Genomic DNA, 144,179 nt, shown 5'->3' with positions numbered 1-144,179 from the left:
CTTAATGTATAGATGCTCAGCTGCGGTGACGCGCGTGTTCCAGTAGCGTCGTCATACCTGGCTATAACATGACATATAGCCTATAACACGCTCTCACACGTTTATATTTTAGCATTTTTGGGAGGAGTACAATTTACATATGTGGTTTCAACAACCAGATGCATTTACACTTGTCCAGTTTCGTCTGGAATGCGGCCCAGACCACCTCCTGAAGTGGTTTGAGCGATCGGATTCAAATCCGTCTCGAATGCGTTTCGGAGGGCATTTACACCTGGTCTTTTCACGATCGGATAGCTATCCGATCTGAGAAAACGCATGAAGTGGCCAGGTGTAAACAGCCCCTAAGTCGCCTGGTAAATGATTAAATGCAAATGTAAGGTGAAAAAGGTTGTTCAAACTGTTACCTGGCAGCACGTGCACATGCTGATGGCCGTCCATATGGTAGGGCATGTGGCCAACCAGTTCACAAAAAAGATTTACCTGTGCTCTGAGCTCCACCTCCACCTTATAAACAGACAGAACAACACGGGATGAAAGAATCAGACACATGGGTTTTAAATGGTAATGCTGTGCTTGGCTCTGAAGTCTGAAACTTTAAAATGGTTTCATACCGTATTCGTACGAAAGGTTGGTTGCACTTCATTTTAGAGTACGTGCACTTTCAATGTACTAACAGAGTACGACATGGGTTCATTTAAGGTTTAGGGGTAGGTTCAGTGTTAGTACCTAGTTAATGTCATTACTACAAAAAGTACATAGTATGTTTATGCGACTGTAAAATAAAGTGCAAACAAAAGGTTAATTTGTAACAAAAAACATACTGGAAAAACTTCCTCCACAGCCCAACAACATCTATTAAAACTAAGCTTTATTAAAAAAAAGGTCAAAGAGAAGGTGGAAATGGTCAATGATGCAACAGTATAATACATCCGTTTTGGGCGCAACCCTCTTGACTAACATTAGTGAACTTAAAAAAGAAAAAAAATTATGATAAAAATTATGAAATAACCTTTTACATTTATTTTTTCTGTATTACTATTTATTGTTCTCTTTTTTTTAATGTTCCACCAATTAAGATTTACATAGTGGTAGATATTTTGCATACCTGCTGCTTTAAACTAGTATGTAATATAAAGACCTCTTATCAAGATCAAGATAATGAAGTTCTTTAATGCTCTACTTTGAGCAACCTTTGACACTTCCATTCAGTAGCAGCCTTTGCTATGTTTCACGAGCCTCTCCATAGAAGGTCTTCGCTTGACCTCAAAAAAGAGCCCCGACCCCTGCCATCATGCCGCGCACACACACCAGGGTCAGACATTATTGGGCTTGGGGCAAAAATGGCACTAAAATAAATTTAAAAAAGCCCCCAAAATGCAATATGCGCCAATAATTGTCCATTTAGGAATTCTTGTTTTTCTTGTTTTTAATAGGCCTTTATTGGATATAGTTCAACATTACCACACGGGCAAGAGTGCCGTTTTCCCGAATATCAGCACGACTGCAAATGTGATAATAATCCAACAGAATATTGTCTGTTTTTGGTCTATTTCGGCAATAACAATAGTTCCAAACAAATCCAATTGTGCGTCTCTGACGGTTTTAGTTTCATATTTAAAAGTATCATATCAGTTTTCCCATCATTTCTTTTCACTCTTCCTCTGGTGTTGTTCGGTCATTTTAGACAGAATTTATTTTTTTCTGGAAATTTTAAAAATCGCTACTTCATCGTAATTGTACGAAACTCTGTGACATTTGCGGCAGTCGCTATGTGACCACAAAAAACAATCGTGGACTTGATTCGAAAAAGCTAAACGGCTGTAAAAAAAAATAGTCACACTTTTGTTGTTCGCAGATTTTCGACCGCCATAATAAATAAATGGGAAATATTAAACAAAACTACGAAAATACCGAGAATTTTCACGATGTAGAGAAAAGTGCACGGGGTGAAACTCTCAAATATCAAGAGTGCAAAATAGACATATCCCAGTATTATTGAACAATAATACTGTATATTACACTGATCTTACTGAAAGTTACATTTCAGGTGGTCGGTCTTTTTGAATGCCAACAACACAAGTGTGACTCCCTAATGAACAATACCAGAGGGTTTAGTTATATCTCGCACCTGTGGCTGATAAAGTCACACCTGCGGTCCACCATCCTGCAAGAAAGACTGTACGCACTTGCTGTCATTCCAACACGACATTATGAGATTGTTGGATGAGGATAAAGAATAAGGATAAACTTGTCTGGAGCTTTTGGAGCACTCCGTCATCGGAAAGCCAAGGTCTATTTATATTCATATTGTACTAATTCCTATTACAACCAATATCTAATCCCTCTTCTCTAATTTTCATTGCTCTCAATGCCCAATTGTTTTTGTTTTCGGTCGAGATTCTGGTTATAGAGATTCGTTTATAAATAGAATATTAAGTGTGAAATATGAGATAATATTATAACAGAGATAATAAAGCAATTGCAGTCGCACTGTTTTTATCAATGGAGGGCGGGCCTTCAACAAAGGCCTCCTCTGCTGCTATATAACATGAATACAATCTCATTCACTGTGATGTAAACAGTGTCATATAGATAGACGCCAAGCTTTATGGTTTAAATTTACTCCCATTTGCTTTTCGGTTGGACTTTATGGGTGCGTGTTCATGTGTACCTCTGACATCTTGAGCTGACCACTCTGCAAAACTTCCCTGAATCCCATCTTCCCATGGAAGAACCCATCCTTGTTGAGGATCGTTGAGCCCTTCAGTTCCTGAGACACTGGAAGACCCTCTGAGAGATTTGCATGGAGTCCGATGGGGATGTGATACCTGTGCGTGAGAAGCAGTGTTATTTTAGATCCTATTATTGGTTTTAATCATATTTTGAATTATTTTTGTCTTTTCGTTATTTATTTATTTTTATTTTTATTTTTTTAAATAACTGGTTCACAGACATGAATTTTTAACTCTATACATCTACCATATCCATGTTTGTTTTTTTTAACAAGTAGGCCTAATCTTATTTTTGGCAACAGGTTTAAGAGGCTCACATGTCATAAGGGAGTGTCATAATACTCAGACTAGGATATCATATTTTCATAGTAGTTTAGAAATCAGCTGCTGTACCTTTTGGCCAGCTCTGCCGCGTGCTTCGCTGAGACCGCATTCACCAGAAGAGAGACATTGGAGATCGCACCAGCTCTGAAGCAATCCACAATTCCTTGATTTCTTCTCTCGCAGTAGCCAAAATCATCTCCCGTCACCACCAGCTTCACCTTGGGTTGAGGCATCTTCTCCTCGCCTTGCTGATGAAAAAGAAAAACACTAAAGAAGATCCACCAATATTGCTTTTATTGAAATTATTTTGCTTTTTTTATTGCATAATGATAATAACTAATGGATCTTTAGACTTTACAACAGAATTAATTTATTTGATAAATAATAATAATTGCTGCTACTTGTGGAGTTATGAAATTGTTTTGCCTGATCTAAAAGGCCACACATTTATTTTTTATGTTTGTTTTAGGCTGTCTAATTGTAAAGATATTCATGCTTGAAAATAAATTGCTGATTTATTTTTATGCTAAAAAGAATTCTAAATGGTTTTATTTTTACTTTTTGACTAATGTATAATCAGACTAAATTTTTATAAATATTATTAATTAACGTAATCAATTGTACTTATGCTACTTTTGTTGATATTTATTAAAGTCTGATCTAAAACATTTTATTTATTAAAATGTTGAGAAATTAGGCGATCAATGCATTAAATAAGTTACTCTACCTGTTGTTTTGTGTTACTCATTAGAGACTCGTCAAACGGTGAGGATGTAAATATGTCTATGTCTATATCTAAATGTAAATATGTCTATGTCTATATCTATAAAACCGATTATCGATCTCTAAAAAAAATTTTAAATAAAAATTCAAACCGAACACAAACAGAAAAGTCTTGGGTGAATGAATCATCGTGACACTGAAGTATAAGTCATTCACACAACAGGAAACAAAATGACACGCGTCATTCCATCATCATCATATGTTTAAAGGCGAGTCTCGGCTGCGGGAAAGCTGCTTATCACAACCGGGAGATCACCGGCGAATAAGACAGATCTAGAAGCCTGCCTCCTTATCACTTCATCTGTGTTAACACGAACAGCTGCCACTGCCTAACGTTACCCATGACCACATTCAGGTATATAATCGCATCTACAGATCCACACAGCCCAATGACAAAACGTTACTTGGTTTAAATCTATTAGTAGCCGGGATCCAAAGAAACAAACAGATGTCTTATAATTTCAATGGGACGAATTCTGTTTTGTAATACAACGCCTAGCTAGCAGTCATAATGTAGTAATCGCTTACCCATTTTATTGCGAGGTTTTTGCCATTGGTCCCTTTTTACACTGTATCAACCCAACACAGCGCGAGCGACTGACCGACTGAAGACATTAATGCAATTTCCTTTTCCGGAGTCGCAGCGCCCTCTACAGGATGCCGATAAAACAACGCCACATGTACAATAGGCCCATGTCGTTTCCAAATCCTGGTGGATGTAGAATATAGATATAGATATATAAAGCATATTTGATGAAGTTTTTGATGAAGTTTTTAAAAACTTTTAAAGTCAAGAATCTATTTAGAATCCCATTGAATCTTTTTTTTCTAAGAGTATTTTTTATACTGCGAGAAATGCCTATAATTTTGAAGCTGAATCTTAAAATTTCACATACACAAAGTATATCTTATTTTAATATATGTTACATTACACCTTAATATTCAAATGCATCCACCTTGTATTAGGAAGAATGGAGACTGAATAAAAAGATGTGGTATTTTGAGAAATAACAAAGAGATCAACTTATTGCAAACATTTACGGAAGTTTTTTTTATTTATTTAGATATTAATTTTTAAATGACCATCTCAAACATCATGGCATACTCACCAGAGCCAGGATTCTGCTGCTCTCAATGTTATGAATGTGAAACTGAAGGATTTCCTTGTACACAGACTTAAGGGAGCAGGTGTGTGACTTTGCCTACGTGTCTATGGAGGCTCATGAATGTTTTCCCAAGACACTTAACCTACTTTAGAATTATGGAAAACATTACAAAGATAGAGAGGATGGGAGAGAGAGTATCATGTTTATGATCTTTTGTTCTCCAGCCACCTGACATAACAGCATAACAATAACATGCAATCACTTAAATTATGTGTTAGAATGACCTGGGCCGTCGCTGGTTATATTGGTGGAATAGTAGTGAAATATAGTAGTGGGACTCACCACTTTGTGGAAATTGATTCTTTAATAAGCTGTAGAGACCGGGGCTAGTTGTCACATAGTTGTCACAAGCGCTATATCAGTATCTCTAATGTTTTTAGGCTACAATCTAATTGCATAAATGCTGGTTTTGTATAGTAGTGTTAATACAAAAGTTGGTTTCAAACCACTAGTTCAAAAGTAGTCTTAAATTAGGACTACGCTTTATAGTCTTGGCTAAGCAAAGGGAAATACAATAAAAACATTTGGATACATTAAGTTAAGGTTAAACTATGAGGTACATTTAACCAAATAGTTGAACTGTGCAGATTGTCACATGATATCAGTTGTCACACACTGAAGAAAAAAAAAATAGAAACAAAATTTATTTATAAATTTTAAAATTTCTTGTAAATTTCACAATTGATTACAAAGAAACTGCAAGTAACACATTGAATTAAAAGTGAATTTTGAAAGACTGAAAGAAAACACTTTCAAGAAAATCTGTTTTTGAAAAAAAAAATGCTGTGCATGACTTTAATACAATTCACATTGTATTCAATTCATATTGTATACAATTAGCCAGTAAGCTACATAAAAGCAAATATATATAATATATATATATGTAAAGTTAATCCATTGTCATTTATATATATATATATATACACATGACAATGGATTAACTTTTTTATGTTTGCTTGTTTTTTCTTTTGTACCTGTATCTAACATCAGAATTGTTAATTGAATAGTAGGCTAGCAAAGACTTCAAAATATGTGTAGGCTACATAAATTGACAAAAATGAATCCATTTTGAAAAATAAAACTAAAATAACAGTAATCAACAATAATAAACTAATATTTAACTACTTACATTTTAGCCGCTCTTAAAAGAATAATGTTTGTATCTAAGTGATTATTGATATGATTCCGTTAACATAACTTTCAATAATAATGTGTAAATACCCATGGATATATATTCAAATAGACTTCATGAATAAAAGTTTCGTGATATTTAAATGTGAACTAATTGTTTTTTTAATCAATACCATGAGAACAAGATGTATTACATATGAACTAATGGCCTACTTTATAACGTAAGGTCACGTCACATCATCCTCGACCAATCACTGATCTCCGAGTGTGCGCGCGGATCACTTCCTTGTTTTCGGACTTGTCATGATGCGATTGGTTAGAAATCGAGTCAGCGTTTGAATGGGGCTCTCTTTTTCCATTTTTCTGTGATGTACATAGACACTAGCTGTAACAATGGGACCATTAAGAGTTCTGTCTGTCTTTCTGGGTTTTATTTTAGTGTGTTTCATGTTTGCCCAGTGCGGGGCCAGTGATTTGGACTCCAGCTACGTTACGTGTGGATCCCTGATCAAACTGATGAACACACGGCACAGCGTCAGACTTCACTCTCATGATGTCAAATACGGATCAGGTATAACCACTCTGAGCATAAACTTGAACAATTTGGTCAACGTAGCCCTCAGAGGATGCTTGTGTTGTAGCCGACCATTTAATATTCACTTTGAGCCTGTTATTCACTTATATTATTGTGCTTATTAGTGTAATACCAGCTGGTGCATGCATGCATTAGCCAGGAAGCTAATGATGATTAGTAATATTTCCCATCATTGATCAGCAAAGAACTGTATATGCCTTTCTGAAAGCATTTATAGACTCTTATTCTGTCTCTTATTCAATGGTTTTGTTTTTGTTGGTTATGATATAATATGTTTACCTGAAGGATGCGTGTAATCATCATGACGACAGGTGCACTACAATATACTAAAGCAAGGGTAACATGGTAATACCATTTTTGACATGAGCAATGGTAATACTATGGTATTCCTTCGAGTCGCATGAGTTTCTTAGTTCGAAGTGGCATTAAATGCTTTAGAATTGTACTAATATATATATATATACAGTACCAGTCAAAAGTTTGGAAACATTACTATTTTTAATGTTTTTGAAAGAAGTCTCTCATGCTCATCAAGCCTCCAGTTTGAAAAAGAAAAGAAAAAAAAGAGTAATATTATGAAATATTATTACAATTTAAAATAATGGTTCTCTTTTTTAATATATTTTAAAATGTAATTTATTTTTGTGATGCAAAGCTGAATTTTCATCAGCAAGTACTCCAGTCTTTGGTGTCTTATGATCCTTCAGAAATCATTCTAATATGATGATTTGATACTCAGTTATTATCAATGATGGAAACAGTTGTGCTGTTTAATATATTTTTTGGAATACTTTTTTCAGGATTCATTGATGAGTAAAACGTTAACAGCATTTATTCATAAAAACAGCATTTATTCAAAATAAAAACATTTCTAACAATATAAATCATTACCATCACCTTTTATCAATTTAACGCATCCTTGTTGAATTAAAGTACTAATTTCTTAAAAAAAAAAAAGTTATTGTTCCCAAACTTTTGAACGGTAGTGTATATTGTTACAAAAGATTTCTATTCTAAATAAATACAGTTCTTTTTAACTTTTTATTCATCAAATAATCCTGAAAAAAGTATCTCAGGTTATAAAAAAAGTATTAAGCAGCACAACTGTTTCCAACATTGATCATAAATCAGCATATTAGAATGATTTCTGAAGGATCATAAGACACCAAAGACTGGAGTAATGATGCTGAAAATTCAGCTTTGCATCACAAAAATAAATTACATTTTAAAGTATATTAAAAAAGAGAACCATTATTTTAAATTGTAATTATATTTCATAATATTACTGTTTTTTTTTTTTTTTTCTTTTTACTGCAGGCTTGATGAGCATAAGAGACGTTTTTCAAAAACATTAAAAATAGTAACGTTTCCAAACTTTTGACTGGTACTGTATATATATAATAATGAGTGATATTTCACTCAGTTGATATTTTAGCCGTTCTTTTGGTAAAACTGTTTGTATAATTATCTATATGTGTCACATAAATTGACCAATAGTGAATGTTCACCCTAAATAATAAAGAAAAATAATGTACATTATTAATAATAATTATTATTATTTTGATGATTATCTAATAATATAAATAGTAATAATAATCCAGGACCCTTTTGCTAAAGAGATTTTTTTTGATTTTTTTATCCTGATTAAGTAAAGATTAAATAAAAATAAATTGATATTTTACTCAGTGGATCCAAATAGCAGGAAAATGTTGTAAAATTGATTTTTGATATGATAATGCTTATATAACTTCTAGCAGTATAATTATATCAATAATTATAACGTGCAATTAAAGAATCTGGATATGTAAATACATGAGAAAGCTGAAGAGATTACTTCTCAGTGATATTTGATAACTATTTGTCAATATCATGTATTTATTATAAAAAGCTACTGTTATATTCTCAGAGTACTATGTAAATACAGTGGTAAATGCATATGGGATGTACACATGTATGCTCAAACGTTTTTTTTCACAATACCCTGCAGGTAGTGGCCAGCAGTCAGTAACAGGCGTGGATTCGGCCGAGGATGCCAACAGCTACTGGCGTATCCGTGGGAAACCAGACCGCGTTTGTCAGCGCGGGGCGCCCATACGGTGCGGAGAGGCCATCCGAATTACACACATGAAGACTGGACGCAACCTCCACTCGCATCACTTCAGCTCCCCGCTGTCTAACCACCAGGTACACCCGCACAATACTCTCCTAACTTAACCTACATGTCCAGGTGGCTTGACTTGAATCATAACTGTAGTAGAGCATAACCCAGGTTATTACAAGCGGGTTTGTGTTTGCAGGAAGTGAGTGCGTTTGGCGAAAATGGAGAAGGAGATGATTTAGACGTATGGAGCGTTCAGTGCAGCGCTACATACTGGGAACGTGACAACGCGGTGCGATTTAAACACGTCGGCACTGAGGTTTTCCTCAGTGTTACAGGAGAGCAGTTTGGTCATCCAATCAGAGGCCAGCGTGAGGTCCATGGAATGCCTTCACCCAATCAGCATAACTACTGGAAGGTGATGGAGGGGGTTTTTATTCAGCCCAGCAGTGATCCTGTGAACCATGATGAGCTCTGATGATGCACTCCTCTCACACACGCTGTGAAACCTTCTCTATTTAAACTTTCAGTTTCTTCAAAGTTTTACTTTTATTGGTCAAACTCAATTGTGCGTCGCAATTTTTTTGACAAAACTCACCTACAAAATGCACATCACAGACAAAAAAAGACAAAAAGGTTTGTTTTACTAGATTTCTTATGATTGGAATTTGTCTTTTTGTATATAAGGGAATAAAATGACTTTACAAACCAGGATTTTGGGCCAAAAAAATTGTGTATTTTGTATTATTTATATTTAGGATGACATATTACTAGTAGAACAAATTACATCAATAACTTGTACTATGAAATACTGTAGTAGTTTTGTGCACATGAAAGATATGAATTGACCGTTTCTGTTTTGGTTTAAGTTTTCGATATAACTGTAACTCCCAGTAGTTGTTTCTCCCCTCATACTGTATATGACCCGATATGTACATAATTTGGTGAAAGCGTTAATAAATTTTTTGAAAACGTTATTACATTTTGTATTTCAGTTAAAGCAACTAATATCATGTTTTGGTAACACTTTACAATAAGGTTCATTAGTTAACTACCTAAGATAACATGAAATAATTATTCATCTTAGTTAATATTAATTTCAACATTTACTAACACGTTAAAATCAAAGGTTGTATTTTTTTCACTTTAATGCACTGTGAACTAACATGAACAGCTGGATTTGTATTAACTAACATTAACAAAGATTAATAAATACTGTAACAAATGTATTGCTCATTGTTAGTTCATGTTAGTTAATACATTAATGTTAACAAACAAAACCTTATTGTAAAGTGTTACCCATGTTTTAAATATCCATATAAATTGTAAACAAGCAGATGCATCATTGCATGCTAATGCTAATCAGCATGTTAATCATTTCTGAATCCTGTCAGTCGTTCAGTATTATAAATACTGCACACTAGATTGTATTAAGGATTACTCTGAAATTACAATTGCAATTACGTTTCAAGGTGATGGCAAGAGTGTCAGTTCTGTTCATTTCGTTATTCTTCTGCATGAAAGATGACACACAGCATCCAGATGGGGGCAGCATTGAGCTACAGTCCTGACACGCACTGCGTGTAGATTGAGAAGGGAATATCCCTATGAAACGAGGGAAAAGTGGGGACAACTGACTGACTGACTAACCGATACATATTGGAATACTATAAGCGCCAAAAACTATTACCAAATTAAAAACTATACAGTTTTGAAAGAAAAATGTGCTTACCGATAGTTAATTCATAAAAAAAATTAATGAAACATCCAAACAAATTACTAACTAATCAGTCTGATGCTGGATCTATTATTTATATATTCATTATTTATATAAATTAGTTTCAAGACTATTTCAGGTTGGTTTCAGTGCCCACAAAAATAATTCACCATAGTTTGCGCCAAAATGTTTACATTAAAAATTAAAGATTTTAAAAGCTTCTTACGCTGCTTTAAGAAGATTTCATATGTATTTATCATGGTTTTACTGTAGTAGGCTATATTTATCGGGCATGCTACTGTAAATAGGTGGTATTTTCTAATACGTTTAATAAGATTTAGCCTTATAGCACGGCAATATAGCTACAGACAAAAACACAAACACCTTATTATTAGTAGGCTACAACATTAAATATGTATCAGTAAATGTTTTCAGTAAAATAGCCTACACATTAGCCAAATAACTATCTAAATTATCTTACATTTAGGCAACAATCTTATAGGGTATTTCAACCATTATAACCTCTTCCCTGATTGATTCTTCCCTGAAGATTTTAGCGTTTGTAAATTGTAATATTTAAATTATGATTTGCCAAGTAGATTGTGTCATTTCACTTACCATTTCTCATCACTGCAGTCCACGTGAGGTGTGACCACTGATCTCATAGATCTGTGGACATGGCATCCATTAACTTTTATGTGCATATTGCTTATTTATCCTACATTTGAACTAATTATATCTTAAACATTATCTAATTTAATGTTTGTTCCTGATTTATTAATCAAAATAAATGTAAGAGGGGTCAAGCATCTTTAATGTAGATAGGTCTATTATTTTAATTTCAGTTGCCTATAATGCCAATTTTAAGTTTCATAGCTTACATTTTCCTTGAGTTCCATCGCAAGAGTCATCATTTCTTCTTTTTAATCTCATTATTATGATTTACTAAAGAATTTTTCCCCCCTCATATGGCTGAAATGGGCTTCCATAGCCGAAGTCGAACCCTATACTTTGTATTTTGTCTTCCCAGAAGATGGCGACATAATATAACACAGTGTTTGGGTCAGTCACCCTGTAACCGTCATGAACTCTATGATATTGAGCTGAATCTGTATCGAAGATCCTTGTTTTTATCGTCTTCCTTTTATGCATGACATGTCTATCTGTACTTTGCACTGAATGTGACTTCATTGTCCATTTTACATTAATTGCAGCTGTTTGTCGAATGTTACTACTCAACAAATCAAAAGAGAACCCAGTGCTGTCATTACGTCTGAGACGCAATCTTGATGCAATGCCATATTGCACCAAAGGAGCCATGTTCCTCAAATGCATCATTTCTCAAGCTCTCTATTGCACTCATAATTAAATGAATAGCTGGATTGAGTATTAACATGGATGGGGTAGCCATGAAAACTCACAGCTCACATGGGTCAAGAGAAGACAAGCATTTAGCTTACAGCACAGAGGTGATCGAGGGCTGACCGTGCGAGTGACCAGGAAATTGAAGTGTCTGAGGTCGCAATATTACACTAAACCACTTCTGTGGGCAGAGAGACTGCATCTGAAATTTGCCTTTAGAAAGTCACCTTGAATGCAGAATTATCTTCATGGCAATTTTAGGAATACAGAAAGGACAAATGATAATATAATTTGTCATATTAGCAGTAAATTAATGCAAATTCATTTTAGAAAGTGTTTATTACATTTCACACACACACACACACACATATTGGTCTATGAGGACGTTTCATAGGCGTAATGGTTTTTATACTGTACAAATCGTATATATCCTATCAAACCTACCCTAAAACATTGTTTAGTATGTTTTAAAGACTCAGGAAATGTCATAAACCACATTTACATAGTAATATCAGTGTAATACCCATGTCACTATACAAATTGATGTTCTCACAAATCATATAAACAAACACAAACACACACACGTTAGGTATTTGCTATCTTTGTGGGGAGTCTTCGTAGACATAATGATTTTTATACTGTACAAACTGTATATTCTATCCCCCTCCACTAAACCTACCCATCACAGAAAACGTTCTGTATTGTTACATTTTCAAAAACCATGACTTAGTATGATTTATAAGCTGTTTTCCCCTCGGGTTTTGGATATTGCCAACTTTGTGGAGACTTTTTGTCCCCATATTAGTTTACCAAGCCATACACACACACACACACACACACACACACACACACACACACACACACACACACACACACACACACACACACACACACACACACACACACACACACACACACACACACACACACACACACACACACACACACACACACACACTAATAGTGGATTTTCAATATTCAACATGCATTTGGAGATACAAGATCAGAATAAAACTGGGAATTAATAAACTGCAATCTTAAATATGATCAAGCAACTATAACACACACACACACACACACACACACACACATATATATATATATATGTATGATATATATCATATACTGTATGTATATGTGACCCTGGTGAATGCAGCAAAATCGCAAACATAAATGAACAACTTTAAAGGCGATTTTCTCAATGTTTCGATTTTTTGCACCCGTCAGATTCCAGATTTTAAAACAGTAGTATCGTTTTGTTAAAAACATTTACCCTTGTTACTGGTTTTGTGGTCCAGGAAGGGTCACATATATCTATAAATCTCATCTTACAATACTCTACCAGGTAAAATACTGTTCAGTGCAAGTAAAAATGGATAGTCTGTCATCTCTAAAAATACAATAAAATATTGTATGAATTGCTGCTATACACATAAAAAAAAAAGACATTTAATTTCAGACGCAAGCAATGTATAATATACAGTTAACAGAATAAAAAAAAACACAATTTACTTATTTAATGCATTCTTTTCATTTATTGAAGATAATGGTTATGAGCAAAGCAAATCATAAAGAAACAAACACTAGCCATGAGGTTTATGGACAGATTAGTGTCTCAGCTCATTAAAACATGCAGGAGAAGCATGTCATTTGTGGTAAATAAAGGATAGGGGTGTGTGTGTGTGTGTGTGTGTGTGTGTGTGTGTGTGTGTGTGTGTGTGTGTGTGTGTGTGTGTGTGTGTGTGTGTGTGTGTGTGTGTGTGTGTGTGTGTGTGTGTGTGTGTGTGTGTGTGTGTGTGTGTGTGTGTGTGTGTGTGTGTGGTGGTCTGGTCCAGTGGACTGATGCCCTTTCATTATTGCACTGCTAGCTGCAGCTTCCACAGTAGTGCAACAGGGAAAGAGTGTCAGGCAACAGACAGCAAGCTGAAGGACACAAGGGGATCAAAAAACATGCCTCATAAATCAGGTTCTTCTACATCATATTCCACACACATTTACTTCGAGGGTTTCGTTTGCTAAATAGCCAAATGCATGCAAGCTATTTCAGGTGGTCTAAACAATAAAAAACCCGTTCAACAGCCTTTGAAAATGCACCTGTCAGTCTCTGACCAACACAAGAAATTCTTTCCCATCCCTTTCATAACCACCATTTTTCAGACCTCACAGCTTCCACATAATACTGCATACACAGATTCACTCAAGGTTAACCTATTGATTATGGGATCATGATGACATGAACTAAATTATAACAATTTGAAACCACATAGAGAGCTAGACTTTCATACAAACCAGTCGCATAATGAAATGTTGCATTTAACTTGCTTTGCATTGATTTAATGTTGAACTGGTAGGTTGAAATGCACCATCTGAGTATTTAACGTATTATAATATAGGATATTCAGTTGATATGTTCAGCTGTCAATATAGTCATTTTTTCACTTCAGAAATCCCAATCTACAAGCAATTCGTGCAAGCAAATTGTGTTGACATTACCGTTATATTAATAATAAAAAAATATGGCCAATGGAGAAGCCAATGAAATTTATTGGAAATATATCTGTTATGTTGAGTAGTTTATTTTCATTGGGTTGGGGAGGTAACAGCATGATCAGTGCATGCACGTTGAGGTAAAATATGTCTTATCAAAAACATACAGAGGAATACAAACTAAATATTTAATTGTAAAGACATTGACCTGGCAACAACAACAAAAAAAGCTGCTAAAGAATAGTCTGAAAAAAATAAAGTAGCCCAAGTCTATTTCTGTTGTTTCGACTGCGCAAAATGTTCTCAGACATAATGATATAATTCATATTGGGTACGTTTAAATGCAATCATTGTTAACAGTGCATGATTCACTCAAGTGTTTGCACTGCTAAAAGCAAGCTGACTTTCACAGTCACAACAAAATGTTTGTGGGCCATTTTGTTTTCACATTAAACGGGTGTTATTTAATGTATTTCAAGTGAAATGGCTGAGAGCAGCAAAACCCCATTCTTCCTCCACAAAAAGATTGACAGAGATTGAGATCTTGTTGAGCACTAGCATAAAATCATTGCCCATTTTAATAAAAATGACAAAGGACAATGACATCCTTGAATGTTCCTGAAATTGCAGATTACCCTCAAAGTCGAGACCCTATAAGCAATATTGCACTACTCCATAAACAGTGAAAAAAGCAGAGGCAATATTGATAGGGTCTCGCCTGCAAGATGCATTTATCATGATAATCACACAGCACTTTAGGGAAAGGATAACATGGCTGTGCAAAACAAAATATCTAGGGGTTTGAATCCCTACATGAGGAGACTGAAAATGGTTCCTGCTCTACAACACATGATACGCAAACCTCTTTGTGACATCTGACCCTTCACATGCAGCGAGGAACAGCCTACAAACAAACCAGCCTTTATGATGCCAAAGCGAATGGCTCAATGCTGTGCATTTCAGTAATCATTTTATTTAAGCAGAATTAAACTTAAGTTTTTTTCCTGCTAAAGAAAACATTTAATATAAAATGTAATAGCAAAACTAATAAACTGAGGTTTTTACATGTTTGAGATAAAAAAAATGCTTTCATCCTTAATCATGAAATGTAATCTTTGAGTAAAGACTATTTATAATCATATAATCGACATACATTCATGTACCATGTGATATTTTTTTCCAAACACATCATTTTCAGCACATCTGGCATTTTAAATGGGCTATACTTAAATGCAAGCATCGTCTCGTGATAACTAATAACAATATATGTTTGCATGCCGTCAGTAAATTCATCAGTTCTTCCAAAGGCACGCTTGTGGACTGACTCAGGTTTTCAGATATGAGAAACGCTGACTGGAACGCATATTGTAGGCCCTTTGGTTATCTGCGTCCAAAAGCAGTCTTGGTGCTCTGCAATTCCACGCATACCAGCTTCTGCCTTGGAGTTAACGACATGCTCCAACAGGATGGGTTTTTTCTCCTTTGGGAATTTCACACTGAACTCACATGCATGATCTTACTTGCCCCCCTCGGTAATAAAACACGTTAAACAATTTACCAATCAGGTTTCATGCAGTCAAGTTACAGTGAAAATGTTGAATCAAGACAACAGGGCGAGAAATAGACGCACTAAAAGATACGAACGATTTTTGTACCAGCTGACCACACTGACCAGTTGTGGTCTTGTAGAAGAACGTAAAGCGCTGTAAAGTAACGTTAATATGTTATGCAAACACGCAATGGTTCGGAACTGAATTCGTATGGCGATTCTAAATTGGTTCTGCATAAGAATATGGAATGCGCTACCAAATCTGCAGGTAAAAAAAAAAAAAACTTACCACCAGAAGGTGCCCTCATATGAAGCTTCAAAGCCCACTAGCTCAGAGCTGAAACAGGATCATGAGAACAGAGCTGTAGGCCTCAGTATGCTATATAGTACCCTGTGAACGCGCTGCGCATGCGCGTTGCTGTATGTAGCGCAACATTCCTCATACACCCAGTTCAGACCGGTGAGTCTCAAGCTTCTGTTGTGGAGCCTCTATATATGCGGGTCAATTACAAATGTTCGAGATGCTAAAAAGGAGAAATCTTTTAAAGGTCTAGCTTAAAACACGTGGACCGATTTTGACGTTCTCATGCATTTCTTAAAAAAAAAAAAAAAAAAAAAAAAAAAAACGTTTATAAAAATTTCTTTACAAAAAGAAAATATATGGGAAACCAATAGGCTAGATTACACTTAGTTTGTTTTAAGAAAATTAATTTTAAAAAACAAAAACTAAAATGTCTAGTGGTGCAACCGTCAGTTTCAAAATTTCAAAATACTTTCCTTGTATAAGCTACTGTGAATCCACGTGAATGTAGCCTTTTACATTCAAAAATATTTAAATAATTAATAATATTCATGATTTTTATGTCATGAATATCAGAGGGTTTTATTAGCCTATCTAATGGGTTAGGCCTACTTCGTTCGAACAAAGCTGAATAATTAGCGCATTTTTATAAATAAATAAAAAGATTTAAAAAATTAACCTTGTCACAGTCAAGTAATGAGGGTTTTCTCTGTGATTCTTGTCACATGACAACAAAATTGTTCTTGCATGTTGGTTAAGACAGTTTATTAATAGCTTATTAATAACAATAATAATAATAAAAGATTATCCCAGACTAGGCTATTTATGTCAAAATTGCTTTAAAAAAATCCAGTCTTTAAATTGAAGGGGTTTTCCTCTCTTTTTTATTTTATTTTATTATTAGGCTATTCATTTTTTTTTTTTTTTTACATCGGAAGTTAAACCACCTATACAGATAATATCAAAAAAATAATCCCGGAATTAAAAACGCGTTCATCATAGAAGAGACTTAATGTATTTGTGTATGCATTTAATGTGTTTTATTTAATAAGTCAGTCACGCCTCGTAGCCTACGGATCACGTACAGATAGCAGTCTGTGTGTGTTTCGCCTGTGTATTCACATACACCGAACTGCTTACGAATCATTAAATGCAACAAATAGATTACACTTCGTTTGGCCAGATGTCCATTCTTTTGATGAGACAACCAAAAAGTTAAACTTGCATAACCTTGCAGATACTGACCAAGAGTAAAATGTCACTATGGGCGACCTCCCCTCCTCACATTCCCTCCCTTTCCTCCCCTCTCGGAAGGGACCTGCCCCCTACATTCCTTACAAATAGTCCCATCCCCCACCGATCTGGCTCAAACAAGAGAATCATCCCTTCCTTCTGCCTTCTGGAAGAGCTCCTTCATTATAAATAAAAATCTAAATATACAGTTGCACACCTACCAGCTCTTTAGTTGCATTATAGAGAAGTGGAAGCATTGGTGGTTGCAAATCGCCTACTTCGCATCTAACAGCTTAATACCCACAACATTGATTAATATATATATTTAGATGTAAGTGTAAAAAAAAAAACTGAACTGAATTTACAACAAATAGCTTAAATATCTAATATGAGGAAGATAGGAAAAATATTAAACAATAAACACGAACTTTAATTGCATGAAAATTAAAAGTTGCTATAATGCAATCTTAAAGAATAAAAATGCAGAATGCATTAGTAATTTAAACAGACCTCAGAAAAAATAAATAAATAATCATTGTTCTGCAAAGAAAAAGGAAATTCAACACGTTGCTGTAGACTACAAAACATACGGAGGATGCATATTTTATAAAAAAAAAAAAACTGAAAACACTTTATAAGAAGACTTTATTATTGATAATATTGGCTGCGTTGTGTATGCTTCGTGCGCTCGTGACATTTACGAATCGACAAAAACATCCAAAAGGGCGTTTGGATTATTATTTACGTCCGCTCGTTTTATCCACTGCTTTTCTACACCTCACTGCCAGCAGGCCTCGCACAGAAGTTCCCGAAATATGCTAAAGGTTGAGGAACTCACTTCAAAGCATTGCTGGAGTGTTACTTAATCGAACACGTGGTTTTCAATGCAAACGAAGACGACCTCAGTCGTACAAAATGTTCTTTCGGAGGAGGCGTGGTCTGTAGGCATTTTCAAATAAGTGGAAAAACCTGGTGTCACCGATATACCATATAGGTCAAATACTGCAGTTCACACGCCTTTTTCCATGCTCTAAAACATTGCTGCAGTGAATTAAATGAATCCAAAATCGTGCACACATCTGGGCCTATACATCTAGGTGGTCTAGACTCCCCTTTTCGCCGGCTGAAATAGCCTCGAACGCCTTTAACCATGTAGGCCTACCGCTCGCCTAGCAGGCTCTAGTGGGTGAGTAGGCGAAAGCCGAATGCAATGACAATACTATTGCACTGCTTGAGTAGATGGTTCAGTAGTGCAACATCGTCAAAGCAACAGACCTTAGCACAGCCGAAACGCATGGGCCTTGAACAGGCCTTGAATAGGCTACAACAGTGCCGAAATCATTCGTCACAGTTGCAGTTAGTCGAGTGAATTTATAAAAACGAGTTGTACATAAAGTAATGCATGCTTCAAGTTAGTAAAACGGTATACACTAACCACACGTTAATGGGACACTGAACGTATTTCGCTGCGTTTTATTTTAGGCTCCTGGAGCTCGTGCAGCATTTGGTAGCCTAGAGCCGCAACGCCATTTTTCACATCACAATACGTTTCTTTATAGAATCAATTCATTACACCTGTTATATCAATCATGAAATTTAAACGAACTGAGGGTGGGAGAACTTGAAAGCTTAGGGGAGGGGTGGAGGTTACTTTTCTTTCTTTCCTCTTTTTTTGTCAGCCAATGCCCTTTTAATATTGCACTGCTCATCTGACTGCACAGTAGTACAACAGAAAAAGGGCCCTGGTCAACAACAGTAAAGAAACTGAACACAGGGTGTGTTATAAATAATGGTTTGTGCTTTAAACTGCATTTATCAAAATGACACATGCCCCACACGAAATGACTGGGATATTTGAACAATTAAAGCATTTCATGTTTCATATACGCTTAAGTCTAAGAAAAATAAAGAGCACTGGAGGGCAAATATAATTGTAATAAATTAAAAATCTCCAAACCTCCCAAATGAGGCTGCTATTATAGGCTGAGGAAAACAACACACGTGTAATTAAAGAAACCATGCAGAACGTGGCACAATCTCCGAATTAGCATTTACATTTAACAGCAATAGTTTCCACATATTTGTCATACAATTTCAACAGCAAATAACGATGAACACACTGCTTTGGGGTGAGATACGAAGGAAGAGGAGGAAAATATAGGGCAAAGAGCACATTCCGCGATACAGTACGAGGAACCTTCGTATAATTCGTATTATTCTTGTCCCCTTTGCCAAAGTGGCAATTTGAAACCCCCCTGGTTAGGGGACAAGGTGAGGGGGCGGGAGCTCCTTAAGGTTGTTATTTTCAATGCATACATTAACAGTGCTTTTGGACACTTGGAGGAAAAAAAAAACTGGCAACATTTTAATGTTTCCTAAAATAAACATTTACATTTGGCTGAGAATGATTCGAACTATATAAATGACGAGCTAAAAACACACATTTATACACAACCTCGTGCAAGCCTCCAGTACAATTTTACGCATTAATTACATACATTACAGGATTTACAGAAATTGGTACACAGAACATTTTTTCGCAACTGTAAAAGCACGCAAAAAGCTTTGGTTTCAATGTATCCAGGAATGTATATGCTACTACTCATAAACACAGCAAAATATGAGTAGCCTGTTGCAAAAAAAATAAATAACATAATAATAATTGTAGCCTACATTTTCAGTTTATGTAGACTTCAAACCTTGAGCTGTAATTTTCTTTCTTTTTTGTCAAAAAGTGGCACATCGTGTTTCTACTTCTGAGCTCGCAGAATATTTCATTCCCAAAAGCTATTATTTTACAGTTGTTGATCTGTGTAGGAAAAACACGTGGAAAATACAGACTAGTTTTCCCAGAGCCTTTTCGAAGTTAATCATTGGCTTCTTGAGAATATGGTGAAGTTGCATGGATTCCTCGGACTAAATACCCAAGCAGTTGGCTTGCAACAGATCAACAGCGATGACAATAGAAGAGAAAGAAAGGAGATTGTTTCCTCTGACTGACTGACTGACAGGCTGACAGACAAGACTTCTCAAACGCGATGCCCTCTTGATATCCTCACCATGGAGCGCGCGCGCTCTTCACATTTCTAACTACAGCCATGTTCGGGGGCTTCTCTCTCTGGCACCCCATTCGTCGTTCTCCCCACCCAAGCCGACTCAACGTTGTCGTTTTTGCCCCTGAGCTCCCGCCATTTCTACCAAATCACCCGGATGCTACTCACAAACAGAAAGAGGACCCACTAAATTTCATGAATGGTACCTGGCCAAGGGAGGGACAATCCTTGAAAGCAGAAGACACCGACAAAAAGAGAAAAAGTTGGACCGAAGGGTTGCAAGGCAAGACGCGCGAATTTCTTCAAATATCTTCGCATTCCTCCTGCTTAACATAGTGCCATCTTGTCGCGCTCGCGCATTCTTTCCCCTCATGGTCTAAAAAATCAAAACCGTAATTTATCCATGGCAAGCCAATGGCCCTCTTTGCTCAAGACTCCATCTTTGACTAGTTGACATTCAGCTCTTGCTGAAGCAAATTCCTCATTTGCATGAGTCTTCGCGATTGGCCCGTTTCTGCGCTAGTCTTTGCCGCTTGTAGAACCATTGGTTGAAGTCAAAGGCATTTAACTGTCTTGTGAGACCAGCGATTGGCTCCTCTGAGTGAAGCGTCACCGTATAGTTTTAGTTTAACAATGAACACTCAAATTCTGTTCTCCATTCACAAATTTCTTCTTATGCTAGATTGAAAAACTACATGAGTTGTGGTTATAAAGTAGGATATCGCATGAAAACGGTTTGTACATTTCATGCCACATCAACAAAAACAATGTAACATTTTAGAAAATGTATTATGTAGGCTTCTTTAAAGAATAGCCTATACGTAACTAGTCAAAAATCCTAAACGAATTCAAAAGGAACTAGTCATCGTTTAGACCTAATCCTATAAGAATAAAAAAAGATGCATAGAAACTGAAATGCTGCAAAATAGACATTTAAGTTTATTTAACAGGGCATTTTTTAATTCATATAGGACTGGTTTCACAGACAGGGCTTAGATTAAACCAGGATTAGACCTTAGTTCAATTAGGACATTTAAGTAGCTTTTATAAACATGCCTTAGAAAAAACATTATAGTGAGACACAACAATGGCACTGACATATTTTTAGATATAAGTTGCATTCATTTAAAACAGCTCAAACATGCATTTTAAATTATCTTAAGCCTTGTCTTTGAAACCGGGGATAGAATTCTTAAATGAAATTCCGTTAGCATTCCTTAAGGATTTGTATGACTTGAATGCACGGAAAAGTCACGTCCGTAAAAACATTGAAAAAATGTTTCACATTTCAGTATTGTAGAGTTCTTCTTATGTGTCTGATTTGTTTTGCCAATCAAATTAAATATTGAAATATTTATATATATATAAAATCTAATTTCTGTACGATTATATATACAGCAAAAAGTCTAAAAAGAAAAATTCTGTTTTTCTTTGGTGAGCCTAAAGCTTTGTAAGAATTTGATGGACCTGCTGATTTTTGTAGCCTCGCATGAGACGACAGCTTAGAGAAGCAACTGTGGAATGCACTGAGAAAGCTATATGTCTCCGGGATAGATATGGTGACCCGAGGAGGAGAGAGAGAGAGAGAGAGAGAGAGAGAGAGAGAGAGAGAGAGAGAGGGGCCCCACAGTCGAGGCCCTTTGGTTGACGCCTAGAGGAGGGCAGCGGCCTGTAAAATCCGGCATTCCTGGCCAATGGAGCTTAAATAATGGCATTGTCCGGCGGAAAAGAACCGCCTCTCTCTGTCTTACTCTCCCCGTTTACTGCGGGGACCTGATTGTGTAGCTAATCGGCAGAGAGCGTTTGATCCAAAGCAGAGCGTGAATTCAGTATGCAGCGAACGTATCAAGAGGGACACCCTCCTCTCCCTCTCCCCTTCTATAACACACACACACACACACACACACACACACACACACACACACACATACGAAAGGGCCTATATCAGCTAAACCTTCTTAGCGCGCTGTGTGTGTTTGTTTAGAGTAGCCCGAGCAAATCGCAAGCAGAAGTTTGATGCACCTTTATTAAAAGATGAATGTTCCTATAGCCTGTTTAAAATAAATCTACAAATAATTCTAGTTCCTATATTGAATGTTAGGAATTGCTTCTAAATAACTTTAGTTTGACAAAAGGAACGTTGTATTTACTGGGTAAATATGTCGAAAATCAACCCAAACCATTTGGCTGTAGGCTATACCCGCAAAATAGCAAGCACAAATTTGCATACACGTCACAATCGTAAACGAACCATTAACCCTCATCTACTTGCTCGCATGCAGCGGTTAATATATAGCCTGTGTTCTTGTTTTGTTCGATTTGCACGTGCTGCCCTTTGTGTCCATGTGATCTCGAGGCAGAATACAGAATGCCACGCGCTCGTTAAAAACACAGAACGCGCGCGCACACACACATGCAAGAGTTTACACCAGTAGCCTGACTATTTCTATGGATTTTAATTTAAAAGTGTTTATGCACCTTTAAATTATTAACAAGGACAAAAATAGGCTATGTAAAGAAAATACAAGACCAATAGGCAATTTTTTTTAATAAACTGAAGTTAGTAGGCTATTTTATTAAATCTAAATCTAATCAAATCAAATGATTTTGCTTAAATATTTTAAACCATGTGCAAATGTTCAAAACTTTTTTTAAATTGCAATTCATTCTGTGTATATTACTAGATGAATAAAACATTCCTATTTATCCAAACCATGTCATATCGTTTAGAGAGGAAGAGAGAAAAATATAGATCGCCTAATCTCCGCCTCTTTAGTGATCATGTGACGCTTCCCAAACCCTGCTGGACACGCCTATGTCCCAGCAAAAAGAGTAAACTCTCTCTTGTGTTTGATAAAGGGTAATTTGCGCGTGTAATTTTCTGTTCATTCACACGGCTTCATTATTAATGTTTTATACGTCGGTACAAACATCATTCCAAAATACTTTATCACGGCATTTTATAAATGTAGGCTACACACAATTACTGCACTTCTCTCATGTAAACCTAGAACTAATCACATGTACAGTTCTTTTCATTCAAACATATGTGTTGGATTTCACCACACAAATAACTAAGAAATTCTCACACACATGTCTTTACTCTTAAGAACAAAGCAGTGTAAGGTTTTCTACACTTGAAATTTGTATTTTCAAACAAACATATTAAAAGCTAAAACTAAATATTCGACATCAAATAAAATGATTGTAATAAAATAATGAAAAGTTTTGATAGATCTTTCTGGATGTGTGTCAACAGTTTAGCTGTCAATACAGAAAACAACATAAACTGCATGAACTTATGTTTTATGACACATCTTGTAAATCATAACAAAACTGTTGTGTTGTATTTTTGAGGGATAGTGGAATTTATTTCTGATTACATTAAATATAAATATGCCACCAGAATAAATCTCATTGGAATCAATAAATAAAGATAAAACAGAGGCTTTACAGTTCAACAAATTTGAAGTGTGTGTCAACCACATTTATATATTCACCTTAAGTAATGATTAATAATAATTATAGGGGGAAAAAAGGAAATGTTCCACTTTATTTTAAGGTGTTGTTACATTGTAATTACTCTAGTAATATTAATTATCTACATGTACGTATAGAGTTATGATTAGGTTAGGGTTTGGTTTACTTAAAATGATGCATAATTTATTGTTATGTAGTACTATGTTACTACGTCACCTTAAAAGATGATGTTACCAGAAGAAAAATTGGGTTTTAATTTAAATCCTTTGTTGCTGAATCACATTTTAATGAACAAAAACATCTAATTACACCATAGTTATTAGCATGTGAAACAGCATCAAATATAAAACAATGTGAATGTATTGATAACTCCTTAAAAAACAGCTTATTTTATTGAAAGCCAGCAAATGTACCTAAATTACAGAAAAGTCTCAGAGCTGATTTGCTTAATTTTTTCAATGCATTCCTCTTATTCATTTTAAACATTAGATCTGTATAAAATCTCAAGAGACAGGTTTAGTAGTTTCTGTTTTTGGTGAAAGCTATAGCTATGACTCAAACACATTCACTTCATTTGGGTGGTTGTTGTCAGCATTGATCTTCTCTCTCTCTCTCTCTCTCTCTCTCTCTCTCTCTCTCTCTCTCTCTCTCTCTCTCTCTCTCTCTCTTTCCTCTTTGATTCATACATTTCCTTCCGTTTGTTAATGTAGCATGTGGCTGCTCTCTCTTCCACCCTCTCTCTCTCTCTCTCTCTCTCTCTCTCTCTCTCTCTCTCTCTCTCTCTCTCTCTCTCTCTCTCTCTCTCCTCCTGCAAGGGCTCTATCGACTGGGGGCCGATTCCTATTGATGGGTATTGATGACCATGAGGGGAAGGAACTGTGAGGTTGTGAGAAGCCGGTGTGTTCCTCTCTTCACCTCGCCTGTTTCTCTCCCCCTCTGCCTTTATTTCCACCCCCTCTCTCTGAGTCTTCAGGCAGGCTCCACGCAGCTCCTTGCCATACCCCCACCCCCACCCCCAGCCCCAGCCCCGTCCCGTCCCGTCCCAGCCCCCCAACTCCTGCTACAATCTCTCCTAATTGCATGCATGACATTCCAGCTGGGTGGGTGGCATAGAGCCTTCTGTACACTGTAAAGTGTTATAGCAGGAACTGGAGAGCTTTTTAGAGTTGAGTGACGTTCAAACACAAACACGTTAATGCAGGAGCACGTCATGCACTTTCACTGTATCTCTGTAAACTCTCATGCATTATATTGTTCTTTAAATATTCAGTATATTTTAATATAATCAATAAAATTAAAAAACATCATTGTTACAGTATTCATGTCTTGATAATCTATTATAAATATTTTATTAAATACTTAGCATCTTATTTTAATGTTGTTTTTTATTATTGTTGTTACTGTTAATTTGTATATTTTGTTCTTGTCATTGCTTGTTTTGTGTATAATGCTTTGGCAATATTTTATGTAAACACAATCAAAATACTTTACATTGATGGATGCTTACTTGTTTTTGTATATGCATGAAAAGGTCTTTATTCTTATTCTAAAATTTAAAAGGATTAATTGATTTTGTTCTTATGTTTTTTTTTTTACCATTTATGCAATGCATGATTCCTTAAGCAGAATTGAAAAGTAGGCTAGTCCATATTATTGTTAATAAAAAGAATTTTATCAAGCTAAGAAAAAAACGTTATCAGTTTTATTGGTAGCCATTGATTATTACATTTGTTACAGTATTTATAAGTTAATATAAATAGATCTGTTCATTGTTAGATCTTGTTATGTCAGGTTCATTAAATAATAATCTTAACAGATAACTTGATGTATGTATTCCAATGTATGTTGAAATTAACATTAAACAAAGTATTTTTCATTGTTCATGCAAATGGAACGTTGTAAAGAGTTAGTTTTATTGTTGTCATTTATATACACTGTAAAAAATTATATAATCAATAAGTTATGACAACATGTGTTCTTACATTGCTCTAACTCAACAAAATAAAGTCAGTTTAATGTAATTTAAGTTGAAATTACTTAATCATCCAAGTTGATTGTAATTAAAATTTGAAGGCAGCAACTCTTTAAATATATATATATATGTATATTTCAGAGCATAGTTTTAAAACTAATAATTTAATTTAATCCTAATTTATCATGACAACTTTCCCCATCTACCTCTGTTTTTTGCTGTCAAAAAAATAACCAAACCGTCATGACTGTTCAATCACCTCAATGTTTGCTCTCAATACACACAGATGTGTGCTCTCACAGGACACTCAATCTCTCTTTTCACCATGGTGCAGGAAATGCTTCCTTCAATGGAAATGTAAATAATAAGAAATCCAGCATTATTGCCAGATGTGCAGTCTCGGGCATCATCAACCTTCCCTCTCTTCAGACTAGTCAATAACCCCTCTTATGGTTTCCTCACCCTGTTCTCTGTCTTGCTCGCTCTCCCCTTCTCGAAAAGGAAACCGGTGGACCCCCGGGTGACCTCTGCCCCTCAGAGGTCAGCATCCACAGAATTCCCAGATGTCAGAGTTCAGAGCCACTGCTCAGGGTCTCAGGTTTCGTGCATATCCGTGTGGCGCCAGGCCACTGCTCTGCTCTCTACATACCACCCAGATCCCTCTACATACCTGCTATTCAGCCTACAGGCTCGGTATCAGAGCGAGAATCTGCAGGACCAACGAAAGACGGCCGTTTGGTGACGTCAGGAGAACTGATTGATCATTGTTGGATCAATACATGTATGGGGTTTTAGTGTTTGCCCTGCATGCTTTGTTCGTTTTTAGTCATGATTAGATTTCAGAGGAAGGCATTTTAAAAGCCTTGAATATTTTTTGGAGCAAAATTCAAATATCTTAAAAGCCAAGAGCATGTCCACTTTGATTATAAAGCATTCACATTTGCTTTTAAATAACTCTTGAAAATTGAGGGACAATAGCTTGTTTGTTTTTATTTAATATAATTGATTCAACAAGTAAAATGTTTGCACCTTGATACTCTATGTGTCTAAGATGTTTCTATAATTAATTTGACATGATCTATTCAATTCACATTTATTTGTATAGTGCTTTTCACAATTCCATATTAGTCCATATTACAATTTAGAGTGATCTATTATCAGAGGTGTTATGTATTTCGGAAATGTACAAATCACACATTAGTTAAAAATGTATTCATTTAAACAATGTAATAAGGCAGAAACATTGAGCTCATACATGTTTGTTAAAAAAATTGTTGAATGGTGATTGTTGATTGTCTATGACAGACAGTTTTGTCACTTCCTGTCAAATATCCTTCCTTACACTCTGCTTTTATCCACCCCAGTCATCATATATAGCATATACACCCCATGTTTATAAGCCTAATTGAAACTGTCTTAAAAGTGAAATAAATATATTCAGATTTTTAATTACATTATAACTATACAAAAACCGTATAGCCTAACCTCGAAAGGCAAAAAATTCGTTTGGATTGTTTGTTGTAATAAAAAAACGCATTTAATTTAATATTAATTTCTTTTTTTTACATAGAAGTTGAGGTTCACCGATTTTAATTATGAGTTTTATGAAGATCCTTAACTTCCGTTATGGGTTTTATGAACGTCCACGTTCCGAAGTTATTTCTATTCTTCTCGTTTAACAACTAAATTTATGAATGACCCCTATTGAGACATAAAACTGACGCTTCATTCATCTAAAACTATTGGAGCTCATCTTTAAAAGCGATTAAAGGTCACAGAGCCGTCTGACATTCCTCAGTGTGCGCGTGCGTGTGTGCGCGCGCGCGCGCTGTGTGTGTGTGTGTTGAGAAGAGGCGTGTCTATGTAAAGTGCACATTTGTTGTCACATCTTTGAAAACACAAGCGCGCTTTAGTTGTTCAACACCACATCGAAAAGCAACTAATTTTTTCGTTGATTTGTGATTATTTATGAGTTCATCCACGCGTTTTGGTCGCTGAAATACATTTAGCAGGCATGGAAATGTATGCTCTTCACGACGGAAGTTTAAAAAAGAAGTGTGCTGAAAACGGAAAATCGCGTTAAATATCAGGACAAATAATGTTAATATCGATCAGATGTTTTAAATCTATAACCAAATTAGACCGATATCTTCAGTCTGTTGTTTACGTGTCAATCTATCCGTCCGTTTTAACAGTGGCATTGTTAAACTCATTTTTAATTCGCTTGTTAGATCATTACAAAAACGAAAAATAATGTTTGTGCGAGCGACAACAGTTCCACTTGATCGAATTTCTTAATATAGCTGTTTTGAAAATGATAATTAAACGAAATTACTTCCACAGAAGAGTGTTTTTCTGTTTTATGTGTTGATGGCAAACCTTTGATGTTTAATAGGCTATTTCAGATTTATTTGCTTTAATTTAAACGTTATTTTTATGTCCAAACATTTCAAAGCTTTATGGACTTTAATTAGGCTACTATTTACAGCTTTCTTTTAAAAAGATCTACTATTTTTAGGACACCAAAATGAGCACAAAGTATGAGTTGCAAGGACACATTTGTTAAAGATTTAGCCATTTCTGTTATGATTAAGATCTCAATAATCACAGGAATTGCTATTCCTTTCTTAATTTGATTTCATTGGCAATTATAATTTTGTACAATATTACTTTCCTGGAACTTTAAACATTCTTAAAAGTCTGCTCCATGAAAAAATGTTTAACACATCAATAACTGTTATTCACCTTATACAAAAGTATGATTATATTTTTCTCTACATTTTAAATGAAACAATTAAAAACAAAAGATAAGATGCATAATCAACCTTCTATCACATAACTTTATTTCATATTTTCATTCTCTAGTTCTTTAGAAAACCATTTAATAAACCTAAAAACACTGATCTGAATGTGAAATCAAAACGTTTTTAAAGTTCATTTACAATATAACTTAAAAAAAACATCCTAATAAGAACAGTTTTTGATGCAAACATGGCCTTTAATCTTCTAAATCATCCTTGGAATATGTTTAATGTTCCTATAGAGAATATTACAGTGCATTAAACATTAAAGAAACAACTAAAAAAAATAAAAAATTCTGCATAGCATGTATAATATTAAAAGGAAAAGGCAATCTTCATAACTTTAGGGAATTAAACATATTATATTAGTCTGTTCTGTGACATCAAGCATTATGATTTACATGGATATAAATAAAATATATATATATATATATTCATGATTTGTTATCACAACATTTTTTTCTTTTGTCAAATCAACTTAATAATTTAAGTGGTTCAGATAACATAATATTTGGAGTTTCTGCTGATTAAACCAATCATTGTATTAACTAAATGTTTCAATTTCAATCAACTTAAAATTTTAAGGCAACCACTTTTTAAGTTAAACTTACAATAATTGCTTACAGTAAAACCCCTTGACAATGTGAGGATGAGGATGATGAAAACCTACAGTTAGAGAAACCAATGACCTGTGAGTAATTAATCATTGCCTTCAGTGAAGTCTCCCATGATGGATGGACACCGGTCACAGTTTGGCCCACTCGTGTTATACTGAGAAAATAGTGTTTTTAAAACCCGATCATGTATGTGGTAGATTGAAAAAAAGAACTGCACCTTCATGAAAACAGTACAAAAACTAGCGGCCATCACAGTGTTTTTGTGTGAGGTGATGAGTTCAGGACATGGAGGAGGTCTCTTGTTTTTCTCCATGCGTGTGATGGAGAGAGTTCCTGTTGAAAACGTGTTGTTTTCTACTTTTTCCCGGCCCCTCGGTGGTCCTCCATGGTGTGTGTGTGTGTGCTTCCCTTGTGTGTTCGCGCACAGGTTTGACTTCAGACGAATTCCAGCTCTTTGAGGTCTCGCTGCACATACCTAATGCAGGAGAGGTCAGAGGGCAACAGCCCCTAGCTAAAGGCATGGCCTTGATGTGAGGACCCTGTTCAAACAATAAAGGAATCCCAGGTTCCCAACTAAAACTGAGTGAAAGATGGAGGAGGGAGGCAGGGAGCGGGGGAGAGGAGAACAACACTCTTAAAAATAAAGCTTGTTTATTGGCATCCATGAAGAACCTTTACACTCTAGATTTTTAAAATGTTCTTCAAACTAAGAAGAAAAATGAATCTTTTTAAGAATGGTTCACTGAAAGGTTCTTCGGGGAACCAAAAATGGTTCTTCAAGCATTGTTATGAAAACCCCCTTTTGGAAGCTTTAGTTTTAAGAGCGAATTAATAATAATATAATTGTTTATAATCTTAATTCTTGCATGTACAACGCTGGAAAATATCGAAAGACTGTTTGAAAGTAACTTGAGTCTTCATTTTCTTAAAGCTCCATTTAAAGCTGATTCAAATGGAAAAATTTGTGAAAATTGTGATATTTCAAATCAGAAGTATATTTTGATTTATTTCGTTGATCTAAAGAGTGGCAGAACTTAACCCCAATTTGTCTGTTTATTTCTGGAAAACAATCCAAACGATTTGTTGTAACACAAATGCATTCTTTATTTTATAAACTATATTATGACATCTTTCACTGATCAAATGTTCAGCAAATATTCATCAGTTCATATTAAAAACAGAAATATTCTGCAATATAATTGCAATTTAAAACAAGCATTTTCTATTTTAATATATTTCACTATGTAATTTATTCCTGTGATGCAAAGCTGAATTTTCAGCATCATTACTCCAGTCTTCAGCGTCACATGATCCTTCAGAAATCATTCTGATTTGCTGCTCAAGAAACATTTCTTATTATTAATGTTGAAAAGAATGTTGATAATAATATATGTGGAAACAGCTGATACATTTTTCAGAATTATTTGATGAATAGAAAGCATTTTTTTTACTTTTGTAACATTATAAATGCCTTTTCTGAATGCATCCTCGCTGAATAAAACATTAAAAAAAAGAAAGAAAAAGAAATCAATACTTTTTATTGATTTCTTTTTCTTTCTTTTTTTAAACATGTAAAATGTAATCCATAAAATAATGAAGTTTGGTTTACATTATTTTTAAGAATGTAAACCCAACTTAAGTCTTTTAAATATATTTACATTTTCTAAAAGCAATACAATTCCAGAAGCAGCTTTCTTTTTTGTTTTCCCCTCCTCCCTTCATCATCACACCTTGAACCGCTCCTCACCTTCCTCACAGTGGAGTGCCAGAATGCTTCGTCCTCCTGCATATCTCATAGATACGTGTGAAGAGGAGAGGGAAGAAGGACACTGATAAAAGACAGGAGACGAGAGAAGGAAGAGCCTGACAATAATGGCCAGTGATGATCAAGTATTAGAGATGGGCAGCTATTAACCTGATATCTGAAACTATGTATTAACCATGTTAATTATAATAAGCGAACATGAGAACATATATTTTTTGATGATTACGTTGCTTCTTAGCTGTTCCTGTTCAATGACTAAACACATCAGCTGTGTGTGCTCTCTCTTGAATTTGAATTACATTCGCACAAATCAAACACTTTAATGTTTTATGTTATTAAATATATATATATATATATATATATATTTAGATCTGTATTGGGAATAAAGCTGCTCATGTTTACTCCTCCTAGTTATTTCAAACAGGATCCCTTAAAAGATTTTTAACTTTGAATTTAATTTAGTCCCACCTTCTTTAAAAGAAGAGTTTCAATGTGGTTCTAAATAGAACATTATGTGGTTCCAACACTGTAAAAAATGTCTAACCTCCTGGTCACATCTAAATTTTTCAATTGGCCCAAGTGATAAAATTAAATTTATAGAATTTCACTTGGGCCAATTGAAAATTTTAGATGTGACCAGTGACTAGAAAATTTTGAGTTGGGGAGGTTAGACATTTTTTACAGTGTTGACTGAATATTAAGGAACCCTTTATGCCAAAAAGTTTAGAAATGTATTAAATGATAGCACAATACTTTCAAGTTTAAACAGACTATTTAATTTTTTTCTTGTGATAAAGTATGTTTAAAAAATGAATTAAAACAAAATCCATAAATGATCCAATGATTTCTATATGTTTAATGCCTCACAAAATAGAACCTCAAATAGTGAGTGAGGCTTAACTATCAGAAGAAAAAAACACATCATCATCAAAAAAATCAAATCATAATATGATGTTTAACCAGCTAGACCTTTTGCTTGGAATGATTAAAAAAATTAGTTTCTTCTTTATGTTTAAATGGATTGTGGAGAGTAAACTTGTTTTACTTAGACTTAATGGAGATCTCAGACAAGTTTGTGCAGGTTTCAAGATATTTCTCCTAAAATGAAACATTAGAAGTAAATAAGAAATTAATTTAGATATAGCTCAGATTCTTTTTATCTTGTTGATCTGAAATTCTTAAAGAGACACATGCAAAGTCTCAGTTTGGTCTCCATTTATTCTCATTGCTGTAAGAGAAACAGTTACCTCTAAAGCGGAAATAGCATTCAGAAAAATCTTTTTTTTGAAATGGAAAACTTTCAGAAAAAATATTTGATATTCAAGGCATCATGCTTTTATGGCTTGTATGACATGAAAATAGAGTTCATACTCGAAGAGGTCAAAACCGAGCAAAAATATGCAATGTAATGCATTTGCTGATGCAATTCTGATAGCTGTAATGTAAATCAATGAGATTTTGTATAGCGATACTACAGATTACATAAAATGCACATAATATCATTTGTCACTCTATATCTCCCAAATATGTCTTATATCCAAATGCTTAATTTTACGATCAAAGCTCTGTTGCTTTTATTGTGGGGGGCAAAACATGCAATGCAATGCAATGCAATACAAAGATGACTGTGAGATGAACAAATAAACGTTTCTCAAAAGCTTGATGTATATGATCCTCACATTTGAATTTTGATAATCCAAACAGACTTAAGCTGCTTCAGTCCAGTAAGTGTTCATTTTGAAATATCACCAGTTATTCTTAAATTAGTATTTACAGCAAAAAGACACACGTAAGCCTACCACAACCTCAAGGTCATTTTTTTAGCAATTATTCATAATTTAGAAGCCTTAGAAATTCATCTATCAAATATGATTCACAAGGCTTGAGATTTTTTCTATGAGTTTAGCATGAAAGAAAACACTCTGCAACACTCAGTTTGTGTTGGTTTGATGCTACACTCTAAAAAATGCTGTTTTTTTTTTTAAACATAATTTTGAGTCAAATATGGACAAACCCAAACGCTGGGTTAAAAATGTAATTTTAAAAATGTAACCCAGCCATTGGGTCTGTCCATATTCGACCCAAAGTTGGGTTGAAACAAGGAAAAGATCATCAGAAAATAATGGCAAAGAAAGAACGAGACAGAGACAACAACAAGTGAGATCTTCACAGCTCTGTTCTTCTGTTTGCTTTCTACAGTTACAACACTGGTTAGATCAAGCGGGTGAGTCACACATCTTTACTGGCAAGAGTTTTAATGGTTAAGATCATTTCCCCCGTCCTGCCAGTCAATTCCGCCCTCTCTCAAGCATTCATCCAACACATACAGTATTGTGATGCTTATATGAAAGTGAATCCATCAAAACCTCTTTAACTGTATCTGTGAATGAGCACACGAGAGAGAAAAGGAGAGAGAGAAACAGCAGCAAATAAGTGCTGTTTGTTCACCCATGTCTGTAATTTCATCCATCCTAGGCCCTGTGATCATTCACTTGTCTCTCTCTTTGTCTTTGTCCTCCTCCTTCAACGTGCTGAATGTTCTCGTGCTCTTAAACACTGCTTTTCCCCTTGCTTTAAATGTGTTTATGTGTCTGTCTATGAGTAAGAGAAGATGAAGGAGTGATGAAAATGAGAAACTATATGACTCATCTCACCCAATCAGATGCATGAACACGTGAAGCTCTTTGCGGATTGATGTTCGAGTTGCTCCTTGACCGAAGCCTATATGTTCTGTTCTTGCACAGTAATGGCGAATCTGGATCATGATTTCATCGGTTTATCTGTGTCATCCAATGATCTGTGTGAGTGTGTGTGCTGTGACAGTCCAGATGAGTCAATACTGGAGGAGGGAGGCAGACATTGTGCGTTGGATATGTGTTCAATTGATCAGTCCGCTGAAGGAGACCACCTCAACTCCACCCTCCCTCTGCCATCTGTGGGGTCGCACACACAAGCTCATTCTTCCCTTTACATTACATTCTGTTTTGCTCACTCGACTCGTTTTTTTATAAAGCATTGGACATTTGACTAAACAAAGTGGCTGAACAAATTGAACTGTCCTGCGCTGTATTTTCTAATTGGCAGGATTTCACATGAGCGATCTGGAGTCAGATGCTGCTACAATCTGTGTGAGGGATCAAGAGATTATTATTATTATTATTATTATGTCACACCGCCATCTAGTGGCCGTTAAATGCGATCGCATGCGTCAATACTGCTGACGTCCGGTTATAAAATAAAATAATAAAATAATAAAATAAAATAAAATAAAATAAAATAAAATTAAATAAAGATCAATTTATTTAAATGTCATTTATTTTCCCCTTATATTCTGCGTGTATTGTTTATAAATATATAGAAATAAATTCATACAGATCTGGAACAACTTGAGGGTGAGTAAATGATGGCAGAATTTGATGGGTGAACTATACAGGTGAAAATGTACTTTTTATCTTACTTTTTTTCTTCTTTTTTTTTTCTGTGGCCAAGACTGCAAGGTACCTATATAGAAATTGACTTTAAAAAATATACAGAGGAATATCCAGTGGAGTTGAAAATCTGCTGACAAAAAGTCAAAAATCTGCTGAAAAAGCTGACAGCAAAAAAAAGATTGTTTAGGTAAAAAAAAAAAAAAAAAAAAAAAAAAAAAGCATATGTCAGTCACTATATGTTGTGAATGGAGTCTCTTTGTATCAAAGAGGGGGAATCGCACAAGCTATAGATCACCATGATTAGAGTCTGCTTTTGGGGTGCAGTTTGTGCACCATATCATGTGGAGATTACTGAGATACTGTCATGTCATGACACTGACAAATAAAGAAGATATTGAACAACTGAATTCTACTAGGATACAGATATTGACAGTTACCTTTTTATATAATACTACTACTACTAATAATAATAATTTGCAATTGAAATTCAAACGTCGCTGCGGACGTTGTGATGACATCATAACATCATGTTACAGTCTGGATTAGCATGGAAACAAAATATGGCTATGGGCAAGTGTTCTGGTAATGTCCCTCTGCTGGAGACTATGAAGAATATTCAATAATTCATACAGAAATGCGAATATATAAAATATGTGTTTTTACCTTTTAAATACATTAGTTCAATTATTGCTTCCATTTCCAGAGCTCAAATAGATTTATTTTAAGAATGTTGAGTATTGTTGAGTATTACTAAATAAATAAGAACATTTTTATATATTTATTTATTTATTAAATATTGTTTTAATATATTAATAATATATAAATAAACAAACATTATTCATACATAAAGTGTTTTTATTTGTTTGTTGATAGTTGTAAAAAAATATTTGCATTATTATTATTATTATTAGTATTATTTAATAAGTTATTTCAACCCCCGGTTACACAGATGTAGTAAGTGTAGTAAACGATTTAGGATAAAACTTGGGGCTTTTATTTTGACAAAACACGAACAACCCGGAAGTTAACATGCCTGAAGCAGTGGCTGCAGCATATACCGGTGTGTTATTATCTCGGTTATTGGTTTTATTAAGTTTATGTGTATTATTTTAGCTTTAGTTATTAACTTTGAAATAATATATTTACTTTTGTTATTTCATTGTCAGGTCCCGTTGGTGTTTATGACAGATAAGTACAACCAGCAGCGATGAGGACTGTGTTTATGGTGGCCGAGAAGCCCTCTCTGGCTCAATCCATTGCCAAAATCCTCTCTAAAGGTGAGTCTGTATTATATTTATATACATTAAATCTACTGCACGTAATGATGCTACTGCATGCAGAATGGTCTGGTTTGGTTTGGTAGTTTATTAATACAACAGCACCCTCATATCATGTTTGATCTGATGAGTTACTCTTTCATTTATTAATGTTACGTCTAACGTTATACCTGTTTAACAAGTTGAGTAGTTGACATGACAAACACCTGCAATGTAAGATGCTAGACTAAAGCTGTTTTGAATAGCATGTTTCGTTTCTAATTCTTTTAAAATGATAATACATGCCGTTTTGGCCACATATTAATTTAGAGACTACTTTAAATATTTTTACTTAATTTATTAAACTCCAGGAAAAGCAGGGTGGATTTTTTTTAAACATGAGTATTTCTAAATAAATACGAATCTTTTTTTGGTACAAAACAAATAAAATACAATCTATTTATTCACATTTACAAGCATTCGGCAACTTAAGACATCAATATGGCAGTTTATGCGTTGTGGTGGTGTTTAAGATAATAAGCATTATTATTCAGTATACTTCTTTGTGGTTGACATTCAATTTAAATTACAGAATTATAATAATTGAAAAGGAATCTAGTGCATGAATTTTCAGACCCATCTCTTAATTCTGTCTGGATGTTGCACATATACAGGCAATGTTGACGTCCTCGAATTCCAGTGCGTAAGTTGGGCATCTTGGGTTTTTTCTGAGAAAGGGCATTTTGATTGCAATGGGGATGCTCTCCAGACTGGAAGAGCTGTCGACCCCCTTACAGGAGTGACTGTTCAGGCAGTTTGCTTCATAGATGATCTGTGGCACACGGTCCAGGTCCAGGTTCTCCCTGTTATTGGTGCAGAAGAATTTATGTTCATATATACCACATTTCAGTGTCTTTCAGATTACAATGTCTGCATTTTGATGCCAATTAGGACAAATATAGAGCGTCAAATTCTGAATTGTTGCAAAATGTACACGATTGCATGCATGCATCCTGTATAAAATGTACCTGCAGTATACTTTTATTGGCTGTAAATCTATATTTTAAAAGGGCTCAAACATCTGCTCAACTCACTCGTAGCTCCATGCGGCGACGCTGCGTTCGTTGATCCTGCTGGGCAGGCTGATGAGCTGTGTGTGGTACTCATTCAGCGTGGAGGAGCAGTAGGTGTGCTCCACACACTGGGCCGTGATCGGATTGCACTGGCTGGGGTCCAAGACCAGCAGGAAAATGCTCAGGAGTCCTAGAATCTGAGTGAGAGAACGAGAAGTAGGCATGAGCACCTATGAGTTTGCACCTGTCATGTGGGCTTCTTTATTTGTGGTTTGTGGATGACAGTAGTATCATGCATATTTGCAGTCCTTCCGTTGTGGACACCTTCATAGATTGAAGCTAATGCCAAGTTATACAGCCTACATTCACAGATCCAGTGCAATTTAGTGATGAATCTGAATCTTCAGTGATGAAGAATAAATAACTAGGCTTTAGTTTATTAAAACATTGTCATGGACTCATGGGCTGGCGGTTATAGCAATTTTAGGTTTATGTTTTTTTTTTTACCAATTTATAATAAACAATCAGATTTATCCTAAGGTACTGGCTAGCTTTCAGGTTTGAATCCCTAGCTATAGACCTAAATCGTCCAGGCCTCTTTTGGCCAATTTAAGATTAGCGGTATTCATTGGCTGATAATTGGTCTAGCATGGCCAATAACAGGTCAAATGTTAGTTCTTCCTTATGGTAAAACCAGAATCTATTAATAAATTATTTTACAAGGATGCATTAAATTAATCAAAAGTGACTGTAAAGACATAATATGCTGTGTTCTATTCGTCAAAGAATCCACAAATATATTTAGGAACACAAATGTTTTCTACATGTGATGAAATATATTTTTGAGCATCAAATCAGCATATTACAATGATCATGTGACACTGAAGACTGGAGTAATGATGCAGAAATTATTATGTTATATTATTATTATTTTTGCTGTATTTTTGATCAGATAAATCAAAAGCATTGACAGTCTTACTGAAGTCTTGTGTGGATGGTGTTGGTGACTTACCTGTAGCTGTTGCATGCTGTATCGTGGACGAACGGAAGAGAGGAGGGGAATGAGATGCTGGAGGCTTGCTGTTGCCTGTAGGGGTAAATCTGCTGGTCCAAATGTGTCCATCCCCTCGTTTAGGGCCTATATTTATGTGCCATGGTCTCAATGGAGACCTCCAAAGGACCGTAGCGTCAGCCGGTGCTCAAGGTTCATCATCAACATCATCATCATGCTTTTTTTAGGCTCATTCACTCCGTCTGGATATGAGAGTTCAGCCTTGGGAACAGCATCTCATTAGCTAACGGCGACCGTCGGCGTCATTCAAGTTTAAGTCTGGTCGAGCACAAAATTGAAAAAAATGAATGAAAAGAATAATGCATAATCAGCTCTTTGCTCTCTCATTTCACTTTATGATGGATCGCTCAATGCCAGCACCAGCTTCTCTCAGCCTGATTTCGTCAATGTCCACCATTAATGTTTATGCAAGAACGCTTATGCATTAGTCAAGCTTACATGGTCCTGTTTGTTGCGTTTACAGACTTTGGAAAGAGTCTCAATGCAAATATTCTGGTATCAGTGGAATAAGCAAACTGTAAGGTTGTGTTTGGATGATTACTTGAATTGAAGTGCACCTAAAGGTGTATCTTTAAGGTTAAGTGTTGTTTTTATGAAAAAAAATAATAATAATTTTTTTACTTTTATTCCAGTTAAATGTGCAATAAGTCATTTGCAATTGACAGGTGCAGTTAAGTCAAAAGTTGTATGAGCATTTCATTTATTTCCTTTTGTTTATAGGTAGCTGTTCAACCCGAAAAGGCCTAAATGGAGCGTGCTCAGTCCATGAGTACACAGGAAGCTTTGTGGGCCAAAATGTGAGGTTTAAGATGACGTCAGTGTGTGGACACGTCATGAGTCTGGACTTTATCGGCAAGTGTCTCGTCTTCAGTCGGGCTGCTTTTTAAAATGCAGGAAAATTCTGTATTGTGCAAGACGGTGATTTTCCCTATCCTTAATGTTTTACAGGAAAGTATAACAACTGGGATAAAGTCGATCCAGCTGAGTTGTTCAGCAAGGCTCCGACTGAGAAGAAGGAAGCAAACCCCAAACTAAATATGGTCAAATTCCTTCAGGTGACTTTACCTTTCATTACCTGACTGCTTTTGGTGCATCTATTGTCTAAAACAATTAAAATCAAATTCGACCCTCTTTATTTTCTGTTCCAAGCATGTTAAAGAAATTATTAAATTTATATATTAAATAATATAGTATATATAGAATAAAATGTGATTATCATGACAAAATTCATTGCTTCAATAATGTTCAGTTATAAAAAATTTTTTTTTTAAATCTGTGACCCCCTTCTAAAGCTTATTTTTTGTAAGAAGTTTCTTATGTTCACCAAGGCTACATTTATTCAATCAAAAATACAGTAAAAACAGTAATATTGTGAAATATTATTACAAATTAAAATAATTGTTTTCTTTTTTTAATACATTTTAAAATGTAATTTATTCCTCTGATGCAAAGCTGAATTTTCAGTGTGACATGATCATTCAGAAATCATTCTAATATGCTGATTTGATTATCATTATCAATGTTGAGAACAGTTTTTGCTGCTTAACATTTTTGTGGAAACAATGATACCATTCAAACATTTGTGGTCAAATAAAAAAAAGAGAGAAATTAATACTTTTATTTTTCAAGGATGCATTAAATTGGTCAAGTGACAGAGAAGACAAAAGAGTTCTGTTTAATACATGCTTTAATGAATAAATGTAATAAATGCAAATAAATGGTGTTCATTGAACTTTCTATTCATCAAAGTATCCTTAGAAAAATATCACAATATTTCACAATATTATTGTTTTTACTGTATTTTCTATTAAATAAATGCAGCCTTGGTGAGCATAAGAGGCTTCTTTCAAAAACATAAAAAAATGTTTTATTGTTTCCAAACTTTTGACAGGTATATTATGTTACATTACATTATAATATATTTTAAAAAGTCATATTTAAAAATCCTTCCATAAATTTAAAAATACCAAAGTTGCTGTTGTTTACAGGTTGAAGCAAAAGGTTGTGACTTTGTCGTCCTGTGGTTGGACTGTGACAAAGAAGGAGAGAACATTTGTTTTGAGGTGAGTCTGAATCGACAGAAAGAAAATACAACTAAAGTTTGTCCAGATAACTGGGGCTGAGGTGTTTGGCCTTGTTTTTTTAGTGTGTTTTCTCCATTTGTGTGTGTTGTACCATCTCAGGTGTTGGATGCCATTCAGCCTGGGATGAATAAGCCTTACGGTAATGAGCGCACGGTGTATCGGGCCAAGTTCAGCTCCATCACAGACACCGATATCTGTAACGCCATGGCTCGACTCGGAGAACCCAACAAGAACGAGGCTCTGTCCGTAGATGCTCGTCAGGAACTGGACCTCAGGATCGGGTGTGCTTTCACACGGTATGAAAGAGGTCATTTGGGTAGAGCAGACCTGCTTTGAATGTTTTTTTTTTTATTTAACCCTTGTGCATCAATTTAAAAAAGTTCCTCATAGGTCCAAAGAGGACAAAAATGTCCATGTCAAAAAACTGTCATAAAAAGTTGAAGCTTGGGAGCACAGAATTAACTTTGGTATCATTTTAAAGAATACCCTTGGCAGATTATTGCTGAAGTTAAATTTTTTTTATAAGTAAATCCAAAAAAAAGTTATATAGGTTTAAGTTTATGAAAATTATTTATGAATATTATTTTATATAAAATATATATTTTATGAAACAAGTGGAACTCTAAAACGGCTAGAAAATCAAAGCCATAAATCTAAATAAGTTGTGTTCCAAATTTGAGGTTGATATCTCAAAAAATTAGCTTTCAGTAAGATTTCAGCAAAACTCCACTGGTGAACACAGCGATTGGCTTTGTTATTTGCAGTTGAGTTTTTCTCTCTCAATACTACAATCACACACATGCACACAAACACTTTTTTTTTTATAACACACAGACCAACCACACTCTGACATCCATACCAACACACGCACACAATTATCATTGCATAATTTATCCAACTGGCTCTATAATAGTTCAAAATTCATGGAGTTAACAGTAACAAAAAAACAACAACTTACTCATAGGTCCAAAAGGGACAAAAATGTCCATGTCAAAAAACTCTCATAAAAATGTTATGCTTGGGAGCAAATACTTAAGTTTGGTCTCATTTTAAAGAAGACCCTTGGCAGATTGTTGTTGAAGTGAAAAAAGTGCAACCAAAAAAATGTTATAGAAGTTTAAGTTTATGAAAAATATTTATGAACATTATAATCAATATTTTATATACAATATATATTTTATGAAACATTTGGAACTCTAAAACTGATATAAATTCAAAGCCATAAATCTAAACAGGTTGTGTTCCGAATTTGAGGATGATATCTCAAAAAATGAGCTTTCAGTAAGATTTTGTTTGGGCGCAGTACCAGACTTTCCCCATTGGATGCCAGCAAAACTCCACTGGTGAACACAGTGATTGGATTTTCGATTTGCAGTTGAGTTTTTCTCTCTCAAATATTACAAGCACACACATGCACACAAACACATTTTTTTTTATAACACACATACCAACCACACTTAGACATCCATACCAACAAACCCACACAATTATCGTTGCATAATTTATCTAGTTAGCTCTATAATATGCCGAAGCAGAAAACAGGAATAAAGCGAGTATTTGCTTTATAGGGCTAACCTGAAAAAATGGCACCATCTGATAAAAAATAGTAAAAATGTCAATTTTGAAGCCTTGCCAACAGAATGAAAGCCCATTAAAAAAGATTGCATCATTTTATAGTTAAACGGCACAGGGATTAAAAAATGCAGTTTTAATGGGTTTCAATGGGGACATTTTTGTCCAAAAGGCGCTGAGAGGAAGTATTTTGTGTAACTAGTGCAAAATAGATTTTTTAAAGGAAATGGTGATGAAATAGTAAAATTCCAATAAAAATACACACCCGTGCCAAATTTTATGCAGTTAGCATTAACACAGGCAAAGTGATCAAAAAAACAAAACTGAAAAGGACAAAAATGTCCTCAAGGATGCACAAGGGTTAAATATATATATTTTTATACCAAGTCCATTACAATGCAATCTTGTTTTGTGCAATATACACTGCTGTTGAATAGTTTGGGGTCTTTAGGGTTGTTGAAAATTCACTTATGCTCACCAATTCTTCTGTTATTTTAGCAAAAATATAGTAATATTGTGAAATATTATTACAATTCAAAAGAACTTTTTTTTTTCTATTTTTCAAAATAATATTATTTAATATTTTCTTGGAAACCATGATACATTTTTTTTCTGTATCTTTCATGAGTATAAGTACAAAATAACAGCATTTATTTGAAATAGAAATCTTCTGTAACATTATAAATGACTTTACTGTCACTTTTGATCAATTTTATGCATCCTTGCTGAATAAAAGTATTAATTTCTTTGATTTTTACTGAACCCAAAACTTTTGAACAGTAGTGCAAACTGCAAACTGTTCTGATGACTGATTTTTCATTCATCACATCTAACCATTGTCTCTGGATTTTAGTTTCCAAACCAAATACTTCCAGGGGAAATATGGGAATTTGGACTCCTCCTTGATTTCTTTTGGTCCCTGTCAGACTCCCACACTGGGGTTCTGTGTGGAACGTCACGACAAGATCCAGTCCTTCAAACCTGAAGCATACTGGGTCGTACAAGCAAAGGTGAGTTCTGGTCTTTACCACTTGAATGACAAAATCCAATTTTAGAAATTTGTTTACATTGCATACTTGTTTTTCTGTATTTTTTGTTGTTGGTGCAAACAGGTTTTTAAAGGAAAGGACAGCCCACTCACCTTGGACTGGGACCGCGTTAGAGTTTTTGACCGAGATATTGGTCAAATGTTTGTCAACATGGCAAAGACTGCTAAGGAGGCTAAAGTATGTATTTGTATCTCAGTTATATGTCGTTTCCTATTTCAGTGATGGCATATGTGCTAAAGCACTTCAAGTGTGACTGCATGAGTTATTATGTGTCTTTTCTTTGCAGGTTGAATCTGTGACTAAGAAAGAGAAAGCCAAGCAGAGACCTCAAGCATTGAATACAGTGGAGATGTTAAGAGTGGCCAGCTCTGCTTTGGGTGGGCTGCTTCCCTTGAGATATTAAATGTGTATTTGCAAATCAAAAAGCATAAGAAACAGGGTTTGAATGAGGAAAGAAAGACCAAGCTTTACACAGACTTCTTAAAGTTAAAGTTCACCCAAAAATGAAAGTTCTGTCATCATTTACTCACCCTTGTTCCAAACTGGTATGAGTTTGTTTCGTCTGCTGAACACAAAAGAGGATATTTTGAAGAATGTTGATGATAATCCAACATTTGACATTAGCCGTTGATTTCCAAAGTAAGAAAAAAATACTATGGAAAATATCTTCTGTGTTCAACAGAAGAAAGAAACCCGTACAGGTTTGGAACAATTTGAGGGTGAGTAAATGTTATAGAATATTAATTTTGGGGTGAACTATCCCTTTAAGTGTATAAATCCAAGGAGGCAATAAAACCAGCCAATAAATTTTGGCAAGTAATGACTGGTCATGAAATTGAATTTAGATTATATGGTCAAGAACCTTATATGTTAACTTTTTGGCAAATAAATAACGACAATTGTATAGCATTGTAGTATTATTCACAAAGGAATAATTAGACTGAAAATGGTAAACACTCTACCGTTTAAAAGTTTAAGGTCAAAGAAGTTTTTCAAAGAAGTCTCACCAAAGCTGCATTTGTTTGTTCAAAAATACAGTAAAAACTGTAATAGTGTAAAATATTTAAAAGTGCTGTTACTACTGTTTTCTATTTTAATATATTTTAAAATGTAATTTATTCCTGTGATGCGAAGCTTAATTTTCAGCATCATTACTCCAGTTTTCAGTGTCACATGATCCTTCAGAAATCATTCTAATATGCAGATTTGCTGCTCAAGAAACATTTCTGATTATTATCAATGTTAAAACCATTTGTGCTGCTTAATGTTTTTGTGGAAACCGTGATAAATTTTTTCAGGATTCTTTAATAAATGAAAGTAAAAAACAGCAGCATTTATAAAAAAAAAAAAAAAAAAAATCTTACTGACCTCAAACTTTTGAACGGTATATATATATGATTTTATCTGTGTATTTCTCAGGAATGGGTCCCCAGCATACCATGCAGATAGCAGAGCGTCTCTACACACAGGGTTATATTAGCTATCCTCGCACAGAGACAACACATTACCCTGAAAACTTTGACCTGAAGGGCACCCTCAAACAACAGGCCAACAGCTCCTTCTGGGGTGAATCGGTGAGCTTGTGCCCTTTCCAACGCCCTGATGAGATCATCTAAAGAAGAACTGTTTTTACACCTATTTGATAAGCTTTGTTTTGTGTCTGTGAAAAAACTCTTTAATGAGCAATTAAATAAATAATTAAAAGTGATTAAAATTGTCTTATATGTGTGTGTTTGTGTGTACAGGTAAAAGCACTTCTCTCTGAGGGCATTAATAAGCCGAGGAAAGGATCGGACGCGGGAGACCATCCTCCAATCACACCCATGAGAGCCGCCTCTGAGAGCGAGCTGGGTACGACCGTCAGACTGCATATTTTCACATTTAATGTGTTACATCATGTGTGATTTTGAAAGGTCAAGCAGAGAGATGTTAGGGAACACAACCAGGTCATTCTATGATTCAAATATGGCGTTGCAGGACAAGATCCATGATCCTGTTTCTAATTATTGAATAAAAGAAGAGAAAATATAGACTAAAATATCTTCAAGTTGAGCTTAATTAGCTAAACACTACTGTTCAAAAGTTTGGGGTCCGTAAGGGTTTCTTTTTAAAGATATTAATACATTTTAGGATGCATTAAATTGATCAAAAGTGACAATAAATCTACTAAAATATTAAGCAGCACAGCTGTTTGCAACATTGATAATAATAAGAAATGTTTCTTAAATTAGAATGATTTCTGAAGGATCATGTGACACTGAAGACTGGAGTAATGATGCTGAAAATTCAGCTTTGCAACACAGGAATAAATTACATTTTAAAATATATTAAAATAGAAAAAAACACTTATTTCACAATACTGAATTTTGTTAAAATAAATGCAAGCTTGGTGAGCATAAGATACTTTTTTTTTTTTTAAAACATTTTTAAAAATCTTACTGACCCCAAACCTTTTAACTGTAGCGTAACTATGTTGTAACTAACGTTTTATTGAGTAGGTACTTATTTTGAATATGTAATTACTTAACGTCTGCTAAAAAAGTATGCACCACATTTGCCATACTGTCATTATCATGTGACCCTCAAGCGTCCGTTACGTCGCTTCACTGTCAATCTTAAATCCTCTCCCGTGGCCTCATGGGATAGTAAATTGTCCATCGTAAGCACACTTCAGAATCTCGCTGGGAGGTTTGGGTCATCCAGGAATTTTTTAGCCTACTCTTTTATGTGCACTGTGAATTCAGACATCGTTATCACACACTGTTTTTCGCCTACTATATAGTAGGGAAGTATGTGATTTTGGATGCAGCCCATGAATCAAATCATTGCAGAAACATCCTAACATTAGAATCCAATCTTTAAAAGATCTAAGACAACAGAGCTATAAAAGGCCATCTATCTTTTTTTTCTCTGCAGGCAGCGATGGCTGGCGTCTGTATGATTACATCACACGGCACTTCATAGCGACGGTCAGCCCCGACTGTAAATACCTGCAGACCACGATCTCCTTCAGCATCGCCACTGAGAGCTTCACATGCAGCGGGAAGACGCTCATCTCTCCTGGTACGTGCATCATCAGATCAACTTTATTAACTTTCTTTTTACTTTTGCCATTTCTTTTTAATGATATTCTAGTGGAGAGGTGCTACTTATTAATATCTCTCTCTATCTCAGGTTACACTGAAGTGATGCCCTGGCAGGGTATTCCGCTGGAAGAGGCCTTGCCGGTGTGTGAGAGAGGAGACACATTCACGGTGGACGAGATCAAACTACTGGAGAAACAGACCAATCCACCAGACTACCTCACTGAGGCCGAGCTCATCACACTCATGGAGAAACACGGCATTGGTGTGATCCGTTTCATTAATGCTTACAATGCTTAACAGATGTTTTAGAAAACAAGTTCACAGAAGAGAGGAAAATTTACTTATTTACCTAATCCTCTTCATCCCGTGTGAGACATAAGGCCACAGAGTAAACTTAAACGGGTCATATTATGCATTTTATCCCTGACGTACACTTTTTTATATTAGTTTTTCACCCCCTCTTGGTCCGTTTATTGCCACTGTACACCTTTGGGTAACTTTATGTGTGCAGTATCATAAAAACACTGCTAAATTAATCACAGTTATAAAGAATTCACAGTACAATGAATTCTAAAAAGTGTTTCATGCATATGCATGATGTTTTTTTTTTTTCATGCATGCGTATTTTTTATCAATAGGCTATTTTATATGTTGTTACAAGTTTTAGTGCATGAATGAATAAACATACAGTTTAAAATTTTGGGGTCGGTAAGATTTTAGTAAAAAAAAAAAAAAAGGCTACATTTATTTGATCCAAAGAGCAGATAAACACTAATATTGTGAAATATTTAGGGCTGTTGATTTAATGCGTTAATTTAGTTAATTAGTTATGGGGAAGAAATAACGCGTTAAAATTAACAGATTTAACACACTCGCCCCACCCAAGATCTACGTAGTACACCTAACATTTCATAAAGTTGATTAGTGACGAACATGATGCAGGGCAACAACTCACTACGTGATGTAGCCTATAGAATGCAGTTAGCCCCTAAAATTAAAGATATCATAAGCCCCTGTAAGAGTTTTTGTCTCATATTTATATCATGATATAGTTAAGCAATAGGTATCGCATGAGTAACGAGCACAATATTAAACGAGTGCTGTTTTTTCCAGAATAGCACGCGTACAAATGTGATACTGATTTTTTACAACAGTTCAATGAATAAGAAGTTAAAGGGATTGTTCACCCAAAAATTAAAATTCTATCATCATTTACTCACCCTCAAGTTGTTCCAAACCTGTATGAATTTCTTTCTTCAGTTGAACACAAAAGAAAGATATTTCGAAGAATGTTTGTAACCAAACAGTTGACGGCACCATTGACTTCCATAGTATTTTTAGAAGTCAATGGTGCCCCACAACTGTTTGGTTGTGTGAACTGTATTAAAAATGTTTTTCCCACTAGGTACGGATGCCAGTATCCCCGTCCACATTAACAACATCTGCCAGAGGAACTATGTGACGGTTGAAAGTGGCCGCAAACTCAAACCCACCAACCTGGGGATCGTTCTGGTTCACGGTTACTATAAGATTGGTAAGGGGAATATTTTCAACCACAAGTATTTCGTTAGTGTGTGTCAGTAGCCTAGTAGTTAAAAATTTGGCCTGGTAACTGAAACCCCAAAAGGGGCTGTTCATGAACGGGCACTTCACTGAGATGTATCTGCAACTGGTGTGCAATAAGTTACTTTGAAACAAAGCGTTGGATAAATAACTCATTTGTATATGCTTATCCAAGTGTATCTGTGTGTGGGTTAGATGCAGATTTGGTTCTTCCCACAATCCGGAGTGCTGTGGAAAAGCAGCTCACTCTGATCGCTTTAGGAAAGGCAAACTTCCAACAGGTCTTACAGCATACTCTGGACATCTTCAAGAGGAAGTTCCACTACTTCGTGGACTCCATTGCAGGTAATGTCACATACAGTGAACCTATGAAAAGAATTGAATTATTTTCTTATTTCGGTGTTTAATTAAAAATCTGATTTCGAATGTTCTGAGAGTGCTCTGTTCGGACAGGAAATTACGCATTCTGCGAAGCCCCTAAAGGGACATGGTGATGAAATAAAAATATGAAATGGGAGGAAAAAATATATTGCAATGCTTTTGCGTTCTCTCGCATTTTGAATAAAAGTTGGGTAATTATATTGCATATCATTTGCATGCAGCACGGAGCCGCTATCAATATGTTCAAAATCGCTTTTGAATGCACTTTTTTACTTTCCTTTTCTAGTCCGTGATCACGTATACTCTGTATATAGAGAGTGGCGGTACTGACCACACATTTTACTAGATAAGATATTTGTCAATAATGTTCACGAGCTGTTACGCATCATCCTGTCAGTCATATCTCCTTACTATCTTCAGTGATCAGTGAAATCATGATGTACTGTAATGTAGCCGACCACTGCAGCAAGTCTAAACACATCCCTTTAGTTATATTCCGTGCCTTTCCCAATTCAGATTTAGGTTTCGGGCACATTCCTAAATGAGATGCTGTTATAGTTTTTGAATTCATTTTTAGTTTTATTTTCGTTTTAGTTAAAGTAATTCTGTTGTGTTTTTGTCATTTTTAATAATACTCTTTTTGTAAATGTGTCTAGTTTTTGGAATTTTTTTTTCATTTTTTTTTCATTTTCATTTTTTAGTTATTTTAGTACATCAAGTCGAACTAAATGAAAGTAAGAAATGTTGCCTCTGCAACTAGCTGAAATAAAATAATTTTAATTTGTATTGTTTTAGTTCGTTAACTCTATGCATTTAGACCAATTTTATTAGGGATTGGCTTAAACTGTTTCTCAATCTATTTAGAGAATTTAAAGGAATAGTTCACTTAAAAATGATAATTCTGTCATCATTTACTCACCCTCAAATTGTTTCAAACCTGTATGAATTTCTTTTGTTGAACACATAGGAATATATTTTGAAGAATGTCGGTAACCAGAAAGTTGATGGTCCCCATTGACTTCCATAAATGTATCTTTCTTTTGTGTTCAGCAGAAGAAAGAAACTCATACAGGTTTGAAACAATTTTAGGGTGAGTAAATGATGACAGAATTTTCATTTTTAAGTGAACTGTTCCTTTAAGGCTGCTCCCTGCCTTCTTAAAGTTTAGTTTAAATATGCAGTTTTTTGCCTAAATTTTGTTTGCTCTGAGGTTTTGCTAATTATTCACTCTTTAAATGTTTATTTAAAAGGCATGGATGAACTGATGGAGGTGTCCTTCTCTCCCATCGCTGCTACTGGGAAACCACTCTCTCGCTGCGGCAAATGCCGTCGCTTCATGAAGTACATCCAGGTGTGTAAGGACTCACACTGCCCTAACAGACTTAAAATGCTGGCTTTCTTATTCAAGGGATTTTAACATGTAAATGCATTCAACTGATCAAAAGTTACAGTAAAAATGTTTATAGTACTATTTATAATATGCTTATGAACTTTTTGTTCATCAGAGAATCCTTTTTCTTGAGCAGCAAATCATCATATTAGAATGATTTCTGGAGGATCATGTGACACTGAAGACTGGAGAAATGATGCTGAAAATTCAGCTTTGCATTACAGGAATAAATAACATTTTAAATATATTCGAATAGAAATCAGCCATTTTGAATTGTAATATTTCACAATATTACTGTTTTGCTGTTTTTGATCAAATAAATGCAGCCTTGGTGAGCAGAAAAGACTTCTTTCAAAAATCGGTAACACTTTACAATCAGGTTTCATTAGTTAGCATTGGTTAACTACTTTAGTTAACATGAACTAAGAATGAACAATACTTCTATGGCATTTATTAATCTGTGTTAATGTTAATTTAAAAAAAATGTAAGATATTATTAAAATCTAAATTGTATTTGTTAACATTAGTTAATGCACTGTGAACTAACATGAACAAACAATGAATGACAGTATTTTTAAGTAACATTAACAAAGATTAATAAATACTGTAACAAATGTATTGCTCATTGTTAGTTCATGTTAGTTATAACATTATAGTTAATAAAACATTAACTAATGTTAACAAAGAGACTTTATTATAAAGTGTTAACAAAAAATCTTACCGACTTTTGAATAGTAGTGTATGAATTCATAGTGCATCAAAATCATAGTGCATCAAACTTTAATTCAACTTTAAAACACATCTTTTTATTCAAAAGATCAAAGAAAAGCCCATTTCCCTTCGCATGACTCTTTTATGGTTTCATCTCTTTGTTTTCACAGTAGACAGATCATAACTAGCATGTACAGACATTGTGTTTTAGCTATTTCTTTGCCAACATTGCCCTTAGTTTGAACTGTTGACAATAGGGTAAAATGGAAGAATGTTAGATATTTAACAAAACACGCTTGCCTCAATATGGTGCAAAGTTCAGTTCTGCACACTCAATTAAAGGATTGCAACACTATGTCTTGGGCTTTGATCCATGACCCTGACCCAAACTGATTGACCTATGTTAGCATTGTGACACATCACAGAGGGCTTTGGCCTTCTGATGACAAGCCTAAAACTTTGACCTCTCAACTACCACCACACCTTAGTTTCTACTCTACAGTTCACAAGTTTGGGTCGCTTTTTTACATTTTTGTAACGTCTCATCCTCACCAAGGCTGCATTTATTTGATAAAAAATACAGTAAATATTGTGAAATATTATTAAAATAACTGTCAGCATCATTACTCAGTGTCACATGATCCTTCAGAAATCATTCTGATTTGATGCTCGAGAAACATTTCTCATTATTATCAATGTTGAAAACAGTTGTGATACTTAATATTGTTTGTGGAAACCATGATACAATTTTTTTTTTTTTAAATGTCTTTGCTGTCACGTTTTATCAATTGAATGCATTCTTGCTGAATAACAGTATTTTATTGTAAGTATTTAATGCTTTGTACATCAAAAATACCTTGTTTAAAAGTCTGACGTCAGGTTGAGAGGTCAGTGATGTTGAATATGCACAGTGAGTAATGCAGCCAAACTTCAAGCTTTTCCATCCCAGAGCATTTACATCTACACTAACTTTGATCCTAATTACCATCCGTGTAGCCGTTGCGTAAATCACATGGTTCATATATTTTTCCGCTGTGACGCACTCTGGGCTTTTAGACAGACTCTCATCTCTCTCTCTTGTTCTCTCCGCCTATACCCGTGCACCTGAAAATGACCTTCAGCGAGGAAGCTTTTTATCTGAATGTTCTCCTGTGTCAATCTGAATGTGATATAACTCAAATTATTCATCAATGCCCCTCATCATTCAACTACAACCTTAGACTGTCTAATGTTCCTGTTAAATGGACTGCATGTCCAATGCTGATTTTCTCGATCCAAATGTCCTGAATGAAGTCTTTACACAGTATAGAGGTTTTTGCTGCTTCTACTTCATTGTGGACAGTACAATCTGTGGAAAATTAAGTTAAAAAAACTTAAATATATTGGTAAATCATGCTGTAGTATCAAATGTGGTCTAAACTGTCATTTGTAATCACCCCAGGCTAAGCCCAGTCGTCTGCACTGCTCTCACTGCGACGAGACGTACAGTTTACCTCAGAACGGAGCCATTAAGCTGTACAAAGAGCTCAAGTGTCCTCTGGATGAGTTTGAGCTGGTGCTCTGGACCTCAGGGTCTCGTGGAAAGAGCTACCCTGTGTGTCCATACTGCTTTGGGAACCCTCCCTTCAGAGACATGAAGAAAGGTAGGAGAGACTAAAAAAGCTGTTTCTCAAATCAAATTGTTTTTGGCTGGTGCTTTTTATTTTTAAAAAAATAAAAAATTCCCCCACATATTCAGTAATCAAGATCTGATTATGCCCTGGTTAACCTTAGCATTTTCATAAAAAGTGATGAAGATTTTTTTTGCATATTGGTTGGATAAACAATCTTTCAAGTTAATGAAAATAAAAAGGAAGGGATTGGAGACATTGCCGCAGTTCTTCTGTGTTTATGCTGTCTCCGTTTTTTCTATTTCTTCAAGTAATCCCACATGGACTCGATGTTTGTGAGATCAGATCTCCGTGTGTTGTTAAAATCTCACTGGATTATACAATAATGGCAAAAGGAATGTTTGGAAATGTAAACTGATATTTCCTACTGACACACTACAGCAAAAGATGTAAATAACTGGCTTAACTTTTTTTTTTTTGGTGAAAATATTAACGTGCCTAAGACTTTCGCACAGTATATTTATATGTCATGTATATGTATGTATGTATATTTATTTATTTTAATATAACATATATACATTTTATATAATCAAAATATTGTGGTCAGTAAGATTTTTTTAAAATAAATTAATATTTAAAACAAATATATATCAAAAGTGACGGTAAATTGAGACAATACATTTTGAAAAACTGCATCACGGTTTCCACAACAATGTTAAGCAGTACAACTTTTTTTTTAACATTGATAATAATAAAAAATGTTTTTTTGAGCAGCAAATCAGCATATTAGAATGATTTCTGAAGGATCATGTGACATGAGTAATGATACTGAAAATTCAGCTTTGCATCACAGGAATAAATTACATTTTAAAATATATTCAAATAGGAAAAGCTTATTTTAAATAGTAATAATATTTTACAATATTACTGTTTTTACAGTCATTTTTAATCAAATAAATGCAGCCTTGGTGAACATAAGAGACTTCTTTGAAAAACATTAAAAAATCCTACTGACCCTAAACTTTTAAACAGTAGTGTATTTAAAATAAACATGTAAAATATAAAAATGTAAGCTTTTTATAAATTTATTATAGAGGTAAAGTAAAAACATCTGGGTGGGGGAAAGGTCCAAGATTCTTCAAGATAGAGAAATTCTGGCAAATGTAACCTTTTAACACTTGTGTTGAAACAGGAACAACTCTCTTAAAAACAAGAAAAGATAAGAGTTCTCCTAAAAGAATAGCCCTTATGTAATTTCTCTTTTTCTTTCCCTCAGGGATGGGCTGTAACGAGTGCACCCACCCTTCCTGTCAGCACTCCCTCAACTCTCTTGGCATCGGTCAGTGCGTTGAATGTGAGACGGGTGTCCTGGTCTTCGATCCCACCTCGGGCCCAAAGTGGCGCATGGCCTGCAACAGATGCAACGTGGTGGTGCATTTCTTCGAGCACGCCCATAAAGTGCAGGTGTCCCAGGACAGCTGTGAGTCCTGCGAAGCCTCTGTGGTTATAGTGGACTTCAACAAGACGCGCTCGCCATTGCCCGATGGTGAAACGCAGCACACTGGCTGCGTGTTTTGCGATCCTGTGTTCCAGGATCTGGTGGAGCTGAAACATGCCACCATGCGGCATCCCATGCACCGGGCCGGAGGAGCCCGCAGAGGGAGAGGGAAGGGGAGAGGGAGGAGGCCTATGGGGAGAGGGAATCCTAAAAAGCCTAAAGACAAAATGGCTGCCCTGGCAGCGTATTTTGTATAAACTGTTTTGTAAAGCTTATTTGTCTTGCAGGAGAAAATTAACGCCAGCTTAATTAGTCTCAATGTGCAAACTAAAAAGATGAAAATGGCAATAAAGTTTTTAGTTAAACAGAGTCTGTGCTGTTTTGTGTGTGTGTGTGTGTGTGTGTGTGTGTGTGTCTGCTTATACATTTATTTATTTAGCAGACGCTTTTATCCAAAGCGACTTAGTCACCATGAAATCAAAACTGACAAATCTTGTTTTTTATGGATTATTGCAGTGTTTATTATATATTATTTATCTATGCTCATCATCATTTTTTGAGAATATTTAATCAACTTCCCCTCCCACTTGCAGCGACATCTTTTCTCTGATGACGTGTTTAATGGTGCGAGGGCGGGACAACTTGTCACTCACATGAGATCCACCAAACCAATAGCAAACCACAACCATCCAGTCAATGCGTGATGGACTAAATCAAGTCCCGCCACACATTTTTACCCCCTCGTTTCACTCAGATATATCAATATCTCAATAAATAAGAAAAGACTATTAATTTACTATTTAAAAATAAAGTTGCGTAATTTATCTATACATGTAATTTATTGTCTATACATGTAGCTTCTTATTTTGGCCAACACACATCTATATGCAACAATGTGCAACATTAATTTTATACAATATAATATAATATAAATCACAATATAAATAATACAATATAAATCACTGTACATAAACTTCACCGAAACATATTAAACATGATCCAAATAAACAAATGCCTAAAGTAGCAAAAAAAAAAAAAAAAAAAACATAATACTGCTGTTTTTTTGGACATGGTACCACAGCAAAAGCATGTTTCTGTTTATATGTACCATGGTATTTCCATTTGATACCATCACTGTAGCATGGTATTACAACAGTGCTTCTTTTGAAAAAATATAATAAAATATAAAATACTACTGAGTATTTTATATCTGACACTGTTAAAACACATTTCAGTCACATCCATGCTAAAAATATTGTCTCTATCAAAGCACTCTTGTACTCAAGAATTCATTTCAAACATTTTTGTTATGATTATATGCATTTTTTAACATATCATGTAATATCTCTATTAGGGCTGTTTTCGACTAAGGATTTTCATAGTCGAATTTGATTCGTTAGATTTTGCCGTAGTCGACTGATAGTCGAACCTTTTTTTTTTCTTTTTTTTTTTTAGATAGCAGCTAGATTTTTTCCATTTCAAACAAAAGAGCTAAAAAACACATATATATCACACATATATCATAACATTTCATAAACATGAGGAGCAATATGAGAGAGAAATTTGGTGATGGTTGTTTAGGTACATTAAAACCACGTAAAGCTTTTTCACGCCCATGAGAACCGCGTGGAGTCAACTCACAGCCGCTCCGCTGCCCTGCTGAAAATGTGAAGCAGAAACGCTTAATATCAGATAACGTCCATAATAATTGGATTCTGGGTTCGATTTTTTGACCATTTTCAGTGGTTATGAGGAGCAATATGAGAGGGAAATTTGGTAATCGTTGTTTAGGTACATTAAACAACGTAAAGCTTTTTAACGCACATGAGAACCGTGTGGAGTCAGCTTTTTAACGCACATGAGAACCGTGTGGAGTCAGCTTTTTAACGCACATGAGAACCGTGTGGAGTCAACTCACAGCCGCTCCGCAGCCCTGCTGAAAATGTGAAGCAGAAACGCTTAATATCAGATAACGTCCATAATAATTGGACTCTGGGTTCGATTTTTTTTACCATTTTAAGTGGTTATGAGGAGCAACATGAGAGGGGAATTTGGTAATCATTGTTTAGGTACATTAAACCACGTAAAGCTTTTTAACGCACATGAGAACCGCGTGGAGTCAACTCACAGCCGCTCCGCAGCCCTGCTGAAAATGTGAAGCAGATTTTTGAATACATTTTTATTTATTTACATTAGTAAGCTACAGGACATCGTCTTTCAAAACATGACCTGCGCAAAAGCGAAAAAATAAAATAAAAATGGTACCCAGCCCTTCTGAAAATGCGAATGCGTCTCTGTCCCCAGCACATTTCAAACCAAACTGACGCCCATGTATTCGACTATGAGGTTCATAGTCGAATCAGACCTCTCCGAATCGAATCGTCGAATCCTCGACTATTAGAAGTCAGCCCTAATCTCTATTATATCTGTAATATATAATATCATGAGACTTGTTCATTCAGAGTATATAATGAACAACATTTTACAATGTTTAACTTATCACATTATGCAAACCATGTCCACGAGTAGAGAAAATGTATATATATATATATATATATATATATATATATATATATATATATATATATATATATATAATATATATTTTTAGAGTTTAATAAAACAAAAAGAGTAAAGGTGCCACTTCACTTGTCTATCAATTTCATGTTTAGTAATAATATGACATGTATTAATTTGTTCATCTTAGTGCATCTTTGCATATACAATGAAAATAATTTATGAAAAGCTTGTTGCTATTAGAAATAACCTTCCATTTCTTTCCACATTGAGCAGTAGACCTTGTCTTATGAATATTAATTAAGTTAAGCGAATGACTGGACGCTCATTGGCTGGCCCATTAAAGCGAATGTATTAATATTCATAAGATGGATTTATCTCCGCCCAGGCGGCCATTTCGATCTGACAACCAAACGGATTGACTTCGTGCAGTTCTAACAAGTCTATTCCGCACCTCACACGTCTGTTCTTATCACTTGTATATCGCCATGTTTGTACTTCCTCTCGGTCACAGGGACTTCCGCAGATGGACTGGCTTTTGTTGTGTAGTGACTGAAAGGGCGTGCGTTCATGCACGAGCTCTTCAATACGCACTCGTCAGGGAAAAAGGGAGTGTCGGCGCATAAAGCAACAGCAACCATCCGTAAAGGTAAATACAGCACGTTTATGCACGTCTATGTTCTCTTTTATGTTGTTAATTAAACTAACCAGTTGCTATTTGTAGTTGAAGGCCCGGTTGTTCTGCTTCCAAATGGCGACAGTACGTGCAATTATTTTTCGTAAGGAGTCATGTTTAAGTTAAACCATGAGTCCTTGCAGTTGTGAATTAACCAAAGTTGTAATGCACTGCAGTTTGCAAGAAGTTCAGTTTTGCTGAGTTTGTAATGTTTTTGCGAAAACGTGAAAATCCGGGGGTAGTATGAATTTAGTGTACTGCATACTTGGATACATTCTGTGAGGTGTATCACAATGCATATGTTTCCTTTCGTTATTATTTAAATAATAATCAAGCATAAACTAAAAAAAAAAAAAAAAAAAGTCTCTCTGTCAAACTCTCTGTTAACCCCTTCCCAAACCCACGCCATTGGTTGAGGATGACAGAAGACCACTTCCGATTGTTCTGATTGGCTAACTGTCATTTATCTATATGTTATTCTGTACTATTACCTTTAGCAACATAATTGCTTTTACATACATTTACAAGTAGCCTAGGTGATTATGAATGGTTATATTGTGTTAATTTAATTTAATTTAATTTATTTATTTTATGTATAGAGTCAAACATCCAAGTTGCTTTGAACATCCCTGACTTCCTACCTTGGTAGAGGTTGCAGTTCCATACAATGAGTTGTGCGAATCAAGGCGATGCTGCAAAGTTTCTCAAGAGTTTTCTGGAGGAGTTTCCAAACCCACTTGGCCCAGAAGACCCTCTTCCCGTCAGTCCGCTTAGCCGCAAAGTGTCTCTGCAGGAGGTGAAGGGAGAGAGTCTGGATCTTGGCCTCCGCCTGCTCTCAGACAGGTTTGTTATGTGCATAATCTGAATGTCATCTAGGTCAGGGGTTTTCAATCTTTCAGATGCCATGGACACCCATGCGAGGGACCCCAATCCTATAATTTAAAACGCAGCTAAATATTTTCATGTATAAAGATGCCATTTATGCTGTGAAAAATGTATAATGAATAAGTGTAAAATATTGTTTGGAAAATATTTAGTTACTGTTATGTTTCTTTATTATTGTACTGTACTGTCATATATTAATTATATGAATAATTATTTATTTTACTTTAAAAGTAAACATAATAAATATGTGTAAAATATTGTTTGGAAAATATTTAGTTACTGTTATGTTTCTTTATTATTGTACTGCACTGTCATATATTAATTATATGAATAATTATTTATTTTACTTTTTTTAATTAATTTTTATTTAGTGATTAAATAAATATTTTAATCTTTATTTATTTATTTATTTAGATCTTATGTTTTATTTATTATTATTATGTTCTTTTCTTTTTACTAACTTTTCCACAATTTATTTTTTAAATCTATTTATTTTGTTAGTTAGTTAGATGATGTTCTGTTTTATTATTATTATTATTATTATTATTATTATTATTATTATTATTAATATTATTATTTATTTGTTTTACAATGCTTTCCACAGACTCTGCAGGCCCCCAAGGGTTCTCAATTTTTTTTAATTTGGATATTTTATTTTAATCATGTTTAATTATTTTAATAATTTTATTTATTTATTTATTTAGATCTTCTGTTTTATTATGTATTTCTTTATTTTTACACTGTTTTTCTCTAAATGCCCCCTTGTGGCCCCCTGATTGAAAACCCCTGATGTAGGTTTTTGCATTTATCTTTTCTGTTGGATGGCAGACTCTTCTCTCAGCTATGAATACGGCTTTATATTTGTGTTTTCATGTCCTGAATTTACTTCGTATTTTTTTTAAAAACATGCACAGGATTTTTAAAAGGCCCACAAGCAGGCCTGAAATGTTGCGCCACCTGTCCTCTTTAACCAGAGGAGCCTGTCATTCCTCTCATTCCTGTCATTCCTGCCTCTCTCTCCCACTTGCTTTCTCTCTGTAATTTGCAGACAGTATTTGTCCCAGATCAGCATGTTGCACTATGCATGAGCTGATTAAGAGATTTGGTGCTTTTTTTTTTCCAGTGTACTATCGGTGGCTATCCAAGCATTAAGTGAAAGCGTTGGTGCAGAAGTTTTAAAGTTTAAATTAACAATGGAGTTTTTGTTTAATCTCTTTCTGTATCCTTTTCCCTCTCTCTCCCCTGACGCATTTCTCAGGGCAGACTTCCTGTCTGTGGAATCACTATTGTTATACCCACTTCCTGACATTTAGACTTCATTTCCTCTTTGTCGGAAGCTGTGCCGAATGTAGATGTCTGCACAGTGCAGATTTGTCAGGCTTAACCCTTTTCGTGATATGATATAGGTCAGAGATGCATGACGTTACCGCATTTCTTGTCAAGTAGGACAAAAGGGAGTTTCTTTTCTCACATCTTGTTATGTTATTAGATAACATCTCACGCCGCCAAATGCTTCTTGTGTTGTGTTATGAGTGGGTGGTCGGGCTATTTGCCAATTGTAGCTCAAGCAGGCAAAGTGCTAAATCTGATCTAAAAACAGAGCAAATTCACTTGTGCAAGATGTGCTTTTTACTCCAGTTTGTGAGAATCCACAAGTTTTTTAGAGAAAAATGAACTTATCACAATATTATTCTTTTTTTACATTTGTCAGTCAAATTTTACCTTTACCTAAACATGCTCTGACTGTGTACACTACTATTCAAATGATTTTTTTTTTCTCCAAAGAATATATACTTTTATTCGGGAAGGATTAATTAAATTAAATTGATCAAAAGTGACAGTAAAGGCATTTATAATGTTACAAATGAATCTATTCTACTTCAAATAAATGCTTTCTATTTATCAAAGAATCTTGAAAAAAATTTTTTTATCATGGTTTCAACAAAAATATTAAGCAGCACAGCTTTTTTCAACATTGATAATAATAAGAAATGTTTCTTGAGCAGCAAATCATCATATTAGAATGATTTCTGAAGGATCATGTGACACTGAAGACTGGAGTATTGATGCTGAAAAATTAAGATTTGCCATCAGATAAATAAAATACACTTTCAAATATTTAAATAGGATTCTGTTACTTTAAATTATAATAATATTTCACAATTTTTTTATTTTTTTTATTATCTTTTATTTTGATGAAATAAATTCAGCCTTGGTTAGCATGAGAGACTTTTTTCATTTTTTTTTATAAAAATAGTTCCGACCTCAAACCTTTGAACGGTAATATAAGTGTGTGTGTTATTGTCACACTGGTGACATGAGATTATTATTTAATTTTTTTAAAGAAATGCCCCATCCTGGCTGGCTGCAGCGATGTGCAATGCTGCTGTCACTGAATTGCTTAAAGATGACCTTTCACCTCACTACTGCCCCAAAGATCTTGAACAGCAACCGGAGGATGATCAGGGAGTTGTTTGTGAGTGATTCACTTGATTTGATTCTTGTTCTTTTCTGTTTATGACATTTTGGGTTATTGTATTTTGTGTGTGTGATTGATTAATATTATATATATATATATATATATATATATATATATATATATATATATATATATATATATATATATATATATATACAGATACAGATGTGGTCATAATTAATGGCACTCCTGGTAATTATAATCAAAAATGGCTGTAAAAAAATAAATCTGCATTGTTTATCCTTGCAAAAATGCAAAATGCAAAATAAAATTGCAAAAATCTAACCTTTCATTGAAGTAAAAGAATTGAAAGTGGGGGGGGGGGGGATCACATTATGAAATAAATGTTTTTCTCCAAAACACATTGGCCACAATTATTGGCACCCTTTTTATTAAATACTTTTTGCAATCTCTTTTTGCTATATATATGATAACAGCTCTGAGTTTTCTCCTATAATGCCTAACAATGCAGATTTATTTTTTACAGCCATTTTTTATCATATTTACCTGGGGTGCCATTCATTCTGACCACAACTGTATATATATATATACATATACACACAAATAAAAATATAAAAATACAAAAAATGTATAAAAAATAGCATATTTTGCCCCAAACTGAAGTCTTCAGAGGCCATGCATTATTATTTTTCCATCTTGACATGAAGTTATCTTTAGAAAACAAGATTGGACATTTGAAACATAAACATCAGTGACTAATAGGCTGCAAATCATAATCCAAATGAATTAATAAATATTAGTAATTTACAATACAAATTTAAAGGTGCAGTAAGCGATTTCTGAGAAATACTGGGGACGGTCACATGTCGCATCTAAAAATGCCGGCTGCACCGCTTTCTCTTTTTTTTTTTTTTAAAGCGCGCTCGGTGCCTGCCATTGCTAAGCAATCATGAGCCGCGTTCTCCATGAAGATGAAGAAGTTTCAGCAAAGGATAAATGGAGGTGAGCAATAAAAAGCCCATCCTGTACAGCTGTGATCAGCTGTTCGTCCATCTTTGCTGAGCTTCCAACGTTGTTACGAAAAGGCAGAAGCTGGTTTTCTGTCACATGACCTGCGGTGCGCTTGCGGCATTCTGAAAAGTTACTTATTTTTAATCTCACTGCGGCATTTAAAGTAACAAAAGAACAAAAGATGCAACGTGAACAGCCCTACTATAGCTAACATTACAACAACAGCAAAACCAATGTTACTCACGTATGGAGCAGAAACAACATAACCTCGCCGTCCGTTTTCAGGCCTTCACGCTTAGGTATTTTAGCGCTGGAACGCTTTTATTATATTAACACGGGTCCTAAAGCTCTTGCTTGACCATAACCCTTCTTTTCCCAGTGATATTCCTCTGACCTTTTCTCTTTTATAATGTCTCTCAGCCATCTCTCTTTCTACAGTCTTTCTTCAAATCAGAGTAATGAGAAGTGCCGTAAACTGAATCATGCCTGTCGCACAATTGTCCGTGACTTCTCTTATAAAACAGCTTTTTTTTTGGTGTAAACTCTAAAAATAGATCAATCCAAAAAGAATGTTTAAGAGCAAACATGTTGAAGGTTAGCCGATGGGCTGTCGCTCTGTTAAATAATAAGCTATTTCCTTACAAAAGCGGTTTGTTCAGCGTAGTGAAGCCTCTCTTCCATTGACATCCATTAAAAATAAATAAATAGCCAGCGTTAGGTTTTTTTTCGGCTAAGTTTGCTGGCCTTCAAGTGGCTTTGCTTGGTCAACAGCATTTTTTCAGAAATCGCTCACTGCACCTGTAATGCTCTGAGTGGCATCGTCGCCCTCTAGTGTTCAAACTAAAGTAGTACATGAAGGTGCAGTTTTTACATTAAGTTTGAAAACTTATCTCTCCTTGGTAAAGTTCATGCCTGTGTTGTTGACTCTTTACTTTATTTCAGTCTGAATGTATGATTTCTAAACTTCTATTCAAACAGTGTTGTATAATGATGAGTGTATGTGTCTGTGTGACCCTTTAGTGTTGCAGTCTGAGCCACTACAGCGCCTCTTTATAAATAAATTGAGAGAGGTGTGTGTGGCCTGGCAGAAACAGCTGCCCAGTCCTGGTTCTTCCCCTTCACTGACACACAGCTGCTCTGTTCACGCCATTCGAAACACTCGCAGGAAGATGGAGGATCGTCACATGATCTTGAAAGAGTTTAACCAGCTTCTGGGATTGAAGGTGAGGCTACCACATATTACCTCAAGACTTGAATGAATGAAGGAAGACCTGCATTGGGTAGATCAGTTGTAGGAACAAACATGTGCATACCATAATATACAGTACCATAGCCAAACAATATGCATATTTCATTATTTTTTTACATTTATTTAGGTTTTTATTACAGTAATTTCAACATTCCCTTACATTTGGATGGTACCTGAAATATTAGTAAAGACAATCAACAATTGGATGTATTGGCTGAAAGACAAATAAATAAATAGGAGAAACAGAAATTACATCCATAATAGTAGTAACAAATATAAAATATTAAAAAAAGGACAAATAAGACATCAATTGTGGTAATTTGCTATTACAGTAATACAGCCTTTTTTTGTAATTCAATAAACAATATAGTTGTATATTTATTACTCAGCCGGTAGATTAGACCCCCCTATCAGTTTCCCCAGAACCATTTTCTGGTTATAGCTTTTTTGCGAGCTATCAACAGAATCCTCATCAAATATGTATCAGATTTGTCTTGTAATTAAACATTTGTACAACCAAAGTATAGAGTTAAAAAACTAAATTGAATGGGTACCTTGAATATACTCCCTAAAATGTAATGGATTTCATGCGAATATTTCTGAACTTTAGAGGTATATTTCACTATATAGGATGCAAAATGCTGTATGTACTGTATATCCGAATATGCAGTATTCATAAGCTGAACAATACCGAGATAATATTGGGAGTTAAAAAAAGTTTTCTATTTGGACTGATGTTTTTGGACATTTAAATGAAATAAAAAGGTGATAGTAAAAGGAGTCAATTTTTATTTAAAGGGATAGTTCACCCAAAAATGAAAATTCAGTCATTATTTACTCACCCTTGTTGTTCCAAACCTGTATTAATTTCTATCTCGTGCTTAACACAAAAGAAGATATTTTGAAGAATGTTGGTAATCAAACAGTTGCTGGTCCCATTGACTTCCATACTAGAAAAAAAAATATTATGGAAGTCAGTGGGGAACAGAAACTATTTGATTACCAACATTCTTCAAAATATCATCTTTTATGTTCATCATGAGATTAAAACTCTTTTAGATTAAAGTCCAACTGAAATCAAAATTGACCCTATTTACTTTGTTAGCGCATATTACCAGTGTTGTGGTGAAAAATTAATCCGTGCAAGTTACACAGAAAAAAATTGTTTGCCGTCGTAATCTTTAATCAAAGTCTGAAAAGTTACTTCCGGTCTGGAATGGCTGATGACGTAGGTTTGACGGCTTGGGTTTGGGAAACGCTTAACCACTCCCCTCTAACCGTTAGTCTGCTATGAGCAGAGATGGAGAGGAGGAGCGCTGGAGTAAAACCCTGCCCTCTGTTCAATATTCCTTTTCACTGGGAAATACGTCACAACACTGGAGAAAAGTTGTTTGCAACTTCCGGTTCACGCGGACTTTAATAGGTTTGGAACAACTTGAGGGTTAGTGAATGATAACAGAATCTTTAATGACTTTTCTGCTTGGACCAAAATTGTGTCTGAAGAATGACTCTGATTTCCGTTTCTCTTCTATAGGATGGTGTAGATCGAGAGTATTACGCAGTGTTTGATGGACATGGAGGAGTGGATGCTGCCACATATGCTGCCACTCACCTGCATATCATCCTGAGCCAGCAGGAGGCGCTAAACAGCCATGCTGCCACAGCCTTCAGAAGCAGCTTTACACAAACAGATGATATGTTCAAGATCAAAGCCAAGAGAGAGGCAAGAACAACCAAAAGATGCTTGCATTTTTATTGAAAATCATATTGTCAGCATATCAATTAGAGTGCTAGAAAAATGTATATACCAATGGTTTATTGGCAAAATATATAAAAAATCAGCTGTTTACAAATCAAACAAAAGTAACTGAAAACTTATTGAATGAAACCTTCAAAACAAAATTAGGAATCGTTAAAATAGCATAAATTTTAGTATGATCTCAGACTTTTGAACCAGACTGTATGTGTAACGTATAAACGAATCACCACTTTTAAACATGCACTATACTATACTACTAAAAACAGTATTCAGTTAGCTGACATTTGTGTTGGCTTTCTTCAAAGTGTACACTTGTTTTTTTTATCAGCCTACCTGCTTCTGAAAACACGGCACAATCAGGTTTAGCGGTTAGATTATCTTTCCCCTTACTTGTCAAGCTGGTGCATTCTGTGGAAATTCACGATGGAAAGAAATCTTTTCACACCTCTCCCACTTCTTAAGATGCAACCGTTATGTGTATCTAATGTTCCTACGCTGTAATAAATACAGATAAATATAGTCCATGTTCCCCCTGTGGTTAAATATATGGTAAGAAAACGGAGCAATCTTGCTGCAAGTCTCTGTCTGCCTCCACAGGAACAGATATGAGTAAACGCTTTCGGTTTCACTGACACGGACAGTGCAAGTAAACAAGAATTCGTTTTACTGTTAATAATTGACATGCACTTGACAGTTTATATGGGCCAGTCAATACCACTCAAAGCCTTAAATTATACCAAATTAGTTGAATGAAGTGTCATGAAATGGTAAAAACTTAGTAGGTTTGTAGAGTAATTTCAATGTCAATAGCAAATTAATTAATTGGAAGTTGTTGTTTTTTTGGGGGGGGGGGGGTGCATTGTGAGAAAAAGCAATTAATACTTGATGAATAATATATGAATAATTCTGGGTTTTTTTATGAAATAAAAAAATATGAAATTCTACAAAATTATTTTATTAAATTATATTTAATTTAATTCATTGTCTTATTCAGTGCTGTTAATCTTGAATTAAATATCACAATAAAATTGATTATTTGCTATTATGCGCTAATTTTTTTATTTACATTTAATTTTAGTGCAGTTTATTTTGAACATAAAAGCACTATTTAAAAAATATTAAATATAAATGGGTACATACATTTTTCATTGTGAAAATATTTACATGACAATTAAGCACCCGCTACAAAAATATATTGTACAAATGTTCATTTATTATTTTATTATTTTTATCAATTCTATTCCATTTGATTAAATGCATTATTTAATATTGTGTGGTTAATTTTTAACATAATAGCACAATAAAAATGAATTGTGATTTATTTGCTAAATATTGTTATTAGAATTAAGTTTTAATCGATTGACAGCACTAGTATTTGTAAATGGGGATAGTATTTGCTTTTACTAAATTCAGTTTATGCTAATTTAAAAATACATTTTATCTCAGTACTGTTTTAATGTTATGGTAATGTTAGTAATGAGATATAAAAAAAAGAATAATAATGTGGCACACTCTCAGTGACCACAGGATGGCAAACTAAACATTGCTTTGTTTGTGTCTCCTTCAGCGTCTGCGCAGCGGCAGCACTGGTGTGGCTGTTTTACTGACCTCTGATCAGCTCACTGTCTCCTGGCTGGGCGACTCTCAAGCTATGCTGGTTCGACAGGGAGAACCAGTGACCCTAATGGACCCGCACAAACCGGAGAGAGAGGTACGAGACACTACAAGCCACTGCTGACCAATAGAGACTGAACCACAGGGCCGTATCAGATGCTCATCCGTTCTCTGTGAGCAGCTGAAATGTGAGACAGAGGAACTGACTGCTGACATGCTGAATCAATATTAGCGCTGTATGCTGCATACTTACTACAGCGACTGAATGCCAAAAGCACCAGGACGGTCTTTAGAGAGGCAGTGACTGACTTCAAATCCTTGTTTCTGAACATATTTTGCATGCAAAATAAGTATATAATTAGTTTGTAATCAGGTAAATACAGGGGTATGTAAAAGCTCCAGTATTTTGACGTTTTGTGCTTCTGTGCAGGATGAGAAGAAAAGGATTGAGGATCTGGGTGGATGCATCGCTTTCATGGGTTGTTGGCGGGTAAATGGTACCTACGCCGTTTCCAGAGCAATAGGTGAATGTCTTAGCCTTAAAACAACAGCAAACCAAAAAAAAAACATTTGGATATTTCACACAGAATGTGTTTTTCCTTTCCATACTGCACTAGTTTCAATGTAAACACATGCTAGTGAGCGTCTTTAACCGCTGTGCTTACATCTTGCGACTTTTGCAGCATCTCTCTCATGACACACGGCGCTCAAGTTAAAAGTAGTTAAACTTCTCGTTCCACTTACCTGCATCTTGCTTACTTAACAGTGTGAATCGCCCCTTAAGTAGTCACAAGTATGGCTGGCCGATATATTGAATATTCGCAAGATATTTAAAAATTCAACAATGTGAATGTTTCAGTGATTTTAATGTGCTTTTTATTTGTTAAGTGATAAGATGGACGCTTTAATAGTGTCTCTGATTTACATTTCAGTAGCAGAAAAGGATAATTTCAGTGTATCAATACAAAACACAGATTCAATACTTAATAATTGCTCAAAAATGTTCACGGAAATTATCTTTTTCATTTACTAAAATGTGTTAGTAAAATATATGTTGGTAAATATTACTGATTATTAAGATGCTGTGGGAAACAATTTGAATCTATTATAAAAAAAAGAGAGTAATTAAGTAATTCAGGGCAAATACATTAATATCAGGATAAATGGTGAAAAATATTAAGATATATTTTAGATTTATTTTATATTGTATTGTAAAATGTAATTTATTCCTGTGATCAAAGCTGAATTTTCAGCATCATTACATGATCCTTCAGAAATCATTCTAATATGATGATCTGCTGCTCAAGAGACATTTCTTCTTATTATTATTAATGTTAAAAACAGTTTGTCCTGCTTAATTATTTTTTGGCAACTGTAATAAAAAAAAATCAGGATTCAATAGAACAACATTTATTTGAAATATAAATATTTTGTAACATTATAAATATCTTTACTGTAACTTTTCCAGGCCATACTGATCCCAAATCTGAACGATAGTGTACTGTACAGTATATATAATGTATATTTTTAGCTGTATTACCCAGCTCTATTTATAGCTAAATTGATTAATTTGCTGCTATTGTAAAAAGTGTCTAATTTTTTTATTTTTTATAGTAATGTAGTACTTATTTATAGTAGTAGTATTTATGAATATGTTTTTCTTATCCTCAAAAGGTGATTTTGATCAGAAGCCATACGTCTCTAATGAAGCTGACAGCTCATCGGTCCATCTGAACGGGGATGAAGACTACGTCCTCCTCGCCTGTGACGGCTTCTTTGACGTGGTTCGGCCTGGGGACGTCCCGGGGCTGGTCCTGGAAGCTCTGAGGGAGGGCAGAGGCTCGGGGGAGGACGTGGCCCAAAGTCTGGTGGCCCAGGCCAAAGCTGCTGGATCCAGTGATAACATCACAGTTCTTCTGGTGTTCCTGAAGGAGCCGCAGCAACTTTTGACCCGCGAGACGAGCTCGAGAGCGGAGGAAGGAGGAGCTACGGCTGCAGCCACGGTCATCTGAAAGGGGAAGAAATTATACATGATAGAAGCTGATGGTCTTTACACCATCTCGAATGATGTGAGTTGTTGAGTTTGAAAAGATATGCGATTGTTGAGGTCATCCAAAACGAGTCCATTCATGCATTCAGAAGAAAGCACTGAACGTCAGTGAAAGGCGTTTCCTCGTTTTTTTTTTCCCCAAGAATGTCTGATCCTTGGTCATTTATTAACTCTCTTGTTGCTAAGTCTGATCTTGCCTTCATTTTTGTTTCCATTTTTTAACTCTTTGCCTTGTTTTTACCAGCTTATATTTACATTTACTGGTGCTTAATATCTCAAACTAGGTAAAACCTTTGAGACATGTAAAGAAAGTGCGATCAGAACATTAGTTTGTTGGTTGCGCTCCCAATTTGATACGACTGTTACAACAGAGAGAAAACTAATGTGAATTAGTTTGTCTTCACAGATACAGTATTGCATTGCGTTTCGGACCACATCGGCTTCGATAATGTAATAATCGCCCGTAAGGCCTTCAGCTCTTGACAGCAGATGTACTTATCCAGTGTTGTAGGTGGTTAGTATTTTTAAAACTGTTATTTATTTGAAAAAATATATATTTATGGCTGTACTGTACTGTGTAAACGCGCTCTTTCATGTGCCAAAAATGTATTTACTTTGCCAAGATCGTCTCTCGGTTGCTGAAAGCTACTGCAGTTTTTTCTAAATGTACAGTAAACTTTTATTTATTCATATCATATCCTTATATGTTTTGTTGCAGTGCCTTCTTTCCCTAAATATCAGTGTTAATACTGGTGCGTGTGTTGTATTATCATAGCCAGACTTTGCAAACCACACGTCCTGCATGCTGCAAGTCGTCTCGAATTACAGCCACTCAATATTTTGAAAGCCTCGTGATGAGTAGCTGATATAGTAGCACTGTCACTATAATGTGATAAGGCCAAGAATATCGCTAACCTAACGTAGACCATATGAGGAAGGTGAAGACAGAGTGAAATGTTGATTTGGTGTTTGTATGGGGAAAATGTCTTGTTTGTCCCTGGTAGGTTCAGTCCTATGCATTCGATATTTGAATAAAAAGACTGCTTGAGATTACCTTACAATGCACGTTATTCAGCATATTAAAAAATTTCCAAAATGTATAGTGGCATCCTGAAGTCTGAGACCACAATGAAAATCTGGGATTTAAAATATTAACACTACCTTTTTTATTTTTAAAGAAGTCTCTCATACTCACAAAGGATGCTTTTGTTTGATCAAAAATACAATAAACCAGTAATATTGTGAAATATTATTACAATTTAAAAAGAAAAATCTATTGTAATATATTTTAAAAATGTAATTTATTCATGCGATGGCAAAGCTGAAATTTCAGCATCATTAATATATTTGTGGAAACTTATAGCTTTTTTTTACATTTTAAAAGAACGGCATTTATTTGAAATTTGATTTTTTTGTAAGATTGTAAAAGTCTTGACTGATGCTTTTGATAAATTTAATGCATCCTTGCTAAATAAAAATGTTAATTTCTTAAAACAATAAAATAAAATAAAAATCTTTCTAACCCCAAATATATATATATATTATGTTTTAATTTCCTTTTTCTGTTTTTTTAGGAATTTTAAACAAAGAAAGTTGAAATATGAATTTGAAAAAGCATTTTCGCTAGTGGTCTCAGACTTTAGGACCTCACTGTATATTGCAAATGGTGTTAATTCCCTTATATTGACAAACAAATTAATTGCTCTTTCAGTTTAGATATGGGATGGTAATTCTGTAATATGTATTTTTCTGTTTTGTTTTCCCCTTTGTATCAGTTTTGTAATGGTCAATGACTGTAAAAGCCAAAAATCTATGCATATAATCAGCACGGTGTTCATTAGGAAATGGGATGCGCCATCGATGGGGAATTTTGTAACATCACAGTGGTTAATTAGGCTATAGCTTCCCCGTATTTAAATGCGCAGTGCCTTGTTTTTGCTCAAAATGTCATCGTTCTGTCATCATTTACTCAGCCTAATGTTGGTCTAAACCTGTATCACTGTCTTTTTTGTGTGTGTATGTGTCTCACAAAAGAAGATATTTTGAAAAATGTTGTTTTGGACCCTATTGACTTTAATTGCATGGGCAGTTAAAACATTCTTCATAATATCTAGTCAATGATGTACTGTAAATGATGCCAGAATTTTCATTTTGAACTATTGCTTTTACATTCACAGTAGTGCCAAATGAAATTGTTCATTCAAAATGTGCATTGATCTTAACCTCTAATGCAATGCATTTGTTGTACTTAGTAGTATTAATGTTGTATTGTTGTATTGTTAAAGGGTTTGAGCACTGAACTAGGCAAAAAAAAGATAAAGAAATCTTGAACGTATGCATCAGTAGATTTTGTGCTGATGTGCAATTTTATACAGACTTTTTGCCTGCATTTTTTTTTCACAGGACATTTTGTAATTGTTGCTGTTTGTATTTACTAAAAAGTGAACATGTACGTGATAAAGTGCCTTATCTCAATGTACTTTTTCAGAATCAGCTTTTAATCATTTTTGTACAGTCAACTTAACTGATAAACCTAAGGGATCAGACTGTTTTTGGACCTAACTTTGTCTCCTTACTGGCTAATGTTGTGTACAAGTAACGTTCCGTGAAGTTTTATACTGGATAAAATCATACCAATTCCACACTGAGTATACAGTACTACAGTGAATCGTGTATCTAAATGTTCTCGCATGGGGTAATGTTGATGTCAGCGACTTATTTTATGTCTGTTAAAACATAATAGCTGAATGTGCTGTCCTGTGGCATTTCCCTGCAATTCTGGGAAGCATCTCTTAAGCATCTTTTCATGGACTTGGAACCAATGATACAAACATTGGGCTTTAATCTCATATAATGTGAATAAAGTACTTTTCACATCTGTTTGGTGTCTGAAGTTTTTTTTTTTTTAACATTTTCTTCTGTGACTGCACTAGTGGTTTACACGCTTGACAGTTTTAGTTTAGCTGTCTCTAGTGTGGTTGGCACAAGTGGCTCAACTACAGTTTACCATGGTCTCCTCTCCTTTCACAGGAGCTTACAGTCTCATGAGAAAACTTGATAGACTGATTTAAGATTTGCAGATATAGCAAATCTAGTACACAGAGAAATGTAAAAGCATGATTGTACAGTCACAACAAAATGGCTACAGAGCAAAACTGAAGTCTTATTGGGCAAAAAATTATTTATTTGCTTTATGATGAAATTACAGCTCTCAAATCACCTAAATATATATATATAAAAACATCCTTTGAGTAGTGTTCAACGAATCACAAAACTCATGGTTCGGATCATATTACGTTTTTTTTTATTCAAATGCTGTACATATATATTGGATTTGCATTTCATTCAGCGCTAAACTTATTAATTTCACTTTTGATGTGAAATGGTCTTAACTTTTTTTGTTATTAAAAACAAGCAAGCCCAGCCCAGGTGTGAAAAAGTAACAAAAGTAACGCAACACATTACTTTCCATAAAAGTAACGAAGCATTTAGTTACTTTTTAGGGAGTAACGCAATATTGTAACGCATTACTTTTAAAATTAAACTTTCCCGAACACTGTTTATAAGTGCTTAAACTGAACTCAATCCGTGTTACAAATAGTCTCCACAACATGATAGATCTGTTTATAATTTCCTTATAATTATAAGTATATTCGTAATTTTGTAAAATCAGGATGATTAATCCCGATTTATCAACATATTATCCTCGTCTGACTTCGTAAATTAAGGCATCTTTAAAACCTCTTGAGAACTGAAGTGTAACTTCTATCTCTATGGTAACCACTCTCCGCTCCCTGTGCACACGTGATCTGCTCCGTTACTTCCTGCGGCAACACTCTCTCGCGCGCGCCACCTCTGCTCCTGCAGTCACAGTCAGTCTCACCACGCGCAGATTACTATCACTACATATATATGCTAGTCAACAACGTTCCAGCCGTACCTTTCCTTTCACTTTGACGCGAAGTCTTCGGTTTCGTTTAAACACGTCGTTTATACTGCCTCTTGCCGTGTTTTATTCAACCGAGGAGCTTTTTCCTGATCTTTATAATCTGCTTTGGGTAAGAAAAGCGCGTTTGTTGTGCGTGTAAAGGCAGCCCAGTTTCTCAGAAATGGCGACAGCTGCGGTATCTGCCCCTGCTGGCGGCGGCCCGAACCCCGGATCCGGTGCCGAGTTGGTCCGCGGTCAAGCTTTCGATGTCGGGCCGCGTTACAGTAACCTCTCGTACATCGGAGAAGGTGCATACGGCATGGTTTGGTAAGATACATTTATACTTGTAAACATGTTACCATTTGTTATCGTTATTTTTCCCGAGTAGCCTATTGTAATTATGTTTCATTTTCTTGCTTGGATTTGTTCATTCAATCACAGCGCTATGCACTTCTCTCGTTAACATGGACGTGCTGCTTTCGCTTGAAACCAGTTGCATGCACTTTTGTTTTTTTATGCTGGACTTTTAAGCATTTTCCCCGAGTTGACTGAAAGAGACAAGTTCACACAGAGTTTGACATCTGTCAAAGCAGCTCTGATCATGCTGCTATTGGAAATTCATTATTCAGTCATTTTGCATTGCATTTAGTTTTTAGGCTGTTTATTTTTTTTCTCTGTCAAACGTATTTTTCTTTTGTCTAACTATCTTTTTAATGGCATTGTAATTAAATGTACTTCCCACTAAATTTAATATCACAATTGCTTTGCACTGATTTGCAGAAACGTGCATGTTATTTTATGCACTCGTGCTGGATCTGTGGGTCAGTTCCAGTCTGCAAATACAACAATATTGTGCAGTTTTAGCTAAAACCAGACATATGGCATTGATTAAAACTTTATGGATGTATAGACGTGAAATTTGCGCAGTGCTTCTCCAGGAATGTCAAGGTGGCAGGGCTCTCCAGGGCGGCGTGGGCGCGGGCTCCCCAAGGTTGTGCAAAAGTGGTAGGAACAAGAGGCACTTGGATGCATTTCGCTGTTGGATCTGCCCACGAAAAACAGTTGAAATTGATAGTTCTTGAGTTGGACCTACTCTAACTTTAGAGTGGATGAGCATAGTTTTTTCCTAAAATAAATGTATCACCAGGTTCCCAAGACTTGCCGAATGTTACCTAATTTGTAAATCAGATATGTATACGGCTAGATTTATACAGTGGTGTTGAAATTCTATAACAAAGGAGAATTGTCATGGTTCAGTTTCAAGTTAGCTTTGTTACAGTTGAGAGACTGCTGGCTCAAATTTGCAGTCTGATCGCCCATCTGTTCTGGTGAGAGGAGTCCGTTGGCTAAACGAATGAGCTCATCGCTGGCAGGCCTAGTTTTGCTCTTCTCGCACGGATGAATGAATGGTTCACACCCACTTCCAACAGATACAGACTAGAACAAGCCACCCTGGGTTGACTGTCATATGGACGTGTAGGCCTGTAACATGTTGTGCTGAACAGGCTGTAACAGTACTGAAGCCTCCTTTATGCAGCCTTACTTTTGACTGACAACAACAGCCTTTGAAAAAGAGTTTGAGCTAAGAAGTATGTTGATTGATAATATAATTCAATATGATGTTATACTGGAGGAAAATAAATATGGGGATGAGGATAAACATGCATGATAGGCTTGCTGTCATTTATTAAGACAAGGTGTTTTAAATGTTGTACCCTTACAAAAAAGTATTTTTTTGTGTGTGTGTGCACTGAAAAAAAATGATTAGTTGAATTTACTAAAAAAATTATGGTAAGTGGTTGCACACAATTGATTTTAGCTACATTTAAACAAATGCATTAAGTTGAACTAAAATTGATTAAGTTCAACTTAATGCATTTGTTTAAATGTAGCTAAAATCAATTGTGTGCAGCCACTTACGATGAAAAATTCAATTCAACGAATAATTTTTTTCAGTGTGTGTATGTATATATATAGCCTAAACAACACACAAAAGGTTGTTGGGTAAGATTAGTGTTTTTGAAAGAAGTCTCTTACACTCAGGCTGCATTAATTTGATAAAAATACAGTGATATTGTGAAATATTATTACAATTGAAAATGTTTTTTTTTTGAATATATTTTATTTATTCTTGTGATGCAAAGCTGAATTTTCAGCATCATTTCTCCAGTCTTTAGTGTCACATGATCCTTCATTAATGCACATAAGCAAATTTTTTTTTTTAAGTCTGTTTTGAAGTACCATTAATATGAAGAGCTGCTGATGCCTACTCCGGTATAGACCTTAGACCAGAATAGACGCCATAATGAATTTATCACAATTGAAAACGAGGCTGTGAGGGATAGACGTACAGTGGCACGTCTTAGATTTCACAGCTCACAACTTTTGTGAGTTTTTGTCTACTTGGTTTTTTTTTTTTTTGGAAAGACATTTTGTCGACTGAACAATAGCTATGTTAAACAACACAATCCATGGAACGCACTGTATTCTATCCCTCACAGCCTTGTTTTCATTCCTGTCAAAAATGAAATAAGGCACTATACCCTGACTAAGGTCTATAAGAGTCATAATATCCTTTGATTCCCAGTGAGAGCGAATTGTAATAGTTCCTTTTAATTCAGTTAGTCAATTGAGGCGAACCCATTTTTGCCGTATACTACAGATACGGTTTCACTGCCGATTGGGAGTTCTGGATGTTCTAATGGATTTTGTCCATGAGGAAGCGTTTCGTGTGACCGCCATCCTGTCCTGTATTATGCAAAACAAGATATGCTGCTGCCAGTAATTTCGGCGAGCCAGTAATGCAACTCATAAACAATAGGCTGTCTGATCGCAATCAGACACCAAATCACCAATTTCCTTGAATACTAGAATATGAATGTTTACAGTTGCAGGAGCATTGCAGCAGATATTCTAAACCGATGACGTCCATGATCTTGGATCTGCTTTGTATACCAGACTCGTTTGTAAACACGAAACCGTTCCAGTAACTGCGACTGCGGGTCAGTTTCCTGCAATACCATCCACCGGCCCGTCATTCGTTGAGAGGCCCCCTGTGATGTAATAGCTGGAGAATGTGGAGTTTAGCTGTGTTACTGAGGGAGGTTGGGAACATGCTGGGTTTCAGTTTTAAACCAGAGAGCGAGTGAATGAGCGAAGTGAGGGCAGGAAATGGAAGGGAAGGGGTGGGTAAGTGGATTTAGGAATGGAGAAAGTGAGGCGAAAGGCTGCAGTCCATTTTGTTGTTCTGCTGCACTGAAGCGGTGATTCCCGCAAATCTGCTTGTGTGTGTGTATACACGCGCTTGTGCCCATTGTTTAACAGCATCTAATTACTGTAGGTGACGTTCTCTGTAGATTCACATGACAAGTGTAATTAAGCTGTATTATCGAGACTTAAATACAGCTTTTAGTGTTTTGGGTATAAATGGACGAGATGTTAAATATATTCTTGATATTGAACACGTTGTCTTGCAGATTTAGGATTGGCATAATGTTTGTGCCTAAATGCGTATGTTTTGCAGATCTTCAGTGTCTATGAAAGGGTCCATAGATGCTTTGAGATGCGTCCATAATCAATTTCAAAGCATCACCAAATAATTTGATTATGTATGCGCTAGGCTAGACCATAGGCTACATTCATAAGTAATAGATAGCCTACTTAAAAAACAATTATCTGGTAACACTTTATAATAAGGTCTCATTTGTTATCATTAGTTAATGCATTAGCTAACATGAACTAACAACAAGCAATATATTTTCACAACATTTATTCATCTTTGTTCAATTATCCAACTATCAATTCCCAATGGACATATTCAAGCCCCACCCATTTGTGTTTCTCGTCTGAGAAGCTGTCTCATCCATGCCACCTTTAATTTTAATGTTAACAGATAAAATTGTTTATTTTTTTTTGCATTTAAAGAACGCATTATTAAATGTTGATATTAATAATAATAAAAGCTGTTGTTCATTGTTAGTTCATGTTACCGAATGAAACATTATTGTGTCCTACCAATTATCTCTTAAACATTTCTGTTAAAAGTTTTCTGGTCTGATCACATATTCCAGAGATGGTTTTTGCCTTTGGCTCAAGTTTATGACTTGATGTAAGTTTGTTTTGAGAAATATATTTGCATCTTTCACCTAGATGACCGTCTGAATTGTAAAATAAAAATAGTGCCTCTTTCAGATACAAATTGTTAACTGATGTCTCTTATGATTTATGTTATTGTATGTTTATTGTATGTCTGTTAAATGGCTGCATTTCAGTTCACCTGACCTTGATCAGATGCATTTATTTATTAGGGGCCGTTCAATTGATGCTTGTTGGCTGTTGGCTCTGAAGACTGCAGAGATTATGTTGTGTGTGTTCTAATCCTTTGACTTTGACTTCAATATGTTTTTACTTGCCGGCTTAATTCTCAAAAGTGTTGCGACACTTATGTGGTGTGCTGTTATTGCAGAAGTGGCTCTGTGGGTAGTAGCTCTAAGCCATGAGGAGGAATGCTGTAGGATTGACTACCAGTTCCAGTTCCTCTGGGCATGACCCTGCCTCTGTCCTTCATAGTTTTTCTTGGTGCTATGGTCATGACACTGAAGTAAAAGCGATTGTATTTGTTGATTACTTCACTTAGCATGCATACATTTGTGGAAAATACTGGAGCATAATGCTCTAGTCCAGTGGTTCCCAACCTTTTTTTGTCTGAGACCCCCTTTTTCCCAAGAAAATATTTTAGGGCCCCCCTTCACAAGTTCACATTTAATGATATTATCGCTCTTGTAAACTTGCAGCAAGGATGACAGAATATGTTGTTTTCAAGCAAACGGTATGTTTACTACAACCAGATATGTTTATGAACAAATAATAGCCTATAATATTGAAAATACAATAACAAAAACATCAGTAGGCCCTTTGTAATTTAAAAACGTAAGCCTAGGAGTAGCCTATAAAGTGGCCCTATTTGAAATGCAATAACAAAAATATTCAGGTAGGTGTAGGTAAAAATAAAAATAAAAAATAAAATATATATATATATATATATATAGGCTATTACTAAATGACTGCTGTCTGGGACCTCAATACTTGCATGTTATTTGTGAGGCTTTATTTTTGACGCTTTTGGCGCTATAACGAGTGATAATAAACATGCGTTTATTAACAGAATAATGCGTCTTTCGGAAGAACATTGTAGCCGGAACTACTTCTCTCTGTGTACGTCTATGACGGGTCACGCAGGTACTAGGCTACTCCGCAGCTGCAGCGATCCGAACCAGTGTGAAATAGTCCCAATGTAAACACTTATCATAGGTGTACCATAGTGGTTTAGGATAAGACAAAAACACGGATTGGAAAATGGATTCATGATGAACTCGCTCATTATATACATTTTGTAAATTTTGAACAGAAAAAAGTTAAGGACTTTTATTTAATGCTCATTGCTCAAAACTATTCAAAATATGACGCGACCCCCCACAGAGCTCGCTGAGGCCCCCTTGTGGGCCGCGACCCCCCTGTTGGGAACCACTGCTCTAGTCTCAATTTTATTCTGCACGGTAAGTTCACGCCATTTTTTCCCCCTTTATTTTCTACAAATGACTTTCACTGATGTCATAAAAGCGTCCTTCCGCTAGTTGGGTGGCTTCTGGTTTATTTTGTGAAATTACTTTTGTGGTAGCACTCCAAGAATGAATGCTTTAAGTTTTCACACTTTCAGCTTTCAGAAAAGAGCCCATGATGCTTTGAAACATGTAATAATAGCACACAGAACATTCATAAGTAATATTTAAGACAATTATCTGGTAACACTTTACAATAAGGTCTCATTAGTTAACATTAGTTCATGCATTAACTAACGTGAAGTACAGCATTTATTCATCTTTGTTAATGTTAGTTAAAAAATACAGTTGTTCTTTGTTTTTAATTAGTTGCAGTGCATTAACTTTTTTAACCTTTTACATTTTCAAAATGTATTAGTAAATGTTGACAGTCAGTAACATAAACTAAGATTAATTAATAGTGTAGAAATATAGCCTAGTTCGTTGTTAATTCATGTTAACTGATGTTGGTAACAAATGAAACCTTATTGTGACTTTAGGTGATGTCAGTCATCTCAGTTATACTGTGCTTTCAGTAATATAACCACAGTTAGTTCTTCTGCTTATTAGATGATTATATTAATTTTTTTATATTAAGTTTGAGGGTAAGAGTTTCCTGTAGCTGTGACCATTAAACGCGTCACTCCGGTCTGGTGTAAAGGCTTTTCTCTCTATGGCTGTTTGCTTTAGCAGGCTGACTCACTCATTCAGAGCCATAGCTGTAATAAATCGCTATTCATTGCAAATAGCACCTCTTCATTCTTGTTCAAATTACGAATAATAATTACTATATTGACTGTTTGTCCACTTGAGCTTGAGTTCAGTAAATGCAGTCTGTTTGTGCATGTCGAATTTCCTGTGATGAGAATCAAATATGTTTCTGTTTTTCTTTGTGCATAGATAACAATTGTATGTTAGATTTTAGCTGAGACGGGTCAAGAGTTTTTTATGACTTTAAAATAACAATTTCTGGAGCACCTGTTTCTTGGTCTGCGAACATATATTATATTATATCATATCAAATCATGTCATATATCATATCATTAACCTTAGGGCTGCACGATTAATTTGTGACCACCATTTCTGCTTCTCTCGATTTTTCAAGCATAAAAGTCTTTGATATCTGCAAAACGTGAATCTCGACAATGTTTGCTATTGTAGTAAAATGCGCCTTAAGTTCTTTGCAGAATTAATACCTGTTGCGCCATAGCGCTTGTCTGAGACTAAATCTCACAGTTAAGATGGGTGTGTCTACTGCACTCTGCCGACATGGATAACTGACCTAACACAACATTTCTCTATGTAATTAGGAAATATAAAATATATGAACATATCTGGGATTATTATTATGAGATTATTAACCGACTCGTTAGGTAGCGTTTACTCATTGAAATCAGATGGTGCAGTGGCTTCATTTGTTATGATGTCATGAGCAAATTCAGTTCTTTATTATTAGGAAATTTAAGTTTGTAAGTATCGTGAATGGCAACTATTACTGTGCTAGAATGTGTCAGCGTGGAAGCACATCGTCTACACTGGGTGTAGTTGCACCTTGTTGTTGTTTTAGTTGGTGCAACAGCTGTAAATATTTATCGGAAGGCTGGACATAGCTAAGCCCAGTGTAGAGCTCAGCTTACCACCAACTTTTTTACGTCCAGCTGGTGCGACCGGCCCCTGATCCTCAACTGATGCCATAAGTCATTTAGACTATTGTTTGCCAATTGGTAGGGTAGTCAATGAGTAATTTTGGACAGAAAAACACACTTGACACATGAACAACTGATTACAAGTTTAATTTTTTAATGCATTTTGGGAAATATTAAAACCTAGCATAATTTGCACCAGGTTTGGATAGTCATATAGAGTGAGTCAGAGCCTGCACCCTTTTTCATCAGCGCTGGTTCCGGAGCTATAAGAGTTATAAGCCATGGATCAAGCCAATCAGCTACAAGGTGAATCACAACACTACAAACTTTGATTCGACTGTGTACTTAACGGCTTTAGTGAGGGAAAGGAGAACTACAATCCCATGAAGCATTGCCATAATCGAATTAAAAATGGAGAAATATAAAACTACTCATTTACAAATATTGATTGTGTATAAAAAAAATAATAGACTATATTTTAAGTTTATTGCATACATATATTTATATACACACACACACACTAGGGGTGTAACAATACATCGATCTAATGCCACTCGTAAAATATCGATATAAGGTACCTTTATTTTGACACTCCACATCCTCACAAAGTTTGTCAGGCGTTTATGTCAGCTGAGGACATTAACGTGACAGATTAACTGAGTGTTTTATTATATATCGTAGCAATTACTTGGTTTTGTTTAACTCTGAAACATGAAATGTGGAGTTATCTGCTTTTGCCAAAAAACAAACTTTTAATATATAAAAAACATACTTTAACTTTAATTTAGTAAGTAACCTGTATTTTTTTGAGTTATTATTACTTAATCAAAACAACTCAGCTGCAGTTTGATTGATAGTTATCTGTTTTTGCAAATTAAGAGGGTGTGCAATTTTCAAAGAGTTAATTAAACATATTTTTAATTAGCCTACTTAGTAGTTTGTATATTTAGTAGTTAGTAGTAGTTAGTAGTTACTATATTTTGGTTGCATTTGTGAGGTAATAAAAATGTAACTGGTTGTGTAAACTAATATCTAAATATCGATCAATCAATCGATATAGCCCTGAATCGAATCGTAATCGTATCGCTGAATTTTTTGAGGCATCGCTGGCTGAGAGAAGCGATATCATATCGTATCGTTATGAACTGTCTGATTTACACCCCTAATATATAAATATAATATAAATAAATAATAATAAAAATTTATATAATAATAATAATATATATATATATATATATATATATATATATATATATATATATATATATATATTCATACACAAACATTTCAGTATTTAGAGGGCGTAGGGAGATCGATTCGATACGCCATTTGCAGTGCTTCATGGGAATGGGCAAAACATAAGAGCTATTTTGGAGTGTGATGCTTTTTCGTCTCTGATTGGTGTAATTTTCTGTACAGCGTCATGGGTAATGTAGTTTTTAACCAGGAATTCCAGTGTTAAACAATTATTTTAAAAATAAGCTGCAATAATGCAAGCCGATTGCTTTAGCAGAAGCAAATACCATTAACAACCTTGTATCTCACAGAAAATCTGTCTTTAAAGGTTTATAAGTTATCATTTAAAATCAATGTCCTATGAATGTTTTTACTTACTGAACCCAACTGTTGCACTCTGTTGTATGTCCAATAATTACACTTTCTTTAATGCACCCTTGTGTGTGCACAAATGCACAGACAAATATATTAGTCAATGCATGCACAAGCTCACACATGCCTGCATTTGCACACATACACACACACACGCTGTTTGAGTGCAGGCTGTGTGGCTACTGCCTGGGCCGTGCCTCCATGCCAAACTCTGCCACGGTGCCAGTCTCCATGGCAACCCTTCTGCCAAGGACGTCAATCCGCCGTCACATGAACCAGTCTGACTGGGAGGAGTGTCAGAAGGAGCAGGCAAATGAGAGAGCAAAAGAAAGCAGAGAGGGAGACAGAGCACTTAATGTTGTTCTTATTTGCATTGTTGGTTATTTTTGCAGACTTTGACAAGGCATGTCAAGAACATGCCCATATCAGGGTGGAAAATAACTTGTTTCACGTTAGTAAAAAGTTGTTGAAAATCAATATGGTTAATTTATTATTAGTCGTGTTTGCCAAATTTCAAAGGCAATCTTCTCTATTGGTATAACCATTAATAAACTTCTAGTAATGCCTTATAGTTTAAACACTTAGGGCCAGATTTACTAACAGCTTGACACAGCACAAACCCTCTTTTGTCATTAAAAACTACTGTCAGGATTTACTAAAGACACACATTTGAAAAATGCGGACAGGTTTATTTTTGCAGCTGATGTTATTGTATATGCATTTGTTGGAGTTTCCCTTTCCGACGCAAAATGTATGGGAGGAAAGTATTTAAATGAATCATGCAAGGTGATTTATTAAGGTCTGCGGTTGTCAATTTCACTGGTATTTGCACCATTATTTACAGCCCCCCAAAAAAGCATGTCTTAAACCAGATGCTAATTTGCGCTGCCCTTGGTGGATAGTCATTATGGAAATGATCGGTGTTCTTTATTTTGCACGTCGTCAGTGGATCACGCTCAGAACTTTCCACTCCCGTCTGTGTTTTTATGGTTTTGCGCTCTCACTGTAATTTGCCCTGAGTGTTTAGTAAATCTGGCCCTTAATATAGAACCTTAAGTGTTCTGTCTGGCGCTTCATACCTTTTCCCATGTGGAATTATTTTATTGATTTAGTTTTAATTAATTAAATTTCTTAATTTTTAATTCATTTATTTTGTTTTCATTTTATGAATTGAAAATTCAAAAAATGAAATAGCACGTTAAACATGAAAGTATTATGCAATCGCTAAAGGCATGTCTCCTTATATAAAAACTTTTTGGAACTTCTTTGAAATTGAATCAAGAACCCTAGGATTCTATTTAGAACCCCAGTGAACCTGTAGCATCGTGGTGATGACTTTTGCCCTGGCAAATTCCCCTCATATTTCCTTCTTCAAATGTAAAAAGCTAGTTTTTTGGCTAGTAAGGCCTGTTTGATGCTTGTTCAGTCTCCAAAGAATGGTGAAACCGTTCAACCTAGTTAATGTCTTTAAGATTTTTTGGTTTATAGAATGTGAAAAGCTTCTTATTGGCACAGCTGTAAATGTGCAGGCGTTCTGGGTTAGGAACAGAAAAGAAAGGATTATCCAGCCTTGTGGTGTCCCGGCCCCATTTCGACGAGCTTTAGAAGCGCCTTCACCCTCAGAAGGTTTATTGAAATAGAAGCATCTCTGTTTTCAAGTATTTGAAGAAGCATACTAAAAGGATCTTATGAATCCACAAATAGACATGTAAAACACATAGATAATGCCATATTGCATAACACATCTAAATGGGTGAATCTTATGAAACAGAGCAACTGTCAACTACATTAAAATAACTTTGGCATGTTATGGTAATTAAATTTTGGGGCAAAAAGTGTGATTTAATTATTTATGTTGTTTTTATGATTATTGTTATTTATTAATTTATCCATTGATATTTTAATTTTATTACCGTAATGCAACTTATCTCATTCTCATTACTCTAATGTGAAAAAAAACACATTCAATTATGAAGTATTTATGCATTGTTATATTTGTTGTACTGCTTTTAACGTCTGCTGATTTTATTAGAATAAAATATGGTTTTAAAAAACAACTTCTGAACCCGTTGTGGTAATGAGAATTTGGGGTGAAAAAATGTGCAATGCAAAACATTTAAATGGCCTATATATTTATTTAATTATTATTTATTTAATTGCCTAAAGTAGTAGCAACTTAACTTTCCCGTTCACTCTAATGTTAACCTAGATAAATGTGTGCTATTATTAAGCGCATATCCAAGTGTTTGTGCAGAGTGTTGAAACTAAAGTATTAGCCGGCGCGATCACTTGCATTTTTTCCTGAAAATAGCGGAACAACTTAAAATAGTCCATCATTTTTGGTCATACAGATGAGAGTAATAAATCATTCAAAACTGTAGAGGGTCTTTTATTTGTGTAAACCCGCAATAACAGCAAAATGTTGTGCTTTTGTAAAGTGAATAGGAAAAGAATATGCTCTTTCTGCCGTCTCGAATCTCCGTGAACTGGAGCGTGTCACAAAAATGAACGGAAACTAGGCTACTTGCGTCACAAACATGAGAAATATAGGCCTATCTGAAGAAAACTTGAAATGTCTACTTTTGAACGAACCAATTCAAATGGAAAACAAATACTCTCTGATTATGTAATGTATAATGTAATCCGTGAAAGGTGCATTTCTCTCTAAAGGCTCTCCACTATACTGCGGAGATGGCGAGTCAGCATTGTCAACTTCATCTTTGCAGCCGACACTGACTCAGAAAACACTAGTTTATTAAATAATTGAAATATTTCCTTGCTATTTTTTTCCGACACATTTATAATCATCCGCTACTTTTGCCAGTGCTTTGTGACAAGCTATGCATTCGCTTGAGCGCAGCATAGGCATATTACGCCTATATTAAAGGTTTAATATTCCTCCCTAGTATATATTTAAGTAATTAAATTAATATAAACGTGCGATGAGTCGACTAATAGCTTGAATGAATTATTACTAGTCGACTAGAAAAATCTTTAATCGAGGGTAGCCCTGGTATTTATGCAGTGTAATGTTTGTTGTACTGCCTTTAACGTCATCTGATTTCTGATTTAATTTTTAAAAAATATGATAAAAAAAACTTTTGGGCCCATTATGTTAATGAGAATTTTGTGCTTGTTTAACAATCACAATGAAGTCACAATGTAAATAATTTTAATGGTCAAATAATTTAATTAATTAAATTTAATTATCATTGTTGTTATGATTTTTTAAAAATCTGAACTTGAAATGAGCTTTACCCAAATCACACAGTTCATAAGTTAAAACAGTTATACTAAAGCTTTTTTGAGTGGCTTTGCTTTGCCTTCTTGTCCAGTTGTTTCAAACAGACCTTCAGCTGCACCTCAACCGAGGGTTTGTGCTGATTTTCAGTCTTCAAGATGTTCACATGCAGCAGTCATTCCCCTCCACAGTTTCCACGCAGACCCTGCTTTATTTATAGACATCTTTATTATTTGGTGGCATGACAGCACGCCATTGGAGCGTCTTTTCCCCCCTCCTCTTTCGCACCAAGGGTATCTGGCATTGTCAGAGCATTGTGTAAATTCACTACGAACGTTCAGCCTGTCTCCGCCCCCCTCCTTCACATTACCATGGCAACAGCCTGTTGCATAACTCCTAACCACAAAGTCTCGCCTGTCCGTCTCCGTGGAAACCATGCCTCTCTCCCTTTTTCTTGCTGTCTTGCTATGTCTCTCCATCTCTGCTTCTCTCTCTCTCTTTGATGGTCTTTCTTAACCTCTGTGTAATTTCTCCACTTTCTGCCCTTTAGAGTGTGGTGTGTACAGTGCCAGCCAGATGCTCGATCCGTGAACTTTACACTTGTCAAGATCGAAATCTGCGTCAACAACAAAAAAAAACTCCAGACATATTGAGCCATTGTGTGAAAAATGCAAGTTTAAATGCAGCCGTTCCGTCATAAATTTTGACCTGCTTGACCATGTTTCTGCTGTGCAAGAGAAAATGGTGCAGATGTTGCAGTATCGCTGCACCTGACACAGATTTAGCATTAACAATGTGTCAGCAGTACGGAGAGTTCAGAGAAATAATCTGATCAGGTCATGGTTACGATGAAGTAGAGATTACATCTTCAATTCCTTTGCATTCATGAAGCCTATGTGAGAAGAAGAGTGACGCACCGTCACGCACGCAAAGCCATGTTATCTAAAGGTTAGGGGTGATTTACTGGAAAATGAATTATTTATTTATTTGAACTATTAGTAACTTTAAATAACTGTAATAAATGGTTTTTATATGGTCTAATTAAAAATGTTTTAATTTTAAAAAGTTTTTTTTTATATTTATTAAAATCCATCATTAATATTATCATCATTATTCTTTTTGAAAACTTTAGTAAGGTAACTAAAGTCACATTAAAACTGTCTTTGGAAATGTTTTTTAAACCTTTTTTTTTGTGTGTGCAACTTCTCAAATGCTTAAAATATTAATATCCATCATTAAAAATATTATTGTTCCTTTTGAAAAGTTAGTTAGTTAGTTTGTTAGTTAGTTGATATTTAACTTAAAGGTCACATTTAAACTGTCTTGGAAATGTTTTTAAACATTTGTTTTTTGCAACTTCTCAAATGCTAAAAATATTAATATCCATTAAAAAATATTATTATTATTATTCCTTTTGAAAACTTTTGAAAAAGTTACGTTTTTCTTTTATGTGAAGGTCACATTATGTTTTTGCAACTTCTTAAATGCTCAAAATATGAAAATGCGTCATTACCATTATTTCTTTTTTTTATATATACTTATATGAAGGTCATAACTGTCTTGTAATGTTTTTGTTTTTGCTACTTCTAAAATGTTTAAAATATGAATCATCATAAAAAAAAATGTACTTTAAAAAAAAATCTATGATAAATCTAAACAAAGAGTGGAAAAAATCCTAAGCCATTTTTTAAATATGTATTGTGTGAAAATTATATATATATATATATATATATATATATATATATATATATATATATATATATATATATATATATATATATATATATATATATATTAATGATATTATTATTATTATTATTATTATTATTATTATTTATTTTATTTTTTTAATTTTTACGCATTTTGATCATTCTTCAGTCCTTCAAACATAATTTCCACTACAACCCTTTGTCCACATTTACATTGTGTAACTGTTTTAAAGAAACTTTTCTAAAGTCCGCAGAAGTGCCCAAAATTGAAAAGTCCATCTACGTTCACATTGTCTTTTCCACTGTATTACACCTCTTATATTGTGTACTTGACACTTGGTGTCACTTGGTAAAAATGTCATATTTTTTGTGCAGTAGTCTTTGATGAATGAGCTATTATGTTTTGTAACTAAAGCCGGATTCACACTGTACTATTTGGGCCACGATTCGGCTGTCTGAGACAAATGTCGAGAGTCCTAAAATATTCCCCGGATCCTAGGCCAAAATCTGCTGAAATTCTGGCAGCATCAGAAGTTTTGAGCCACAGTCCTGCAAAACCGTCAAATCATAAACCAGAACCTGATGATGCAATTAACGAGACAACAACAAACTTGCTCCACTTTGCTTTCTTTCTTCTTCCATTTTTCTTTTCAAGACAAGCCATGATCAAAATTAGTGATAGAGATTGCTTTTGTTTGCCATGTTCACCATTTCTATGCCGAATGTAAATGCAGCTCACATCATGATGATGTAAAACTCAGTTTTTAACGCATACAGTCTGACATTAATGACATCTGTGATCCTACAGTGTGACATGGCTTACAGCGGGGATCATGTTCGTACAGTCTGACGAGCAACAGTCGTTAAGGACTGTTATAAATCGTACAGTGTGAACCCAGTTTGAGAGAAAAGATGCTTGATCTGAAGATGTCTCCTCTTTTGCTTCTTTTCAGCTCAGCGTATGATCGTGATAATAAAGTGCGTGTGGCGATAAAGAAGATCAGTCCGTTCGAGCACCAGACGTACTGTCAGCGCACACTCCGTGAGATTAAAATCCTGCTCCGCTTCAAGCACGAGAACATCATCAGCATCAATGACATCATCCGCACACCCACCATCGACCAGATGAAAGACGTGTATCCTTTTTATTTTAACCTGGAAATAAACAACGCTTTAGGATTTTGAAACAACTTTGCAATGCAGCATGAGCAAAAAAAGAGCAGCTGACTGTACAAAGGAGCATTGTCACTAATTTACTTACTTGATTATTTACTTAGAAATAGTGCTAACGCTTTACAGTAAGGTTACATTAGTGAACTGCATTAGTAAAAATGAAATAATAATGACCTGCACTTCTACAGCATTTATTAATCTTTGTTAATGTTACTTTCAAAATGTAATACATTATTAAAATCAAATGTTGTATTTGTTAACAGTAGTTAATGTAGTTACATGAACAAACAATGAACAGCTATATTTTTATTAGCAAAGATTAACCAACAGTAACTAATGTATTGCTCATTGTTTGTTCATGTAAGTTAATACATTAACTAATGATAAAGGGATACTTCACCGATTAGCATTAAGCTTCGTATAAGTAGAAACCCGCTAGTATTTTCGATTGACCGTGCTTCCCTCCCTCATGTCCCCCTGAGACGAGAGATTTCTGTATTGTGTGTCTGGAAAAACACCTCAGATGACGCAAAAATCATCATTTTTTTGTCCAGAGGCGAGAGACTACAGCCAGTAGGAGGAGCTCGTTCCGCATGTTTTCAACCCACCCATAGGGGGATCTCACGATAAAACGCCGTCTTTTCAGTTTCGAGTCAACTAGTAGCCTAGTTGTTTAATTTCTTCCGATACTGCCCGCTGTAACCGGTAGGCGTGGTGTGGGAGTGGCCTCAGTGGAGCAAGTGCATTCTGGGAGTTGTTGTCTTTCATCCACATGAGCCAAAAATACATTTTCTGGCTTTTCTCAGTCTAGAAGGCACCAACTTCTAAAATAATTTCACATTTCTACTACATAAATGACCCAATTTAAATACACATTCATCTTTCCAGCAGTGAAATATCCCTAAAACAAATGAGACCGTATTGTAAAGTGTTACCAATATTTCTAAGTAAATAATCAAATAAGTAAATGTGACAGTGATCATGTACAGTCAGCTGCTCTTTTTTTTGTTCATGATCATTAGGTTTTATGTTTATCAGTTCAAATGTTGCCATCATTAAAGCAAAAAGAGACATATTAAGTTGCATTTAAATTCAAATTCATTCAATTTTTCAGTTCAGCTTTTTAAATATACATGTTCAGGCTGAAAATACGGCCTCTGCCACAAACAACGATCTTTTCCAACTGTGTAGGCTGAGACAATGCAAAAATCTCTAGTAAAGAGTTAATTTTAGGACCGAAATCAATATTCGGTAGGCGTGTGGATAGTGAGAGTAGTTTTGTATGATCTTAATCGCTGTGTTGTTCTTGTGTGATTCGCATCATGCCAGAGCTGCTGCTGAAGGGAGTAGAAACAAGATTTACAATTTTCTCTCTTGTGCTTCTGTGTTTCCTGTTGAAATGAATACAGAACATATCAAAAGGCTTGTGCTTTTTTGTTGTTGTGGTGGTTGTTGTTTTAAATATCCAGGAGCTTTTAGTTTGTCAAAGCCTGAAATAAACAAAGATTTACTACTTATCATTGTTAGTAGGCATGGGAACTGAGAGCTGTTTAACTAAATCTGATTCTGCTCTATAAGACTGTTCCAGTTCTGTAGTGATTCCATTTACATGTTTGCACTTTTGAGGAATAAATCGCATATAAAAAAAAGGTCAAATTTTAGGATTAACTGGCATAAACACTAGCGTTCAAAAGATTTATATTAAAAAAAGTCTCTTATGCATGCCAAGGATACATTTATTTGATCGAAAATAATATAGTAAAATATTATTACAATTTTTATATTTTAACGTATGGATAATATATTTTATGAATATTAATATACTGTATTTGTAAATAAAATGTTTTCATGTGATCAAAGCTGAATATTCAGCATCATTACTCCAGTCTTCAGTGTCACATGATCCTTCAGAAATCATTCTAATGTTGATTTGATGCTCAAGAAACATTTCTTTTTATTATCAATGTTGAAATCAGTTGTGCTGCTTAATTTTTTTTTAAATTTTTTTTATTTTTTTTTTTACTTTTTTTCAGGATTCTTTGATGAAGAACAAAATAACAGCATTTATTTGAAATAGAAATCTTTTGTAACATTAAATGCCTTTACTGTCACTTTTGATCAATTTAATGCATCCTTAAATCTATTCATTTATTTTAAAAAAAAAATGACTGACTCCAAACTTTTGAACAGTAGTGTAGATATCTGAAAGCTTATAGACATTGAATAAAACCCCAAAAACCCTTTTAGATAGATGGGTCATTTCAGACTTAATCTGTAGAATTTGCATATGGTGAAAGTAAGAACATGAATTATTTTGAAATCTGATTTAAAGTACAAAGGTTGAGAAGATTCTCACATTAAATGTAATGTGTTTCTTCAACTGGCTGCACATACTGAGATCTCCAGTCTAAGTGTGTGAATGTACCATAAGCTTTTATCAGCTCTTATATGCAACCTTTTCTGAACCCCAAGCTTTGTGTTGGACCTTGACATTGACAAACCATAGCTACATTGTACAGGATCTGATGGAGACAGACTTATACAAGCTGTTGAAGACGCAGCACTTGAGCAATGACCACATCTGTTACTTCCTGTACCAGATCTTGCGTGGCCTGAAGTACATCCACTCGGCAAACGTTCTCCACCGAGACCTGAAGCCATCTAACCTTTTGCTCAACACTACTTGTGACCTCAAGGTGAAGCACACTGCGTTTTTAAGCCATCATGCCATTTTAAACACATTTAAAGGTTGTGTGCCATTTCTGCATCACCAAATGGAATTGAACAAATGTTTTCAGAACGCTACACCTGTCATTTATACAAAAAAGCACATAATTTCCATTTTACTAATAATATTTTCTATAAATATTAAATATGAAGCTATTCCATTTCACAAAACAGCTTGTCCATACAACATTTATGTAAATGTAAATGGAATTAAATAAAATGATCAAATATTTGTATAATAAATGTAAATGAAATTAAATAAAATTTGGATCATTTAATTGTATAATAAATTTTATACGTTTATATGTTAAGGGTTTTTTTTTTTTTTTTTTTTTACATTATTTATAAGTTAGTCATTTTAGACTTTTCTGCAGTTCCAGACATAGCCGTATAGTATGAGAAAGTAATTTAACAAATAAAAAATAACTCCCTTAAACAGGGTTTGACATTAACCTGTTTGCTCACCAGCCACTGTGGCTAGTGGATTACAAAGTTACTAGGCACTCAGCATTTTCACTGGCCACAATTTTGACATTATACCATGGGAAAAAATTGCTACATAGATATTTTTAAAGGGATACTCCACTTTTTTTGGAAATAGGCTCATTTTACAACTCCCCCAGATTTAAACAGGTGAGTTTTACCGTTTTTGAATCCATTCAGCCGATCTCCGCGTCTGGCGGTACCACTTTTAGCATAGCTTAGCATAGATCATTGAATCGGACAGGACCATTAGCATCTCTCTAAAAAAAATGACCAAAGAGTTTCGATATTTTTCCTATTTAAAACTTGATTCTTCTGTAGTTACATCGTGTACTAAGACCGACGGAAAATGAAAAGTTGCGATTTTCTAGGCTGATATGTCTAGGACTTTGCTGCCGTATCATGAGTGCAGCAGGCGTAATGATATGACGCAGCGCCTGAAAATAGTCCCCAGCTCAGTAACTTCCAACGTGACCGGGACTAAGTTTGTCTAACCTATTAGACCTATTTTCAGGCGCTGCGTCATATCATTACGCCTGCTGCACTTATGGTACGGCAGCAAAATTTCTTGATTATGTTTGCCATTTTTTTTAGAGAGATGTTAATGGTCCTGTCCGATTCAATGATCTATGCTAAGCTATGCTAAAAGTGGTACCGCCAGACGCGGAGATCGGCTGAATGGATTCGAAAACGGTAAAACTCAACTGTTTAACTCTGGGGGAGTTGTAAAATGAGCCCATTTCCAAAAAAGTGGAGTATCCCTTTAACATTATCTCATAATTTGGCAGCAGGTATTTTAGGCGGCTGTCACTTTAAGACCCCGTTATCTTGTTACACATGCGTTTTCTTTCTCAACTTTCATTCGCTTCAACATAACTGACTGTTTACGTGAATACTCGCCAAGGCCAGCTTTTTGACATTGTTTTGTGTGTATTTGACAGTTTAATCGCAATAAGCAGTGAAAACGAACTTAATTTAGTACTGCCTTTATGTGCCGCATTTTGAGTGAGCACAAAATCTGCAGGAATGAGTGAAAATATGCACAATTTCACGCCGAAATTCAAGCCCTTTAACACCAACAATATTCATCCAGAGCACATTAAATGAGTGAGTGAAGGGAGGCGGGTTTATGTGTCAACTTGCTGTCAGAGAGAATCATGAGAGAGCAAGAAAGCACAGCTAGTATTGTGCATCAATTCTGCGGAAAATGAGTATTAAGCGTTTCAGATATTTCAGTATCGAAAAATCTATATTTTTAAAACACTACATTGATTGCACTTACTTTATTTCAGATGCCTTTTAAAAGACGACAATTGAAAAATTTATATATTCTATATATAAAATTCAACCAGCTAAAGTGGCTAGTAGGAGTGACTGAGTTACACGCCACTGCTGAAATCCACCCGCATTTGGCGGGTGTTAATGTCAAGCCCTGCCTTTAAACCTTTAACTCCATTGTCACCACGTCATACCATTATTGAATTAAATTCACAGCAGGCTCAGCTAGGATATCGATGGATATTCACATATGTCTGTAACCTCTTTGTTATTGCTTATTTGATCTTAGATCTGTGATTTTGGGCTCGCCCGGGTGGCCGATCCAGACCATGACCACACCGGCTTCCTGACGGAGTACGTAGCTACACGTTGGTACCGCGCACCAGAGATTATGCTCAATTCTAAGGTGAGGTGTTGTCTCAAGCGTTTGTTTGGTTGCTCTGTGCGACCGTCAGTCAGCAGTTTGGTGTTCGGCCATTACATTCGTAAGAAATGAATTCTGGCAATGTCTGTGTATTAATGACATGTTTGTATTCTCTCTCCTGAAGTATTACTCAATGTTCAAATCCTTAGTTAGAAGACATATATACCATTATAAATTTTAAGTTGGCGTTTATCTTTATATTTTTAGTTTTCATTTTTTGTAATTTATGTTATGTGCTTTTTTTGTAATTTTAATTAGTTTTATATTACTATTTAGGTTTAACTTAATTGTAAGTTTTAATTGTTTTAATGTTTTCCGGTTTTAGTGTTTGAACTTAAACTTATTAGTTACTTGCCAAAACAACATTTCTGACAAGTTTTGTTGCCATTTAATATTTATATTTTGTTTTATTTCATCTTTATTTTAATGGTAACACTTTACAATAAGGTTTCATTTGTTAACATTAGTTAACTACATTAGTTAACATGAACTAACAATGAACACTAATACTTCTACAGCATATCTTGGCACAATCTTAGCATTGCTGATACACTTTAAAGATAAAAAGTTGCATCTGTTAATATTAGTTAATGCACTAAGAACTGACATGAACATTTTTATTAACTAACATAAACAAAGGTTAATAGATGCTGTGAAAATAGTTTGTTCATTGTTAGTTCATGTTAGTTAATGCATTAACTGATGTTAACATATGAGACCGTATTGTAAAATGTTACCATTTTATTTAACATGTTTTACATGTTAGTTAATGATTAAAACCCTGAATTTAAACAGATGTGTTTAATTTCTTATAAGAATAGTTCACGCAAAAATGAAATTAATGATTTTAAATATGATACAATATTCATGTACCATGATAATTCCTAGATCACCTTATCATATTACTATGATATGTACCCCCACAAAATGCATTATAAAAACACTTTTGTCTCTCTCTCTCTCTCTCTCTCTCAGGGTTACACTAAGTCCATTGATATATGGTCGGTTGGTTGTATTCTGGCTGAAATGCTTTCGAATAGACCCATCTTTCCTGGGAAACACTATCTGGACCAGCTTAACCACATCTTAGGTAAACATCCCGGTGGACTTTATATATTTCCCTGCATGCAGCCTTTGACGTCACAGCTCAGAATAGCCACTAGTAAAGGGTTTGGGTGTATGATGTCATTTTCCTGTAAGTATAGTGTCTTTAGTCACATGACATTTATAGCTGACTGGAACTCAAAAAGCAGATAGGTTTCCTGGGTATTATAGCATTTATAAACCTGTTGCCAACAAAGGAGATGCAGTCATATAGTCAAGCACAGCAAACCTGGAGCTAATTAAAAAATATTGCATTTTAAACCATAATCGCAATTTTTATTTAAAAAATTGCAATTCGATTTTTCCCCAAATCATGGAGATCTAATTACAAACTTTTCATGTGGAGTGTTGATGTTTAGGTGAGTGCTTATATCACATGGGACATATTCAGTACTAAACTCTACATTGTGTAAATTGAAATCAAACTCTTCTTCTAAATATACTGTTATATTTTTTAAATATATATATATTTTCCCACAGTTTTCATAAAGCTGTCCATCTGTAATGGAAAACATGCTCAACTCACTCTGAATAATTGATACACATTGAGCGCTCTTCAAAAGCTCAGCATAGGCCATTCATCTCTGGGTTGAAACATGATGCATTGTGGTCAGTTTTGCATCGTAAGACTGAGATAAGCATTTGATGGTTATCGCCAAGAAGGCTTAATCATCATTTCCCTTGCAAGTTGAAGCACCTCAGATGTCAGTCGCTTCCCTTCTCTTTATTTTTCCTTTCTCTGTCCGTTGCATGAGTTAAAAACTCAGTGTTTCCTGTCAGAGATGCTGTTGATTTTGACCCTGCAACGAGCTGATAACGTTGTCTATGCTGCTACGTGTGTTTGAGGGTGTGTGTTTTCCCATAGTGATGGCTCCTGAAGAGACAATCTGTGTAGTAACACTTTCTTCCATTAACATGTGTGTCTTTGAACCCGTCTGGCCTGTGTGAGCAGATGTTTCCCTGTTGATAACGCTACTTATTTCCTCATTTAGATTGCGTGTGCACATTAGCTTGGCGCGCTGGGTTATTGTTGTACCGTCTTTCATTCTCTTAACACTTCTCTTGCATATATTCAAATTGGAGTCCACAGCAACCAAAAATAAGTGTCATCTTGTTTTTGGGTTAGTAAATGTGCCATATTCTACAATTGTAGCATTTGTTGTTTAGTAATTTCAAATTAAATACTATAGGCTGTTTTTCTTACTGTACATCAAAGATTTCCACATGCAAATTATCTCCTTTATGATTGGCTAACCTCCATGTTGTATAGTGACATTGTCATCAATCACTGCTACTGAATAGTTATGTAAACATGAGCAGTTATATGTTAATGAGCTCATGGTTCTGATGTCAATACCATTTCAGAATGAACCATTTTTGCAGCTTAGTTTTCAGAAATGGTCTGAGTGACTGGACTCGGGAAGCGGTTTTGTGAATGTTAGGTTGTTTAAATAGTACACTAAAAAAAAGTTTTTTAAAGGTAATAATATTTCACAATATTACTATTTTTACTGTGTTTTAGATCAAATAAATGCAGCCTTGGTGAGCAAAAGACACTTCTTTCAAAAACACACATTCTTACCAACGTTAGAGAATATCAAATTCATATTTCAAAAGACTAAGGATAATCTTTTAGTGATGAGTGATGTTGTAAAGTATAAAACTTGTGAAAGTTGCAGTTGTTTTAGCTGGCCAGGATGGCAAGGAATGATGCAACAAAACTAAGCACATCTGAAAGAAAGGAGTGCTTCCCCTTTTCTCTTTTGCTTTTAGTCCCTTGAGCTCCTTGTTTATATTTTCATAAATTCTATACTCACTTTTGCTTTATCCTCTTGATTGCTTATCGTTTTTTTTTCTTATGCCCTTTCCTCCCTCTTTAGTCTAATGGGCTTTATTTGTCTTTTCTTTGTCCTGTAGGTATTTTGGGCTCCCCGACTCAGGAGGACCTGAACTGCATCATCAACATTAAGGCGAGGAATTACCTGCTGTCACTTCCTCTCCGCTGCAAAGTGCCCTGGAACCGCCTGTTTCCTAACGCAGATCCTAAAGGTCAGAGGTCACATCGACACACCTTGATTAAAGGAAACTAGTCCTCATATTTTTGGAGGCAACGCCACCTTAAATGCCAGTATGCATACTCACAATTGACTTGCAAGCAATTTTACAACTGGTATTTGAATTTCTGGTTATAACAATTAAAGGGGTCATATAATGCCATTTTTGTACAAGCTAATATGATTCTTTAGGGTCTAAATTTAAAGTTTGTAATATACTTTAATTAAAAATTCTCATTAGTATTGTAAGAAAACACTAATTTTCCCTGGTCAAAAACAGCTCTGTTTTCAGCACGCCGTTTCAGTGCATGTGTCTTTAAATGATAATGAGCTTTGCTCACCCCGCCTCTCTGTTCTGTGCGGACACCGTTTGAAATAACCATAACGCGTTGTTCATTATAAACGTGGGATTATGAATTATATTGAGAACGTCGTACATAGAAAACATGCTGTAATGTACCCTGAGTGTAAACCTTAGACACATTCATCTGAAGTGTGCAGCAAGGTTAGCAAATTTGCAAAGATTAATATAAATATTAATATAAAGGTTAATAAAACATTACACTCACTTCATCTGGAGGTTCAGCAGGAACTCGTTGGTACCGATCCGTTTTTTCTCCTGAAAGCATGGACGATCGTGGGGAATCCCCGTGAGGGAATCCCCGTGAGGTCAATCCTTTGGGCATATCCCTTCAAAAACAAAACTCAGCCACTGCATCTTCAACGGTTCGGATTTAGGAACATCAAAATGACTGCTGTGTTCCTTATTACACCGAAGAACACAATCGCAGACGCCATTCTGCTCATAGACAGCTCTCCAGTGAGGGTATCAACAATGACTCGCGGACCGCGGACTATGATGATTGACAGCTCATGGCGGGTCTGTGTTGAAACAATGATGTCAATCACCAATCGTGGGAGGAGCGTCGATTTTGTGACGTCACAAAATCGAACGGCTTGATTTCAGAGAGGGTCAAACATATAAGGAGATTTTAAAAAAAACACTGGATGGATTTTTATCATGTTATGATGGTTGTGTACAGGCACTGCCAACACACATTTCAGTGCAATCAACTTGTAAAAGTGCATGTACCATTATATGACCCCTTTAAAAGTTTTGCAGACGTGTGCTTATTAACATCTTTTAAAAATAAGTAGCATCCACTAAGTTTGTTTTTAATGAACTGGTGTGATATTTGGGTTTGATTACTGTCTAAATATTTGGCTCTGTTTTCTTGTAGCGTTGGACCTGTTGGATAAGATGTTGACCTTTAACCCTCATAAGAGGATTGAGGTAGAGGAGGCACTTGCTCACCCGTACCTGGAACAGTACTATGACCCCTCAGATGAGGTCAGTTCACTACTACTTTTTCTTAATTCCAGCAGGATAACTCTTGATAATAGCAATTTTTGTAAAACGTATGTAGGAAAAAATATACGCGCAAGCTTGTCGAGTGTATCACTTTTTCACAGACATCAGTGGAAAGTTTGTAGTTCAGTCGGATGTCAATGGCAAAGAAAGTAAAACGAGGAGGCATGTATTATTAACTTTAACTGACGGTAGAGAGAGAGCACTTCTGTTGCATGCTCTTTATTCCTGATCGTTCACTCAAGCACACGTGTCATTTGGATTAAAACTAAATTGTATGTGTAAGTAAAACATAAACCGTTGAGTTATTAATGTATAACCAGTGGTTCCCTACATTATTACAGGACATTTGCAGGTCAAAAACAGCTATTTATTTTATTTCTATCATTTCCTTGTTCTATTGTATTTATTTGTGCTATTTGTAATTTGATTATTTGTTCTTATTTTATTACTAAACATTTGAACTGCTGACCCAATCCTCATCAATGAGTCCTGCTGGAGAGGCTCTGTGCAATTAAATCAAAGATAAAATATGATTGAGCAATAGAAGGAACAGTGACAGTAACAAGCTCATACCATGCATTTTACCAGGCTTCATTATGCATGAAAATAACTAAAGGAAATATGTATTTGCTAAACAAACTAATATGATTGCAAAATCAATTAATATGATTCATATTCTTTTGGTTTCTCTAACCAGTATATTTAAAAATGACAAATGCAATGAAAATACAGGTATCGGCAAGTACCAAAAATGAAAGTATTAGTATCCGACTCGTTCTGGAAAAAGTGGTATCGGTGCATCCGTAGCAAGTACATAACAATATTAGTAAATTGTAATAGTAAAAATATAAATGTACAAATATTAAAAATGAAACGATCTGTTAATGGATTTAAAAGACTTTGGGATGGAATGGATATTTTTTTCTTGTAGGCCTATATTATTTTACGTTCTTATGTCTTTTAACATTTATTGATAATAACTAACCTTATTCGAATATAGGCAAAATCGTGCAATATAATATAATAGTAGGCCTATAATATAGGTTAATAATAATTTCTTAAATCCGCAATTTTTTTGTAATTCTTAATTCAAAATTAAATATAAATTTAGGTTACACTGTATATTAAAGTGATGTAGTTACATTGTATTTACTCGAATAAGTACTGGGTAATATTAATTAACTACTTGTACTTACTATAGAGTTACGGTTAGTTGTTGTAATCATGCATAATTTACTGTTATTACTATAGAAAGTGCATGTAGTAACGTGTAACTGCGTCACCTTAAAATAAAGTGTTACATTAATTTATTATTAATATCAGATTCTGATAATCCCAGGTTGTCATGGTCACACAGGTTTGTTTATGCATTAAACTCGTCAAGGATCTTGAGGCTATGACTTGTCACGTGGCCACATCATAAGGATATCGTTACCTCGACAAAATGACCTCGTGGCTACGAGTTAATATGACCTTCCCACCAATTAATGAATCATGGCCTCGGCATATTATGTTCCCATAGGTTAATATGAGCCAAAACTTAAGTGAACCGAACATGTCCCCTACCGGTCACAGTCATTTTGGGATTCTGGGTGACTGACTTTAATAAAGTAAAGGATAAATGTAAAAACTTATATTCTGCTGTCCTCTGCTTTCAAGAACACTAGTTTCATCATGGTCTCCGCTTTTTCATATCTTAGAGTTTATGGTGATCAAAGGTTGAGCGTTTCTAACATAAGCACTATGAAGTGCACTTTATTAGCCACATGACCACAGTAACCTTTGACTAGCCTATCTTAGAGTGTCTGTTAAGATGCGATTGGTGGTTTTAGCATGAATGCAAGATTACTGATGCTACCTTGTCATGCGTGATCAGTACATTTTCTGTATTTTTTGTGCCTTTTTCACAACAGCAGTTTTGTTGATGCTTATTGTGTCTATAACATCAAAACATTACTGACATTGTTGCATGGAGTTAAGCACCCGCCCTATTGCACAAATAGCTACACTGAACACTGTACTTGATGAATATCATTTGCTATTTGTGTGTAGGACTTTATCTACCAACACTGAAAAACAGCTTCAGTGAATAATATTGTTGTACAGGTTTAAGCAAAAGAGTTGTGTTTGAAGCATTTTATCCCATGATCCCATGCTTTCTTTATTCCTCACAGCCTGTTGCTGAGGCTCCGTTTAAGTTTGAAATGGAGCTGGATGACTTGCCCAAAGAGACCTTGAAAGAGCTGATCTTTCAAGAAACTGCACGCTTTCAACTAGCCTTCAGACCATAGCCTATCGCTCAGGTAAACTGAATATTTGCTGAAGCCAAATGCTTGTGTTAAATGGACAAAAGAATCAATCACATAGTGAAAGAAAGAAAGAAAAAAAGAGTGTATTTTGCATACCTGGAAAATAACCATGAACAAGTGCAAAGGATCCAATAATTTTGAGCTCTTTAAAAGGAAATTTCATTCTATTTCTAAACCCTTAAATGATTCGTAGCACACATGTAAGACATTTGACATTTTTAGTTTTTGTTCAACACTTGCAAATTCATTTCAAAACTATGCATGTATCACACCAATAGGACTACATATATTTGCACTGTATTTAAGAAGTGTACACTACTGTTCAAATGTTTGGGGTCTGACTATTTTTTGTTTAATATTTTTGAAAAGTCTCTTACGCTCACTAAGGCTGCATTTATTTGATCCAAAATATGGTCAAAAGTAATATTCTAAAATATTATTACGATTTAAACCAACTGTTGAGCATCATTACTCCAGAAATCATTCTAATACGCTGATTTGATGCTCAAGAAACATTTCTTATTATTATCAATGTTGAAAACAGTTGTGCTGCTTAATATTTTTGTGGAAACCATAATACATGATTATTTCATGAGTAGAAAGTTTGTTTAAAGAATGTTTATTTGAAATAAAAATAATTCGTAACAATGTAAAATTTGTAAAAGTGGTTTATCACTTTTTGATCAATTAAATGCATCCTTGCTGAGTAAAAAAAATAATTTCTGACCCCAAACTGTTAAACACATTAATAATGTGATTAGAATAAAGAAATAAATGTGTGTGTCAGTAGGGTAAAGACGTGTAATGTTTCCGGATGACTCTCGGGAGGGAGCAGCTGTTCCGAGGTTGTTCCTTTTACACTTCCTGGATTACAAAACAGTGCCAAGAACATGAATATTATTAGTATTAGTATGATTACTTGCATACTGACCCCAAACTTTTGAATACTAGTGTACCTGCTAATGTGTTTTATTTACTCTGAAAAGCCGATTTTTCAGATGGAATTTGATTAACGCTTTATTTTACAGTTTCTTTGTTACACGTTACATGTAGAAATAACTATAAATTAGACGGAATTACATGCAACTAAACCTAAACCAAACCCTAACCCTTTAGTAAGTGCATGCTGTTAATTAATATTACTCTGTACTTAAATATGTAACTACGCCTGAACAAGGACACTTTAAAGTAAAGTGTAACCGGAACTATTTGCATTGTGTTTTGTTTCGACCATAACTAAACCTATTTTTTCTGTCTGTAGGTGTTGGTCTGGATTCGATCATGCTGATGCTTCTGTCTCCACACCACTGTGCGCTGTGGTCCTCTTTTGGTCTTCATCATCACCATCATCATCATCATCGTTATCTCCTCCTCTTTCCTAAACCCTAAAACTACAGGCAAGCCTTCAAAGTTCATCTGACCCCATTTGAAAACATGGACTCCTGCGCCCTCCTGCTTTCTTCAAATCTCATGACAATGGATGAAATGTGTAGAGCTTCTCTCACACTCTTCCTCTGCATCTCATCCTTCTCTCTTCATGCTTATCTGTGTGAAAGTGTGCCTGCGTGTGTGTTTATGGACCCATCTCGATTAACCCTTTTTCTCTCAGTCCTCTGATACATAAAAAGAAACGTCTATGATTGTGTTAGTGTCGTGCTTCTTTTTAGCCTCCTGTTAATATTTCCAACAAGCTGCTTTTCTAAGGTGTCTGTAAGCCATTCTGAAGTCCCACGGAGGTCAAACAGGGAGAGAACGAGGGCGCAGATCTCCTCTATTGTTATATATATATATATATATATATATGCAGTGGACAAGCATTTATCCACATTGTGCATCGCCAATCTCCTCAAAGTGCATAGAGCTCTAAATTTGCCACGGTGTCTTTTTAACGCTTTAATATATTTTCATAAATGCAAGTATGTATTTACTAATAACCCCTTAAAATTGCTTAAATCTTTAATTTATCAAATTATTTTTTGTACATTTTAACTCATCCAATCAGATATAGAATATAGAAATGTATAAAAATATAAATTTGTACATTGATTTTCAATCATAAACCCTTAATCACTTTTAGAAAAGACTAATCTGTTAAATTTGCTTAAGAGCCAAAGAAAAAGGCCGCTTTGAAGATGTTACGACACCACTGTCCAAAAGGTGACCACATTACCTGCAAAAAAAAAAGTGCTATGCAGGTGAATGTATTTCCCAAAATCCAGGTGTTTTTGAATCTAAAGATGCACGTAGGTCCATTTAGGAACTGGACTTTATCACTTAGCTAGGTTTAGAGGAACTTCTGCCAGGGACGAAGAACAATCTCGTGTTTTTTCAGTCATAACTGGTAAATTTCGAATCGATGTCTTTATTATAAACGTACAGTGCCTGCTCTGCTCATCTGCATTCATCCTTTCTTTTTGTATATTTCTTTGTCTTTTTGCTTTCCCTGTCCACCCCCCAGCCGCCTTGTATCAATAAGACTGTGCCCTTGCATGACTGTTAAAAAGCTTTCTATACAAAGAAAATGGAAGTGCCACACTGCTGGGGATTCCGCTATTGGACTCTCAGGTTTTTGTTATAACCTACCTTTTGTGGTCTCATATTTCCTATATAGAGTATTATGAGTTAAAAAAAAAAAACGTAAAAAAAAAAAAAACCACTCCTTTATTTTGCTTGTACATTTTGGTTGCACTTCTTTAAAAATCCATGTTCCTTTCAGTGTTAAAAAAAAAATCGAGATTAGCTTTTTAGATGACCTAAATCAGTCAGCTCAACCAGAACGTCAGGTTTAATTCCATATGGAAATTAGGGGACTCTAGCCATGGAAATGCACCTTTTATTAATCCATTTCAATCGTAAGATATTTTCTGCTCGTCTGCTAGACCCAGACGAAATGAGAGAGAATGTCTACCTGCGACTGTATGTGCTATGATGCAAACTTTTGTGCAATTAGTGAGCGAGATAGCACTTGAGCGTTTGTGAAAATGGAGCTCAGTCGATGTCTTAGATACTAAGTTATTGATACTGATGTGCGCACATGTGCATGGCTTTTGCGAAGTGTTTCTTTCCCACACTTGCTTTTTTTTTTGGTTTACTAACTCCACGTTACTTTCGCCTATAGTATCTGGCAAGGGGCCACCTAGTGATCAAGGAGAGAATGGGCTATTATCTTAAATACATACATAAAAAAATAAAATGGAAAAAAATTGCAAAACTCTGTAAGATAGCTTCTGCCGAATCAGTGTGCAGCCTGTCTGTTTCTGTGTGCCTTTATGAATCACGAAAACATTTATCGTGCAGCTTTGTTTTGTTGGGGATAAGTTGTGACTTTTTTTGCGGTATACTCTTGAACTTATATATATACATTTATATATATATATTTAAAAAACCCGTGAAAACCAAAAAAAATAAAAAAATCTCAATTCTCTATGTAATTTTAAGTCCTATTTGTCACACCTTTTGTGATTTTTGTGATTTGAGGAAGTATAAAGAAAAATAAATACACCTTTTATTTTTGCCCTACTTGGTTTGATCCGGTTGCATTTTGCCTTCAGTTCTTGAAAGTTCTGTGCAGAACTGTTTTTATTGTAAAAAATGATTGTCTAGTGATTTATTATTAATCTTGTAAAAAAAATGTCTCTGTGTATTAATCTCCTTTTTGTTAGCAATGGCCGACTCTTGTTGTGAATTTCACTTACAAGCTTCGAAACTCCCGGGATTCGGACCCTCGGATGAGTTTCAGAGGGTGTCAGTAAAGTCACTTGGGAAACTTGTGATTACAAACATTTCAAAAATATATTAAAATCTTTTCAATCTATTGAAAATGGTGACATTATGTCTCAAAGGCTTGTTTTTACTGCTCAAAAAGACAGCCAAGGTTCGTTACCGATTGTGATCTCTGCATCTGCCAAGTCATGTAACCTAGAAACAGCAGAATAAAACAAATTGTATTATATGTTTGCCTCATGTCTTCTTGATATTACTGCTAGTGTTTCATGTGTTGGACTGTGTATTGGCCAATCTTCAAGTCTACTACAAATGTGTTGAACATACCAGATACATCAGAATCATGTTGTCACAATGGGAACCTGCAATCAGCCTTGACTCGAAAGTAATCTTGTATTCTGTAGAAAACAGAAATGCTATAAATTTAAAAAAGAATTCAGATTTGTTTTGGCTTTAGTACAATGTCAAATAAAAGCAACTCATTTCGGAAACAAAGTATCTAAATAGTATTTTTCTCACACATTTTAAGCATTATATATCCATGAAAAAATATATTTTATGAAGGGGGTCCCTCACAAGGTGATCTTTTATTTTTGAGTTTTTTGTTGTTGTTGCATTAATTATTCTGAAAATGACTATTAAAAAGGTCCCTGCTTCAACAGAAATGTCTCAGTCTAGATCAATCTAAATTTACACTGCAAAAGAGGCACAGAAGCACAACTGTGCTGGCATTAAGGTGTCTTTACACAGGCTTTTTTTTGTAATGTTGCTTAGTCAGAGGTGGCATAAATGCATTTACATAGCAATTTCTTCAACTGTATACTTTGACACTAGGTGGGTCAGAGCAGGCATAATTTGCAGCCTTAAAGGGATAGTTCTCCCAAAAATCTAAAGTCTGTCATCATTTACTAACGTTCATGTTGTTCCAAACCCCTAAGACTTTCGTTTATCTTAGGAACACAAATGAAGATATTTTTAATGAAATTGGTTTTTAATGAAATGATAGCTATTTCTGTCCCTCCATTGACATCTACGCAACTACCACTTTGACGTATCAAAATGTTTACAAAGAGATCATAAAATGAATCCATATGAATTGAGCGGTTTTAATAGGCCACATTTTCTGAAGAGACACGATCGCTTTAAATGATGAACAGATTGAATTTAGGCTTTTATTCACATATTGATCCGTGAACATGAACAGAAGTGTACTTGACGTGTGAACAAACCCCATTGGTTCTTGTGGATGCTCAAACGTGCTGCGTAACACGAGAATTCATTGGTTCTCACACGTTAGGCAAACATGCTTGAGCTTCTGTTTACACAACTGATGTGTAAGATGATGAATGTTTAATGTGAATAAAAGCTTAAATTCTATGTGTTCATCATATAAAGTGATCAAGTCTCTTCAGAAAATGTGGACTAAACCGCTTAATTCATAGTTTTACGATCTCTTTATGAACTTTATGAACCTGTATTGTTCAGGTTGTCTGTAGGGCAGCGACGTAATACTCTGATTCCATTGTGTTGTCTTGGTTGTCACGGCAACAGAAGTGCTTCTTTGCACCCTTGATTGAGTGAATAAGACAAGATAAAGTGCAGTGATGTAATAAAACAAGGATGAGCGGCTGATTTGGTTCCTGTGAGAGCCTGCCATCCATGACAACCAGTGGCAGTTTGATGAAAACTATTTAGCCATTCGATCAAAATAAACGAGTCTCTGCGTTAACCCTCAGCTAACAGCGCTGCTGATGTTCTTGAGGACAAGCACACAGCAGGATAAATGCTTTCCTGTGAGAATGTGACATGCATTATAACATAACAATTCATCATACATGCTTAGATCCTTATCCAACACTAATGCATGATGACTAATGCTTTATTTGAACCGTCGACTGTCAATAGGCAATTACAAATATGGGAGACTGGGGCAAGTTGTCACATTTCTTTTTTCTTTTTCTTTTTTTTTTAGGGTTAATTTCTGTTTAGACACATCTGTCTTGACTACAAAAAAAGGATGCCTTTCATTGAAAATGCCTCCTGTAAAACAGCAGTGCATGCTGTTGTCACAATTCATAAAAAAAAGTATTTTGTAGAACAGCGGGGCATGTTGTCACAGTATGGGGTAAGTTCTCACAATGCAAATAATTATATATAATATCTTTATATTATTTTTCCTCACACATTATAAGAAGGAGGTACTGTATATGAACATACTATAGCTTCCTGTATATTTTCTGAAGGATGTCCCTTACAAGGGGATCTTTATTTTTGAGCATAATAGTCTAAAATAGTCTAAAAGTTACTATTAAAAAAGGTCCCTGCTTGAACAGAAACGTCTGTCTAGTTGTCCTTATCCAGTTCTTCAAGTAATGCTGTAAGCTAAAACAGTACTATATAATAATTATTATCATCATAATTATTATATTATTATTAATATAACTGTAATAGGTTGCAGTTTAGCACAGTATTTTTGTGATCATAATGAAAATGTCTGTTGCGTTTGGAGCAATTGCAGTGTTGGTACATTAGATGGCGACAGAGTTTAACTATATTAATAATAAAGAATTGTTTTCATTCTACGTAGTTATGCGTATTATTGACCGTAGTTTCTAAACTACAACTGCTGATGGAAAATGTAAGTTAGATTGGGTGAGAGGATCGTTTGATTATTTTACGTATCGTTTATCATATATAGAGTATTTTGCTATGTGTACTCAAGGACTCTGCTTCCATTTCGCCAAACAGTTTTATTTATAATTAATAATAATCACTAGGGCTACATCATTACTATCGTTACAAAATATTTCCATTATAACTTATGACCTTGCTGTTTACTTTAAAGATAAATATAGCACCAACATCCGGGCCTTTGCACTGTTTACCTGAACCACGTGTTATGGCTTTAAGGACTGGAGCGCGCTGCCGTGCACGTGTCTCTGCAGTGAACGCGCATTATCGAAAACAAGCGAGATGCTGTGAGCGCGGGCTCTGTGTTTGTCTGGAGCGCGGAGCCTGCGGCGATTGGCTCTGTGAGCGATCTGTCTCGGCAGCTGATTGGTTGACACAAATAATTCTCAACCTGATTAGTTGTCATATTTGCGGAAGAGAATGCCGTCATGATTATCCTATGTATTCTCAAATATTTTCGAGGGAAACGTTCAAATTAAGCAAACGCAAATTAATCAAATCAACCAAGATGACGAGGTGTATTTTGCGAGTCAGTAAGTGTACAAATACAGAAATTATTAAAGAAAGAAATACGGAAATTTAATGAGAACATTCAGTGGTGACTTCACAAATTATCTTAAATAAATTACGCTTATTATAAATTTGTCTTATTATTTCCGACACACTGTGCTGTTACCTCAAATTCTCCCTAGCAGTAACAGTATAACTCTTTAAGTTTATTCAGAAATAAATCAGAAACTATCAAGATGCGAAATAAATATTAGTGAGCTTAACAAAGTAATTATTTTTATTAGGCCTATATGTACTTTCTTTTATATTTTCTTTTCTCTTTTTTTTGCAGTATAGCTGATATTTAAATTTAAGTGAACCACAACATGCTTAAACTGATTCTTTTTGAATTTGTGTGATCATTTTCAATTAGGCTAATCATAATTGGATACTTAGCCTACACACAGCAGTGAAAAAAACTATAGGCAACATTTTTTGCATTCTTTAAAATTGCAACTGCAACTGTATTTTTACATTCTTTAAAATTCAAATGGAGCTTTCCCAAATTATGATTTTTTATTTTTATTTTATTTTTATGCATTTTGAAAAAGGTCGCGTGCTTGTTTAGCTTGCAAAATATTTGTGAATGAAGACGGGACAGATGTAAATGTAAGTGAGCGTGGAGCGCACACTAATAGCGACCTCCGCCTCGTAGCCTACGTGATCGCATCACAGTCTCATTCAAAAAAAAAAAAAAAAATCCGCAGAGAAGAGTGTCGGAGCGAAAGAAATATGAACACAAGACTCTAAACAACAACAACAACAACAACAACAACAACAACAGCATCTTGCACCGTCGTGACACATGCGGACACCACAGCAGTGCTCCTGAATGAGAAACCCTGCAGTGGGGAGAACAACTGATCCACGGCCACCTAAAAGGTATCGCATTCTGCGTCGTGCAACATTTGGCATGTTTTGTTTTTAAATTCGATGATATTTTCCTGTGTAAACACCCGAATGTGTGAGTTGCTTTAAGAGGACTCCATAAGTGCCTCAGCGAAGGTCACATTGGAGTGCTGTGTTTTTATATCCCTACAGCAGGCAGCAAGTTAAAACACGACGCTGTCAAGCGTAACACTCTGTATTTTGTATTTTATATGGTGAGCTGGGTAATAATTGCCTTGAGTCAGTGTGAAAAGCTTTACTGTGGGTTACTATGGCGCGGAGTTATAAAATGGGACGCAGAATGAAAACATATGACATCATCAGGACAGTGGTGGCGACGCGACAGGCTTCCTTATTTACCCGAAGACTTGATCATATTCCACGAATTCATTCGCTTTTGAAACTATTGATGAGTATTGATTATCGTCGGAACGCTGCGTCTGTCTGCCTGTGTCAATAGGTAATGGGTTATTTATCTGTCAGTGAATATGATGACTATGACACGCATGTCAATATAGTAAGGATAAGTTTTACTTTATGCATTGCATCTGCCGTTATAGTTGTGCACAGTTACTAGAATACTGGGTTGTTTTTTTGTGACCATCATTTATTTTTAGGCAGTCTCTTCACTTATTTATAAGGCGTAGCAGATGCTCTCTGACGCATAAAGATGGGGCCATTTCTTTAACGCTGTCAGGCTGTGTATCCCACCCTTACACAAGTCCCAAACCATTAATTAAGCAATATTGCTCTGTGATGACTCTTGCTTGATACGTTGACATGAATTGCATGTTTCACATGTGGACTTTGTGTGGGTGTGTGTATCATAATAAAAAGGAATCGGTGACATTATAGGGCTCAAACTACAGACTATTCTAAGAAACTCAATTCAATTTGTCAAATCTAAACATTTAAATCCATTACACTTCGTTGAATTGTTCTTCATTGGGACATACAGCTCTCAATTTTGAGAGCTGCCTGGGGACATAATGCAAAACATGGATACGATGAAGTCATCATCTTAACCTATATAATCGTTGAGTTGCATTGTATTTATTTACACATCCGGGATTATTTTCGCTTCAGTGATGGCCACGCCCTCGCAGCCCTGCTATTGGCTGCTTTGCACGCCAGTAATGCGACGCCCCGCCCACTCACAAAGCAGCAAGTCTATCACACAAACACAAAGAGTGCAACAAAGACTAGAGAAATGTACAGCCTAACCGACACACAAAACTGTCAGATAGTCTCAGTTTGAGATCTCAGACGGAACCTGCACCGAGACAAGACAACCAGAACCAAAAATAAATAAAAAATATCACAAATCATACGTTGAGGGGAAAAAAATATCAGCTTCCCTATAGAAAATCTATGCCAAACTTCGCATTGAGATCCAGTTCAAGTGGTAAGTTGATGAGTTTCTGCTCATGTCAAACTAATATGCTTTTATATTTGATATGTGAAAACAAGATTATTGTTTTAGAACGATTATTTGTACATGTACACAAGCTCAAAACATTTCCTTGTCTAAATCTCTCGTCTGCCTTTGAAAAAAATGTGGAGTTGGATGCATGCACGCGATTTGTAAATGAATTGCACGGTACAAAAACACAAATATCGTATTTGGTTTGCATAAAGAATGACAATTTATCGTTGGCATTAGTGTTTGCAGATATCGAGACTCAAATTTGGTCTCTGTCACTGCGCTTCCTGGTTTTGTCAACGCACGAGCCTTTGTTTTGTATCCACGTTGGTCTCACGGTTTCTTTGTTGTTTGCTCTAAAGATCCCGCTGACAACAATCTATTTGCACCTTTTGTAACTGGTTGCCTATTGTTGACGCACTGAATTGCTTTTATGAACATCTTGCTTTAGTTGTTTGTCACATAGAAGCAAAACAAAAGAGACAAATAGATGCGTATGCGGAATAAGTTGCACTGAATAAGTAACTTGCTTAGAATTATAAGTGATTAGTAGCTTAACGCGACTATTCGAGCTTTTAAATAGTTAGATTTGTTATAGCTGTTATTGTTTTTCTCAAGCCATCATACTCATGATTAGCCTTATCCTGTCAGGTTAACACGCGCTCATGAGCCTCCTTTGTTTGTCTGCTGTTGATCTTCCTTCAGATCGACCGTCCTCTGGTTTTATTTCAAAACTTCAGCGCTTTTACAGGGTGAGAAGTTATAAACATATTATAACTGAACAGTTAGAATCATATTTTCATCGCTCAATTTCGAAATGTTACAGATGTGTGTGTTCTTTCTAATTAACTTGTCTTTGACGTGTAATTTGCGCGAGCACGTTAGTGCTTATTTTTGTGTTTAGGCTACATTATAATTTGTAGCCTACTAATTACATTAAATATAGGGAATAATCTCGATATTTTTTCGTGCATATTTACGTGATTAATAGATTTGTAAGATTAAAAAAATAATAATAATATAGTACAGAATATCTATCGATGTAATGTTTACTGGTAAAGTTCTCATTTCCACCGAGACGCGTGCCACATCGAGCGCTGCGCGAGGTCTTGTTGTCTTCGTGCACGCGCGACAGTGTTGCCAACTCCGCTTATTATAAGCGAATTTGTGTTTTGTTTACGTAAAGTCGCTTATAATTTTGGGCCTTTTTGAGGGCTTGTTGACATAATACAGTTGCATATTTGAGATTGATAACATCACAATGACGTATGATCGACTACTAATAGCAGCAGATGTCAAATAATCCCACTTGCTGTACAAAGAATCCCAGTGTATTGTTGAACAGTTCCTCTTTAGTCATCCGCGTCTGCTTTCCTCAGATTCTCTAGATGTGTGCGTGTGTGCACGAGTGAGATTTATTCATGGAGTCATTTGTAGAGACATTTAAATGGTTAAGGAAAAGGATATGGTTCTCGAAAAGACATTTTTAGCGTCAAAATTAATTTTGCATTGATAATGTATGTTTTATGCAAAACAAAAGCAGCATGGGGTTTCTTCTTAAGACTTATTTTGGTTAGGTAAGTCAGAGTGTGTTTTTAGCGAGATCTGGCAACCCATCGGCGCCAGAGCGCTTTGTTGGTCGGCATGGTTGGAGCTTCCTGTGCTATTGCGGAAGTGACTGTTTTCTTTAGCATACAGTGTTGTTGCCCCCTCATTAGCGCATTATACAGAGTTTCCTGTTATTTTCTGTTTGTCTGTGTGAACAGCATGGGAACTATGGAATGATGAATGTCAAAAAGAGATGGTGTTTTAGAAAAGCCACATATTAAAATCGGCCAGTGCCTTAAAGGGATAGTTCACCCAAAAATGAAAATTCTGCCATCATTTAGCCTACTCACCCTCAAATTGTTCCAAACCTGTATCCATTTCTTTCTCCCGCTGAACACAAAAGAAAATATTTTAAAGAATATGGATAACCAAACAGTTGATGAGCCTCAATGGCCTCAATAGTATTGGCGGAAAAAGTCATTGGGGTCCATCAACTGTTTGGTTACTGACATTTTTCAGAATATCTTTTGTTGTCAACAGAAGAAAGAAATTCATACAGGTTTGGAACAACTTGAGGCTGAGTAAATTATGACAGAATTTTCATTTTTGGGTGAACTATCTCTTTCAGTGTGAAATGCCTTTAATTATTATTATTGCAGAAAAGTTCCATGATACAGTGGCATCACATGGCAATATGGTACTTTGATAGCCATGTTCATGTACAAAGGTTTTGCATGATAATCAAAGGAAGTGCTGTAGCTAAAATCATTGATGTATAAATAACCATCCACAATTAGTTCACTGCTTTAGTGTTATTTTGGCTTTGTAAAAAGGGGGCAGTCTGGTCTGGTAAATCAAGATGATTTGAATGTTATTGTGTTATAGATGAAGCGTTTGCCACAGTGGCAATAGAGCTTAGCTTGGTCCTCTTGGTGCACAGGGCAACTAGCTGCCATTTTTGACATGCTTAAACAACTTGTCTAAAAGTGAATGTTAAATATGTGGTGTTCGCTGGAGGGAAAATCTTTATTATTCACACTTCATCAGTCTCACAGGTTGATCAGGCTTAAGCTGTCAAGGGTGAAGAGGAAATTGTTTTCTTTTGCTTTTATCTGATTTGAGCTGCTCATTTGCATACAAATTTTTTTTTTTTGCCATTCTAGGACAAATTGTTCATGCTTAAAAGAAATAGTTAGTTCATACAAGTTGAGCATGGCGTTAGGAACACCAAGGACATGGGATTGATTCCTAGGGAATGCATTGAATTGAAAATACATACCTTAAATGCCATGCAAGTCGCTTTGGATAAAAGTATCTGCTAAATGCCGAAATGCAAATGTAAGTTCAACCCAAAAATGGAAAACTTTGTCGTCATTTAATGGTTACTCTTTCCATGCAATTTTAAGCATCAAATAGGTTGCAAGAGTACCATAAAAGTATCATAAATGTGGGCAATATAACTCGTGAACTATATTCAAAGTCATCTGAAGTCATAACGACCATAATTTTAAGTAGTTATTCATCCACCCTTTTAGTTCAATTTTGTTTAAATGCGACGGATCATTGAGTTAGACTAAATGAAGGGAAGTCGGATCAAGAGAACCAAGTCCAGTCCAATTCTTGAAAGATTCCCTCAGACTGATTTTGTGAACTGGATCACTTGAGAGCCGACTCAAACGAATGTTTTTGTGAAGCTTACAACTACTTCTGTGGTGCTTTTGCTCTGGTTCACATTCATCGTAATTGCATGGAAAAGTAACCAGTGCAATTTCTCATTTTGTATTCCACAGCAGAAAGACAGTCATAGGGTTTTGGAAAGACATGAGTTGAGTAAATGATGAAAATCATGAGGATTTTTGGGTCCTAAAGGTCAGTTTAAGATTACCCTAACTTTTTATAGCTTGGTAGAAGCCAATTAATAATGACTTTCTCCATCCTCCTTTTCTTGCCTTCTTTTTCCAGGTCGTATTTTCTCCTGTGGTGTCTGTGTGGAGCGTGCCACACACCCACTCCACAACAACGACGGCTTTTGCTTGCATCTTCCAGTGTTTCTTCTGTCAGCAAGTTCAGCAAAGCTGCAACTCGTCTAGTGCCAGCCCAGAAGAACCCAGTGAAGAGAACCACGACTGTGAGATGGTCAAAATGACAAAGTCAAAGACTTTCCAGGCCTACCTGCCCAACTGTCACCGAACCTACAGCTGCATCCACTGCCGGGCACATCTCGCCAATCACGATGAGCTCATCTCAAAGGTCAGTGGCGACTCTAATGGACTTACAGGCAGTGTTGGGGAGTAACTGACTAAAAGTAGCGATGCTACTAAATTAACATTATTCAGCACTGTGATCATAGTCCAATTATTGTGGCTTTTGCAGTAACCACGGGATTTCAAGAAACACGAGTTGAGAAGAACAGTCCTCACATAAAAATATTGATACCAAAATGAAGAATCTGAAATTTTCTTCTAGAATGGTCATTTTTATCAAGCTCGTACATTTAAGTTCTGTAATTTCACTTAAATGACAATTAATAGGTCATTTTCATTGCCATTTAAGTGAAATTACAGAACTTAAATGTACGAGCTTGATAAAAATGATCATTCTAGAAGAAAATTTCAGATGGCACTTAGAGGCTTTTGCATCTGAACTCTTCAAATACTTAAAGGAAATGGTTAGTTCATACAAGTTGAGCATAGCGTCAGGAACACCAAAGACATGGGATTGATTCCTAGGTAACGCGTTGAATTGAAAATGCATACCTTAAATGCCATGTAAGTCGCTTTGGATAAAAGATTTAAAAAAATTATTTACCTAGTAATTTTACTTCATTTGAAAATAATAAACAGTGGGGGGAAATGACAGCTCTCATGTACATATGTATATGTGTGCGTAATACACTAGATAACATTTTTCTGTTACCTTGCAGCATGCTGTAAGTCACGTCTCTGCTGTGCTTAGACGGTTTTTGTGTCTCCTGACAGCACTCATAATAGGTTTACCAGCCTAGCTGACGTACGGTTTTGTGTATGGTATACTGCGATACCACAGCAGACACTTTGCATCTTGTTTGGTGGATTTAGCAGGATATGTTCACACACGAGGCACGTGCCACTCTCCCAGATGGCTAAGCTGTTAACGCTACTGCAAGAGATGATCCACTTCTCAGTATGCACAGCACCTGTCAGGATCAGTCGGACCCTCTTGTAGTTCTGGGAACAGGTGGTTTGGTTAACCTGTTTGATTTCTTGTTTTCCAGGCTAAAGGGATTTGAAAATTAGATTCTTAAGGCGAGACACTACAGGTGAATTGGGTAAAAATTGTAACTAGCAGATATCACCATGAAACATTCCCAGTTGATTACCTACATTAAGATGAGAAAAAAAATCTATTACAAGTTTTCTGTAATTTAATGTTTAAATATGCAAATTAGGCATTATCTAATTAAATATGCGCCAATTTGCATATATTTTAAAAAACGAAATCTGAGTATTGGTTAAAGCCAGGTTCAAAATTCTTTTTTCATTGTGTTCACATATTAGATGGGAAAAACAGAGGGATTTATAAATATCTACTTTTGTTATCCTGTAAATCAGAATATACTGTCAATAGCCTTAAAAAATGATTTTCACCATGTTTTCTGGAATCAAATGTTATATAAATCAGGCTAGGAATAATATATTTACAAATCCCTCTGTAAATGTCTTCATAATATACCTAGGTACAAGACTGGAAAGTTTGGTGTATATAGGTGCTACTGAAGTGGACTTGGAGTATGAGAGAAAAGTCATTTTGAGAAAACGGGCTTTAAAGATTTATATCAGCCAATGAGATTACGTATTTAGAGTTAAATCCTCCCTTTTTCTTTCACGATTGGTTGCTGATAAAAAGGAAATTACCATATTTGGATCCGACAGCATTGTACAGGAGAGAGAGAGAGCTTTCTAACGTTGTATGTGATGACAGGGAGCAGACAGCGATCGAGGAGCAGCGGGATGATTTACAACGCCAACTTTTGTTGAATTTAGGAGAAATCTACAGATGCAAACAGACAAAGTGTAGTAAAATAAAGACCTAAATGTGTATTTCTGACTTTTTTTCACCACAAGTCTGAAAGAAGACATGTTATTGAAGACAAATATCCCAAAATCTCAAAATTGACCAGTGAAAAAAAACTATGTTTTCGCCTGCCGTGTCTCGCCTTAAGATTACAATTATTCCTAAAGCCGGGATAGTTCAACCAAAAATGAAAATTCTGTCATCATTTACTCACCCTCAAGTTGTTCCAAACCTGTATGAATTTCTTTCTTCTGCTGAACACAAAAGATATTTTGGAGAATGTCGATAAGCAAACAGTTGATGAGACCCATTGACTTCCATAGTATTTTTTATCTTTCCATAATATTGAAGTCAATGGGGCCCATCTACTGTTTGATTACCCATATTCTTCAAAATACCTTTTGTGTTCAGCAGAAGAAAGAAATTCAAAGAGGTCTGGAACAACTTGAGGGTGAATTAGAGTTCTCAACGGGTCGGGTCGGCCCGACAAACCCGACGGGACCCGCGGGTTCGGGCCGGGTTCGGGTCGAAAATATAATCAAATGACTCGGGTCGGGTCGGACCTCGGGCTTTATCTTTTCCGTTCAGTAAAAAAAAAAAAAAAAAAAAAAAAACATTTATTATTAATCGCTGCTGGTCACTGTAAAGAAAGTCTGGCTGCTGTAACGTGCATCATGGAGAGGGGCGGGGGCAGACCTGACACGCGTGCAGTGCACGCCTTTAGCCTGGAGAAGAAGATGGAGTTGGTGAGAAGTAAACTTGCCGCAGGTGAATTCACCGTCGCTACTACAGCCTATTTATATATTTAAAGTGTATTGTTTCAGTTGTTTGTATTGTTTGTATTGTTAAAAGGCGTGAACATTAAAGGTTGATTTGAATTCCCGTCTGCTGGTCATGATAATACGTGTATGAGAGAAAAAAAAAAACCGACGCGGCGTCGGGCCGCGGGTTGGGTTCGGGCCGATAATTCATGTTTATGTGTCGGGTTACATCGGGTCCGGGCTTTAAAAGCCACGGGCCGGGTCGGGTCGGGTTGTAATTTTCAGGCCCGTTGAGAACTCTAGGGTGAATACATTTTCATTTTTGGGTGAACTATCCCTTTAAGAAAATATCTGATAAATTTAGAAGTTTTCTGGAATCCCTTTTTGGAACATTCTTATGAACATTATCTTTAAAAAATTCGTAGCTTCTTAGGAAGAATTTCATGAATCCATCCACAGTTCGATTTGCTTTCTCATTTTTATAAGAAAAGAAAAGGTCTAATTAAAATTTTTACAAACAAAAAGAAGCCACGTCACATACAGTAGCTGCTTTATGGGTCGGAAATCTGAAGCTGTTTGACGTGTCCTCCAAGTTTTCATGAGTTGCCAAGTGATCCAGCAACGTTTTATTGATCATTTTGACCTGAGGAATGGAATGTTGGTTAACTTGTATTTCCATTACATATTTAGAGACTGTTATTGTTGTTGTTTTAAGGTCATAGATTATGTGGATATGCAGTCATGCAATCCTGTATTGTATTAAGATTACAAAGAGGTCAAGGCTAAATGTACATACAGTGTTTCCCAGAGGATTTTGTGAGAGTATGGGGACTGGACCTCTGTCCTTCTTGGGGGTCCGGGGGCATGGCCCCTCGTAAGAAAAAGTTTCTGGTGCACTTTGAGAGTTCAAAATTAAGAGCTCCAGCCCATGTTAAGTCTGCAAATTGAACAAAGAGAAAAGTCTGTGCATTGACTTTGACTGAACTTTAAAGGGGAATCAACCCTCTCTTTAGTCATGGTATAGTGTGTCGGTCTACATTACATTCACACTGGTGTTATAGCAAGCCAAACAATTAGAATATAATAATAATAATGGTATATTATTATTATTATTATTCCTATGAGAGAAATAGCCTAAATTAAACAAATGCAAATGAATATTTAATAAGTATATAATTTTACATTATGCTGCAGTAGGGAAATTATAATACTATTGTTAATTAGAATACTTCTTCACTTGCAAGAGATAAACCCTTGAGCTTTTATTTTGACGGGAACTGCAATTCTACCAAACTACCATTTCTGTGAAAATGGGTTTACAAATGTGTGTCTCATTACAAATCTAGTGAAATGCTGTAATCATCTGCCCATAAACATTTTGGAAATTATGCAGATGTGAAAATAACCGTTGCCCGCTACGTTCCCAAATGCATGCTAAACTCACATGTGGAGATGGAGTATTTTACTGTGAACTGAGCCATTCAGAGACACGGAAAACATTGGTTTCACTTTGAAACAGTCAGTGCAGACAGACTATATACTTATTAAATCAGTCTTTTTTGATATTAAGAAACACATTTCCATACAGTATATCTAAAATGTACTGTAGAAATGTATGAATCATATGACCACCAAGTTGGTGATGCATTGCAATCTGTATATAAATACACACAAAATCTAAAATAAGATCTGTGGAGAGCAGCAGTCCCTAATACCATGCCCTCTTTACACGCAGATTAATTGACTGACTGTATGCGCCCATGCCAGTTAGACAGATCTTTTTTTGGACATGAAGGTAGACCAGGGGCAAACTTCAGGACAAATAATGGAATTTCACAGTAAGCAAAACAAAATTCAGCACAAGCTCCAGTGCGTTCATCCTCCAGAATCTGTCAGATAGTCTCTTTTCCTTCATCCAGCAGGCAAGGGTTGTTTGTGTGTCCAAATAAAAGCATTAATGCTCTTAGCACTTGGAAAACACCACATGCTCTGGGGAGGTGTGTCGCTCTGGTGAGGAGAGGTTCTGCTATACTGTATGACTGCACTGGATTCGCCTGCGACTTCCTTTCTCTATCTCATCTCCTCCATGCCAAGAATTACCTCTAAGCTGATTATGTCATTTCGTTGAGGGTGATAGTCTGGGTCCAGCACCTTTCTCCTGTAGCTACTCCAAACCTAAGGGCTCATTTCATGGCACGCATCTTTATTTCATTAACAAATGGACGTGCTCAATGGCAGGTCGTATATTATGAAAGGTACATTGTTTCTGCGCTGACATCTGTGAGGAGATTTTAAGGGCAAGAATTGACATTACACAATGAAAAGCTCAACAGATGTCCCTTACATATCCTGACATTTAGACGAAGCCTAAAGATGGCTTTGTTAAAGATGACCCACTAGTGCTGGGCGGTTTGACCAAAAATCAACATCACGGTTTTTTTCTAAATTATACCGGTTTCACGGTTTTTACCGGTTTTTTTTTGTGTGGTTTTTTTTTCTCAAGCATGATGGGTGTTTACCACATTTTCTACTGAGTGAGAGAGGAAATAGTGCAGTAGATTTACTTATAATGCCCTATTTTATTGTCATGAGTGAATATTATAGAAAAAATCCACACTAATATTAATAATACAGGTTTGCAAGGCTGTTTACAAAGAGGTGCCAGCAGGACGCGCTTTAGGAGCGGCAGAAACAGTGGTTTCCCCGGTAACGGCTGTACACAAAGCAGCAACGCTCATAAACACTGCTTTATCAGGAAAGATAAAGAAAGATTCAATCGTAATAACAAAGAAACTTTTCTAAAGACCGTCAGTTCACTTCATATACGTTAATACAGTATAAAAACACGCGCGCCGCAAGAAAAAAAGACTCGCACCCCCACACGTGTCGTGCCCATTCTAGCCAATGCTTGTGTTTCAGATCGAAGCTTCCCAGAAGCGGCTCTCCGCGCCGCTTCGCTAAATATAGGCGCCTGGTCTATTTTGACGCACCACGTGGAGGACGGAATAAAACCTTGTCGCAGCTGTAATGCGCCGCAGACGTGTGTTGTAAATGAGGGGTGAGACTGTGTCGCGCAGCGCCGCGTTCCGATTAAAGCGACATACACCGGTTTTGCGGTATATTAAAAATTCATATCGTAACAAAAATAAACACCGGTATTCGGTATGAACCGGTAAACCGCCCAGCACTATGACCCACTTTGTTTCAGAATGGAGGCCTTTGTTAGCGCTTAAAAGTGGAAAATGTTGTGTTTTTTTGTTTTAACTTTTAAAGCAGGCCAATTTGTTTATGACGTACTTTCACTCTTCCAGCATTGCTGAGACTTGCCATGTCAGATATCTTTCTCAGTCTTCTCGTTGTTATCTTTCATTTAATGCAATCATTCTTGACATTTAATTGTGGTGAATTCGCCACTGAAAGGATGCATAGCGTCCTACTAATGCATTCTTTCATAAACTAGGAGGTGAGGTATGATATCTTGCCAAAAATTGGATCAACATTAGAAAGGATTAGCAGGCATGATGCTAGCCAATAAAAAGCAGGACTTGCATGCTGAACTATTGGATTGGCATCAAACGTCACTGACGGAATGCGGACAGTATTGTGGAAAGGCTAAGCTAAAGCTTTATCAGTAAGTCATCGTCAAGCACCCTTCTGACTCACAGATAGACACCCCATCTGCTCCGGAGATGGGACATTGGGTCGTATAGCACTACATCAAGATCTTTATACTTTAAGCAATCTAGTGTAAGTCTAAGTGTCTAAGTCCTTATACTGGGTGCCTCCAAAAAAATTGCAGCATTATTATTTTACCTTCTAAGATATGTTATTTTGGTACATTTTTCAAACTGCAGTGATTCAGCAAAGCAGATATTAATAGCTAATATCCAGGGGTTTAACAATGTATCGTGTCACAATATATCGCAATACAAAAATGCAACAATATGTATTGTGTATAGTTCACCCAAAATGAAAATTAGTGTGCGTGAAAAAAGTTTTTTAGTGTCAGTACTTCATTAAACTGCTATATATAATGCAATGGGGGAATATTTGTGGGTCCTGCTAATGTCTTATGTTACCAGTGGCCTACATTATTTCAAATATATCTAGTCCGTGAAAGAGTGTAAGCATATTTTGTCTAAAATAATTCTGTTTTCAGATTCAGAATCATGAATCTTTTTATTCTGGTGTCTCTATAGTCCTGTGCATTGGGTTTCCAGCACCAAGTCCAAGCCTATTCATTTCCACACCCAATGTAATACCAAATTTAGCATTTTAATCAAGAGTTCATTTTTGTTAACCTTTATGATATCTTTTGAGTATCGCAATAATATCGTATCATGAGTTCAGTATCGTGATATGTATCGAATTGTGACATGAGGGTATCGTTACACTCCTAAAATATATATATATATATATAAATTACACAAACGTATGTGTATGTGTACACATGTATATAAATATTTATTTACACTTATTTGCATTTATATTATATATTTATTTGCCCAAAATCCACTAATAATATTTGAAAATAGAAAATGTATACCATATATTTACATGGCTATTGATTGATTTTGTAAGTAATACCAGGCAGAAAGATTTTTCGAAAACCGGTCAAAAATCGTCAGATTAATTGACCTAAACAATGCATTGCTCTATTATTTGTATGAAGTTCCAAATGTACAGTAGGTTCGGGAGAAGCCTAAACATTCAGTCCTGTCAATCATCATTACGAGCGTACTATATATGCACGTCATCCCATTGACAAATTCTTCCAGCAGCCCTCCTCCTCCCCTTCTCCTCCAGTAAATGATCTCTATCCTCTTATGCACAATTCCATCATAGGGGGGTTTTAACTCAAGCCGAGCCTCAGGTTCGAGCTTCCTCCAAGGACAGCAAGCCAAGTTAGTTTACTATTAACCTTTGCGACTAAATGGGCATGCGAACTAGTGAATTAAGTGATATACGATGTAGAAAGTGGGGTAGAAATGAACAAATCTCATTACTGCCAAATTATAATCCCAGAATGCATTATGTCAAATTTAGTGAATAAGTAAAACCGAGATGATGGAAGGAGCAAGAAAAAAGTTGATTATAAATATTTTTCTTTTAATACTGAAAATTATTTAAGCGTGCTATGTATTTTTATGCTTATCAGAGTATTGTCCGATTAGAGAGATGCTGCTTGTGTAGGTTTATGAAGTTAGGATGCTGCCCATGTTGGCGCCTTTATCTGGAAGTGTTATTTGATGGGTTGCAGGTTCTGATCCCTTTTCTGTAAATCTCCCCATTTCTCCTCCTCTGTATTTAAAGTGAATTACCAAACCCCTAATATCAGATGTGCCTCATAACTGCTCCCACAATCACGTAGTGATTGAAAAGAATTAGAACAAACCCAGCATTGACTGCAGTTTGTCTCTGAGCCAGGTGCCTTTGATGAGAACAGTAAATGACCCACTTGTTCTGTTTTAACAACAGTAATCTCAGGTTACGTTAGCCGAAGAGTTTAAGGCCAGTGAGAGAGGGAGGAAAGTCAGCCAGTCAGTGCTGAGCAGATCTTCAGCCAATAGATAAATGAAGGCAGTAAAAGAATGGGTGGTTTTGTTTTCAAGCCAGGTGGAAAGTTTTAGCCTCACAATAAAATAAGCCTGCGTTGGAGGAACATTTTGCATAAAGACCTGAGAGATGTCTGTTTTTTGATGTTCTACGGTTGTGGACCAAATATTCTGACTTTAAAGTGTGTGGATGATGCTGGTCAAAGTTTATGATGCGAGCATGAATCAATAAATTGATGCCATAAATCTACTAATTGGTATTTAAAGTGATAATACACATGCTCCAAATCTCCATTGGTTCAGAGATTTTTCAAGTATGTGTGTCGTTTCAGTGCAAACTGAAGTATATCATTTAACTATGCACAGCTGGCTTTATCTGTATATATGTCAGAATGCATTTAATTTTTCGTTCACATACACTACCATTCAAAAGTTTGGTACGGCATGATTTTTGTAATGTTTTAGAGAGAAGTGCCTCTTATGCTCACCAAGGCTGCTTTCTTTTTAGTAAAAAAAAAAAAAAAAAGTAATATTGTGAAGTATTATTAGTTTAATATAACCCTTTTCTATGTGAATATGTTTTAAAATGTAATTTAATCAAAGCTGAATTTTCAGCATCAGTCTTCAGTGTCACGTGATCCTTCAGAAATCATTATAATGCTGATTTAGGGCTCAAGAAACATTTCTTAATATTATCAAGTTTGACAACATTTATTTGAAGTTAAAGAAATTTACAATAATGTTACAAAAGATCTTTTCTGTCACCTTTGATCATTTTAATGCGTCTTTGCAGAATAAAATAAAATCCTGTAAAAAACTAACTTTTGAATGGTAGTGTATGTTTTATGCATTATTCCCTGTCTATATTCTAAACTGGCACACAGCTTATGTTACCATTTGATGTCTTAATAATATAGCTAGTTGCCACAGTTCAGATACTTGCCAAGAGATTGTTTTAGATTGATGTGAATTGTCAATGTGACTACTAGTTAAAATGTAGGTATCACCTACTTTGGTCCGAGGCAATCACAGTTTGACATCTGAAAGTCAATTATGCCAAAGATATTTGTAAAATGAACAATGGCTTCAAAATGAATGTTGAATTCAGCTAAAGTTAATTCTTGTATCTGTTTGAGCAGTTTGCCAACTGACCACTGGAGTCACTAAAATGAAACCACCAGCACAAGTATGCATAGCTTTGGTAGAAAGTTTTGAAAGTTTTTTTGTAAATCCTGATGAAGGAAATTGTATTACCTGTGGCAAAAGCCCCTTTTTTGTATATGCAGCTTTTATGCATTAGGCCCCACGGACCAAACCACCGTTTTAAAATAATTGATCTACACTTCATTGCATCTGCAGATTAACCCAAATAGCCTTGGCCCTTGTCACGGGGAAAAAACATTAAAGTGTTCATTAATCGCTTTAAAAGAGAAATTTGTGTCGAATCCCAGGGATCCCTTATGTGTGGCCTGCTGTTATGGTTACAGTAGTTCAAAACCAAGCAACACTTACCAAGATATCCTCAAGGCATGTCAAAAACCTTAAAGAAACGAGTCACGTGGAACACTAGTCATTTCTCCTGCAAAAAAGTAACTGTAATGAATGAATTATTAAGAGAAGCTCTGAAACATTTCAGTCTTAAACATTTCATACTCTGAATCGGAAGCTTGTATAATACACTTTCTGTTAGCAGTTGCTAATGTATCTCTTTGCGTATTTGCACTGAATGTTTCCCAGGACTGTAGCGTGCTGCTTTTGTAATTATGACATAATAATAGAGGCAGATCTGTAATTAAATCTCAACGATCTGGCTTGAATGCATTCTCTTCCTCCTAAATGCACAGCTTTTGCCCCTCCTCTCATTCCCATGTGCATTATGCACACACTGCCATTGTAACAACAGCCAGATTTACTTGTCCCACAATGTTAAACGACACAGTTGGGGGCCTTTCATTGTGTCAATGTCCCTATAAAATTACCCGTTTGCCTTCAGCGTGAGCTGGTTAGACACTCCTCTTAGAAGAGCACAGACAGCCGCTGTGGGCTTTAACGGTCTTTATTAGGCTTGTAGCTAAACTCAGGTCACCGGCAGTGGAAAAGTAAAGCCGATTCGCCCATGCCCCAGCTCCTGCGACCGAGGATGACAGCTGGTTACCAGGAGCACACTGGCCTAAATCCAACCACCCACACCAACAAGCATGCGCTGCTTTCGGAGAAAACTCATGGATGTACATATGTGGATAGTTTGAAAATTCATGGGTGTATGCATTGGTGGTGCATTATTTTAACCGTTTTCCAAAAAAGCTTTCCTAATCTGCAAAGCATCGCACTTGTTGTTGGTAATCCATATTTTTAGCTGCTTTGTCAGAGCACTCAGTGCTCCATCCATGAATACGTCTGCTTAACCTTTGCACACGACTTACTGCTAGAACATACAGACCGACTTTTTATGACTAAGTTCCCTTGTGTGTTTTTTCACAGTCTCCTCTCAATATTCTCACCATCACTGAGTGCCGTTATTAGTGGTGTTTGCTAAGGAAAGTGTCACTTTAATTGTTGCATATTCTGAATGTGAACATGTTAAAAAGAAGTGTCTTGTAAAATCCTTTCCAAACTTAGCAGTTTCAAATTAAAATCAATTAGTGTGATAATGGCTTATATCAGCCAGCGAAAAATCTATGTCGGACGGTCGACCACTAATAATAATTAACCAAATAATATTTAAAGTAAGTTGTGTTGTTCCAAACTTTATAGTATATGAACAGTATTTACATTTTATTTGTATGCTGTTCATTGCTGCTTTTGCAGTGCTGTTTGTGTACGTGCATGGCTGAAGTATTCTTGCCCTCATTAGACTAAACTCTATTATCGGTGTTATTAGGGTGTGGTAGATGCTAAACAGGTTAATGCTTTCAAAACCATCAGCAAAGAGAAGAAAGTGGCCAGAGAAGAGATTAAGGAGCTAGAGATACTGACAGAGAAGAAAGAAGGACGCAGACAGCTTTAAAAACACCTGACACTTAGGGGATTAGTTCAACCAAAAATGAAAGTTCTGACATCATTTACTTACAATCATGTTGCTCCAAACTTTCTAGACTTTCCTTTTTTTTTCTGTGGAAGACAAAAGAAGCTCTTTTTAGGGGTATGCTGATCATTCCTCATAGTTATATGAGATATTCCTCATAGAGATATCAAGCTTATAGTGACTTGTGCACTATTTCATTTTTTTAAATCATATCTTTATGTGAGTTCAGATGCCCATTCAAACGGAGGCACGTGTCCCCTTAGATTTTTGAGCCCAAATTGATTTTAATGCAGCTTCCAAAAGACAAAAAACCTAATATTTTTTTTAATTTGATAATTAACCCTTTGAAGTAACCGGGGTGATTAGAACGCTCAGTGCGTCACATGATCAACTGCTAAATTAAAATCTGCATTCACACATTGGCTGCTGAACCAGAGACAGACATACTCGTGCTTGTCATATAATACAATTGTTCAGTGTTTTCAACCACATAATGTTTATTTTTATGTTTCTGACATTTAAATACAGATATGTACTAGCAAACATTTATAGTTTGTAAAATATTAATTATGTCTAGGAAAGTGGCAATAATCAATAATCACCCCTGAACTAAATGACTAAAAGAGATTTGTTCATAAATTATATTGAACATGCCAAGGAAGTACAGCAGGTTTCAAGGTTTTTGTTCTGAAATTTAGGAATCTGAGTCTTATGGATCACTTATGATGTGTTTTAATTAATTCATTTGTATTATTTATTTCATTTCATTTATTTATTTGCCATTTTTGGACTTGACAGATTTGATTATTTTAAAAAGAGTGGCCAGGAAATTCTTCAAAATTTTACCTTTTTGTGTTCCACAAATTAAAAAAAAAGAAAAGAAAGACAGCCATACAGGTTTGGACCAGCATGAGTAAATGATGACTTTTCATTTTTGGGTGAACTATATCATTGAACACTGAATGGAAACCCAACAGAAGCGACTCCATTCAGTGTAGCTTTATCTCCATTTTTATGAGGAGGAATAAAAGCACCTCTGTTCCTTCACTGTCTGTTAGTCAGCTCAATGTGTGGAGCTTATTATGTAGAGTGTCATAAGCCCACATACACACACATTTTCTAAAAGAGAAACACTGTTTCATACTTGCACACACATATGCTAAGAACCATTTATCAAATGCACATGTTGGCCTGTGACCAGAACTTGGCTGTCAGAACACCGTGTATTTCAGACAGACTTTCCATGAACACACACACACACACACGAACAAACATAGACAGAGCACCATAACGCCCACACGCACTCTCTTTTAATGCCTCTTAGTGAATCGTTCATGGAAAACCATGTGCGTGTCCGATGCATTTGTGAGTGTGCGAGAACTCTGATCTGAACATTATCTTCATACATAACATTATATTTCTCTTTTTGTCTCTCTAGTCATTCCAAGGCAGCCAGGGACGAGCCTACCTCTTTAATTCAGTGTAAGTAATTATCTCATTCACATCAACAATTTATAGCATTTTCTTGTTGTGAATTAAGACGATACACTATTGTTTAAAAGTTTGGGGTCAGTAAATGTTTTTTTTTTTTTAAGAAATTACTATTATTCAGCAAGGATGCATCAAAAATGACAGCAGCAACATTTATAATGGCACAAAGGATTTATATTTTAAATAAAAAATATTACGCAGGCATTGACAGTACGACAATTTTTAACATTGATAATAACAAGAAACGTTTCTTGAGCATCAAATTAGAATGATTTCTGAAGGATCATGTGACACTGAAGACTGGAGTAATGATGCTGAAAATTCAGCTTTGATCACAGGAATAAATGACATTTTTTAAAATATATTCAAATAGAAAACAATTATTTTAAATTGTAATAAAATATTTCATATTATATACTATATTTTTGATCAAATAGATGCAGCATTGGTGAGCATAAGAGACTTCTTTCAAAAACATCAAAAAATCATTCTGATCCCAAACTTTTGAACGGTAGTGTATATAAGGGAGAATGTTTCTGGATGTTATTGCAAAATAGACCCAGATGGAGTGCAAAGCAGAGGGGTCTTATATCACCCAGAAGGGGTTTATTTTGCGAAAATGACCGTTTGACTGCACATTATCCCTTATATCTCTGTCTGAGACTCATAGAGGAACGGCTATAGCTGTTTTGCATATTAAAAAGAGCTGTAGGCCTAAACATAGCACTGCTATCTAATGATGCGAGTTGATGATTCATCATATTTCAGCATTGCGCTACCAGTGTGTTTAAGCTAGCGCTCTGGTGTGTGTGAGATATTACGATGATAAAGTCGAGGTTGACTGTTCGTGTTAGTGACCTGTGACATTCCTCAGGCAATTCACAGACTGAACAGCAGAGCACAAGTGTTAAACACTGCCAGTGCAAACGTATAGAGGCTGCTGTCATCACATGTGGAAGTTTCGGCTTCTAATGTAAACGCAAGAAAGATTATTTTGTTAAGAGAGCTTTGGTGTCCCTTGAAATATTCTGAATGCTGAAATGAACTGAATAACACAATATTTACCTATACAGAATTTCTGAAATTGTATGTGAGAATTGCATTGCAACAAATTTAGTTGGCTGCAAAATTAGAAAAAGCTTGTTTATGCACGTCTCAATATTTACAGATATATACTACTGTTCAAAAGCTCAGTAAGATTTCAGTAACACTTTTTTTCTCAAGAAATTAATACTTTTATTTATAAAGAATGGGTTATATTAATCAAAAGTGACAGTAAAGACATTTATAATGTTCCAAATGATGGTGTTCTTTTGAACTTTCTATTCATCAATGAATACATTTTTTCCCCAGAAAAAAATGCATCACAGTCTCTACAAAAATATTAAGCAACACAACTGTTTTCAAAATTGATTATAATAATAGGAAATTTTCCTGAGCAGCAAATCAGCATCACAGGAATAAATGACATTTTAAAATGTTAAAGTAAAAGTTATTTTAAATTGTAATAATATTTCACAAAATGTTACTGTATTTTTGATCAAATAAATGCAGCATTGGTGAACACGAGAATTCTTTCAAAAATCTTACCAACCCTAAACGTTTGAATGGTAGTTTATTATTCATTATGTATTTAAATAAGATTTGACTATAACATCAAAGCCAGCTCATTATGCATCTGATCCCCACCTGCTAATTTAAATAATCTTTTGCTTCTAAATTTGTAACTTTACTAACATTGAGCCCCATTAAAGACAAGCAGAAATCATTCGTAAATCTATTCTCATGTCATTTGCATTTAATTGAATGCTGCAGTTTGTGTATGTATGGTTTGGCAAACTTCTTGTTCTTAGTCTTTTTTTAAATGCCAGTGGATTTATGTTACAATAAAATGTGGCAAAGTTACCCTAGCTGTACCCAAGTCTCGTTTCACTGTGATGCTGCATGGCCGCTGGTCTCTTCACATCTGCTGTAGTACTGCTTCTGACCTACTTAGTGGTCATCCAGTAAAGATTACCCACAATGACTTTCAGGAAACAGGTCAGTCACATTTTGACCACTGATTAACCTCTTTTCCCTCAGTGTGAATGTCGGTTGTGGTCCAGCGGAGGAGAGGGTTCTCCTGACAGGTTTACATGCTGTGGCAGACATCTACTGTGAAAATTGTAAAACCACTCTGGGCTGGAAATACGTAAGTTGACTCTCCTTCCATTACACACAAATTATAGACTATTATTTTAAACTCCTGCATTTCTATTCCTTGCATCACAATACAAGCTGCTTTTTGTTTCAATGTGTTGCACTTTGCTGTTATGTGCTTGTCAGAGAGCTTGTTCTGCAGTTGCAGTGACAGCATTTGGCAAATCTGAGCTGTGTGGGTTTCTTTATTTTTGTCTACTGATATCCTGTTACTTAGCTGGGCTCCAGTGACCAGAATTAACATGCCTTGCATTGACTTCTCGCTGCAGTCCAGCACAGATATAGCTCTATATATGTCTTTATTCACAGCTCAATTACGGCCCACTTTGATGCTGTTAGTGTTCGCGCTGTTGTGTTTCCATATGCAATCTTAACAGCAGACACTTAATAGATCAGTACCAATAACACTTCATCATAACCTTCATTGATAAATCCTTAGACACTATCTCATAATATAATGCTCGCACATGTGATGTGCATTTAAAATAGTTTGAAATATCATGAAAATAATACTTTTATTTAGCAAGGACACATTGCATTAGTGAAACAGTAAAGTACATTTAACAGTACATTTTAAAATGTACATATTTTAAGATAGAAAACAGCTATTGTAAATTAATAATCTTAAGTAGTAATATTTCACAATATTATAGTGTTTCTACTGTATTTTTGATCAAATAAATGCAATTTTTAAGAAACTTATAACTTTTAAGAAATCTAACCAACCTCAAACATTTGAACAGTATGTAACTACTGTAAATGTGAAATATGGTTTAATATTGATTAATGTAAATTTGGATCATCAATGAGCTACTTTAAATGCAAAATATGTAATCAAGTTGTCAAATATATTCCAACCTATTCAAAATGCCTTCACTAATTGGATGTTAATGTGAGAAAAAGCAAAGGTGTATGTATCTCTGCTTTGGAAAGCATTGGTATATTGTTAATAAATTAGCTTTTTGTAAACTATTAATCATTTCACCTAAAACTAACGATAAAAGAAAGCTCAGTTTTTGTAGATGGCGGGTATTTAGGCTTTATATAGTTCTCTTCCTGATTAAACAGGAGCTCTAATCGTGTCTCAGGATTGGTTAAGAGGGATTTTACATCATGACTCAATCTTGTTAGTCTTCAGGTCTCCACATGTTTGATTACAGAGCCACTAGTCACTCTGGAACACTGATCACAGACCAGTTTTTCTTAGCTTTTTCGTCATCATCTGATGAGAACCTCTCTGGAACTGCTCTTATTTCAGGAAGCTGCAAGTGTAGAGTTATCATCCTGAGGCCGATTTCAGTCCAGATGAGTAATGGACAGGTGTGAGAGGAGGTTCAAAAGGGGTTAAAAAGACCATAATTTCAGCATACAAGTTTATAACATTGTATTTCCCCCCTATTTATTATTATTTTATAGTCATATTGATTAGAAATGTTTTGGCCACATTGTGTAGCCTTACAAACAAGCACAGTAAACCTGGAGCTTATTTTTTATTTGTTGAAAAATTAGCATTTTAAATCGCAATTATTTTTTTTTTTATCAGAAAATCGCAATTCAATGATTATAATCTTGTAATTCTTTCTCCTCCATTTTTTTTTTTTGACAAAAGTTGCCAGCCAGCTGCAGCATTTTTGATCATTTTCTCAAAACTTTTTGTTGTAGAAATATCTAAACATACAACATATCAACAGATATGTTTGACAGATTCAGAACGATAATCAAATACCTCTTCATGGGTTCAACATTTCATCAAGTAACGTTTGGCAGTTTTGATTTATATGCTTTTTAATGTTTGTTGATCATGTTAGCTTACATACTGTACGCGCAAGCAGTGCTTCCATCGCTTGTTTCTGCTGCTGCTTCTCCGCTTGTTTTTCGATCCCGAGATCCTTTGCTCTTTCAGAAGATGCGTAATAGCGCCCCCTACCGTATAACAGTGAAAACATGGATTGCCGGAAAATTCCGTCAGTGGCGGGGACAGAGTTAAGAGCATGAAAAGTGGACAAAAATATTTTCTGATTTCAGTAGTCAACACTTGCTTTGTGAATTTGAATTATTATTTTTTTGGTTGTAACATTTGTCTGTTTTTGTCTCTGTTACAGGAGCATGCATTTGAGAGCAGTCAGAAATACAAAGAAGGCAAATTCATCATCGAGCTGGCTCACATGATCAAAGATAATGGCTGGGAGTGACCTCGGCCTACTTCCTCTCTCTGCTCAGTGACCTTTGGGCTGCTCTGTTGTGGACTTTGCCGAGTGACACCACCACACGCACACGTACACAAACGCACAGACACGCGCGCGCACACACACGCCAACGTCAACCATGACACATCTAAACTGGGTCATCACAAAACTCAAAGACAGAGTGACGGAAAGCGTATCAAAGACATCTGCGGTCACTGAAAGACTCTCTAGGACCTTTTCGGAGATGTACATGTCAACACTTTGGGATCCGAACCTTCTCCTTTCCCGTTGGACTCAGTTTCCGCCCCATTAACTGGTTTCGGTGTGCTCGGCCCTCCTCGTAAGCTGTCAACAGTATCCAGAAGACAGTCTCATTTTTTTCGTTTGACATCCTCCGCTCTTTTTGTGAATAAGCGGGAGGTGTGCGCTCTAGTGTGTATACTTTCTTTTCGACGGGAATCTGGAGTCCTCCCTGGTGGACTGATGTTACTGGTTAGCATTTTTCTCCTTCTCCGAGTCCGACCCGCCCCGATCGTCTTTCCGTTCGCGTTGGGGTGGCGACCGACACGATTGACATGCGTTAGAGGCTATGTAGCAGTATATTTTGGATGGGGTGGGCGTTCAGCATTGCAGTGGCATAGCGTTTTTTTGTATTTATGATCTCCCTTGCGTTTTAACCATTTTATTTCCGAATCGAAACGTTTCTTTTCTTCCTCGGATGACTTCACTGTGCAATTCGCGGGACACTCTGGTACAGCAGTAGCGTCTTGACCCCCCTACAGGAGCTTTAGTTGCCTCTGGTGCTTTTGGTGAGATTACACAAACACGCGTCTTTGAGTTGGCATTTGTGGCAGGTTCCATTTTTGCAACCGTACTATATACGAGAGGAAAAACACAAGACGAGCTACAGCCGGTTGGATGCACTGGACATTAGGGGAAAACTGAAACTAGTGTCCTCCTCGGAACAATGTTTGCATTACGTTTTCATCCCCCTTCACGCCAAATGATTTTACAAAACTATTGTTGTTGATATTACAATCATGTGTATGTTCATTGCTATGTGTAATTTATGTGTTAAACCACATGTTAGGACATGCACACGCATGTTAGCTCTGTGTGTTTTACGCATTATGTTTATGGCATACTTGAATGCAGTTACTTTGTTTGCACTTTGCAGAGGCCTTGTTCATGGGTTTAGAGGCAAAAGTCTGTCCATTGAATGGCCTTTTTTCATTGATAATAATCGAATGATTGTATGAGATGCTTTGAATGATTTGCAGGGTTGGGTGGTTGCTGGCTTGATCATCTCCCTCTCGTTTCAAACACACAAAATCTGCTGCTTTCGCTTCCGCTTCCTTCCACAGGCTGGCAGACCTGTTCGCCACGCTCGCGATTCGTTCAATTTGATGCGCGCATCAGAAACCGGCCTCAAATGTAACAATCAGACACCATTCAAAGTGACGTCACGTGATTCTTTTGCTGCTAATAGAGATAAATGCAATCCAGAGCTTTCACTTTTAAACCTTCTGCACTTTACCCGGACTGTCTGAGAGCATGCGAGCCCATGCGTTCCTTTTTGTAGCTTTTCTCCGAGTCTTTGCCTCTAAGCAGCATGAATCTTGTGCCTCTTCAAAAGATTAAAAAAAGAAATCTCCCTCTCCTGTTGTTGTGCGGCGCATGACTCCGAGAACCCAGCACATCTACTAGAAGCGGGAGCTCGAACTCGAACTTGGAAACGAACCTCACAGAGCCTCTATCCACTCGAAAGTCTATACCGAAGCATAATATAATCCAGTATTTTTTCATAGTTCTATGTCAAAGCTAGAGATGTTATGAAACAGTGGTTGTATCCTGCAAAGTATATAAAAGGGGGCGGGGTGGTTAGAGCGGGAGGGGGCGGAGCTTACTTCCTGTAGAGGTAAAGAGGGGAATTTAATGTAGATTTCTATCAAGTATAACTATATATAATGAATGATATGAATAAATATCGAGGTTTTGTCGTGCTTATGGGCGGGTGGGACGGCGGGCAATAGTAGGACGAGTGGCGAACCCTCAGTCGGGGTTCGTCACCGATAAGGTCAGTCAGGTCACGTGACCTTTGAATCAGTCAAAGACAATGCAAACAAAATAGTTGTAGATATATCTTACTTGAAAGATGATACAGAGTTACAGACAATACATTGTCCCTCTCACACAGTTTTGTACATAAAGTAACATATTTAAGGTTTTATACATATTTCTACTGGGTTAGTTTCTCTACTTCCCCGACTTGAAGCACTTTTGTTCACTGTACCTTTGGCTTTATATGTGTGTGTGTGAATGCCGACAGAGCGAGCGAGTGAGTGTGTGGATGCATGTATGCGTGTTCCCTTACTTTCCTCACTTTATTTGTAGCCGTTTTTGCTGTTGTTCACTAGTTCCTCTGTGCTGTTTCCTTTATTACACTTCTTTTGCTGTATCACAGCGTGTTTTGATGTGTGCTCTCTTAGCTTGATGATAAGCTTTGTTTTTGTTGTTTTGTTTTTATATATTAAAGTTGATTTTCATCCTTCGATAGTTTCCTGTCGAGAGCCTAATAGCCGAAAGTCTGCTGGTCGTGTTTTAGCGTCATGGTCAGCGGTGAGCTGGATTCACCTGCCGAAATTTCACAATAGAAACGCCGAACCCAGACCGTTTAACAAAAAAAAAACAAAAAAAAAAACAGCTTTCCCTAAGACTTTCAGAATCAGAACTAGATCCAAACCAGTGTCACTGTCAGTGTGCAGTCTGTGCACCAAAAATCATGAAACCTTTCAGCCGAAAGCGTTGTTTTTAACATATAGTACCAATCTGGAAACTGAATCACTTGGTCAAACCAAAAAGTGAGTTTGTGGCCTCTCTGAATACCAAGTGGGAAATTAATTGAAACAATTTTTAATTGTTATTTGTCTTTTACAGCAACATATTGAGGTGTTGGCGGTGGAAAAGATTGTTTACTTCCCTTTTTTGCCGTTTCTTTTGGTGACACTGGTTTCAAACGTTTCTAGAGCTGTTCATTTGAGATTTGTCATTGAAATGACATCTAGTTTAGGCGACAGTGGTATGCAAAGGAAACGATTGTATAAGTTTGCAGAGTTCTTTTCTTAGGACTGTTAAAATATAAGGTCTAAAGCATGTTGTGTTTATAATGGCTATATTAAGTCGTGCCTGGTTTTCTTTCTTTTTTTCTTCAATGCAAAAAAAAAGCTTTTTTCTTCTTTTTACTTGATTACATTGCTTTGCATTCTGTCCTAGTAAAGAAAAGTCACATTTGTCTGTTTTCACTGTATTGTAGACTATCCGATATCACAATAAAGCTTAAATGGTATTGTGGATTTGTTGGATCTTTTTTTTTTTTTTTTTTGATTTAATATCTTAAAAAATAATCACAAGTGTCCTTCAGCTGTCCTTCGTAAAACTGATCAAAAAGCATTTTTTTCATTACATTTTCTAGTTGTATTTATTCTCCTGTTGATCAAGGAGAATGGTCTATTGACACTCACCAGCTTTGCATGTTGGCTTAAAATTCAAAAGTCGTGGCATTAAAGCAATGCGTTGTCAGAAACATTAGGCAAATGCTTTTATCACTTCTGAGTCTCGTTGCCCATTTGCATTTGTATTGCTATTGCTGATATATAGTTAATATCTGATATCACAAAGGTCTAGATTCATATCATAATCTATTATGCAGGCTATTAAATAATTGAGCTTCAGTTTAACTTAACTTGGAATATTCCATTACATTTAGTTTATAAATGTATTTACAAAGTCTATGGGTGATTGTAGCATAGTGGACGGATTGACAGATTTTTAAGTAACATTTTTAAATTTTAAGTAAATTAGTGCTGTATGCATAGTCATTTGAAGTGAAAGTTTCCATGTTTAATAGATTTTTTTGTGCATGTCGGCATGAATTGAAGGAATGGATTCTATCACACATTTCTCATACTGACAAATGTTTTAGTGCTACACTCTTAGCAAACAATGGCATAATGGGGTTCTATATATAGCCAGCGTTTTACTGATGTTTTGATGTTTTACAGGTTACTTTTTTTTTCTAATGATAGAGTATGTTTATGAGCTTTAATTAAAATGAAAAATTACTAAAAACTAAATCCATGATGGGAACCCCAATTGTATATTAAGTGCCTGACAGAACCCTTTAAGTTTCCCTATAAGCCATTTTCTTCTTTCCTCTTTTAAACATTTATTGTCGACCTATAGACTTCAATGGTGTATTTCCTTTCAAATCTTTTCTGTTTTTATAAATTCAGGCACAAGTTGAAATGACTTACTGTGGTAATAAACAGCATGCCTTTAATGTTGATAAGAGAAGGTTATATTGAAGTAAAAGCAGATATCGAAGTTGAGTTGTACACTAAGGAAAACAAAGCATTTAATGATGTTTAGTCAGACCAGTAAAGCAGAGTTTTAATGTTAAAGTCCTTTGACCTGATTCATTGACCTGAAACCCAAGTCAGTCAGTGTGGACTATACGTCTGTATTCACACTAGACCTGTTTAGATCCTCAGGCTAATAAGCATATGTGTAATGATTAAGCTGTGCAATCACTGAGGTAATTATTCTGTAATCCTGCAATCCTCCACCACTAATGTCAAATCTGAATCTCTACTGTATATGCAAACTTTAGTCACTATATCTTTGCATATACTTGCTGAAGCAATTTTTGTTATTTTGCAACAGAAAAAAAATAAATCTAAAAGCAACATTGGAAAACTGAAACCGATTCAGATCTGTGTTGGGAGCAAATCATGCAAAACCACCCAGGTAAAAAATGTTTGAGCCAGTATCAGTACTAAACATGCACACAACATTTGAAAGCCAGTGTGTTTTTTTATGCATGGTTAATATCACTAGATCATAAGAAAACAGAACTTCTTTCTTACTGTGTTTTTTCTCCTTTTATCATCAAGAAGCGTCTGCTCTGAAAGTTCGAGGTTGGCTGAACATCAGATTTTAATGTTCAACACAATAGTATTCATGTCTAGGCCTACTAATTTGTATGTCAAGACGGCAAGAGTTCAGTCATTTGGCAATGGCTCCATTACTTTTCATTTACTTGGAAAAAAAATTGTCCTGATCTGACATAGGTATTCAGTTAACAGCCGAACACGACAATCAAGTGTGTAAATATGGTCAAGTGACACACTAACGAGGAGCACAGGAGTAGGAGGTCTGGAGGTCGCCTTTGTCTTATCAATGGCTGGCATGACTCCAGATGGGGAACAAAGACCAGCGATGGCCGTTGAATAAGGTGCCTGGATAAACCAGATAAGATTTGATTTTCTCTCCCTCGCCACTGAGGACGTTCAACCTCTCACTCCCTTTTTTGTGCTAAGAATATTCTGTGGTTTCCTAGCGACCGGCACTTTATTGCCGTGCGGCATAGAGGCCGTTTAAGTGTTTTTAGTTACTGACTAACAGATTTGCCAGTCTTTAAATAAAGACAGATGAAGAGTTGCATGAGTAACTTAATCAAAACAATGGCTTAATGTAGTTTGGACATTCGTTTTATGGCTAAAACTAAGTAAATGTTTAGTATCCATATGCATTGTGGGTAATGAAAGGCCTGTTTTTATAGTCTTAATATATTAGGGTGTTTACGCTGAATTTAAATAAGGCCATTCTTTGTTCGTGCGAGAGAGTTTTCTGTCTCTATGTACCAGGTGTGACATGATCTCCCTGCTTCCAATTTCAGCTTTGAATGATTTATTTCCAGGACCATGTGCGAACACTCACGCACGCATTAACATGCACTCTAATGCATAATTATTACGTGTCTACGAGAAAGATGCTTTTCCTGTTGCCAGCAAACAGAGCACAGTTGAGTAAGGGTGAGAAGGTGGATTTTTAAAATATATATAGGCTATAGCAACTCTATAAAACAACGTGAGAGATCATGATTTGATTAGTTCTAGTCTAGCGGTTGCATTAGCTACAATGGCTTATCATCGTGAAAAAGCAACCGTTAGATTGTGTTGCCTTGCTACACAGGGTGCTGTTTCCATGGTAACCTTCAAATACCAAAATAATGGTCAAATTTATTTAGGTAATCCAGAAGGGACTGCGATTTTTGCCTCGGGAAAAAACACCAACCATTCACACAAGTTCATAAATGTGTTCGCTATCTCCTTCATTAATGTTTAAAGGGATATTCTGAGTTAAAACACCAGGGTGTATAACAATAGAAAGTCTTAGCTCTCAAAAAAAAAATTGTTTGTAAAAGCATTTAGATGATAATCAGACTCATGAAGCTCATTTTTAATGGCACTTATTCAGTAAAAATGTTTATTATTTGACTGCAAAATTATCTAAATCATAATTTTTGGGTGGGACTACTTTTCTTGGCGAGTTAATTTCTAATGTGAGTTTGCTCCATGTAAACCGTATTTTTGGGATAGTTAGTCTTAGTCTACAACATTTTTGCTAGTATTCCTGCTTATATCTTGTGAATAAATTTGTCATATTTTCATAATAATCTGTCATGTCATGACTATCTAAACCGGTATCACATTATATGTGCAACACCCAGCTCATGTGAAGTCATAAAAATTCAAACAAGATATAGTATGAGTTGATTAGTACGGTAGGCCTGAAAATTTACTACAAATAAAACCAAAAAACATTGCCACGATGTTATTCACTCATGGTCCCATTTCAAAAGGCCAATTTAGACTTTACATCTCAAATATAAAACTTTTTACAGAAGAATTGATGTATTTGTATATCAATGCTTTGACAAAAATACAAGGTTCACATTTCTGCCTCTAAAACTGAAGGAGAAGTTTTTTCCGAGATAACTAACTGACATCATGTTACAAATCCTGTAAATGTATAGCTGAAGTGATATTAAACCCAGAATATAATAAGAGAACCAGAATGCATGTAGTTTCTGTTTTGAAAGAGCACATCACTCGTGAGGATTTTGATGACACAGGTTCACTAAAATATCCCGTTAGATGTCCTGTGATTGGACACCATTGTTTATTGCTCTGACGTGTTTTTTCTGCCGTTCTCTTTTTTCCCTTTCTCACAGTGGCCATTTCATTTTAAAGCAGGTTCACTAAAAGCAACAAGAGAATAGTTTTGTTTTTATAACACTGCCTGGTTTGTGTGGTAATGGTCTGAAAGAGGACATAGTCACATTCATTACTGACTGACAAACGTTCTCATCACATGCTCTATTCTTTCAGATTTCCCCGTTTGCCCCAGCGTTACTAAACTGGAGAGGAAATTATGATTTTTCTGGCACAAGCTCAATCCACTGTGATTATTTTTCTTGAAGTGCACTGCATTACATCACCAACTTTGTTGCGTAACAAGACTAAAGAGACATATGACTAGTTCCTTGTTGTTTGGTTTCCCATTGAAAAGATTCTCAACTTTCTTCTATACAGCAATGAGGTACATAGAAAGTTATCAGATCTCTGCAGAAGACTTGGATCAACTTATTGTGACAAACAAACCAAAGAAAGCAAGTCATACAGGTTTGGAACAACATGAGGGTGAGTAAATAATGACACAATATGTATTTTGGGGTAAAATCTCACTTTAAGTGAGATTCTCAGATTTATTTTTACTGGGAAAAGATGTCAGTATTCTGAATAATGTCTTAAATTATGCTCGGATTTGCCAAGATAACATGATTTCAAAATGAACTAATCAAATTCCTCCAAGAACAAATTAACTGAAGTGTGCAAGTCACAATTCAAGTCTCATTTGTACGTCTCTGACGTACTTTTAATACTTCTGATCGCCGTTAAGCACTGAGGAAAGGGTGTCCTGTGTGTTAGTGTAAGTGAAACCTGTGTGTTCACCCATACAGGCCTGCACACAGAGCTGAAGGTCACCGCAAAAACAATCAATGAAACATTGTCCGCCCATCAATACAGCATTGACACTGTACATATACACTCATTACACACAACAGCAAAGACTGTCACATGAACACCACTGCGTCAAATGTCACGTTACCGTAAACAATAGAGTTGCTTCCTGAAAACCTATAGATTGTAGGTGTTGCAACATGAGCATGTGCGGGACTCACACGTGTCTCTGTGTTCTTCACAAACGCCTGCAGCTAAAAAATACTCTTTAAAGGGATAGTTCACCCAGTAATGAAAAATCTGTCATCATTTACTCATCCTCATGTCGTTGTTTACCACAACTGATGTGTGAGTTGATGAATGTTTATATGTGAATAAAAGCCTTAATTCAGTCTGTTCATCATATGGAGCAATCTGGACATATAAATCAGGACTAAATCGCTCGATTCATATGGATTAGTTTTACAGTCTCTTTATGAACTTTTTGAAGCATTAAAGTGGTAGTTGCGTAGCTGTCAATGGAGGTGCAGGAAGCTCTCAGATTTTGTTTAAAAATCTTCATTTGTGTTTCGAAGATGAACGAAAGTCTTACGGGTTTGGAACGACATGAGGGTTAGTAAAAGATGACCGAATTTTTTGGGTGAACTATCTCTTTAATAAAGCTGGTAAGTCCCGCCCATCCGTAAAACCCCAAGTGGACCTCTAGGGCCCTGTCCCAAATGGCACACTCCGGACTTGTGGACTTCCTCAGAGTCCACACTTTGGTGACGTCATGTAGTGCAGACCTATAGGGCCCTTGGCGCGAGTCCACGAGGGCGCATTGAGAGGTATTTTTGGGACAGACTCGATCGTCACGCCGGAAATAATGGCCTGTTTTTTTTTTTTTTTTTTTTTTTTGCATTACAATATAAATCATTACAATGGAAATAATACAAAACAATGAACATGCACATGTGGGGATACAGACAAAATGAAAGTAAATAATAACAGTAAATAAAATATTTTTACAATTTATGTAAAACTTGTTCTATAATACAGGATATTTTCAAAGCTCTTTTATTGGAGGGGATTTTTTGAAGTGAAGAATAACTGTAAATCATAAGCAAAAAATTTGCAACTAGGTTTGAATTTAAGGTATATTGCTTTGTGAATATGATATTTACCCATCGTACAGAAAAAGTTTAATATATCATCTAGCTTTTTATTTTCAGAGACATCAGAGTGAAAAATAACCTTACTGACAGAAATATTACAGGTCTGGTTGTTGTTGGACAGGAGAAATCACATTTTTTGCGCTCCAGCGTCTCATCTCCACGTCCACTACACAGCCTAATTTTACAGTTCTATATTTTGATATTGTGCATATCACCTGGGCATTAGACAATAGATATATCATGCTTATTTAAATGATGTATACAGTTGTACATAATAATACATAATGTTACATTTGAACTAAGATTGCAATTTTAAAACATAATGAAAATGTGCATGAGTTTCAGATGAATTTACAGGTTTCAATATTCATACTATGTTTACATATGACTCAGTAAAGCCCTGATATTCGGTTCTATTTATTTAATGAATCATAATGTGATCGTATTATTAAACGCGCTATTATTATGTTTGAGATATCAACCACTGGTCGATGACCATAATGTTTGTATAAACTGTAGGGAACAACTGGTAAAATGTACATTTAGGTCATAAAAACTGTAATATTTTCTTCTCAGCCATGTCAACAATTATCCGTGAGTGAAATCTCCTCCCATCCGTTGTCTGATTGGCCTTTCGCAAGGATTCCTGGGTAGTTAAAGTGCTGAAGCCTGCTTCTATGCGGGCTTCGCGGAAGACCGCTTCAAGGGTACAAAGGGGGCGCTGCTGAGCACACTTCAGAGCGGTAAAATGCTGAATGGGACGGCCTACGGCAGGGGTCGGCAACCTTTTTGTCATAAAGTGCCATTTTTAAGTTTCCGAGTTCATCGCTGTGCCACAACACACATTTAGCCTATATATATATATATATATACACACACACACATTTTACATTTTCAAAATAGCTAACACAGAAATAGTACAAACATTTTTAATATTCTCTTTAAATTTGTTTTAGATTTAGATAGACAAATTATAGTATTTATAACTCTTAACTAGAGATGCACCGATTACAATTTTCTAGGCCGATTCCGATTTCCGATTTTTCATTGAGTTTGACCTGCTGATACCAATTTTAGCCGATTCCTATTTCATTTTACACTTTACAGCACACACAAATATTTATTTTCTATATATATATATATATATATATATATATATATATATATATATATATATATATATATCTTTTTTTTTTTTTTTATAAAATACCATATCCTTTTACCCAAACTGAATAATAAAAACAAGTTTAAATGGGTACATTTTTTATAAATATTTTTGAGTCTTCATTTTGTTTTCTGACATAACCTAATCCAGTTTATGTTAAAACACACTAGACATGCACATTCTGTGCATTTTGGGCACTTTTGTTTGAAATCATATTTATTTTGTCCTTTAAAAGTGGGCTTTCACTTTCATTGAGCGTGAGCAGCGCAGACAAAATAGACTCGGCGGCGAAACCCGCGCTTCACTGCTGCTCACGCGCTGCTCCTGCTCCCGCGTGAATGCACTCATTGATTAACATGCACGCCGAAAAAAATATGCGTGAAACGGCCGTAATTCACGAGGTTTCCGACATGTGCGTTCCGTGTTTTTTTACTATGAGGAATTATTACATCAAAATGTAGATCTGTGTGCAGGTAGACTACTTTATCTGAATGAAATACATACACTACTCTCGCATTTGCGCGCGTGCCAGCGATTAACCCTCCGCGTGCCAGTGATGGCACGCGTGCCTTAGGTTGCCTACCCCTGGCCTACGGACTCGTAGACTCAGCGAGCACGCGCAATTCAAGTCCACGAGACCGAAAGTCCGCATGAAGTGCGCCATTTGGGACAGGGCCTAGGTTGAAAAATCGTCAATGCAAGTGAATGTGAGAAAATAATTATTTTCTGGTCCCGTTTGAATTGTGCCATGAATGTGAACATATGTTGTCTGTGAGTTTTTTATATAATTTTTCATGTTACGAGTTTGACAGTATATGGTATGATTCTTCGGCTAGCAGTTGTGGAAAAGACATAACGAGAAAGACTACATGTCGCCTATGTGACGTCACCCCATAAAGTTGACTTACCCGTGGTTTTCACCAACTTCAACGATTTTGTCCTCTCCCTGAAAGAAGGCGGTGAAGTGCACCAAAGACACAGCCATGTTTAGCGGGATCCGTGAGCTAGTGTCCGTGTGCTAGTGGTGTTGACGTTTCAAACGCGTCGAGAGTTGTAGTCCACAAAGTGCTCTCACACAAAGTCTAACAGTATCAAATTTCTACCTGCTAAATTGTAGCATTCTTTCCACGAATAATTATATAAAAAATTCACAGACAACATATGTTCACATTCATGGCACAATTCAACCGGGACCAGAAAATAATTATTTTCTCCCATTCACTTGCATTGACGATTTTTCAACCTAGAGGTCCAGTGGGGTTAGCGGAAGGGGCGGGACTTGCCAGCTCTATACAGGTATGGAGTTGGCAACATATGGCAAGTTGGCAACATACTTTTCCTTCTTTTTCTTGCTATTAAGAAAAAACTACAACATATTGCATTGTTGGAATTATAAGATCAGCCTTTTTAAGCAACCAATAATTTGCTTTTAAGAGACATGACACACGTGACATCTGATTTTCTCGCCATGACTTTATTCTAAGGTCACTCTAAAGACACACTGATATGCTCCTCAATTACAATAGACACATTTAATTGTTTCTGACCTAAATCTGGATTTTCTCAAGGCATGCATCTTTCATAAGATAAATCAACAGATAAACTTGCCCTATGGCAACTCTTTATCACAGTGGAATGTCTTCATTGTAATTTTATAGACTGTGGCATCAATTATATTAAGTTATTTATTTATGTGTTTATAGTAATAGATGCATTAATGAATAAATTATGATTTATGTTTTGAGTGTTCAAAAGAGGGGGAATTTCATATTTCTCTCTCTCTCTCTCTCTCTCTCTCACACACACACACACACACACACACACACACACACACACACACACACACACACACACACACACACACACACACACAAACCTCTCTTAAAAAAAAAATATATATATATTTTTTTTTTTTACTTTTGTAAGTGCAGTAATAAAAACAATATGTAACAAATATTGCTTTGTTAGATCAATGAGTATTAGAGGGTTAACAGCTCAACTAGATTACCTGCGTCACTGGCTCTAAATCGTTTAACAAAGCCATAATCTTCCTTTTTATAAAGGTAGATGGAAGTAATGTTGATGTTCACTGAAAAACGATAATTTACCCAGAATCCCAGACACTGACATTAAGTCCATTTTCTCACCTTAAGACATTATAAATGACAAAATCTGCATAAACATGCACTCTAGATCCACTGGTGCTACAACAGTTTTCTGGTAAATCATTAAATGTCACGTACCATTAATGGAAAAGAAAATGGTCCCTTCTAGACCCAAGGGATTCATAATGACATGCTTGCGTATTTATTTTTCTCCATCTTGAATGTTTTTATCTTCCACTAGCTTTGTGCACTTCCTCAAACGTTGTGTGCGTGTGTGTGTGCTGTCCTCATGAAACTTGCCCTCCAACATCCTCTCAGATTAAGATCTTAATTAGTGCCATGTATGCCTAAATAAAGTGTGTGCCTCTATTCTTGAGAATATGCGCTGAGAGGTTGAGCGTGCAGTCGTTTCTACATAGATGCTAATGAATACAGTTGTTCCAAATGTGCATGAAGGTCAAAGAGATGAATGGCTTAGCTTAACACACACACACACACACACATACACACACACACACACACACACACACACACACACACACTCTTGTACATCTAACTTTATGAGGACATTCATTGACACAAAGCAATCTCTAGCCGCTTACCCTAACCTTTACCATCACAACTAAGTGCCAAACCCTTACCCTAAACCTACCCTTAACCTAATTATAACCTTATCCCTAAAACCAAGTCTTGACCCTCAAACAGGCCTTGAAAGGGCTCTCAGAAAGTGAGGACCGGCCAACATGTCCTCACTTTACTCTCTTTGTCCTCACTCCAATGGTCTAAAACTGGTCCTTACAAAGATAGTTGTAAAAGTACACACACAGTTTGGATTTAAATAGGCAAATGCTTCTGTCTAGTCTATGATTGTATCATTATTGCAATGATTATTTTAGCATCTTAAACGTTTGTCAACAGTTCTTCTAACACTAATTGATGGAGTGTGTAGCTTTTCATTTCTCAAACAGCTATGTAGGAAGACACATCATGGCCATATTCCAGGATGTCAACGTCAAGATTCATCAGGCTCAAACTGTGAAAGAATGGTTGTGAGGCGCATGAAGAATCATTGAGTCCAGGCCTTAAGGTCATTGAAAGGCTTTGGGATGTGCTGATCTTGATACAAGATCTCGGCCGAAAATTGGAAATAAATGTTTTTCAAGAGGAGCATACATTTTTGGTTATGATCTTGTATTGACAATGTAAGAGTCGAGCACTCTTTTTTTTTTTGGCCGGGAGTGTGTGTGTGTGTGTGTATCACAGTGTTTACCATTTTTATCAGAAATCAGCCTACAAATTGTTTACTTATGGTTATCTTCACTCTTAAAAATAAAGGTTGTTTATTGGCATTGTTGGTTCCATGAAGAACCTTTAACATCCACGGAACCTTTCCATCGCACAAAAGGTTCTTTATAGAATTAAAATGTTCACACTTAGAAAATAAGTAGGGCATTCGTAGGGCATTGCTGCAAAACCCCCCTTTAGAACCTTTACTTTTAAAGTGTTGTCAAAAAGCTGCTGCTATTAATTTGACATTAATAAAAAAGAGACATACATACATATAGACATACATCCTGCTCAATATTCATCCTATCATGCGGGCTTACATAACATCTGATTTGCACAAACCATATTTTCATATTTGCATATATATATATGAATATTTCAGTGTTCTGTCAGCTGAATTATCCAGATAACAACAGTAAAACAATTGAACAGTTTGTACTTCTATTCTCCAGCCTCACTTTAATTTTCTTCAAATTAAATACATGTACCCTGACTGAAGTCCATAATAACAGTGACGCAGATTCATTTAATATAATGTTTCCTTCCCTCGTATACGAGTGAAACTGTCTGCTCCATTACTTGTCTCCTAAGGTGCATTCACATCAACACACATCTGCAGTGACAAGGCAACCAAAAGCCATTTATTTTCAGTGAGAACAACCAGTTCTGCTGAGACGATTACAGGGATGACACGATAGGGCATCTTCAGAAAAATTGTGAAATTTGTGCTTTATGCAATTAATAAGCGACACAGTGGGAGTGAAGTTGATGTCAGAGAGACAGAGAAGTTAATGTTACTGTGAGCATTTCCCTCAGTTATCTTTATGATTTACACTACCGTTCAAAATGTTGGGAATGGTAAGATTCGTTTTTCCGAAGGACACATTAAATTACTCAAAAGTGACAGTAAAGTCATTTATAATGTTACAAAAGATTTATATTTCAAATGCTGTTCTTTTGAACTTTCTATTCATCTAAGAATCCTGGAAAAATGCATCGCGGTTTCCACAAAAAAATATTACGCAGCAAAACTGTTAACATTGATGATAAGAAATGTTTATTTAGCAGCAAATCAACATATTAGAAAGATTTATGAAGGATCATCCGACACGTAATGTATTTCTATGATGGTAATATATTAAAAGAGAAAATAGTTATTTTTAAATTGCAATAATATTTCACAATACACAGTACTGTATTTTGTTTAAATAAAGTTACTTACCGACCCCAAACTTTTGAACTGTAGCGCATCTCTGCCTGCATACAGTAATAATACAATATTTAAAACAATAACGCGTAGAAAAAGTTTGATTAATGCTCTGAAAATTATTCATGATGTAACAAATTTTGCACGGCTGTTTTTTACACACAAACACTTCTATTTTTATTTGCAAAGATTTAAAAAAAACTGAATGCCAGTTCTATCACATTAGTGAGCGCAGGAGCATGAACTCTGTCAGTGTGAAGGAGGTCAGGCAGACACACTCAAACTAGTACATACTGAGCGCATAAGACGATGTCCTGATGGCATAATGACTTCCTCCTCCATAGCAGTTGTCTGGACATCGTGTCCCTGCAGAACAACTGTGCCAGAGTATCAGGAAACCCCTAATGCCAGACAGGGGACTGTTAGTTTACTAGAACAAAAAACAAGAAGTGTAATACAGTGTTGAGAACAGTTTATTGGGATTTGTTTATCAATAGAAAGACAAAGAAAAATATCTGCCATTCAACTTTATCAGCTCACATGGTAAACAAGTGGACTGGGCTGTCTGATGCATACAAAACTTTTTTTTTTTTTTACAAAATTCTCAAAACGACAAGTTTTAATCCGGTTGATGGATTTGGATGTGACTTTGATACGCTCAGTAATATGAAAGTGCATTTCTGTCTAAAAAGTTTATAATTTGGACTTTGTATCTCACAATTTTTGCAACTACACTTACTTGTGACTTTATCTTGCAATGTAACTTTATTTTTTAATTTTAAACTCACAATTCACTTTTTTTTCTCGCTTTGAACTAGCCTTCCATAGAGTAGCAAGCAGGAGCTTATGAACAATCTGAATAAAATATTTTATGCTCAAAAGTGGCATTTATTTGATCTTAAAATAGTGATATTGTGAAATATGATTACACAATATTACATCATTTAATAGCTGTTTTTGATTTCAGCATCATTACCCCAGTCATCAGTGTCACATGATCTTTCAGAAATGATTTGCTGCTCAAGAAACATTTCCATCAAACAATTGAATTGATTTTTTCAATTTTATGATGGAAGTCTGGTTCATCTCATCCTATCCATCCATCCCTCCCTCCCTCCCAAAAAGAGGGATTTTCCGAGTGCTCTTCCTGTTTTCTCTCTCTCTCTTGAGTATCTGCTGTATAACTGTAGATCTACCCCTCTCTCTTACTCTATGATTTCTCGTTCTCACTCTTCCTCTCCGGAGTGTTTAAACAGATGAAGTGTCCAGAGTGCTTGGCTCCTACTAGCATTTAGCGGCTATTTTGGGCTGTTGATGACATCATAGGAAGGCCCTGGCAACAAGATTCACGATGCTATGACTCATAACCTGACACACACACTTAACAATAAACATGACTTCATTGCCTGGACACTGCCCTGGCAAATAAAAGAAATAGACACTGATTCTTTAAAGGAATACTGCCATGCAAAGGCAAAATACTGCATCCTGAGACAGACTGATTTAGC

General features: G+C 35.7%; 6 protein-coding genes across 10 annotated transcripts in view; 5 read left to right on the top strand and 1 right to left on the bottom strand.

The window, feature by feature from the left end:
• Positions 1-4,473, bottom strand: part of ydjc (YdjC chitooligosaccharide deacetylase homolog) — a 7,511-nt gene extending 3,038 nt beyond the window's left edge. The window contains exons 1-4 of the mRNA XM_081366989.1: positions 4,368-4,473; positions 3,126-3,304; positions 2,672-2,828; positions 405-504 (exon numbers count right to left, since the gene is read on the bottom strand). Coding sequence (XP_081223115.1) covers positions 405-504; positions 2,672-2,828; positions 3,126-3,289 — 421 coding nt within the window. The 5' untranslated portion in view covers positions 3,290-3,304; positions 4,368-4,473. The remainder of the gene's footprint in view (positions 1-404; positions 505-2,671; positions 2,829-3,125; positions 3,305-4,367) is intronic.
• Positions 3,994-10,308, top strand: sdf2l1 (stromal cell-derived factor 2-like 1). 2 transcript variants are annotated; one of them, XM_081366991.1, is made up of 4 exons: positions 3,994-4,194; positions 6,576-6,707; positions 8,719-8,915; positions 9,029-10,308. In XM_081366991.1, exons 2-4 carry the CDS (start codon positions 6,584-6,586, stop codon positions 9,305-9,307), a joined length of 600 nt encoding a protein of 199 aa, XP_081223117.1. In that variant the 5' UTR covers positions 3,994-4,194; positions 6,576-6,583; the 3' UTR covers positions 9,308-10,308. The 2 variants fall into 2 exon arrangements, with proteins under 2 accessions (XP_081223117.1, XP_081223116.1); XM_081366990.1 differs by lacking the exon at positions 3,994-4,194 and having other exon boundaries at positions 6,376-6,707.
• A 25,289-nt stretch (positions 10,309-35,597) lies between these two features.
• top3b (DNA topoisomerase III beta) lies at positions 35,598-53,312 on the top strand. The gene is made up of 18 exons (XM_081366844.1): positions 35,598-35,657; positions 35,764-35,874; positions 38,719-38,850; positions 38,947-39,053; positions 39,987-40,061; positions 40,182-40,378; positions 42,508-42,664; positions 42,767-42,880; positions 42,990-43,080; positions 44,123-44,277; positions 44,449-44,554; positions 45,620-45,766; positions 45,878-46,051; positions 47,195-47,323; positions 47,548-47,697; positions 48,984-49,084; positions 51,276-51,477; positions 52,721-53,312. Exons 2-18 carry the CDS (start codon positions 35,805-35,807, stop codon positions 53,197-53,199), a joined length of 2,586 nt encoding a protein of 861 aa, XP_081222970.1. The 5' UTR covers positions 35,598-35,657; positions 35,764-35,804; the 3' UTR covers positions 53,200-53,312.
• A 2,669-nt stretch (positions 53,313-55,981) lies between these two features.
• ppm1f (protein phosphatase, Mg2+/Mn2+ dependent, 1F) lies at positions 55,982-68,633 on the top strand. Its single transcript, XM_081366219.1, has 8 exons — positions 55,982-56,108; positions 56,735-56,978; positions 59,366-59,496; positions 61,492-61,694; positions 63,255-63,443; positions 65,047-65,190; positions 65,524-65,617; positions 66,768-68,633. The coding sequence occupies exons 2-8, from the start codon at positions 56,803-56,805 to the stop codon at positions 67,103-67,105; spliced, it is 1,275 nt and encodes a 424-aa protein (XP_081222345.1). The 5' UTR covers positions 55,982-56,108; positions 56,735-56,802; the 3' UTR covers positions 67,106-68,633.
• A 2,274-nt stretch (positions 68,634-70,907) lies between these two features.
• On the top strand, positions 70,908-100,420 carry mapk1 (mitogen-activated protein kinase 1). Its single transcript, XM_081364675.1, has 9 exons — positions 70,908-71,398; positions 85,826-86,008; positions 88,552-88,741; positions 90,823-90,939; positions 91,933-92,047; positions 93,979-94,110; positions 95,357-95,466; positions 97,662-97,790; positions 99,058-100,420. The coding sequence occupies exons 1-8, from the start codon at positions 71,253-71,255 to the stop codon at positions 97,776-97,778; spliced, it is 1,110 nt and encodes a 369-aa protein (XP_081220801.1). The 5' UTR covers positions 70,908-71,252; the 3' UTR covers positions 97,779-97,790; positions 99,058-100,420.
• A 4,933-nt stretch (positions 100,421-105,353) lies between these two features.
• Positions 105,354-131,234, top strand: ypel1 (yippee-like 1). 4 transcript variants are annotated; one of them, XM_081366984.1, is made up of 6 exons: positions 105,375-105,641; positions 110,409-110,487; positions 110,581-110,868; positions 123,451-123,494; positions 125,586-125,694; positions 127,805-131,234. In XM_081366984.1, the coding sequence occupies exons 3-6, from the start codon at positions 110,752-110,754 to the stop codon at positions 127,892-127,894; spliced, it is 360 nt and encodes a 119-aa protein (XP_081223110.1). In that variant the 5' UTR covers positions 105,375-105,641; positions 110,409-110,487; positions 110,581-110,751; the 3' UTR covers positions 127,895-131,234. The 4 variants fall into 4 exon arrangements, with proteins under 4 accessions (XP_081223112.1, XP_081223110.1, XP_081223111.1 ...); XM_081366985.1 differs by lacking the exon at positions 105,375-105,641 and adding an exon at positions 106,788-107,052; XM_081366986.1 differs by lacking the exon at positions 110,409-110,487 and having other exon boundaries at positions 105,354-105,641.
• Positions 131,235-144,179: the final 12,945 nt, after the last annotated feature.

This window comes from Scardinius erythrophthalmus, assembly GCF_964197995.2.
Source record: "Scardinius erythrophthalmus genome assembly, chromosome: 5".
In the NCBI taxonomy this organism is placed as follows: domain Eukaryota; kingdom Metazoa; phylum Chordata; class Actinopteri; order Cypriniformes; family Leuciscidae; genus Scardinius; species Scardinius erythrophthalmus.
This window is presented reverse-complemented; position numbering and strand designations above follow the sequence as displayed.

What these genes read in the sequence shown, in the direction of transcription:
- sdf2l1 (XM_081366990.1), top strand. Translation starts at nt 6,530, where the DNA reads ATGGGACCATTAAGAGTTCTGTCTGTCTTTCTGGGTTTTATTTTAGTG. An exon ending in TGATGTCAAATACGGATCAG is followed by an intron (nt 6,708 to 8,718) that starts GTATAACCACTC and finishes AATACCCTGCAG; the next exon opens with GTAGTGGCCAGCAGTCAGTA. An exon ending in CCCCGCTGTCTAACCACCAG is followed by an intron (nt 8,916 to 9,028) that starts GTACACCCGCAC and finishes TTGTGTTTGCAG; the next exon opens with GAAGTGAGTGCGTTTGGCGA.
- top3b (XM_081366844.1), top strand. Translation starts at nt 35,805, where the DNA reads ATGAGGACTGTGTTTATGGTGGCCGAGAAGCCCTCTCTGGCTCAATCC. An exon ending in ATATGGTCAAATTCCTTCAG is followed by an intron (nt 39,054 to 39,986) that starts GTGACTTTACCT and finishes TGTTGTTTACAG; the next exon opens with GTTGAAGCAAAAGGTTGTGA. An exon ending in ACTGGGTCGTACAAGCAAAG is followed by an intron (nt 42,665 to 42,766) that starts GTGAGTTCTGGT and finishes TGGTGCAAACAG; the next exon opens with GTTTTTAAAGGAAAGGACAG.
- ppm1f (XM_081366219.1), top strand. Translation starts at nt 56,803, where the DNA reads ATGAGTTGTGCGAATCAAGGCGATGCTGCAAAGTTTCTCAAGAGTTTT. An exon ending in GGATGATCAGGGAGTTGTTT is followed by an intron (nt 59,497 to 61,491) that starts GTGAGTGATTCA and finishes GTGACCCTTTAG; the next exon opens with TGTTGCAGTCTGAGCCACTA. An exon ending in AGATCAAAGCCAAGAGAGAG is followed by an intron (nt 63,444 to 65,046) that starts GCAAGAACAACC and finishes TGTCTCCTTCAG; the next exon opens with CGTCTGCGCAGCGGCAGCAC.
- mapk1 (XM_081364675.1), top strand. Translation starts at nt 71,253, where the DNA reads ATGGCGACAGCTGCGGTATCTGCCCCTGCTGGCGGCGGCCCGAACCCC. An exon ending in ACACTACTTGTGACCTCAAG is followed by an intron (nt 88,742 to 90,822) that starts GTGAAGCACACT and finishes ATTTGATCTTAG; the next exon opens with ATCTGTGATTTTGGGCTCGC. An exon ending in CCAGCTTAACCACATCTTAG is followed by an intron (nt 92,048 to 93,978) that starts GTAAACATCCCG and finishes TTTGTCCTGTAG; the next exon opens with GTATTTTGGGCTCCCCGACT.
- ypel1 (XM_081366986.1), top strand. Translation starts at nt 110,752, where the DNA reads ATGGTCAAAATGACAAAGTCAAAGACTTTCCAGGCCTACCTGCCCAAC. An exon ending in ACGATGAGCTCATCTCAAAG is followed by an intron (nt 110,869 to 123,450) that starts GTCAGTGGCGAC and finishes TTGTCTCTCTAG; the next exon opens with TCATTCCAAGGCAGCCAGGG. An exon ending in GCCTACCTCTTTAATTCAGT is followed by an intron (nt 123,495 to 125,585) that starts GTAAGTAATTAT and finishes CTTTTCCCTCAG; the next exon opens with TGTGAATGTCGGTTGTGGTC.